General features: G+C 32.3%; 1 protein-coding gene across 1 annotated transcript; it reads left to right on the top strand.

Moving 5' to 3' along the window:
* Nucleotides 1-8,600: 8,600 nt before the first annotated feature.
* Nucleotides 8,601-101,629, top strand: LOC147073438 (uncharacterized). The gene is made up of 2 exons (XM_085945074.1): nt 8,601-9,348; nt 101,184-101,629. Exons 1-2 carry the CDS (start codon nt 8,601-8,603, stop codon nt 101,627-101,629), a joined length of 1,194 nt encoding a protein of 397 aa, XP_085801200.1.
* The last annotated feature ends 10,391 nt before the right edge of the window (nt 101,630-112,020 follow it).

Consider the following 112,020-nt stretch of genomic DNA (forward strand, 5'->3'; position numbering starts at 1 on the left):
ACAAGTAGGTACATTTATTATTTAAAGTGATTTTTCAGTAGGAATTTTTAATGTTAGTAAAATAGGAACCAGAAAATTATCCATGAAAATTAATATTAACATCGAAAGTATCAATTTAAACAGTCAGTAAGTATCTATTCAGTATGACTAGATACTAGGTAGGTATTATTAAGCAGGTGACTAGGTACCTATTGACAGGTAAGGGTTTACGTAGGGTGTTGATTTATACTTTTCACTTATTAAAAACACTGATTCAGGGACATTAAGTTACGTAAGTATATTTCGCTTGACAAGACGTAACAATTAATTATTAACAACATTTTTTTGTAAACGCATGCCTTGGCGCGAAAAAAAGGTAGCAAATCGTACTTAGAGGCGATGTTTAAGGCCCAAGGGTGGTAACACTGGTAACCGACTGACTGTAACCACACTCGATCCTTCGTCTGCCCAGAAACAGATAACGGTAACTTTCTTTTTGTTTGTTTCGCTGTGCATCATCGACTCATTTACAGTTACAATAATATTTTCATTATATTCTCAACTCTGTCGATTGGAGGATTTTTGATGGGGGATTTAGGCATTATGATATTTGGTCACATTATATCACTATAAGCACCATTTCTTTACGTTAGATTACAATATTTTGTTTATTCTCGCGGCCTGTCAAATCAGTAACTAATAGGTAAACATGTCTCCTCGGGTCTAGGACGATACGGCCGCGGGACAACTGGGCGCCACGCAATTTAATGAACATTGAAAATAAATAGACGTTGGTAAATTATGGGTACTTTTTAAATGTATTTAATATTATTATATTAGTATTTAATACTTAATACTGCGCAAATAATGATTTAATTGTGCATATGTTTAAGTTCCAATGAGAAGAAAGATCTTTTATTTTTATATAAAACATCAGGCATAATAATCCTCAATCTCCAATAAAAAACATTATGTTACAGACCTACGCACTTATCTGAAGAATGGGATGAGGGAGCCACTGTCGAAAACTACCCAATCAAGTCTCGTAACTGGTCAAAATCTGACATTTGAATGACGTTTTCAAAATGGCGTCCTATGGTAGTTCGTAGTTCCATTTTTGGCCATTCTACAGATAAGTTTGTAGGTAAAAGGCAAAATTCCTCGTTTACTTTCTGTATAAAATCGTAACGAACGTCTATTTATTTCATTCGACAGTGTTGCGCCCAATTGTCCTGGCGCCAATTTGTCCCCATTACCGTCTCCTCTGCTCTTTTAAGCATGTCACATTATTTGAAATTCAAATTGAATTGCGAATTTATTGTTTTTGTATAGGCACTTGTGTGAATTTTGCCTTTCAACAGTAGATATTATATTTGACCAATTGAAATGGTAAGGTACCTATCATTCGAATTAAGAAATTTATATTTAGCTTAAATAACCTTTGATAGAGTAGATGGGTATCTCTCGCTTCTTTTAAATTGCGCTATTTATTATACACGGTTCATACGCCTGCGTACAATTTATTTTGAATACGATAACTCTATCTTGATTGTTTTCGGTAGTTTATACAGGTACAAGCCTCTGAATTGGATGTAAAGCTGCTTGATAATAACAGTATCGGCGCCAGGTATTATTTTGCCCATTGAGCCAAATTTGGCTTTAATAATTACATTCACATTAAATATTCTTTTGGGTAGATATTTTATTACTGTGCTTTTTAACTGGTAGGTACTAGTATAATTTTACAAAATTATTCATATCATACCTAAATTCCTATGTGTCTGACTGGCGCAGTATAGTCCATTTATGTTATTGATACAAAAGAAATAAAATGATTATTTGAGTAAAACATAAGATTTAGGCATAATACAAATACCTAATATGCCTAAATGGAGACGGGTAGGCCATTTTTAAAGAACAACTCATGCCTAACTGTACAAGAAATCTTATCATCGGGGAATACAGAATTCATGGGAAATGAAATACCTAACGGAAATAAGTAACCGATTTCGAGTGTGGAAGAATATGGGATAAACTTAAACACATGTCAAAAATACGTCATTCTCGTTTTGACAACTGCTCTCGGTTTATGCACTGACGCTCATTCAATATTGGTGTAAGTATTTGAAGTTTGCAACACACACTGTGTCACACCAATAATGTGTGTTTCATTTTTGTACGATATTATATTCATACATTCAAAACCCTGCTTCAAAATGTAGTGTATTGGGGTAGGTAGGTAAAGCCTATCCGAATTCTATTTCTTAATCTGTTCTGTCCTTATCATCCAGTGGTACACAAGATGTAGGTATTTACATACTTAAACAGATAATGACCTATAAGTTATAGCGTCGGTGGCAAGGAGAGGCTTTCGTCCCGCAGTGGATCGAGAGGGACCGAGATGATAATATTGATTCAGTAATGATAAATTGTAGAATACTTCAGTTTTATGGTACCTAATAGGTATATTAGTAGGTACCTAAGTAGGTAGGTACTTAAAATAAATATAAGTACCTATGGAAGTATATATTATAGTTATATTGATATTATTTCATGTTTTTTTTATATTATTTATGTATAAGGTACCTATATTTAAACTGTTTTAAGAAGGTAGGCAGATACATGGGTATTATCAGGGAACTCAAAAATATTGGGAACTGAAATACCCAACGGGTATGGCGATAGCAGGTAACCGTATCGAGTAAGGAAGAATCCGGGTTAAACTTGTCACACAAACACACGTGTCAAGTACGTTGTACGTCGAATACTGAAAACTGCTCTCGGTTTATGCATTTACGCTCATTTAATGTTGGTGTATTACACACACTATTGCACGTGCATAATGCGTGCTTCATTTTCGTAGGACACTCACACATTCAAAAACCCTGCTTCAACGTGCGGCGTATTGAATATAGCCTATCGGTATTCTATTTATTATCTGTTCTGTGGGTATTATATTATCTCACTGGGCTGGTTATGTGGAGTAGTTTTTTATGCGCAATGGCAAAAATATGCCTGAATACATTCCTGCAAATTAAAAGAATACTTTCTAGAGTGAGGTGAATCAATGTGAATAAATTCGGAAGGCGCGACGGCCTACCTCCCTACCAGTTGTGCGATCATCAGACGCTAAGCCGGGCTCATCAATCACTGCACGAGGACTCGAGTCCGGCTACCGGGGTCTACACGATAACGTCTCCTTCTTCTTCTTTTATTTCCTTTAGTCTATTTTTTCTCCTGCCACTTTTTCTTTCCGTCGCCCTTATCTCGTCCGTGTGACGTTTTGAGCAGGCCCTTCACAAATGGAATTGCCATGCGTGATACGAGAGTTTTCTGTTTATTTGAGCATAATTTTTATTGAAAATTGAACAGTATCTATTCTTAAACAATTTTATTGCTATCAATTGACCGTTGCGTAAAATTAGGCGAAGCAGGAAAACTAACGCTTAAGGCGATACTTCAGTGAAACGGCAAATAATTTTCAACTATAGCACGACGAAATTTTGGACTCGATGGCAGTCTGAGAGCGAACGTCGAGGTGTCAATACGTCAATTTGTTTCGTGATGGCGACGAGGGTATTAATTCTTAAATCGTGTAAAGATGACTAAAAACGTTACCCATTTACTTTGAAAAGAAGACATGTCAATGAATATATTATTATTGTTACTAATAGAACATTAAATTGACGCATTTTGGATTTATATGACAAATTATATTTCGGTCGGCATGCGTCATTTGCACCCGCGACCCGCAATCCGCGCATCGCCTAGCCACGATCTTTTTAGACCATGCCTCAAGTGAGGTAGGTATAGCCTTAAATTATACTTAGCTACTATTACAGTAGAAAGCAAATTATAAATGACCAAAAAAAGACAATAAAATTACGTGACAATTCAGTTGCTATAAGTAACTGCCTACCTAATCATGGCCTTGAAGCAGGCCCTAAGGCTAGGATATTTGTCGCCCCCCTACCTACCGCCAAGGCTACCTAAAGGCAGTGTGACGCTCTACAGTAGCGTTTTCCGGATGGCGTTCATGGTAAAATTATGGAGTCAATGTATTTTTAATATCGCCACAGGCGACTTTTTTTTACTATTAGAGCAAATTTGTGATGTGTGTTTATCTTAGTTGGTCGACTCGCCACGCCGGTCCCCCAGGATAGAGCCCTGTCAACCAACCTCCTTCCTTGTGGGGGCCATGTACATACCTAGTACCTACCCAAGTAGTTTTAACGTCAACGATTTCTTTGTAGGTAGGTAGGTACGGTTCGGAAATTTGATACACGACTAAAGACATGGAAAGCCTGTTGGGCTCATTTTGGGCGGAGCGTGCCGTGCAGTATCTTCAGATCCATCCGTGATAGGCAGTCAGGGTGGAGACAGGGTGGTACAATAATGAACTGTACGCCTTGTAAGAGAGGCCGCCTTAGATGGCTGGGCCATGTACACGATTAAATGATAAATACATAGTGTTGAATTGGATTTTAACATTTTGGGCTACATAAACAGGAGGGAAGAGGATGGTTGCAGATGCTGAATGAGGCCAAGATCCGCATAGGGGTATATAGCTCGAGGAATAAGAAAAAGAATTAGGTATTAACCTTTGTAGTTTTGGAAAAACTTATTTTGAAAGAGGCAAGAGAACAAAACAGTTCCACTCGATCACTATTAACTAGACTACCTAATAGTTTTGCAGAGTCGAATACCAACCCGACCGGTACCTTCCTACTTCCCAGCAAAGGAATGGATAAAAGCAAAATTTCGATTGGTAGATAGGTATCTATATCTAATAGCAACTCATTCGGTTGGCTTTACATAAACTAAACCAATATGTATGTAGGTACCTACCTATTATTAGAATATTAGATAGATAGGTAGATTGTAGATACTTACCTACCTACCTACTATTCTTACTTATACCTAATACACCCTCTTGCACCAAATTCTTAACTACCATAATTAGTCAGGTGATCACTTAGGGTAAGGTAAGGTATTTTGGCAGTATAGGTAATTTGGCAGTAGTTTTTGAAAAAATGACTATTAAATAACCTATCGCTATATATGCTTCAAAGACTCACTGATAGATGGAAAAATATCTAATAATATTAAAATAATTTACAGACGACGATTATCACACGCGTCTTCGCTGGTACAAAACAGTAAAGCGTTTGTCTTGTTGAAACATACGTATTTTGTTGATTTCAAAGAGACCTGTCTTATTTAATTTACTCTAATGTCATGACTTTTACAACTGAAATCAATTTGTACTAGTGCGATTAAAAAATAAACGTAGTTTTTTGTTATGAAACTATTTTGAATGTAACATTTAGTGTTTTGCTGTGATTGCTTAGCTAATAGTGTGAAAATATTAACTTTTTAACTTCAAAATTATAAGTGCTCGTTATAATAATTTTTCAAAGGTAAAATTTTATTGATTTTATTTCATTTCTAGATAGTATAAAATACTGTTAGGGTAAGGTAAGGTTATTTGGCAGTATTTTGAGTAAATGTAAAAAATGAACACTTTAAAATAAAAAGTTTTATTCTTTTTAAGGAATCACATAAAGATTATAATGTTAAAAATGTATGAGTAGAATAAAATATTGATAAAGTTATTTGTTTAAACGTAATATTAAACTTATTAATGTATCATGAATGACTAGGTAAGTGGCAATAGGATATTAAATTTGGCAATAGTGGTTAGGTAATTTGGCACTATGATAAAGCATACAAATATTTAAAATAATATTTCGTTTATAACTACTATTCATCATTATCCAAATTCATGGATCCACTGCACTTATCACACATGAAAATATCTTCTTCTGTGGACTCGTCTTGGCAGCGTACATTATAAGGAACATAGCAAAACGAACACTGAATCCATGACGTAATACTATTCTTTCTGACATCTGAGAGATACTGGGTATGAAAAATCTCAACCATTCTTCAAATAGTTCAGCATTTTATTAGAATTAGGCAAAAAAAAAATTGTTATGCTGAAAAAAATAGCAAATGTGTGTAGTATAAACATGATAGGTAATTTGGCAATTAATAGTCTTATTTAACTCAATTGTGATGAAATATCATTAAATATGTCGTAATACATATACCTACAAGATTTTTTCAAATGACTGCTGAATGAATCCATTTTAAGTCTAATTTGAGGTAAAGTCTTAAATTATGTATTTATGCATTGAGAAAAAAAAATCATTTATTAGTGAAATTAGGTACCTACCTACCTATGTTTCATAATATGAAAAGTTGGGCATAATTTTTGTACCTAATTTGTCTAACTTTCTTGAATACTTACAGAACCTTAGGAAGTACTAAACAATAATTACTACTAAATAAAGTAATTAATCAAAGAAGGTAGATTCCTGTGGCGAAGAGTAGAGGTAGGCTGTTAACATCCGCCATACATAGTGCACACTAAACTTTGTTAGTCATACGTATTTTTTTTTTTATTGAACTAAAACTATAATTAATTACAGATGGTGTTGGTTAGTTTAAATCAATTGGACCCTGCCTAAACTAAACCATAAGAGTTTTAGTAGATACCTACCTATAGGTACCTTGGGCGATACGACAAAATTGTGCACACCTTTTCATTCATTATTTGTTTTCGTTGGATTAAAAATACATATATATTATTACGTACACTTCACTTTTTTAGGTCCCTGCCTAAACCAAACTACAATAGATAAAAATGTTATTGTATCTATAAATATCCAAAGTTATGTATGATTAATTAATTGCATAATTTTAGATATTTTATAGATATACGAAAATTTTTGCCTATTGGGTAGATATTATCTATAATGGGTTGGTTTACGTACGGTTTAATTGAACTTTAAAAACTAACGAACATTATCTGAAAATTGTAGGCTTAGTTAAATGATAACAAGTATGCATGACTAACAAAGCTTAGTGTGCACTATTTATGTCGGATCTTAACAGCCTACCTCCACCCTTCGCCACTGGTAGGTACGTATACCAAAGTATGAAATAATGTCTTTTTGACAGATTGGTCCATTTTCCAACACCGATGATCACATTAATTTCTATTGTTAGATTAGGTACCTATTAGGTAGAGATTTAAACCCATAGCCGTTCCTGTCAGCTTGGAAATAACATGTTATTTAATAACAAAAAAACTTATTTTCATTGAAATCTCTCGGCCCTTTACAAAATGTCTCAATTCTATGACATCCTATTCGAACATCCTAACAAAGGACATGAAAATCCCCAAAATAATCCCAGGTTTTCTTTTGACAGTTCACAACACCCAATCCAAAATGGTGCACCCACACTGCCATAAAACACACATCTCCAATTGGTTCAAAATTCGCCCCTTGCCGGTCACGTGATACATTAAGCCACGCCTTATAATAAACACCGCCTCTCTGAATACAGAAGCCAAATTTTTCTCCGTCTCTTTTCTTCGTGCATTTTCCGCGATAAAGATGTCGAGACGTCAGAAAAAAATGTTACGATTTAATTAGACACGTTTGAATATTTCTGTTTCATTCTAACGTGTATTTGCTTATTTCAATCTGAAAGAGATGGAAGCTTTGAAAATGCTAACTCCTCTGTCACTCAGTGAAGTTTTTGTCGACGGTTTAGTAAACTCCGTGACTTTGAATGGAATGTATTGTATTATTGAACTTGGCGTGTTTTGAATTTTCATGAGAATAATATTTTGTTTACGTATCTTTTAAAATTCTATATTTAAAAGTTTTTAAATCGTATGACACTGGTTTTATTGTATTGTATTTTATATTGTGATTTAAAAATGGAATAACATTAAGTACAAAGTGAGTGAGTAAACGGATTAATAGAAACGTCAGACTACGAACATACATTTATGTTTAATTGCTAATCAAATATTTTTTATTTAATTGAAATAGAATTTAATAATAATGATGATTGTATAATAAGTAGGTTCAATAATGGTAGAAATCTGTGAAATTTATGCAAGAAAATTCATCTAAGTATAAAAATTCTGACAGTTTGTAATAATTATTTTCAATAAATTTATACTTTACATGCCGAAAAATGTGATCATTAACCGATTTTGTTATGACATCGCAAATATATGAAAGTGTGACGTAAAGAAACCTAACTTGTGACTGATTTATTAAAAATAAAATAAGTACCTTATTGTACTTACACATTTCTGGACCTTTCATTGGTACCTAAAAAGGTACCTATAAATATTTTACATGTAACACAACAGTTGATTAATTTATAATATAGTTTCAAAAATCTAATATAATAATAGATAATATTGGGTTACACTGTTCTGGATCATGTGGAAATTCCAAATAAAGTAACTATCTCAATTTTATTAAAAGCAAGAACAGTTAAAAAACAAATATAATTAAAAAAAAATAAGCTTAATTTTTTTATATCTGAAGTAAAATATTAAGTATGTTTTGGCAGTGTTTTTTGTTGAAGAAACAGAAGAGAATTTAAGTACATCCAATGGTGGTAGTATGACCAATATAAACCAGAAGCAATATTAGAGAACATTATCGACTGGGATTTTGGGTATTGGAAATTAGTGGAAGTCAGTGCCAAAGGCTACCCATAGTTCGGGACTACACCTCCAAAAAGCCATGATGACTATGGATGTCAGTATGTACAGCAACCAGCAACAGCAGACATACCCTGAAACCTATTGCCAACCACCAGAATACCCCCCAGATCACCATTACTACAATGAAAATGGCGAAATACATTACTACCAGGATATACCACAAGGTCACGACCACCCTGTCCCACCAATGCCTCATGAACATCCAGACCATATAATAAACACAGACAATGGGTTAAGCTATACAAATTTGGATGGGTACCCTACTATGGGCGCCAATCAAGCATATAACAATCATCCAAATATTCCTAGTTCCTATCACCACCACGACGTGCACTACAACATACCTCATATTGATTTAAATCACCAACATTCACACCACCCGCCACCAATTCACAAAATAGATAACCACTTTTTAGAATCAAAATACAATATGCATTTTATAGATTCTGATAATCAAAGTGGACACAGTTTGAACCCTTATCCCCATATTGTGATGCATCAAAGTGGAAGTCCCAGTTCTTGCTTGGAGTACCAAGGGCACTATCAGGGGAAGAACGAACATATTCAGGATATTGCTGGTGGAAAAGAAATTCTCGGCGGGGATTGTTATAGGCAACAGGATTTGGGGTCCCGTCAAGATATGGGGAGACAGTTGGGAGTCCAGGGAGGGCAAGGGATGGGGATTCCGCAAGGAGGGTCGCAGCATCACCATGCGGTGCCAACTTATAAGTGGATGCAGGTTAAGAGGAACGTGCCTAAGCCGGCGGGTAAGCTAATATATATATATATATATATATATATATATATTTAAAGTTTGTTTTTGACTAGTTACTAAGTAGGTATTACTTATATAGGTATACCTAGCAAAGATTTCCTTAGGTATCTGACTTAGTTATTTTTGTTGATCTTAATCAAGTAAGTAGATATATACCTTCAGCCATTCAATAATATGTGAGTAAGTATCATACCTACTATTTTTTTTGGAAAATTGACTATTGTTCTTCCCTTATTTTACAACGTTTTTCTTAGCACGTATTCTTGTTTGTCCGGTGGTTGTTTATCCAGTAAAAATCTTGCAATCGATTTTTAACTAACTTCCCTATTAGCTAGACATTAATTGAAATTTTTAGAATAATATATCAGAACACGATGCCAATGCATTCTTTTAATAATTTTAGCCATCTTTATGTAGAATTGAATTCATTTTCAGTTAATTCTGTTTTGTATTAAAGGTTATTTCGGAAGAAATCGTAATCCAATCCACTATTATTGGTTGCTAATGGGGTGGTCCTAGCAACTAAATTATTAATATATACGTGCGTAGTATGGAAATCAATATGAAATGTCAAACTGACATTTCATATTGTTCTATATTTGTTTGTTTTTTGCAAAATAGCAAAAAATGATTTGTTGACAATTGCCTAATTTGTCCTAAATTATTAATATATAAGTACATAGAATTGTCAAGTTTATAATATGATTCAACAGGAAATTTAAAAACGTGGTATATAAAAAGTTCTTTTTATCTTGTAATTATTTCCATATTAGGTATTAAAGGCTTTTCGACAACCATAAACTTCACTTTATTATAGGGTGATATTTCATATTCACAGAACAGATTAATAAATAAAATTCCGATAGGCTATAACCCCAATACCTACACTACATTTTGACGCAAGGTTTTGAATGTGTGAGTGTCCTCCGAAAATGAACCACACATTATGGACGTGCATTGTGTGTGTTGCAACCTTCAAATACACCAATATTGAATGAGCGTCAGTGCATAAACCGAGAGCAGTTGTCAGAACGAAAAACAAACCTATTATTAACACGTATTTAAGTTTATCTCATATTCTTCCACACTCGAGATCGGTTTCCTGTTACTCCACATCCGTTAGATAGGATTTCAGTTTCCATTATTTCTGAATTTCCTGATAATTATATACTCATGGAAAAAAAGAGACCTAGGCATCTACCCACTTAAGTATATTATATATTTTTTAATTAAATTTCACATCACTTAATAGGTAGGTACCATTGATATAGGTAGTCTACCTATCTACAGGTTGCAGTCACCATTCCATATCATTTTTTTTTTGTTTGTTCAATGTAGCCTTGATAAGAGTGGTGAATGCAATAAACAAGAAATTTGATGAACAACGGTTTGTATTTTACCACGTTTTTATTAGCTCGTATTCTTGTTTGTCCGGTACAGATTTTTTCTTGTGTATCCAGTATAATTTTTTTCTTGTTTGTCCAAGATTTGTATTGGACGATTGAAGATTTTTAACCAACTTCCCGACTAGCTAGACATTTGAAACTTTTAGAATATAGGTATCAGAACACGACGACAATGCATTCTTTTAATACTTTTAGCCATTTTTAAGCAAACTTGAATTCATTTTCGATTAATTCTGTCTTGTATGGAAAGTTATTATTGTTGGTTGCTAAGAGGGTCCTAGCAACTAAATTATTAATATATACCTGCGTTACTATGGAAATCAATATGAAATGTCAAAATGACATTTCTGTATTCTATATTTATTCAGTATTTCTATCAAGTACAATAAAAAGTTTTTATTAATACATATAATAAATTTTCAAGTTTATATGATTCAATAGAAAATTTTAAAAAAAAGTGGTAAGTATGTATATAAAAAGTTCTTTTTATCTTGTAATTATTTATGATCAACACAAATAGGTATTAACAGTGGCGGGCTTAAGCGGGCGAAGCACTGATAGGTTTTGAGCCCCTCCGCGATAAAAAATAAAATAAAAACCATACTTTCAAATATCAACGTAGGTACCTACTTAGTAAAAGATATATCTTTTCCAATCCATTATTATTGAAGATGACTGTGGTGACACAAAAGTAATAGTTTTTTTTGTGTACAAAAACATAGGTATCTGTTTGAGTCCTAATATTACATGCCCTCTTGATGTTAATTGTTAATTGAAGGGATTTTGTTATAGTTCGTATCCGGAAATTTGTACGTAAACAGTTCACCGCAGGACACTTATTCGTGCGCCGCAGTACGTGAAACATGAGTTCGTGTAACATTTAATCAAATGATGAGTTCTTCGTTGAACATTTCACCGTGGAGTATTTGTACGTATGCTACAACATGTGGAGATGTCTTTACTAGGTTAGGTTAGGTTAGGGTTAATCTAATTGGAACAGTTCTATTTGCAAACTATCGCCGCATTTTGTAAGATACGTACAAATTTATTCCACGGTGAAATATTCAACGAAGAACTCGTCGTTTGATAGAATGTTATATGAACTCATGTTCCACGTACTGCGGCGCACGAATAAGTATCCCACGATGAACTGCATACGTACAACTTACATATAACCGTTATATTTTGAGTAACATTTTATACATACCTACTGAATTTGTGAGAAATACTTGGGTACCTACAGTGCAACTTTCACATCGTGTCTTCTACGTCACTACGGTTGTTTTGTTTCTGGAACTTAAACCCTCCCCCCGCATTTACTTTCACAGCTACTACATTCCCTAAGCCAGTAATTTAGTATGTAGGTACCTACCTATTTGATATCGCGTGATGTTTAATTAACAATTATTGCTTAAAACTTTATGGAAGGCGATGAAGAACATTACTTCAAATGTAGGAGGAGAAATGAAGGAGAAAAAAGAAAGCAAATTCTTCTTAATAATACCAGAGATAGAGTAGGTATTCCAATATATCGTACCTATAGTTCAATGAAAACAAATACATAATATGACTGACAAAGTTTATTGTGGACTATTTATATCGAATCTTAACAACCTACCTCCACCCTTCGCCATTGCTCTATCTATAGCTACTATACCGACTTTGAGGCAATAAAATAATCGAATGACTGGTATATAAACAATTTGTAGGCAGTGACGTCCCATGGGGGTAGGCAGATTGAGCGTCGCTTGGGGGCGGGCAAATCGAGGAGAATCATTAGGACATATGGAAATAAGTACATAAACTTAGCAATGACGGAAATATCTTTCCTTTAAAAAAATCAGCTCACTGATTGCAAACAAAATGTATTAAATAATATGAAGGTTTCACAGGACTGTATTTTTTTCGGGTTCGCGATGTCTAGTTTACTTCCGTTGTCCTTGGACGTCACGTCCTTGATGACCAGCAATGACACGTGTAGTTTTGCGAATTATATTTAAATTATAGGTAGGTACAAACTTACCTAATTAATTTATACAAATATTTTTGCCAGTCACTCGCGAGTATTGAAAGGTGTCAGGTGTATTTTTAAATGTATCTGAAACCGTGGACTCGCAATATTGTCTATTGAAGTAGCGATGGCATTTAAATTAGATTTTGTGGTATATATTTTGTTAGTAATGTACCCATATAGCACATTTCTTAGATATTGGACGAAAGGATGATAAAAAATGCGGCGGTATTTTGGCGCTGCTGCCTAGGGGCGGCATTTTGTCTTGGGACGTCACTGTTTGTAGGTCCTTTTTTAAGTCTTCTGATGAATCGATTGCATCATCTGTGTCAAAGAACATCGGCACTGTTTATGGAAAATCTTAAATTGCGTTTTCCAGAAAGAGTTCTTTTTGGATTAACTGGCCCTCAGAAACAATACTTATAATATACCTAGTAGGTATGTAAAAATACCCACAAGTCATTATTCTACCGTGGAGTACCTTTGTGACCTTTCATCATCATATCGTACGTCTCAAAAACGCCAAGTCCATATGACATTCGTGCCATTCTAACATGTCAATTACTGTGTACCTGCCACAGGTATGACGTACCGACATTCACACAGCGACTGACGGTATGACGGTATTTATTTGTGAGACTTCGCCGCTTGCGGTCTCCGAAATGTTTCTGGATTCCAGATACCTTTATTATTAAATGCCTGATAAATATTTCATGGCTATTGTAATGTACGACAATTAAAGATTAAATTTAATTATTACTATCGTGGTCAGTGACGGATTAAGATATTGAGTATTTTGGGTGAATTCGAATTTAAATTTAAATTTATCGACACAAACACATCATAAAAAATATTAATTTAAAGCATTCACGACACGTAACGTTAATAATATTTAAATAAAAATACAAGATAATATGAGTAAACAAAATAAGAAATAAATGGATGGAAGCACACTGGCTGTATAAATGGTTACATGTAAATTTTACGTAAAACATTTCACCGTGGCACAGTTCGCAGTGGGCTTTCTTATTGGAAAAAGATGACCGTATACTATACGGTCTCCAATTTTATTAGAACTTTGAAAATTTGAACATTAATTCAATTTTCATAGGTGATGTTGGCAAAATTCATGAATTCGAAAATGAAAACCTAACCTAACCTATTTTCAAAATTTGTTTGCTGCTGGCTTCCTGTAAGGTGTAAACCGACAAGAACCGTGTTTTATTTAGACATGAATTTTATGTCGGTACTTTACGACTTAAAGAGGTTGGACGTTCTTTAATATATGGCCATATATTTCCGATACAACATTTCACGGTGAAGTGTGATACGGCGAACTGCATACGTAAAAATTTTTGGACACGATAATTAATAGACCTTACCTTAAATATTTATAAAACACGTCCACCTAAACTCACCCACGTAAGTGGAATATATCAATGTCCAAGGCGATTCCATTAAACACAATTACTACCCTCCCAATTGGCATTGCCAATGACAGGTTAGTTATGCATCTTGGGAGAACAAACAATGGATGCACCCGCTTTATAAGATAATTGTCACACTGCGTATGTCGGAAAAAAACATATGGCTAAATATAGATCTCAACTAAACTTTAAACTACAGTATGGAAGCATTTAGCATGCCTAAGAGAAAATCAGCCAGATAGAGCAATGGATAATATCCATACAGTCTAGTAGTAAAGTAGTCTCAAAAAAATCTTCTGATCCCTCTCCAGTCTCCACTCCTTGAGTATATCCAGCAGTGACGAAGTGGAGGTAGGCTGTTAAGATCCGCCATAAATAGTGCACACTAAACTTTGTCAGACATACGTAACTGTTTTCATTGAAATAATACTACAATTTACAGATGGTGCTAGTTAGTTTTTAAAATTCAATTAAGCCCTACGAAACCAAGTCATAATAGATAATAGTCAAAAAATATCTAAAATTATGCAATTAAATCATACATAACTTTGGATATTTTATAGATAGAATAATATTTTTATCTATTATAATTTGATTTAGGCAGGGCTGAATGAATTAAAAAAATTAACCAACAATATGTGTAATAATATGACGTTTTCTTAATTCAACGAAAACAAAGAAGTATGAATGAAAAGGTGTGCACAATTTTGTCGTAGGTGTAGCCCAAAATATACCAAAACTATTATGGTTTGGTTTAGCCAGGGTTTACCTCCATCCGTCGCTACTGATACACAGTGTGACTATTGTAATTTTGTCATTTATGCAGCGCTCGAAATAGAAGATGTTACGAACCGGAGCGCTCGACAATAATTTTCCGAAAATATTTACATATTTAAGTATGTAGCTATTATATAGAAATGCCAAGCTCAGACCGTCAAATGGAGTAACTGTCTTTAAACTTGTGGCATGCGGCATAATATTGTCGATGACGCTGACGAAAATCGAGACTTAGGTACCTACGTCACGTTATATATATATATATATATATATATACATATTATATTATATATTTTTGTCTATAGTTCCATTTTACTAATTTTCGTATTTTAGTATCTACTTTTAATGATCCACGAACCATAATGCAATATTTAATTATTCCGCGAGACGGAGCGATAATCTCCGTGATTTTATGAGCGGAAGCTGCGCTCCGGTGCGTTCCGGTCCATTTCGAGCGCTGCATTTATGTATGTTAGTGGGATTTATAAATTAATTATTATCGTTTTACATCCTCTTATCATTAACACTCTGCCTTAAAGCTATTGAATTGAGCTAATGAATCAAATAAGTGTATATGTGAACTAAAATGAAAGCTAGGCACCTACTTAATCCGATCCTACAAAAAGTTTCCAATAACAAATTATAAAACCTTAAGTAGTGAGCAATAATAGTAAATAACTAAAGCTTTAAGCTCAGGTTATTTGAGTAGGAGAAAATTTGATGTCGTGCGACCGAAAGCTGTCGCATGTTCGGAAATTACGTTATGTCGCTTCACATCGCTTTGATCGCAGCCTGCGACTTTATTTTAATAGAGCCTTAACTATTCGATACCCGTGCAATATTGTGTTTTATGTTTCACTCTATTTGATTTGGAACGAAGGAATTCTTAGATATACTTAATACCTACTTACCACCAAACATAGTTAAGACATCTCAGTATATTTTGAGACTGCTATGCAAAAAAGGCGTTAGTCACAATTAGAAATATTTATTTATTGATTTTGTCGCATATTTTTCACTAACGGCCATAGCAAACTTGATGCTAATATTCTCTTTCATACACCAAAATATTGTGACCATAAAACATTAAATATAAATACAAAGATCTTCAAGTTAAATATAAGTATTTTAATAAGTAGGTAGGTACCTACTTACTAGGTTTAGAAACATTTTTTTAAAAATTACTTATTCAAAAAAATTATGTGTATCTACATCCGAAAAAATTTATTAACAACTTTTTATTGATATAATAATATTATATACATATCTATAAATTAATGTGTACCTAATGGTTTTGTGACCGCACCGAAGCTCGATTTTATATAAATAAAAAGGATTTTAAATTATACCTACGTATTCTAAAAATCAATGTTATTTAATTAAAAAAATACATTAAAATTATGAATTTAAGTGTTTTTTTTTACTGTAAGTTTTCTAATGTTTCTATTTTTATACGTGTCTATTGATTATTGAAAATACTTTATAATGGAAATTATCAGTAAAATGTATTTAATTGCATCTTTTGTATTCTGTCACTAGAGGCCCCTAGTAACATTATAATTCCTTTTAAGCTTTTCTTAATGTACCTACATACAAAACAACTCAAATTAGTTAACGAATATTATATGAAAATGCATCTTTTTTAAAACGGAACCTACCCTCAATGTTTGAGGCACTGTCTTCTCATCAGGGGGCTCCGGGTTCTATTCCCGGTAAGATCCCGAATCACGATATAGGTACCTATTTATGCAATTTTAACAACAGTTACAACCATATTACTGTTATTTACTAATTACATTAGGCTTCATGGATTGTTATAAGGTTAAAATGAAAAAAATACATCATTCAATTTGGATATCTACAAAATTCTGGTTTTACCGTATTTCAGCTTAGTTGGTCCAAGTTTTACCCTGTTACGTTTCCGTATATGTCACTCGATTTTATTTATTGCACAACTTTCTTCTAGTTATGTGTTTTCAGCGCCAATTTTCCATAGTTATTTCAATACCATTTCAATTAAGACTAATTATTTTTTGAAGTTACTAAACTAAAACTGTCTTACTACATCCGGGATTTAAGTAGTCAAACATAACTTAAAATGCAAGTCACCCTGACATTGCGGTAGGCGGCTTTTTGTGAGAATATTTACAGAATTAATGATTTTACCAAAACACTAGTGATTTATTAATTTCCATGTTAGTTATTGAAATATAATAATAATTTATTTAGCCAATGGAAGGTGGATGCTTTTCAGCACTCAAGTTTATCTTATGTAACGAATTATGTATTAAATTATATGGTTTAAGTTTTGTAATATGCTGTTTGAATTATTATTAGGTAGATATTTTATTAATAAACTATTTTTTTATTCAACGAATAATTCACAAGAATTATGAATGTAACATTTTTTTATTGAAAATATTGTAATTCGAAAATACTTCTGATAAATAGGTATATTATTTACCACTAGAACAAAATCTTTTTGAAAAAAATAAGACAACCAGCGGGATTCGCGCCAACATGCTTTTGACTACTAAGGTATATACTTGTCCTATCTAATTGTGATGCAGTTAACTATTGGTTTTTACAATACTCTCTGAAACGCTTTCTAAATTATGTTACTTTTTGGCAATCACTTTTAATATTATCTCAATTAGGTAGGTACCAACTGGTGTCAGGATCTTTACAAATTTTTAGTTATAGGTATCTTCTTAGGTATAACTTAATTACACTTACTAATATTTTTTTCTATCGATAGCTTAGAAGCAAAAGCACTCATCTGAAAAGTGAAAGACGTGAGTGCCAACTGCAATTGACAAAAATTTGCCAGAGGGGATTACAAATAATATTGTTGTCAGGTTTTTGGCAAATATCTAGGAACTAGCACTTCAAAAAAAGTCAAAATCATTTATTGAAGATGAATTGTTTCACAATTAATAAATATTTAACTCGTCACAACCAAAAATTAATCATATATGACACTTTGATATCGTATGTTACATTTAATTTATTGATAAAATATTATACAGTAGGTACCTAAGTACAAAAGGTCAACATGTTGAATTTCATTGAAATTGGTGTAATATTCTAGCTTTTTATTAGAAAATTTAAGCTTTAAGCTGTTTGCGTTATCAAAAAACGCTAGATTTAACGCCATATGCCAGACTCGTATTTTGGAAGCTAGGTATCTAATGAAAAATGCTAAGTTGGCAACGCTGGTTGGTGATCCCAATCAGTTCAACTCTTCATTGTACCTAATATATATGTTTCTGATGTTTATCAAAATTGTGTTTTTTTCTATAATAAAGAATCTAACATTCTTAAATTGTATGTATATTCAGCATTGAATAAAACGTAATATAGACAATATTAAAAACCAATATGTAGTTTGGATTTTGATTTAATTTTGTTGTATATATGTAGGCAAATGATTGTAATCAAATATATTATATTATGTACAATATTATAATAAATAGGATATTATTCAACTTACCATTAAATATTTACTATTTAGGTATGGTGACTCTTGGGTTCAATTATTTAAGTAATAAACATTGAATTAGGAAAAACATATAAGTACTTATACCTACTTATATAATAAATTGGATAAATAGATGCATTGATAAAAAACTGCTAGAAAATAGTTTGCATTACACAAAATTACTTTCACAAGCAATATTTAATCATTTAAATAATTATAACGCTGTTTAATCATAAATTGCCAAAATTTTTGCTGGTGGGTTCTCTCTGCAGATTGATTTTTTTTGATTGGCAGGTGAAAAAAATATTATAGCCTACATACCTACCTTGCTTTTTCCATAATAAAATCAATGCGTATGTAAAGTACCTTTTGACTATTTCAATAAGCAAGATTTCATATGTAGTAGCACTTTGCATAGCCCTGATACAGATCCTATCAAATTAGGGTGACTAGCCTTTCTTAAAGCGAAGGTAAATATAATAATTTTTACTTACCGTAATGTTAGCTTAAAAATATATAGGTATAGTAATTATTATTACACACAATTAATGACAACCGGTTTCGTTAGTTTGGGTGATAGATTAAGAATAATAAATTTTCGATTCGTTTTATTCTGGATATGACGTTATTAATGCAATTAGGCATTTATTTTTATATTTGGTTGTAGGTTCATTTACAATCCGTCTATACTGATAAGTACTTATTTATTTTCATGTTAGCGCCAATATCACTCGTAACTCTGTGGTCTTCATGATACCCCATCTCAGGATGGATGTGATGTTTCATGATGCTGTGTATCATGCGATTAACCTATATAATGGCACCATAAAGGCTCATATATAACTACATAATCTTTATTGACGTGCTAAATAAGTTATATTTATAATTGTTTTTATTATTTTAGTTAAATATTATTATACGAACTTAGTTTCTCTAAGAATTGTATTGTATGTTATTATGTATTATGGTGCATTGGCAAATAGCTGTAGTGCCATTATACTCTTTTCTAGATATATAAATAATGAGTTGAGAATATTTTCATAAGTGGATGAAAACGTTAGGTTGGCATTGATGTATATATGGATTAAGTAGGTATCTACACTACCTATCTGTTATGTACATACTAAAAATCTGTTTTATTTTATAAATGATAATTATTAAAAAATATATTATAGGTAGGTACTTAAAATATTGGTTCGTGATCCCATAGCCCTATTACTTTTTTATATAATTATTTTAAACTTATTTAAGTATTATTGTCCCACAGTACCTATCTATATATAAACAAACAAGCGTTAAAAAATCTGTGAAGTCGACAAAATATTTTAAGATCAATGAACTTCGGATTAGGAAGGTAGACAAGTACCTACTACCTATACCTATTACATGTAATGATATCACGAATATGTAGGTAACAAAATTCAAAAATTCTACTTTTATTAACTTCCCTACTAAAAATAGCTCTATATTCTTTGTGAAATTACTCTTGCTAATACATTTTAGGGACGCTGAAGTTGACATTATAAATAATCTTACTTCATAAATAACTAATTTTCGTCAAAATGTCACTTACGATCTTTTGACTTAGCAACCGCTTGCACTTAATGAGTTACTTATACTTTTTAATTATTTTATTCCTGACTTTCATAATAGGTATTCTATTTTTGTCATAAGTGTGTAGGTGCATACATATATATCACAAAAGATATGTTAATTAACATTATTTTAAAACCCGATAAGTAGGTACTGAATTACCAAAATCAATATCAGCAAAATCATCTCTCATTCTTTTCATATTTTTGATACATCCGGAATCAAATAAAAATTCCACAACTACATAATATAAATTAGATAGGTATAATCGTCAGACACTGATACAATGCTGAAAAAATAAGTAGTAAATAAAATAAGATGACGTAACTTTATAAATATATATGCATGGTTTTATGATACTTATTAAAAATGTATTTTTATTAAATTTATTCTGTGATGATACCTATACTATGTAGGTACATCATAAAAATAAAACATAGGTATTACACTACGCCACTGTCATGTGAAGGGGCGAAGTGAACGAGCTCTGAGAGGAGTAGGTGCACACCCTCATTTTGACATGAGATGCATCCAAAAATGTCCTACTCCAACATAAGCAATTGAAATATTTTAATAGAATTCATAAACTTTGATTCAAAATCATTATAATCGTATGGATCGATTAAATGATTAGAATGCATCTCTCCATAACACAAAATGTTTGGACCTCTACTTTACTGATGGTATATTTCGCAAGTATTTATATAATTACATTAAATTCAATACACACTATTTTAAACACCTTACACTTTAAGCACAAATTGTTCATTTGTGGAGCTACCTATTAAACAATCAGTGCCTGAGGATAAAAAACGTAATAATGAGAAGAAACCCATGTATGCGATGTACTTAGACTTATAAACTTTATTAAATTTACTATTTTAGGTTTAAGAATGTAACATTCCAATTATTGAACATAGGTACATAATTTAAAAAACAAAATTATTCGTTGAATAAAAAATGGTTAATTAAAAATTATTAGCAAGTTCAAGGAAGCTACAACATAAAAATATCTTGGAGTGATACGTGACGTCAGTTGGTAACTAAAGTAATACCTACATTGATTTAAAATACAAAAGCCGATAGCCCATAGTAGCTCAATTTAGAAAGCGCTTCAGAAAGTACCTACTATATGAGCCATTTGTTAAAAATTGTCGTAATTAAGTATGGTACCTTAAGCATAGTGGTCTATGTGCATGGGCGCGAAACTTGAGAGATGCAGGTTCGATTCCTGTAGGGTGTCTTATTTTTTCAAAAAGATTTTTTCTATTGGTTATAATGTATTTTCTTAGAAGTGTTTTCAAAATTATGTATCTTCAAAAATAATATTGTTTTAAGCCAGTTTTTAGTAAATAAGTATATTATATTAAGTTTACACGGACATTTTTGATAAATTCTGAATTAAATAAAAATGCCACAACCTCATATTATGATAAGTCGACACTTTTATTTAATACCTCGGTACTGTTCGGTTATCAGGAATACAGCGGAAACTGGATTATTTGTTAGGTAAACCTAACCAAACCTAACCTAACCCAACCTAACCTAACCTAAACTAACCCAAACTAACAAATAATCTAGTATATAGGGTATTTTCAAATTGTGTTTTCCGCTGTGTTCCTGATAACCGAACAGTACCAATACCTATATGGTCGACACTGATGCAATACGCAAAAAAACTCATATATGACGATGCCATATTTATGATGGGTTTTTTTTCTGTTTTATATAATTTGAGTATAAATTTATTGATTTTGAAAAAAATAGTCTTACAGTTTGTTATCTCTATTTTTGATTCGGTTGGTCACCCTACATGCATGGACTTAGCAGTTTCTGCAACTCACTGTGACTTAGCTCTTTTACATTATTAATAATATTTACGGTCGCACAAAGGGGACAAGCTAATAATCCACACAATAAAAATACAAAGTCGTGGCATTGTCGCCAGAGAGCTAAGGGGATTTGCTCAGGTTTTTTTGTCCATTTGATACTTTTTACGTCGGGCTTTTGAAGTTTTATTAATGGTCTGCGACAATGTTACGTAGTCATAGTCTGAAGATCGTTCGTGACGATTGCAGAAACACCGCGACATTTTATGACATTGACTCTATATGGATCTGTAATAATATTATTGTCGGCTGTATGCTCAATATAACTTATGGTTTAGCATGGGTGGTCATAATAGTATGTAGGTACCCCAGTCGCTCACGTTCTAAGGCCATCCGCTCACGCAGACACTAAAATCTGACGAACTGGTTGGTGATGGAACTCAAGAACTGGCTAGTGACTGATGCTTCGCACACGGCGATACTGAAACCTAATAATCTCATAACCTTAAACTGTCAAACCCATTGTCTTTTCTACTTCATTCTAAGCTTTTCCGTAATATCTTTACGGGAATATTCTGGCAGCCTGTAATTAATTATACAGGCAGGAGAACTTCTCAACATCTGCCGCATATTTTAAATTTAAAATCGGTTCGCCCTTATTTAACTTTTGACGTCCTGACTTGACCTGAGCTTATTTAGTTCGTTTCAATGATATCAATTTTGATAAGAAAATATAATTTTTCATCGAATCTACTGATATTGGTACCACTGTTTTATGGGTGGTTGGAAACTGAGAGACCGGGAGACTGGCATGTCGCGTATCTTCGGTTTCCGTCACGGACGTTTTGAAACTTAGAGATTCCAGTCTTGCCGTCAGCGAGCCGATATTAAAATTAGTTAGATACTGGAGTTTCAGTCTTGTCTTTTTTGAGTATTCGCGTGAGCGGATGGCCTAAGTCATATATTTTATACATAACCAGTTGAATTACTTGCTTGAAAAGGGGGGCGTAGGTCCACCCGTACAAGGTTTTTACATTTGGGTGCAAAACAGTGTAAAAAATTAGGAGCCACTGTATATAATTCAAACTCTTTCTGGTGTTTACAGTGGAGCCCCGATCCACCGTTCTCGCATAAATCATTTTCCCGCACGGATCGTTCATTTTTGAAAATGCCGCCAAACACACATAAGAACAATGTTAAATAATCCCGCATTAAGGGCCCACATGCTCAGCGTAAGTCAATATGGAGATTTTATGGAATTTTCAGAGCATAACCCTGGACATTCCTTAAACGTTGTAGATAATCTATTTATATAATTTTGAAGTCTTATTATCCTTTATATTTATTTTAAACATTTGATGACTGCATAAAGGTGTTTTATTAGATAAAATAGTATTCTTTTAAACCTTTTGCTCTAATGTTTTATAATATAGTCATATTTCAGTACCTACATCTATGTGCAGTGGTGTTAAGATTTTTTATATTTATTATTTTTTAAACGCATTTACATAACCATTAGTTATTAGCTCCATTTTGACCTACGCTGAGCATGTGGGCCGTTAACCGTACTCCGATTTATTGTTTCCCTCAGTCTATCGTCTAAAATACTATGGTCCCGTCTCAAAAATTATCCCGATTGACCATTTTTGTTGAATACTTTTTATTTCGCTTTCGTAGAATTGTTTATGATACATACAGACCTTCAAGTCGCGTCGCTTTGTTTGCACAGGTCGGTCGGCGTACAGGTTTGCCTCGCATCTCGTATCACGAACTTTTATGAGTCGCAACTAAAATGCCCCCCATAAAGAAAACTAGAATAATAGCTGAGAAACTGAAAATAATTCAAGACGTCGAAAAAAGATACAGCAGAAAAACGATTTTTTTTATATATATCCTGCATTTATCGTTCCCGTATATATCGTTTTTTAGGGTCTCTTGAAAACTGTAGAATCGGGGTTTCACTAGGTATATAGGTACCCCAGTCGCTCACGTTCTAAGTCATATATTTTATCAATAACTAGTTGAATTACTTGTTTAAAAAAGGGGGCGTAGGTCCACCCGTACAAGGTTTTTACGTTTGGGTGCAAAACAGTGTAAAAAATTACGAACCGTCCTAACAGTATTTTCCTAACCCATTCTGGTGTTCTTATGAATTAAAATCTTGGCACAATTACTATCTTATAAATTATTTATTATTGAAATATCTAACATTCTATAATTGAACATACATACTTACATAATAATTTAAGAACATCTCATTGTAACACAATTTGATAAGCATTTTACGTAAGAACTACTAATTAAAATTGTCGTAAGTAAGTAGGACGCCCGTAGGTTAATTGTAAAAGTACACTGGCGTGAATCCAGCGGTTGCAGATTCAAGTCCTATCGGGTGTCGTATTTTTTCTAAAATGTGTACTATGTACTTACATTTACTATCAATGACATCGTGAATGCTATTAATGGAGTAAAATTTTTATTCTTGATTTAAAATTATTCTCATAAATTATTATATCTGCCCATACTACCTTCACTCTTCTGTATAAATACAGATGATTTTGGTTAAAAATTTAACTCTTTTTAAATTGAAAAAATAATGTTAATTGCTGCAATACCACGCTAATATTTCACAGCATTATTGTCCTATTATACTTACGTGCCTGCAGTCGTCTGTATATTGTATTATACGTATCTATATGACGTGTAATTGAAAATTCTCCGTATCACAGTTTACCGTGAGCTATCGTACCGGAAAGAGATAGTCGTATATTGTATAGTTCCGGGTCGTAAAAACGGCAAAGTTGTCGTTCCGTCTCGTCTAAAAAATAATTGTACCGTTTGAGCTAGAATGGCCATATAACAAAAAAATCAAACAGACTTATTTTTATAAAATTAGATAACCATGTTAATATTTTCAGAAAATTAACGAGCGTTCCAGTTCGTAAAAAAATCAATTTCTAGTGTTGGTATCGGATTGAGATTTAAAAAAAATATGGCGTATTTGTGGAACATTGCAGTCAGTAATAATCCAATTTTTTTAGATTCAATAAGAACATTACTTTGATAGCTTTAATTTTAATCGGTCAAAAATAATTCTAGTATAATTTATACTATTTAAGACATTTATTGTTAATATTGTATACGTTCAATCTTGGAAATACATAAGTTTAATGGAGTAAATAATATTGTAATATAAATAATAATGTGAATTTAATATGAGATTGCTGTTTCTGAAAGTAAAAATTTAATGAATGGGTTAGCGAGATTTAAAATAGTAAAGCAAATCATGGTGTACTTTGGCCTTTCCGCTTCATAAATCTAATTAGTCAGCCAAATATAAAACTGCCGTAAAACGTATGAGATCATGGTGGAATTACTTGGTTAATAGTGCGAAACATTGTTTTTTTCCAATCTTTCTCATTTTTATTAATTTATGTGATAACATAAAATGAATCGGCAACTTACACATGGGTATAAATCAAACTTCATCCAAACTCAGTTTATTTCTAATGTAGTTATTTGTTATTAAAAGTATGTTTTCTGTTATATTTTTGTCTTTATATTATTTTTCATAAAAATTGATAAAAAAATCAATCCCAAAAGTTTTGGGGTTATGTTTATCAATCCCGGGATTCATAGGTATCGAAAATAGCTCGGGATCCCGGGATTGGAATCCCTAGTCATGACTCTAGTTTTTTTTATTATAAATTACCATTCTTAAAAATACTTAATACGAAAACTAAAATTGATTTTTATAGAAGAATAATAAAACATAAGGGAATATAATTATGTCATTGGCCCAATAGTTGGTATATACTTTTTATTTATATTTTATCATGTGTTCATTTGCAACAGTATTCGAAGAATAGGAAGGGTTTTCAAAACGATTTTATATTACTTTGTTTGCCGACGAAAAATATTGTGGCACTTCGTCATGATGGAAAATTTTCCAGCAGCTCAATTTTCTGACCGCTATAATCGATTATTTTGCCAGCGTGCGGTGTGACCGCTTTAACACTGGTGTTGCATTTCATTTTCATATAAATCCAGACGAATGACGTTATGAAATTTTATATACGTGGAGGTAGCTGGTGGACTGAGCATTGAAAAGGAAAGAATAGACTTTGAGACAATAAATCAAATTCAAATTTATTTATTTACATATTATAGTGAACTGAACGAATTCAAAATTCAAGACGTTTACAACATGACATGAAAAAACAAACAAATATTATTAAAATAGTATCAATTTTTTTTATTGTGTTAACTATCAATTCACTGTGGAAATAAATGCATTGTACCTAATATTAGTTCGGTGGCGTTTGGGCATAACCTGATAACTGCTTTTTTGGTTATTTTATGTTAAGAGTAAAAATTGGGTCACTATTGTATTATATTCCATTTGGTAATAACCCGATATCTATATTTCACCCAAAATGGTCAAAACGCTATTGTAATAATATGATGATATGTAAACAAACACAGCGGTTAGTTTGGTCAAAACATGACCAAAGACCTTATCATAGTTTGATCACTGATAAGTGACCTTATTTGCCTAATTAGTGAAATAATTGACAATCTAAGTATTGTCATATTCTTTTCCAGTTATTTATGATATTTAGAACTGAAATTTATGTGGCCAATTCAAAGCTTAAAATGGCTCTCCTATAAATTTAACATTTTGCAGTTAACAGGTTATGCCCAAACGACACCGAGTTTAAATGAAACGAAAATTTTATCGTACCTACTGATTTCCACTTTTATTAAAAATAACTGGACCGGTTTCGTCCATATCAGAGGGACATTTTCAGCAGCGAATTTTATTTTATTTTATAATAATAAAATAGAATCAAAAAAACACAATACCTAATAGAAATCGAAACAGTACCTTACATTAGAAAAACAGTATTAAGACATGGGTATAAGCCAGATGATCTAAGTAAACGCTATTTTACTCTATCATAATATATCTGTATGGCAGTGGCGAGGGGTAGAGGTAGGCTGTTAAGATTCGACATAAATAGTATATAATAAACTTTGGCTGTACTTAACCGATTTTTTGTAAACGGTACATGTTCAAACACGCGCGTTACCATGATCTTACTCCCTACTTCATTTATCGTTTGTCAATTTATGGCTACGGTCGTATGTTTTAGTTTAAGTACTGGGAAATCCCAATAGAAATGGCTTATTTCAAAAAAATACTACCTTATTTTTAGGTCAATAATTATTATAAAGCAATCATTATTCGTAGGATATTTATCACATTTCAATGGTCAAAGACATAGTTTATAATCAGTATCTTTAGAATTATCTTCAAATGTGTTAATCGTGCCCATTTTTTGAATAATAAAATGCCTAATTCTTGTCAAATTTCGGATCACAAAGATTATAAAATATAATTTTTTATCGTAAATATATCATTATATAATGTTAAAATTAATTTTACTAATGGTTTTTTATATGCGTTTAAAAATTAATAAATATAAAACATCTTAACACCACTGCACATGGATGTACTGAAATATGACTATATTCTAAAGCATTAGAGCGAAAGGTTTAAAAGAATACTATTTTATGTAATAAAAATACTTTATGCAGTCATCAAATGTTTAAAATAAATATAAAGGATAATTAGGCTTCAAAATTTTATATAAATAGATTATCTACAACGTTTAAGGAATGTCCAGGGCTATGCTCTGAAAATACAATAAAAGCTTCATTTTGACCTACGCTGAGCACCTGGGCCCTTTAAAAAGGGTATATATTTTGAAAAAATGCTTAATCTATCTCGATTTTAGGACGACAACGTTTAAAATAATTATAATTTAATATATTTATGTGATAACGAAATGTTGATACCCATTATGAGAAAAGACACTTAATATAGGGCATATTGTGGTGAAATATAAATAGGTAAGTATAGTAGGTATCTAGTAGAATTAGTATCATAATCATAAAAAACTCAGGTTTTGATAAGCATATATAATAATTATATATTATATTATTGTGACCTCATTCGAAATCTAGCCCGGAGCTCCAGAAAAATCAGTGCGTTGCGCATTGGACTATGAGTCCACAGATTGTTCAGGCTAAGCTCCTAAAGATAACCCAAGATCTTCGTTTTAGACCTTAATATGGCACGTGGAGCATTCCTAAGTATTCGAAAATATTACCTGTCCTTATCATCACGTAGGTATTAAAACAAATAAAAATAATATTAAATCAAGATACACAAATAAGATTAATTTGGCGATTGTATTGAAGGCTTCATTGCCTAAAGCCCGACAAATCCCTTTCGTGAATAAATAAATAGCCAATTTATTACTAAGGAAAGTAAAGTAATTCGAGCAAAAAAATCTTTAATGTAGGTATAATTTATTATCAATGAATCGCATTATCAAAAATATTGTTGTTGCTGATTTAAATGATAATAATTATTATAACTAGGTACCTACCTACTACTCAAATTAAATATAGACTCATGAAGAATTTTAATATTATTACCTACAATAAATTATTTAGGTTTTAATTTTACTTACCAACATTCTTAAGTTTTTTCATTTTCTAGAGAAATCGAGATTGGTTTCTTGACATTATTTTGAAATTAAATCTTGTCGATTTTTTCAATTTTTTTTAGCTTTACGGTCAAATATTTCCACAAATTCTATTTAAAATCATTTTTTTAACTCTTATGTCCAAAAAATTGTTTCGCCCACAAATTTAAGACATTAAAACCGAGTATTATGAATCAATTTCTCGAAAATCTTATCGATGATTTATTGAGATATGAGAATTTTAGTAATTCCGGAAAATTTATTTCTCGAGATTCGAGATTGGCCTTTTATGATTATGTCTCCTAATTCCTCGAGACAAAATTTCACGATTACAACCTCTACATATACCGCGCCATATTTTCTTTTTTGTATAAAGTAATACGTATCTACCTATTGTAGAAAAGGCTTATCATTGGTAATAGGTATATAAAAAAGATGATTAAATGCACAAAATCTCAGTATTTATTATGACATGGTTCAATTACATTTTGACTTTTTATAGATACCTACCGGCTATACCTACTAACATTATTTGTATATAATTTTTGATTTGAAATAAATTAGATGCTAATAAATATTTTTTAAATGCCCAGCAGCCGTATAATTAGGAGTATCTTTGGAAGCTTAGTCTGAAATATATATTAATATTTTGTAGGAAATATTTAGGTTTGTGTCATTATTATGTTATGCCTAGTCTTTTCTCATCTTCGATATTAACATTTCATGGTCACATAACACATTGATTTTTAGTATGAGAAAAGATACGGCATCATAATGACAAGTAAATTAATTTTTGCAGTAGTATAGTTTAAAATGCTAGTATATTTTATTTTGGGTAAGTATTATATAGTCGTTATCTCAAGAGCCAATAATGAAGCATGCGACTATTATTAAAATAACTGGAAAAATAAAAGAACTTTGATTTCGAGTTTCGACTGTATTCGATCATGCAAATTTCGTAAATAGTTATATCTATATGTTAATATGTACTTTGATACAATGTAGATACCTTAATTAAATATTTACAAGATAAAAAGAACTTTTTATATACAACGTTTTAAAATTTCCTGTTGAATCATATAAACTTGACTTGACTAGCTTAAAGGGGGACATGTTCAGCGTACGTCAAAATGGAGCTTTTATGCTATTTTAAAAGCATGATCCTGGACATTCCTTAAACGTTGTAGATAATCTATTTACATAATTTTGAAGCCTTATTATATTTATTTTAAACATTTGATGACTGCATAAAGTATTTTTATTACATAAAATAGTATTCTTTTAAACCTCTCGCTCTAATGTTTTAGAATATAGTCATATTTCAGTACGTCCATATGAAGTGGTGTTAGATTTTTTTATATTTATTAATTTTTAAAATCATTTATAAAACCATTAGTAAAATTTATGTCGACATTATTACAGTGAAATATTTACAATAAAAAAATATATTGATAATCTCTGTGATCCCAAATTTGACAAGAATTAGGCAATTTATTATTCAAAAAATGGGCATGATTTACACATTTAAAGATACTTTTAAAGATACTAATTATAAGCTATATCTTTGACCATTTAAATGTGTAAACAGTCTACGAATAATGTTTGCTTTGTAATAATTATTGACCTAAGAATAAAGTAGTATTTTTTTGAAATACACCATTTCGATTGGCATTTCCCAGTGGCTAAGCTACAAAATACGGCCATAGCCATAAATTGACAAACGATAAATGAAGTAGGGAGTAAGATCATGGTAACGCGCGTGTTTGAACATGTACAGTTTAAAAAAAAGTTTCGGTTAGGTACTTTGATATATGCATTATTATTATTGCACGTACTTAGTCTTAACTCTACATACTTTGCATTAACGGTGATTTTGCAGATTGTTATCGCCATATTATATTATTATGTATTTGATCCGAAAAACATATCCAGGTGTTATGCAAGGGTGTAGATATGCATATTATATTATATCAATGCACGCGACAAATGAAACTGTAGAATGGAATTGTTTGTAGAGGTGACCAGAGAAACACGTGTGAACACTTTTGATATCTGTTTATTTGAATTGATTATTAAAAAAAAATATTTATAAACGTTTGCTTTAAAACGCGGGATAATTTTTCACTGTGTTGTTGACAGTGCCGAGGCCTGCCATAGACTGACTTGAGCCAAAATGCTAAAGGATCCCCTGGTAGTAAAATACCTAATTATATGTAATCGTAGCAGTGTATTAAGAATTTTACTACGAGGGGGGTCCTCTAGCGTACCGAGTTAAGTCAGTCCATTACAGGGCTCGGCAGAAGGCACACGCACGTTACACGGTCATATTTAGTTATCCTGCATTGCACACATGCAAGTTCACATTAACATTATAATATATTATTTACAATCAACTAAAATAAACAGATATCAAAAGTATTTAAACGTGTTTCCCCGGTCACCCATCAAAACCAATCCCACAGAACTATCTAGGAAAGAGACAATACTAGAGACAACTTCTACATGTATTTATCGTAGATTAGATACAATATATTGTATACCCGTCAAATACCGATACCACTTTTGCATTTTTAACTTTATTTTATGTAAGTATAAACAATTATTGAAACTCATGTAAATAATCAATATACATAATCATGTTTATTTGTCAAATTATGTAACTACTTGTGTACGTAATTTTACTAGGTACGCAAATTACACCAATTAACTAAGTTGACCTATGTAGATAAGAATCACAAATCGTTGCAATTCCAAAACAGTAATCGCTCTTTTTTTCAATTTTATTGCCACTAAAATCACTTACTGCGAACCATTCATTAGATTTTTTCTTAAACATAATAATTTACAAAGCTATAAATAATAATCTATGTATGGCACGTCACTATTTAAGCCAGACATTCTCAAATTTAATAATATGTAATATTGTGATCCGGATTTTTTTTAGCTAAAAAAATAAAATAGTTTATTTACGCAAATAAATAATACCCACCAAACAAAATAGCCCCGCGTATAGATATCGAATGAATTTCAAGGCACAAAAGGTAATGTGATGGGATTGTAGCTGTTCAGAGCTGGGATGTCTCAACCGATGTATGCAGTGGCAGTATGCAAATATCGGAATAAAGACACTGAGCCTGATAAAATATTTTAGTACTTAAAAATGACATATTAACAGATGTTTAAGAAAAAAATATTCAAACTTAATTTTGTAATCGAATTCTAGCATCAAAAAAAGCGCCAATCTAATAATAATTAAGGGCTTAGTGATGCATTTTGATTTTTTAATTTTATTATATTATTAAGGAATTAATATTTAAATCTGTGACATGTGATTAAGTGGTTGCTACACAATGTTTCATTTTTTTTAACATATAATTATGTAAATGAAATCCACCTTGTTTAAAAAAGACAAATATAGCTACATACCTATATAATAATATGTTACTCAACATGATAGTGTATGTTATGAATGCAATTTCGTATATTTTTCGGTGTCTGTACTATGTATATAAAATATATTTTCATTTATAATAGGTAGGACTCAGGTATATTTCTGTGATGTTCCAAATCACGTATGTTCATAGAAGCCCAACGCACCGACTGATCAAATTGTTTGCTCATGGTATGGTAGTGGTCTGATCGTAGTCTGAATATCAATTCAAGCTCATCTCTGCTCGAACTAGATAAATCAGGTCACGAGACCTGGACAAGGTAGTAAGGACTTTTTCCATTTCTTCTTGTCTCGATTTGCACTGTGGTTTAATTAATCTATCCACATGTTTTTGTACATTTTCTAAATGAAGTCATTCCAGTCCAAGGAGTCGGAGTTAATAAATGTTAAGGCTATACTTCAGTTGAGGCATGGTCTAAAAGATCGTGACTATGCGATGCGCGGATTGTGTGAATGACGCGTGCCGAACGAAATATATTTTTGTCATAAAAATCCAACATGCGTCCATTTAAAATTATGTTTATTGTTACATTACTAATAATAACAGTATATTCATTGACATGTTTTCTTTTTTAAGCACATACTTAAAGTTTTTTAGTCATCTTTACACGATTTAAGAATATTTTCATCCGACGCCATGACAAAACAAATCGACGTGCAGACACCTCGACTGTCGGTCGCCGATTGGTGACTAGTGAGAAATTTCGTCGCACCTACTGTTGAAAATTATTTGCCGTTTCACTGAAGTACGCTCTTAATAGACCTATTCTACAAAGTTTATTTATCAACCGTTCAATCAACCTCGGACCCACGCAATTTTCGAAACTTTACTCATCAAATATGATTTGAATCCGTATCTCACTGATTAAAAGAATTACGTGGTAATATTGTCTATTATTCATGGTTCCAATTCTTTATTTTAGTTTTTATGATAATATTTTATATGAAATTGTAGTGTAAATATAAATTTTATAAATCTCTGCTCGAAGTCAGCAGACTGTATCACATTTGCATGATTGGGGTCGCGTTGACCAGGGGTGAACTTCCCCCCTAAATTCCCACCCATCGCCCGCCTTTCTTCAACTAGCCACGTAGAAAGAACTCTTCACCCCTATTACTCCGATTACCCATTTTGCTGTAAAGTGGTCAACATTGAATTTCTGTTGCATATTATGAGTGATTTTTTCAGTTTAGTATAAATATTAGTTTGGTTACACGGTCATACACATGCACCTAATTCGTAATGTATAATATTTATTCAAGTAGAATAAAATTTTCACCAATGAGCTTTTTAGAAATTGAACAATCTTTATAAATAAGAGCTAGGTACTCCCTAAATATTTTGTCTGAGAAACGATATTAATTAATTGCAGAACTATTCTAACTTGCATTTGAAATGTTTTGGAGAAGAGTTTTTTTAAATAACTTACTTCAGTTATTTATTATTTATATAAAAAGTGTATGCACCATTTTTTTTATCAATAATCCTACTAAAATATTATGCTTAGGTACATTTATCCATAAAGACACTAAATAATTTCACTAAGTTCAAAAATTTCAATTGTAAGTTAGAATAGTTCTGCATTCAGCTGATGACTTGGATTAAATTAGAAAATTGGAGATGGTTTCAAAATTACCATTGCAAATATGTTGATAAATCAAAGTTAGAAGTGGGTAGGGACCACCATGTATAGAATAATGAATAGAAAATAACATACCTACTTTGAAATATAAATAGTTATGTAAATAACAATAATTAATTTAATATTACATATACCTACTATTTATTAAATATATTTTCCAAAATTACATTTACAATACAATTATTACATTAAATGAAAATTTTACTAAAAATATTTTAAAGAGAATCTAATACTATTCATCATTAAAATACATAATGTAGATACCTACCACAAAACAGATTAATAAACAGAATTCCTATAGGCTATATCCCAATATACTACATTTTGACGCAGGGTTTTGAATTTGTGAGTATCCTACGTCAATGAACCACACATTATAGACGTGAAATGGTGTGTGTTGCAACCTTCAAATATACCAATATTGAATGAGCGACACTGCATAAACCGAGAGTAGTTGTCAGAACGAAGGACATTCGTATTCTTGACACGTATTTAATTTTATCCCATATTCTTCCACACTCGAGATCGGTTGCCTGTTACTCCACACCCATTAGGTATTTTAGTTCCCATTATTGGTAGGTACGTGTTGGAAAAATAATATAAACAAGCTGTAACTATGGACATCTAATATACAAAATTATGGACTTATTCTCAATTCAAAATGGCGTCGTTTATAATCATACTCATATAATATATGGTACCTATTCATATATTATATTGTGATGTATATAAAAATAACAAATGTGGTATCATAATGATATATTATAATATATCCTATCTACAAAATCTACAGATTTAGTTTTGTTAGTTTCGTAAAGTTTCGAAAAATTTAAAATACCCAAAGTTTTTACAACACCCGGGGCCTTAAGTAATCTAGAAAGTAATTGTAAATTTTTCATGTGTAGGTATATAAATAAATTGTTATTTGGAAGTAGTTTATATAATATTCTATACTATGTATACCTAATATATTGTAGTCCCAGTAAAAACCAGGGAACTTAGAAATAATAAATAATGGAAACTGAAATACCTAACGGGTGTGGAGTAACACGCAATCGATCTCGAGTGTGGAAGAATATGGGATAAAATTAAATACGTTTCAAGAATACGCTTGTTTTCGTTCTGACAACTGCTCTCGGCACTGATGCTCATTCAATATTGGTGTATTTAAAGGTTACACACACTATTGCACGTCTATAATGTTTGTTTCATTTTCGTATGACACTCATATATTCAAAACCCTGCGTCAAAATGTAGTCTCTTGGAGTATAGCCTATCTGAATTCTATTTATTATTTTGTTTTGTGGTAGGTACATTATATATTTTATTGTTAAATATTAGACCAGTAAAATATGTTACGTAAAATTTCCATTGGAGTTTGTAATTGACTCGTGATTTTGGAAAAATTACAAAATTTGGCGTCCTCAATTTGCCGTGGTATATGAATCAATAAATTTATTATTGTCTTGCAACACATACTATTGCACGTCCATTATGTTTGTTTCATTTTCGTATGACACTCATACATACAAAACCTTGCGTCAAAATGTAGTGTATTGGGGGGTATAGTCTATCTGAATTATATTTATTAATCTGTTCCGTGGTAAAAACCGAATGAATGTGTGATATTGTGAAAAAACTCATTTTTAATTTTTTTTTCGAAATAGCACAAAAATTATGACCGCCCCATATAAAATTTTCATGTAGATATGAAAGATTTATAAAATATTTTTTCATATCAAGCTAATAGAATAATAAATCTTCCGTTATCCAAAAATGGTTGAAAAAATCAAAGCAGCAGAAAAAATACTTTGGCCGAAATAAAAATGATAAGATTAAAAAGATATGTGGCATATGCTATATTTACCCAAGGATTAGCGAAAGATAACTCACTGTGCACGAGATAATAAATAGGTATTATACGAATATTGGTGCCTATTTTAGAGATAATCGCGTCAATATTTTCTCGATACGGATGTAAATTCCTCAACAATAGTTTATTTCACAACAAAAAGTAGGTAAATACTTACCTCAATGGTGAATATTCATTATTAGTTGACTATTTAGAGGCTATCTTACTAAATAATACTACTACTACTTCACCCTGTCACGCCCGAGCGTTGGAGCATAGGGCAAGCACAAGTTCGCACCACTTCCCTCGATCCAACGCCAAATCTCGCGACCTTCATACGCACAGCCTCAAGGGTCTATCTCTCACCCTGCAGCCGTGCTGCAAAAGTGACCTACGCACTGCAGGTCTAACATGGTGACCTTAATAAATTTAATACATTAATAAAAACAAATCTTAATTGTGCTCGTAGATTATGTTAGTAGCAGACTAGATTAACGGCTGTAATCATGCCCCCTACATCCCGAAGCGGCCCCCAGGCCAGGATCTTAGGCGCCCCCCCTACCTACCGTTTAAGGTAGAGGGCAGTGTGATACTTTACAGCACCGTTTCGTAACTACTGATATTCTACATAATCTGGTAGAAAATCAGCAGAATCAGATCCAGTAGGATAACATGAAAAGATCATAAAATAACAATGAAAAAGGGGAAATACAAGAAAGATTTCGCAATTTAATAGATGTCGTCAAACCAGTTTTATCAAATATGTTATAAGGAATATTTCACACAGAGACCTAAAATTTCTTGTTTGGATCAAGCCCACAATTACTATGTTTTTTCAGCAACGACATACAATATAGAAATATTGAAAATATATAGCTGGTACCTCGTGCAAACACATGTAAGAAGTAAAGTAGCGACTTTATTTTAACTATTATAACAGATTTGTGGCATATGGAATGAGTACAAACGCAAGTATTAAAACTGTTGTCTTCTTTGCCAATATTACTTAAATGGCTTACTATATCCGCCTGTCCGGGGCCCTCATAAGGCCGGGCCCCTCAGGCTACAGGCCCGTCAATCCCATCCTTGTGCATGGCTGTAATAATCTGAACGTAAATTTATCATGTTTTTTTAAAGTAGAATATGACGTGCCTCTACCAGAAAATTATCAAAGCAGATCGGAAATTGGGTACTGTTCGGAAAATACCCGATATACTGGATTATTTGTTAGTTTGGGTTAGTTTAGGTTAGGTTAGGTTGGGTTAGGTTAGGTTAGATTTGGTTAGGTCAACCTATCAAATAATCCAGTATATCGGCTATTTTCAAAATGTATTTGCCGCTGTATTCCTCATAACCGAACTTTACCGGAAATTGCACTAGATTAAATTGAATGCTTGTTTATTTTTAGTTATCGACCGAAAATTAAAACTAAAATACTTAGGCCATACTTAGGTAATTTTGGATTTTTTAAATAAGAAAATTGAATATAACTCTTATGGTTTTTTACAACGTTTTTCTTAGCTCGTATTCTTATTTGTCCGGTGGTTGTTTGTCCGGTACACATTTTGCAATCGATTTTTAACTAACTTTCCGACTAGCTAGACATTTGAAACATTTAGAATATTTGTCAGAACATGATGCCAATGCATTTTTTAATACTTTTAGCCATCTTTAAGTTGAATTGAATTCTAGGTTTATTGGTTGCTAGGGCTCTGGGGTAACTAGCAACTAAATTATTAATATATACGTGCGTTACTGTGGAAATCAATATGACATGTCAAGTACAATTTTTTTTGATCGTTTAAGCTAGTCAAGTCAAGTTTATATGGTTCAACAGAAAATTTAAAAACGTTGTATATAAAAAGTTCTTTTTATGTTGTAATTATTTTCATTGGATTTACGTTATAGGTATACCTTATTGGTACTTATTGGCCATAATATTACCTACTGTTTTAATGTAGACAGCATACAATTTTGTATGATACATAATCAGTAAATCTTATCTTGTTTATTTGAATCATAAATTATTAAAAATCATATCTTTCTCTGATGCCTGCCTACAAGATTAAAATATTACATGTACATAATCGGTATCTAGCCTATTGAGTAAGAATCTACATACATATTAGTTTGTACCTCTTTAATCAGGTTATGATAAAAGTTTGATAACACGATGTAACTGGAGATTAAAAATCGTAGGTATTGGAAAACACATGTTTTGAATAAGTATATTATTATATACTTAGACTAAATTATTTAGACTCATCGCACAATGCACATTTTCGTAAATATATACGTTACCACAAATCGTAAGAAGTCGCAGTTTAAGTGTTCATTTCGGTTACATGTAAATTGTACGTAAAACATTTCACCGTGGCACAGTTCACCGTGAGCTTTCTATCGGAAAGAGATGACCGTATCGTATACTATACGGTTTCCAATTTTATTAGATTCAATATGAACATTATTTCAATTTTCATAGCTGATTTTGGCAAAATTCATGAATTCATGAATGAAAACCTAACTTAACCTAACAAATAATCCAGTATATCGGCTATTTTCAAAAATTGTTTGCTGCCGGCTTCCTTTAAAGTGTAAACCGACTAGAATTGTGTTTCATTTAGACATGAATTTTATGTCAGTATTATACGACACAAAGAGGTTGTAGGTACGGTCTTTAATCTACGGCCATATATTTCCGATCAACATTTCACGGTGGAGTGTGATTCGGCGAACTGCCTGGGTACAATGGTTTTTACTAGGCACGTTGGTAGTAGGATTTTTTTTTTTAATATATAGTGGGGCTTCAAAATCAGCCAGTGATCCTGGTTGCTATTTCCCTAAACCCACCACTGGAAATAGTAAAATAAAAATTATTCCTTTCGTTTAGGCATCCGTCATTTACCATTTAACAAGCATTCTTCGTTAGATATCTATTTATTTTTGAATTCTGAATTCAATGTTGACTTTTTTAAGTGTTGTAATTCAAACAAACATTTTGGTTCAAAGCGTAGATGTACGTTCTGGATATTTTCAGGCTTACAATTTATTATATTTATATCATAGACTATAGATACAATTTATATGGTTAATGTTAAGTCCCAAAACGTTGTGAAGTAAAGCAAATTGATAGACATTAAAATCTGGGACATTTACCATTCGTGTCGTTATTGTCGAACCAAACAGAACTGTGATTGCATTTTTATACACACACGTTATCCAAAACTAATTTTTAATGCATCGCTTTTCGAAAGGGGAAATTGTATAATCTGTAAGGGATGCAATGCTTAGGTACGTAATATGAAAAATAGGGAGTAGTTTTTTTAATATTTAAAATATATGGTAGATATAAATACAAGTTGTATCGTAGTAATAAATAATATTACAACCCCAATAGTAGAGATACTCAGGAACAGGACCGCTATGTGTGAAATGTGATTGCATGACATATTATATTTTTATTATAAGAAGTTTAAAATCTCCAATCTAGGACTAATATAGTATAGCTGTATTAAAAACATCGAAAATCATTAATTATCTCTATATCTCATCTTCATCAATATAATAATATGTTCAAAATGATTCAGTGACTAGGTGCAACAAATAATGACCTAACCTATCCTAAATAGATTCCACAAAAATTAATGTTTCATTTTTCCCCTGGCTGTTCTGTTTTGTCATGTTCTGTTCGGTTGTCCGGTTACCCCTACGTAGATACCTAATTAGTGAGTAATTTCATTTATTGTGAAATTGAGATGTCATAAAAACTACGTTTTTTTGAAAATAAGTGTTAGTCGACCATTATTCGGAATCGCTAATAATATTAATTTATCTGTAAAATAACCGATTATATTTTTCAGTGTTTAATAATAAAATATCTTTTATATTCATAATATTGTAATTCAAAACTAGTGATTAATTATTTAAGGGTTGAAATATTAACAGCTTCGAAGGGGAAAATTTACAGTCAAGGAAGTGACTTCAAAAGTTAATCGACCCTAAAGTTTGCGGAGTGGCATATGTCAAGGAAGGTTCAAAATATGTCAAAGTAATTAAAATGATGTTTAATCGCGGTTCAGAGCTTTTGATTTGATTGGGTAGATGTAAATGAAAGCCTGAATTAACAGCCGTCATGGTGGCTTGATTTCGAATGGTATCCGAGAGTAATTATGCGGGACGGTTTGAATAATAAAGTAACTAGTAGATAATGTATTAATTTATATTTTGATTCCTCATTAAATGAATATACTTAACTCACATTTTGTTGAAAAATAGAGGTAAGTAAGCTGGAAGATTACTCGTTATATATAGTTTACAAAACAAATTACTTGCGATATTGGTAACTAGCAGTACGCATCACCCGGTGCTGCACGGGAGTAGAATGGTTTAATATTTGAAAATTAAAAATTCTAAATTTAATACAAAGTGTGCAAAGGATTGAATTTAAAAAAACACGGAAAAGCGATGGAAATGTTTACGCCAAATCATCAAACTATCTATATACAATCTGTAAGAGCTGAAAATTGCACATAGGGTGAGTCTCGCTGTGCCTTTTTGAATTGAATTCATTAAAAAATTTGGCAGCACTGCGTCGCCTGCGCTGCGCCGGCTCGGTTGGCTCCCTACCGATTAGCGATTCTAATAACATAATTATTTGCATCTAACTTTGCCATTTGACCAAATGTACACATTCTAGCGACATGTTCAATAAAAAATAAGGATAACAGCATTAACTTCCGCGTTTCAAAGACCTGTACACGGCGGCCTTTTTTCCGCAAAAACCGTAAAACTGTCCCCGGGGTACAATGGCTTAAATTTGAAATTAGTGACCCCCACCACGCACTCCGGCTCGTCGGCCTCCGTCTACCGTTCAAATTTTGTCGAAATCCGACTGCGCGTGTGCATTTGTATACACGACGGTACAAACATCCAAATATATTTTCAAAATTATAGTATAGATGTATAAATTTATTACAATGCAACTGCGATAAAAAAATAATCTATCTCTACTGACCTTTTTGCGAAATGGACTTTTAAGGCTAGGATGGTTTACAATACATAAGTTTAGTAACTATTGATTCGTATTAGCCACATTTTCACTACTTTTCAAAAACTATTTATTTGTCTCTTATGCTTATTTATCCCTATTATTGTATTTATATTATTCAGTAGGTATTTAATTAATACCTATTGATTCCTGTCATAAATATGAATATACCTACATTTACGTTTCTCCGTAAGATTGATGTGTTAGGTATATAGTCCAATCTCTTTCATAAATAATATAAATAACAATAATTCTGTACATAACACCTTTCCGAATCACAATGGCGGAACGGTGCAGAATAAAAGGCCGCCAAAAGAAAAAAGCTTCGCGCCGTCCTTTATTCGAAATTCGAACAATATAGCGTGGAAATAAAATGGCCGCCTGTCATCTGAACATGTCACTTTATCTGAAACGGGGTCCTAGAATTCTCTATGTGGGATATATTATTTATTTTTTTCGACCATGGATAGAAACTCAAGTAGCGGAATAAATAATTTCAGTCCCTTGATGTTTCGGGCGACAGTGATATGTCTCTATATATAAGTTGATATAGGTACAATATAAACTAAACAAGGAGATTTTTGAGAAACACTACCAAACCATACAATGTATTTATATTATAAATAAGACGTGTACGTGTAGGCACAACCACTTTAGGAGTTTTACTTTATTGTATGGGTGCAACTTGCTACAGGGATGGATTTATATCAAATAAATGATTTATTTAATGGTATTAGTTTTACTGTCAATTTTTAGTGGACATACAGTGTATTATTTTAACTAAATTTTATAATAATCAAGACCATATCGTTTGCTTCAATGAGACATTCAGTTAATTCAGTATCAATAATTGATAATGTACATACTGAATTGAAGCGGAAAAAACCATTGCTAATCATCATTAAACTATGTGAAATATATTTTTTTAATTGGCTCTACAACCCTAAATGGGTCTGGACCGCCTCACGCAAAGATTTTTGTTTTACAAGAAATGGACGTTAGTCACTTGCTCAACCTAGTAGGTCTTGGAAAACAATATTTGAATTATTTCCAGACCTGGGATCCGAACTCGGGACTCACGACATTATAAGCCTGATGCGCGAGGAATAAGTCTCTACTGCATTTTGTGTTTCATTTAATAACTAAATAGGTAATCGATTTATTGAATTCGGTCAAACTCAATTGGGATCAAAGACGTTAAAAAAACTTGTTATATAGAAAGTGAGATAAACAGAGGACCTCTGAGACGTCTAACTATCGTGAAAACTCTCAGGATTACACCTTGGTGCAATGGCAATCAGTTAGTGATTTTTACAACGTTTTTCTTAGCTAGTATTCTTATTTGTCCGGTACAAATCTTGCAATCGATTTTTAACTAACTTCCCGACTAGCTAGACATATGAAACTTTTAGAATGTATCATAACACGATGCCAATGCATTTTTAATACTTTTAGCCATCTTTAAGTAGAATTTAATTCGTTTTCAGTTAATTCTGTTTTGTTATTTCGACACCATTATTGGTTGCTAAGGGTCTGGGGTCCTAGCAACTAAATTATTAATATAGATATACGTGCGTTACTATGGAAATCAATATGACATGTCAAAATGACATTTCAGTATTATTTCTATCAAGTACAAATTTTTTTGATCGTTTAAGCTAGGCAAGTCAAGTTTATATGATTCAACAGAAAATTTAAAAACGATGTATATAAAAAGATCTTTTTATCTTGCAATTATTATATTATGTAATTCGTATAGGATATTTTTTGGAGAACGTTTAACATCTTTGATTGGGACCATATTGTTATTAGACTTTGAAGATTTAATTATTTTGTTTTAAATTGCATACAATGTCAATCTCATACAGGTAGCTGTTCTTTGTCCAAGTATAATATAATAGTTTTGGTATGTTATTGGCGATTTGACAAAATAGTGCACATTATTTTATTCATACTTATTTGTTTTCGTTTTAGTTAATAAAGTTTTTCGGATACCTACCGGCTAAGTACTATTGGTCTGAAATTTTAAATATAGATAGTAGGTACCTATGTGTAAAATAAGGATTAGCTTCCTATGAGCTTATTCTTATATTATTGATCATAGCCTGCGATTGCTGGAAAGTAAATAAGATAACGATATTACCAATTTATATACCTTGTGAAATTGTAATTTTAAATTTATCTGTTACATTGTCATGGCAACAAAAATCGACATCATTCTATTTTATTGTGTTAGTATTCGCAAATATAAAACTTATCGTTTTATTTTTTTTAATATTGATTCCACGATGACTTTGAGAGATAAATTATTATTTTGAACAGATTTCCTAATCTTGCAGTGTGATGACATTTATTTTATTATAGGCATTATTTTCACTCATGTTTGAACTTTGTACTGGACCTAGTTGCTTCAGATGACAATGGCGAAGGGTGCCTGTTGAAAGTAGGTAGGCTGTTATAGGTAACTGAAAGAAAGTGTTAGGACAGCCGACAGCCATATTTAGAGGACTTGACTTGAATTTTGTTCATAATCAGTATTTTACTAAAAAAATAAATTAAAAAAGTAATTTTCCTCTTACAATACCTCCCTCAAAAACGAGATGAATACCTTGTCGAAGAAACATGAGACAGTAGATACCAGTGGCGAAGGGTGGAGGCAGGCTGTTAAGATCCGACATAAATTGTGCACACTAAAATTTGTCAGTCAAAAGTATTTGTTTTCATTGAACTAAGACTAGTTATTAAACTATGCCTAAGTAATCCAAGCCATATTAGATAATAGCAATTAACCATACATGCTTTTAGGTATTTTTATAGATAGAAGAATATTTTTTATCGATTATGGTTTGGTTAGGCAGGGCTTAATATATAATGTATATTCTTAATTCAACGACAACAAATAAACATAACTGAAAAAGTGTGCACTATTTTTATCGGATTCCCCATAGCATACCTAAATAATTATGGTTTGGTTTATACAAGGTTTAATTGAATTTTAAAAACTAACAATAACCGTCTGCAAATTGTATTCTTAGTTCAATGAAAATAAATAAGTATAACTGACAAAGTTCAGTGTGCACTTTTTATGTCGAATTTTACAGCCTACCTCCACCCTTTACCACTGGTAGATACCTACACACTTATCCAAATGATAAAAATGCCGAAAAATGATATGATGAAACTGAAATCAAGCCTTAGAAACTTAGACTGTGAATGCAAGAAAAAGACAGCTGCTGGTAGACGCAATTAAAATGTAGTGCTGCAGGCGCATACCAATTTTTGAGTCTTGTTGATGGTAAAAAAAGCAATAATTCCATTCATTCCAAGATTTATCTTCGCTGGTTTCTCAATTTATTGGTTATGAATGTTATGATATGGAAATTACTTGTGTTATTTGGCTAGGTCGAAGGTACCTACCTACTACTTAAATAAGTACCTATGTAGATACTATAAATTTCGAATATATAAACATTGTCTTATATTACCTATTGTAATTAAAATAGCATTATTAAAAATGTTTCCAATATAATAAATCACATAAAAAATAACAAGCCATCACCATTTTGGCACTTATCTCTTATAATTCCACACAGCTTACTCCACCACGCGCTGATCTTTTGTACTGACAGTAAGGGAGGTTTTCATCATCCCTTGTTCACCCCCTGTTCAACTCTCGAAACATGTTTATTCGGCAAGCCATCCCTTGGCAATCGGGGGTTGGTCGACCACTTCCTCTCTCGCCTGAGATAAAGCCTACACGTTATCCGAGAGGGGATGAATTAGCCCCTACTTATATTTTCGTATTATGCCATTGGTATAGTGAGATCAGTTTAAAGCCGAGGATTTATTGTGATTTTTGGTATAGGGCTACACTGAAGAATTCAATTTATTGACATGATTAAATTTGATGGCTGTAGCTTCAAACTGACTGAGAAATTGTGACTAAAACTCCAATAATTTTTGCCTTACATTCTACATGATGTAAAGGAAATATTATCAATTGGAGAATTTGATTGATATAATAATTATTAATTATTAACATTAGCATAATCAATACCCATCATTGATTATAATATTATTGGATTCAACATTTTTTAAAAGTCGTATTTCCTTCTACACTATTTTTGAATTTATGATTGCGATATTTTTTATTGAATACACATAATTTGGAAATACACCAATTATAATTTTTTAAATGTACTAATTATTGTAAATAGGTGTATTCCTGAGGGTTACATGTAAGTTGTACGTATGCAATTCATCGTGTGACACTTATTCGTGCGCCGTAGTACGTGAAACATGAGTTCGTATAACATTTTATCAAATGACGTATGTATATTCTTCGTTGAACATTTCACCGTGGAATACATTTGTACGTATCTTACAAAATGCGGTTTATAGTTAATAGTTTGCAAATGGTACTGTACCAATTAGATTAACCCTAACCTAACCTAACCTTTTCTCTAAACATTTTCCGACAACAAAATTTTCCAACCAAAATATCCTGAACATGGGTCGACCAGCCCGGAAAATGTAAAGGCTGGTCTGGTCGGAAGAGATTTTAGATACTTACCCATGTTGCGGTGTTTGGATGTCATGGATTGACAAAAAAATATCGATGATAATTTATTGTTGATTTTTAAGGGAGAGGGTGGTATTAACATAATTTAGTTCTAGTAGATACCACACCAACTATTTTTATCTCGTCGCTGCAACTGTAAACCCTTGCATTTTCCGGGTATATACCTACTCTATACCCAGGTCCTAAACACTCCGCACTTTCACCCTAGCGATGAACAACTGGTCAACAGTAATACGTATAACTACGGGTGCTGTCTAACGAGTTGTTGGGACCTGTTACACCTACAAGTGGCTATCGAATACGCGTAACTTAATATTGAAATCATTAGGGTAGATAGTGTGCTTTTGTATCGTCTGCGCTGTTTTGTCATTTAGACATGCTGATGGTTGCACCAATTCATGAGTGCCATAGGTCTTCCAGTGCCAATGCCGAGTAGAGTAGGGCCGGGCCAACCCTTTGAGATGGCAGACAGTCAAATCATCCATTCTCAGTCATGAGGTCTGGATGGAAAAGAAGAAGACATAATATTCTATTCACTTTAATATTATATATTTTATGATGACAATTTATGAAAAATTCAGCGCATATTGCACTATTCATGATAAATAAATATTTATATTTTTTTCTGAGTCAAAATGCAAACTTGCGTGTAATAGTATTTGCATGGATTATATTTCGGGTTTCTGCACACATCACAATACACAAACGCAATCGGAAAGAGAAATAGCGCAACTTGATCCGATCCGTAAAGTAAAGGTAAATACAGATGATCTTGTCAAACCAAATATTTACTTCTTGGTCGGCGTTACACGTACTTTGTTTTAGTTCATCAGTTATCTCGATATGAGAGTTAAAACAGTGTTTCCCAAGCTGAGTGCTAAGAGAGTCAAGGGGGGTGTTGGAAGGTAGTGGAAAGGACTAACTATAAAATCATCAATACGTCAAGTTGTTCCTTTATTAGAAGTTACTCATATATAGAAAATTAAAAGTGTTTGATATGATTGGGGAATATACTTATTTAATGCAGAACAGCGGCAATTTTATTTGACGTGAATATCGCAATCGATTCGTCAGAATTTTTAAATGGGGCCTCGAAACAGCTCAAACCAGATATAACATTCGGTATTAAATGATACAAAGATAATAAATCAAAAAATAAAAATAATAATTCGTTCGAATGCATAGATTTATTTGGAATATTAAAATTTGTTTTTTTTTATCGTAAGAGACCTCAAATCAGTTAGTGCGTTATTAAATCCGCTATTGATGTAGAATAATGATATATTTAAGAATTTAAAATATTAATTTGTTATTTAATTAAACGGTAATAAACTCTAATTTTTGTCAGTTGTCATCATCATTTTTTCTTCTTCTTCTACCATATCCGATCCTAATAGGATCATATGGGCCTCTACAGAGTGGGAGGTTTGTATTAACAGATTTTGTTTTCACGAGAAATGGATGTCAGCCACTTGATCAACCTGTTAGGTCCATACTCTGACTCATACACAAATTGAAAACAATATGTGTACTTGTCAGACCCAGGATTTTAACCTGGGACCCACGACGCTATAGGACGATGCTTAAGCCGCGCGGCCAACGTAGGTGTCATAATCATTTGTGGCACTACAACCCTTGGTGGGTTTTGGGATTCTTCAAAAACTTCCTCCATCCTGGACGACCAAGCGCCACTCCAATTATTTTGACCGAGTAATTTTTAAATCTCCCGTGGCTCAGTCCAGCGATCTCAATTTCAGCCGTCCAGGTCTTCTCTTGTCATCCGGAGTTGCGTACATAGCCCGCCTCACTGGTATATCCTTCGGCATTCTACGCACGTGGCCGATCCAGCGCAGTCTCTGCAAGTGTGTATAGTTCCTCAATATACCTTGACCTCCAAATGCCACCGTTTTGAACAGCCCCAAGATTCCTTCCCAAAACTCTCCTCTCAAAGATATCCATACTTCTTTCATCCTGTTTGCTGAGTGCCCAGCATTCTGATCCATTTTATGTTAATACCGGGCGCAGGAGAGTTTTATATAAGGTTGTTTTGGTTTTCCTTGGTTTGTTTTCCTTTGTCAGTTGTAGAGGTACGGCATATATAGAACCCGAAGATACTGAAAGACTAAACCTGGACCAATAAAAACAATTCATGTTGAATAGTATACTTAATAAAAAAAAATCCATGAAGTAGGTACTCTCAGCCGATAGTTAATATATAACATCTTATAAATATCAGTTTAAGTAGATATCTTATTTATTAAATATTAATATGAGTTGCATGATGCTATTAAATTTTTTGTTTGGTAATAGGAGGTATAGGTACCTACTATTCTTTCTAACACAGTGGTTCATAAATTTTTGTGTGAAATGACAAATTTTGAGGTCAAATGGCACCAAAATGAATGCGAATTAATTTAGTTTCAAATTAATGCTGTTAATATACTCATTTGTTAATTTTATTAGATCTGAAAGATACGATAATTTCGTTAGGAAAAAATCAGTGAAATAGGATTTGAAACACAATGCCTCTGAGATACAGATTTATATACATACGAGGTGTTATATTTACATTATTTTACTCGGTATGAGAGCTTTTATATTAAGCTCGGTCAGCAATGTAAATTACTGTAATTTATAGCAGTAATGACTTACTCATAAGCTTGAGTTAAGTATTAGTGTTATAAATCTATTACATAACCTTTATGTGCGTGTTGTTATGTGACTCGTTTTGCCAAACGGTTAATTATTATTTATTTCAGTGCCTACTTTAACACTATTGCTAGGTAGATGCGTACTTTAATTGAAATAAAAAAATCTTAATAGTAGCTATTGGAACGACAACATGGATTTAGTATCTATAAGTACCTTAGTGTATAATCTATGTTTAAAAACACTACTCATTTGAATATATAATTCTTACGACAGGTATGTGATGAAATGAACTGTGTAACGCAGTGTCAAATAGAGCTCTAGTGATGTTCATATAAATTATATTTAGAATTTTCCGGCCAATAATAATTGAATACTAATTCAGGGCTCGGAATGGAATGGAGCGCACCGGAACGTGGAAAATATAAGTTGGCCATACTAGATATTCCATATACCAAGAATATCTAACAGTTATTTTTATAATATCGTCTCTATTCTGGCAGAACACACTAACTGGAGAATACTAGTTTTGAGTAATTTGATTTTGAAGTTGTTAAAATGTTTGAAATGGTCTATCATGTGAGTTTATTAAGTAATTGTAAAAAGGATGACTTTAAAATAAAGACTGTTTATTTATTAAGAAGGTTTCCAGACGGTAAAGTTTGAAATAAGGAACATTTTGGTATAACTAACTCAATATGTCATTTTTTCGAATTAGTGTCTTCATAAATATTGAGCGCTCCGGTTCGTAACATTTTCCATTTCGTAAAAATTACAAGTCACTATTGTGTTTTAGTGAAAATCGTGAAAAAAATCCCATAAGTTTTAATGTACAATATATTATTTTATAGTAAGTGTTAACTGTTGTTTTAAAAAAACTACAAAAAAATGCCTTACATTTGTGTATTTAGGTAATATTAAGAAATTTATATCACTTTTTTTTAAAGGTAACATGTAACGTTTTCGAAATACAGCATTCAATTATAGATGTCACTAATTCCTCACGTTATAATTTTAATTTGAAAGCATTCAAATTATGAAGAGACTTTTTTTTATGAGGAATGATTGTCGACATGCAGCCAAACTATTGATTGGGTGTAAGCTCTAACTCAACTCTTAGAACTCAGGTCGAACAGGTAAAAAGCTACATCTATCTGGAATAACAAGTGTCTATAGATGGATGTATATTTGATGAAATTGTTTGCAGAGTAAAGCTAGGCTGGAGTGCTTTTGGCCGCCTGAATAATGTCTTCAAAAGTGACCTTCCACTGTGCCTAAAGCGCAAAGTGTTCAATCAGTGTGTGCTTCCCGTGATCACATATGCGTGTGAAATATGGATTCTAAGTAAAAGAGAGATCCAGAAACTTAGAGTAGCACAACGTGGTATGGAGAGGTGCATGCTGGACATAACGCGAAAGTACAAAAAGAGGAATGAGTGGATAAGGAAGCAGACAAGGGTTTGTGATGTAATAGAGTTTATTAAAAGCTTTAAATGGAGATGGGCTGGACACATAGCTTGAAGAAAAGACAATTGTTGGACAAATCTAGTCATCTAGTGGTATCCAAGAAGTAAAAAACGTCCGCAAGGTAGACCTGGAGGCCGCTGGATCGATGAAATGATAAAGTTTTGCGGAAGTACGTGGCAACGCAATGCACAGAACCGAGAGAAGTGGAAGATGCTTGAAGAGGCCTTCATCCAGCGGTGGATAGATTCAGGCTGATGATGATGATGATGATGATAAGATACTTAATCTAAAATATTATCTGAAGGTTTATCAATATTTAGTGAGAATTTTGAAGAAAAAAAAACAGTGTAAAATTGCGCAGTCATGCATACTAATTATTCGTTCCCATCGATGTCAACCACCAGAGTTGGATGCAAGTCTCGGCAGTACATTCTTAGCATAAACCAAACATGGCTCGCGTGACTCCGAACGGCGCCGGATATGGCCATAATACCCTAGCTGCCTTTTTAGTTTTTAGTGGGGCATTTCTGTAAATATGATTTGAGAGCCGTTTTGACTTTGTATAAACCACATCGACTCACTTAATAAATGTATGGAATTAGGGTTGCCCATTGATATAGATTATAGAGTACACCCTTAAATTTAAGTCTCAATATTAATATGTACACGGTTTGGAGAATATATCAAATATATCTGACGATAATTGTGAAAGATTTTCCAATTTACAATAAATTTAGACCTAATGTTTACACAGGTAAGTACATACATACCAGTGTCGTGCGGTGAAGTTTTCTCGTAGACATGATGTTGGAAAAACCAATATAACTATATTATTGACTAATTTTATAAAACGCAATTATTTTTTGTACCTACTTATCCACTTTTTATTTGATAAATTTGGACCGGTTTCGTTTGTCGCAAAGGGACATTTTCAACTTAATAAAACAGGTATTTACCAAAATAAAATCATAAAGGCGACACAAATAATATATATCGGTATATACCTTTGAGACGGACGAAACCGGTCCAAATTTATCAAATAAAAAAGTGGAGTAAGTACAAAAAAATAATTTTGCGTTTTATATAAATTAATCAATAATACAATGCAGTAGGTGCCACCGTGTACTGACAGTTAACACAATAAAATAGATATATTATATATATACCCATTGTTTACTACACATTTTTTTAGAATAATTAATAACCATGTCCTTGCTTTATCGTACAAGGTGATTGTTAGTAATTTTGAACAATCACAAACATCCAGGCTTTGAGAAAAACACATAAATGATATTGTTTCCTCACCGGGAATCGAACCCAGAACTCTCGGGTGGAAAGCCAGCGCTTTATGCACTGCACCGCAAGAGCTGCCATTTACAAGATACACATTATTATTATTTCTGAACTTTGTGGGTCCTGTTTGTTAAAATAAAACTGTACTCAGTTATATACATCATTTGGGAGATAAAAAATCAAAATAAATGTTTGACACACAAAAATACAATGTACCTAATACAATCAAAATTTACAATAGGTAGCTGCCTACATACGTATGCATATTATAATGTCGTTAGAAAAATGTAGTTAAATAGAATATGCCATCAATATTATTGCATTATATTATGCTATGAAGTATTTCTAGGCATGCTCCGCATCTACAGCATCTATGGACCTCACGCCACTAATACTTACCTACCTTCTAAGTATATTTTATTAAAAATATATTTGGTTTGCCACATAGAGAGTTATAAAAACGAAACAATAATAAAATTAAGGCATGAACATAAATTTTGAATTATATTTATTGAACTCATATCGATCTCTGTTTTTTTTACCAAATAATAAAATTAGTTTTCCCTAGTTTTAGTGGTAAACTCTTAACTCTGGTAAACAACAAATTGTATAGGCAGACTCGTTTATGAATGACCTCCAAGTCATGGATTATCTAGTAATTACTAAATCAATAGATTTGCCCCAATGGTAAATTTTACAAAAAATTACATTATCAAAATGTTTAATAATATGTAGTTTAATAATAAGGAAAAACAATCACTATGTTCGTATAACATTTAGAGCTGAGGTGATATTAACAGGTTTTATGAAGCAAGATTGTAAGATTACATTTGCTCAACCCAAGTATGTAGGTACCCACTGAAAAACCATTTGCGTTTTGCCAGCCGAAGAGCGAACCGGCAATATATAGCTCCAGAGACAACCGTTTTATCAACTACTAAGGCATGGTTTCCCAAACTATGTTCCACGGAAGTGAATTTATCGAAATAGTACTGCAGTGTGTCAAAAAAGCTATTATTGTTTCACTTTCGTTTACTATGACATATTTATGCGAAGTAGGATTTTCTTATTATGCAGCAACGAAGTAAAAATCCAGGAAAAGCCTTGACGCCACACCAGATTTAAGAATTCAGCTTTCTAATATTGTAACTGATATCATGAAGATTTCATTCATGATGATTTCATTCATCATTAAGAACTTCATTTGATTACATATTTATGTGTTATATTTTTAAAATAATTATTATTTTTTCTCATTTTTGTCAATTTATTGATTAGGTATATATTACTTATGTACAAAATAAACAAGGTGTTCCATCGCAGGAAAGTTTTGAAATAGGGTCTGCTTAGATCATTTGGTGTACTTCCTTGTATCTAATTTATAATGTTCGTATTTACATTTTTCTACTGTTTAATAAATTAATATCTACTGATCTATTTCTTTTTTTTAAATATATAATACTGTTTTACTATATAATATTAATTTACTTGTTTCTAAATGTCGTGTTGTGAATGTCTTAAATTAATATTTTGCAATGTTCACGATATGTAAAATAATAAATATAATTTGAGTTTTTTGAATAGTGCTTAACATCTATCGGAAGAAAATAAAACTAACTGTGTCGGTCGATAATATAAGTCACTCGTCATCGAACAGTTGATACAAGAAGACTTTGTTCTTCCGCAAAGATGTAAAACTAACAAAATTTATTTAATTGTACTTCAGGGTAGATTCAGGGTTTCCGAAACCCTGAATCAAGGAAAAGCCATTGTTGGCATAGTATAGGTACATATACATACTTCACATACAACTGTTAACTAAAGATAATCAGTCTAGTTTTGATAATTGAGAATGGTGTGAATGCAGAAATAACTTCGGATCAAAAAACTACAATTGGTACCTACTTATAAAGCCAACATTGACTTACTAAACTATAAATACGACCAATCAATTCACAATACTTTACCAAAATATGTAGATTTGTAAATACTTTGTTTGTATACTTAGCGCAATACATGGTTAGTGTTTATTTAGTGTGTCAACCCTAAAGTGACCCGACGGGGATAAAACTACCCGCTAGACATGCACGGCGCAACATTGTCGGGGTGACATCGACCCCGCAGCCGTAAAATAACATTATTACTCTTTATGACCACCGCTTTAGCATTTGATACACCTCAGGGTTAACTCGGCACGAATTTGCCTTTTTATTGAACTTGTAATAAGACTCACGTATGTAGGTAGTACCTACAAACTTTACGGACAATTTAGTCTCTGACTTTATTTTGATACAATGTTTTAAGTAACTTGTAGTTTTTTTAGAAAATTTAACCGCACTTATTATGTAGAAAATTATAATTTCAATATTGTAAATCACACTGAATATGTAGATTTTTTATTTGTCTATATTTTATTTATTTGTATTCATAAATGGAGTTTTTTTTACCATACCCGATCCTAATAAGTAATAGCATTACGTGGTCCTCCACAAAGTGGAGGTTTGTATTAACAGTTTTTTTTTTTACGAGAAATGGATGTTAGCCAGTTGCTTCTCATTCACTGCTGACTAGATAATGACTTTTTAATTACCACCTTTAAAATGCACGTCAAAGACATCGATCGGCTGCCTTGTGCGTCTTCAGCGTCCAAAGTATTCCTAATTGGTCGATACTCTGACTGAAACACAAATTGAAAAACAATATTGTGTGTATTTGCCAGATCCAGGATTTAAACCTGGGACCCACTACACTATAAGCCGATGCTTAAGCCGCTCGCCATCGTGGGTATAATGGAGTACCTACCAATATACAAAACACTCGCGTTCAGATTCAGAACCCGCAGTAGAACACTGAGAAAGTTCCTCATTGAGGCCTATACTAATTTAATTATAATTAGATATAACTGTAATTATATCATTAATAAAAATTCATTGAGAGCTCTAAACAAGTTGAAAATGAATATAAAGCACCTAGTTTCAAAAGCCCCTAAAACGGTTTTTGAAATTTTTTGAGTTAGATATGTATTTAGATGAATATTTTTGTTACCTATATTATGGCCAATAAAACGCCAAAAACCGTTAATACGTATGATCAAAAATTAGGGTAAATTTCAAAACCCGCTAAAATGGATGGGTGTGCTTTTCAAATACCCCTAAAATGCAAAGCCAAAATATTCTTTAGAATGTAACGAATTAAAAAATAAATACATAAAGTTCACAGATCTAATAGATATGATTTTTTCTCATTTTTCTCAAAACTACCTAAAATCGTTTTTCTCTTTTTTTCTCAGAACTACCTAAAACCGTTTTAGGGGCTTTTGAAACTAGGCCCTTCATATATTGGGTAAGTTAGGGGTCTACACTAGGTGAAGAAGATTGTCATCGTCTAGTACGTAAGGCATTGGGCTTTCATCTGGGACTCCGGGGTCCCTATATATTTTTTCAATTAATTCTCATACAAAATATATAAGATTTTGTATATAGCATAATGATGTCATATATTTTTTCACGTTTCTTAATTATAAATTAGCACATTTTGTGTGAATTTATAATTTGCTTGCAATTTCAAAGAATATTCAATAGATATTTAGCGATCTATATTATTTTACAACGATATAGTAAGTATTTAAGTAAGTAAGTAAAGATCTTTATTTAGCTACATATTTTTTCAGACTTATACGTGGCGTAAATGTGAACTCTGCCATTCTTGGTGGTGTTGGCTTGTGTGTCTCTGATAATTACCTTAGGAATCGAGGGCATCCGTTGTTTGTTCTCCCACGGTGCAGAACTAACCTGCCATTAGTAATGCCAATTGGGATGGCAATAACCATGTTTAATGAAATCGCTTCGGATATTGATATATTCCACTTACGTGAGGGTGAATTTAGGTGGACGTTGTTTTTTGAATTCATAAAATAGGGTCTGCTTAACTCATCCGGTGTACTTCCTTGTACCTATATACTTAATATTTTTTGTATTTACACATTTATACTGTAGAATAACTTAATACCGATCTATCTCTTGTGTTGTGTACATAAAACTGTTTTAATAATATTTCTTTGTTTCTAAATGTCATGTTGTGAACGTCTTAAACTTATAATTTGTAATGTCCACAATATGTAAAATAAATAAATTGAAATTGAACTATTGTTATGTTGAGTTCCATTGTTTATCATTCAATAAATGTTAAAATAATAATCTATAACACTATATTATCACAGGTTTCCAACCAATGGGTCGTGACCCCTCAGAGGTTTGCATGGCAATTTATATTGGTTCAGAAATTCATCATTCTGAAAAGTAACATTTTCATACAGTTTTCTTGCAAATTTGATGAATAGTTAAAAAAATCGTATGTATCGCGAATTTAATTTACAATTATTATTACATTAAAAAACATGTACTCGAGTGACAGGTAGGTAGGTACTATAAATATTTATTGTATCTGGTTAATATTTTATTTTGAAAAAAAAACATGGTAGATGTGATTTACTGTAATTTTGGATGTGTAATGAAAATTGTAGGTCTCCGTGTAATAAATTCTTTAAAACTAACAAAACTGGTTTGACGATATCTATTATATCGCAAAATTATTCTTGTATACTTCCTTGTCTTGAGCCTTTCGAAAAATAACAGAAAATACGAGGCAGTTAAACTTTATGAACTACTGGAGATAAAAGGAACTCGTTGAGGCCTTCATTAGGCAATGAATCGATCTCCCTAGATAAAGTGTGTATCATATACCAACATATTATTACAGATTTCTGTTAATAAATGATATACCTACAATTATGCGTGCATATTTTTATTGTTATCTTTTTATATTCTGAGGATGGATTCAAAACCCGAAACAGCTGTCAATGTCTTAATTTTGTAGTATTATCAAAAACTTAATTAATAAGTAAACGATATTGAAACTATCTTTAAGTCTATTTTGATATAAGTAAATTGTATGCATAGATTTGACCTAACGCTGATGTTCTATGAATTTCGGCTTTAGGGTACCGTTAAAATAACTTGCATTTTGTATGTGTAATGTTTGATAATATTAAAACAGACATTTTAGCAAACAATGTCAACACACCTGCGTATCGTCTATGTTGCCACTGTATTTATGTACCTCTAGCTACTTGTATGTAAAACAATGTACAATTATTAAGTTCTTTACAAATAATTAAAATAATGACAATGTTACCGCATCCAAAAGAATTACAAGTCCAACCTGATCTAAACGACTATCATTTTTATCTTCAAATGACAAGCATAATTAATAATATTGCTATATAAACTAAGTAACAAAGAGAAAAATTGGCGGCAAATAAACATCCTTGTATACAAAATATACCACCGATTAAAATAATGACAATGTTGCCACATCTAAAAGAGTATTGCCACTCTCGGACTTGGTAAAGTTAAAACAATGTGCGCTTGGTTTTATTGCTGTATTTTACAATCGGTTTTCCGAATCTTTACTGTGCCCGACTTCGCAGGGGTATTTAATGATTTAACCGTGGGTTTATAACTGCGGATTGATGCCATCTTTATTGCACTGTATTGTGCAGGGGTAGTCAACAAGACTATGGTTATTTTGATTGTGTTGATACTTACTTATAACTATCATTTATGCTAACTATGCACACAAGACAATGGTTTTCAAACGTTTTCATATCGCGACGTCCTGAATGTATAAAGACTATTTCTTCACAATGACCTAAAATGGATATCGGCTACGTAACAGTGTTTTTACAAAATATTTTAAATAAAATTGTGGTAGGTACAGATTTATGAAAAGTAGGTAAAAATATTTAAAAACATTAATGCTGAATTAAAATTTTACCCATTAGAGTCATTTTATAGACCTTTTTTGTTTTTCTGCGCTGCCAATCGAATAATAAGATAAATATCGACAAGATTTTTTTTACGCCATTAAAACTCATTCGCTGCTGACAAGATAATGATTTTTTATTACCACCTTTAAAATACACGTTAACTATATCGATCGGCCACCTGGTCATTACGCGCCAGGTGCGTCTTCAGCGTCCAAAGTATTAATGGACATCGACACTTTTAGTGTGAAAACTTTGATTTCGGTCTGGCATAAGTATGCTAGAGTCAGGCGGGTTTTATGTATGCAAAATTATTGCGGAGCGGAGAACGGTGTTTTAGTGAAGGTTACAAAATAAAATAAGTCTAGCTGGTGTGTATAGATCGGGCAAGCGTAGAAGGCTGAGTGTCGGGCACGGTGCAGACATCGACACATTATCAAGAAGAGTTCGAGAATGGGTTCAATTTTATTGAGTAGTATATACCTATATAATATTTTTCTCTATCCCATGAAGTCAACGTTATAATGTTTAATACAAAAAAAAAACTTGATATTAGAAACTCCATTTATTTGGCTTCCAAGCGCCGGTTCTGGCTTGTCTTCGTAGGGCGCCCAAAATATAAGTATCAGTATGCAATATCATTTATTTTAAAAGAAGCATTATACTTATAGTTATTATATATATATACTTACGAAATTCCTTACGAATAAGCCACTTAGAAAATCTAAACAAAACAGTAATTTTCGTATTGTAAGCATGAAATCGATAAGTTGTATTAATTTCATGAAGTTTGTTGTCTCTGATATAGTGATAAAATAATAATAATGTATGATCATGAGAGATCATACAAAGACAAAAATAATAATTACTTTGTAGAGATCCTGGAATCTGACACTAATTCATAATTGCTAATAATAAAAAGCAAGAATTATTGTTTGTTATCTTTGAATAAAAAGTTTCAAGGCTTGTGAGCAGGTAAATATCATTTTTTAATGCCTAATGATACAGTATAGTTAAAAAATGATGTAGGTAGGTACTTAGGTACTTCCATGAATAATTATTATGTTAACTACATAGGTATTGTGTTTAATTAAATACTTAAATAAACGTATATTGTTACCTGTAGGTATATAATATTATATGGGTGTGTGATGTTGATATGAGTGGGTTATGAATATTCTTAGGATTGTACTCAATTTGCAATGCAGTCAGAACTTTAAAATATTGTTAATTTGATGCGAATGTATTAAAATTCAAATTTATTTATATTCAAAAAAATAATAAAATGTTAACAATAATATGATAATTACAAGATAAAAATAACTTTTTATATATCACGTTTTTAAATATTCTGTTAATCATATAAACTTGACTTGACTAGCTTAAACGATCAAAAAAAATTGTACTTGATAGAAATAATACTGAAATGTCATTTTGATTTCCATAGTAACGCACGTATATATTAATAATTTAGTTGCTAGGACCTCAGACCCCTAGCAATCAATAATAGTGGATTGGATTACGGATTTCTTCCGAAATAACTTTTCATAAAAAACAGAATTAACTGAAAATTAATTCAATTCTACCTAAAGATGGCTAAAAGTATTAAAAAAATGCATTTGCATCGTGTTCTGATATATTCTAAAGGTTTCAAATGTCTATCTGGTCGGGAAGTTAGTTAAAAATCGATTGCAAGATTTGTACCGGACAAACAACCAACAAAAGACAGGGTAATTACAATGGGTAAAAAAACACAAAAAACAATAGAGTTTCGACAATTCTGTAGTGTTCGGGTACATCTTCATAAACGATTTAAAGGCAATGTAATTTTATCAGGTAGGTATATTAGGTAGGTAGGTAGGCAATATTTTATCATTTAGGTTTAATCCTTATATTTAATCAATTCGTTTCTTAAAACATAAAAAAATATATAAAAAGATAATTTACAATAAAAAACATGCATCCATTGAACAGTCTTTTCTTGTAAGAGCTAGTTAAATTTATGGTTACTTTTATCATTACAATGTTAATTAATAAGATTTTTCGTAAAGATATATTTTATTAAATAAAAATTATTATGAAATATGTATCGAGCTTTAGAAATACATTGTGACTATTGTGAGTATTGCAGTAATATGAAGTATTCTTCTAGAAATAATAAACTATTGCCAGGCGCCGTGTGAAAATTACTCGTAATTTTATTAGCTAAGAAAATATTTTTAATTATTATTAGGTATATAAATATCATTATATTGTTTATTTTTACAATGATACGGCTGCTCAAATAAACGGATGAATTATTAAATTAATTACGGTTTTCAAGAGACCTTTTTTCTCGGAGCTTTAAGCTTCGTTGGTATTATGAAAAATTAAAGCGGCTGTACATAGAGGCACACCTTGTTTATCCCATATAAACCTTGGTGACTTTTTTATCATCGGTTCTTTTGCCGGAGGAGAAAGAGGGTGTCCTATAATATGAAAGTCAATTTCGATAATGGATAAGGGTTGTTTGCGTAAGGAATGCTGTGAGCATATTTTTTAATAATTTTCACAAAAATCAACCCTCCCCGCATTTCTACTGACAGTTTATATTTTTTAATGAAATTTTATTATGCAACATATAAAGAGCTTAAATAATAAATATTTACATCCATATACCGGTACGTTAGTAATATATCAATAATACCTATAATAAACGTATTTTATTTAGTTTGTAAACAATATAAAGAAAGGTCTGATGCGCCAGGTGCGTCTTCAGCGTCCAAAGTTTAATTAATTTTTAATTACCGCATTTAGATAACATGCTAATTGGATCGATCGGTCGCTTAACGGGGACACGGTAGCCGTGTCATCCGCGTCTTAAGCTATACCACATCACATCGGATTTGAGAGAGGATGGTATCGGTAGATCTTACTCATACTGAACTAATGCACTTTAATAATAAATGGCATTAAATTTTCTTAGTATTTACATACCAAAAATTAATGAAACCAACGGAAAACCATATAAAATAATCCCAGTGGTTGCGCTTTTCGCAGTTGACAGTAATTTCATCGGATCTAGTGGAGGGGGGGGGGTTTAAACAGGATGATGGGCACTGACCTTAAATGTTGAGAAGGCTCGTGCGCTGGAGTTGCTTCGGTGTTCACGCACTCACGCACTGGTAAACGGACGGTTCGGAATATCACTCTCACAATTTTACTTGGGTTTTGGGATAAATGATGATGTTCAGGGTGGATGATAGACGCGACGTTCGCTCAAACCGTATCATATTTAGCGCGACGAAGGTAGAACAGATGCAATTTGGATGAGTCACTCTGAGGTTAACGACGGCGTAGCTTTAACAAGCCTATGCGCGTCCGTTGTCTTGAAGTAACTGAATGTAAACTTAATTACGGTCGACTCATGACCCGTGACTACTGGTCGCCTGGTCTTGCGACAATAACTGGGATTTTTGGTAGGTAGGAATAAAGCAATGAGGGTCTTTCTCAATAAACCTATTTTTTTCGACCATGTCCGATCCTAATAAGATCATATGGGCCGCCACAAAGTGGAGGTTTGTATTAATAGATTCTGTTTTTACGAGAAATGGATGTCAGCCACCTGCTCAACCTATTTGCTCCATACTCGACTCATACACAAATTGAAAAACAGTATTGGGCGTACTTGCCAGACCCAGGATTCGAGCCAAGGACACACGACGCTATAGGCCGACGCTTAAGCCGCGCGGCCATCATGGGGTGCAACCTATTATAGAAAAGATATTACTGGTAGACTATAAGTAATTTTAATAACAGTTAACAAAAGTTTTTTTTAATCAACTTAGTTAAATCATTTTTAATTTTAAAATTTATTTTTTCTATTATGGTTTTTGGTTCAGGATTTAATTCAATTTAAAAACTAATTAGCCCGATTTATATTATTATATCTATTATGTTATTATACGATGACATTATTTAGTGTGTATCCATTCATCAGTTAGCAATAACGTATTATTATTATCTTCTTCCCAGTAAGTATGACTGACAGGACATAACATCTACCTATGCACTATGACCCTCATAGTCTAATTAACTTCCTAAAGTCACTCTTAGCCACTGACATTACCAAAAATTGCGTAGGTATAGGCAGTGACGTCCCTAGATAAAATGCCGCCCCTAGGCAGCGCCAAAATGCCGCCCCATGTTTTTATACAGTATTTTTATCATCCTTTCATGAGTCCAATATCTAAGAAATGTGTTGTATGGATACATTACTAACAAAATATCAGACTGTAATTATTCACCAATCTGCACGTGTCATTTCTGGTCACCAAGGACATCGAGGGCAACGGAAGTACACTAGATATCGCAAACCCGACAAAACCAGTGAGTTGATTTTTTAATGGAAAGATAATTCCGTTAATATTAAGTTTAGGTAGCTATTTCTATATCAAAAAAATCTCCTCGATTTGCCGCCCCTCGAGAAACTGCCGCTCCCAAGCGATGCTCAATCTGCACACCCCCACGGGACGTCACTGGGTATTCATTGTATAAAAATAATATGTAACATTTCTATTTACTTATTATAATATAGTGTAATATGTATTATCGCTATCCCGTTAGGAAACACCAGTAGGTAGGTATCATGAATTTTCATCATTCAGTTATCACCGACCATTCTTCAGTAAACATATATAAGAATCTTACACTCTCGTAGTCAATAATATTATATACTTATTATACTATATTATTGGTAGTTAGATTCAATGTTTTTTTTAAATTAACTCAAAGCTAATAAATAGCATCTTGTGTGCATCTATTCTATATACATGGCTTCTATCGACGGCTATCGGGGGTAGTTTATCATATTTATATATTGAGGTGATTAATTGTTACAATAAGTTAACCGTCTGAACTGTCAAAAAGTGTTATGTTTTAACAGCACCTCTCTTGGCTGCGTTAAATTTTATAGCGAGATAGACAGTTTTGACGGTTTAGACGGCTAACTTATTGTAAAAATTATAATAATACATAAATATGATAAACTACCCTCGATAGCCGCTGATAGCCGCCGATAGCAGCTTTGTGTATAGAATGGATGCGATGGTAAGTAATAGGTGGGTGAACCTTATGTAGCTACTATATATTATAAACACGACACACATACAATGTAGAAGTGAGAGAATTGTGAAAGCACAAAAAGCTTAGGCATTTGAAATGTAGTATAATTTGCTAGACATGACCTTTCAAGTTGGATTTTATTAGTCTATATAGATATATATCTCTCCCTATACATAGGTACAATGTACTATACACATGATTCATCACAGTATTTTGTTGTAAAAATTAAAGTTACTTAGTTCAAATAAAAGTTATGTATAAAATACTACATTATATCCTTTCTGTTTAGTTTAAAGAGACATAACTCCATACAAATGACATTGCTCTAAAAATGAGCATAGATAAAACCAGAACGGAAACGTCAGAAATTTTTTGATGACTTCAATATATACGCGATTCGCGTACGAACTCACTGCGTAATTTTCATATACTTATAAGATACACGTCTATTCTGAAGTTTCAAAGTTAAATGATCATATACCAATATATATCATATACTAATATACCTTTATCAACTACAGTGTAATTATCGATGTGAAGTGTAAAGTAACATCTGCGTTATACAAATACATACTATCTAAATGTCCGCGAGTGTTTCCAATTACAAATAGGTACCCGTATAATATAGTAAATATACATTCTTATCAGTGGCGGCCGGTGGTCTTCAGAATAGGATTTTCTGGTAGTGCGCAATGGTTTATCTTCTATAAAGAGAAGATCTTTTTCTTTCACTCTGTCACGACCCAGCATTGGGGCATAGGGCAAGCACAAGTTCGCGTCACTTCCCTCGGTCAATCGCCAACTCTTGCGCCTCGCGCCATGTCAGACCTGCAGCACGTATGTCGCTTTTGTGGCACCGCTGCAGTGTAAGGCAGGGCCAGCCATGGCGACAGAACCCTTGAGGCTGTGCCATAAGGGTACGAAGTGTCACACTCTTTGACGGCATCCGGATCACGTGTCCTAGCCACGTAAGGTCGTAAAGCGTCTTTTCATGATTACCTCAATCACGGAAGGCTGCCGTGTTTACTCTACTAGTTATAATAAAATTATAGGGTAAACTTTCATTATTTCTTAAAATATTTTAATTATTAGTATATTATAATATACCTACACACGATTTGAATCCTGGGTCTGGCATGTACATATTATGTTGTTTTTCAATTCGTGTATGAGACAGAGTATGGACCTAATAGGTTGAGCAAGTGGCTGACATCAATTTCTCGTAAAAAACAATCTGTTAATACAAACCTCCAATCTGTGGAGTCCCATACGATCTTATTAAGATCGGAAATAGTCGAGATATAATATATTTATAAGGGTATTTATGTATTTAAATATTTGGTACAAGTCGCTTATAGGGAAGCCAGTGACAAACACATTTTGAAAATAGCTGATATATTGCATTATTTGTTAGGTTGGGTTAGTTTAGGTTAGGTTAAGTTAGGTTAGGTTGGGTTAGGTTAGGTTAGGTTAGGTTAGGTTATGTTATATTTTTTATTCTTGAATTCATGATTTTTGCCATAACGGGCTATTACAATTAGCGCGGTTCCCGCCTGGCTTCGCATAACTGACTTGTACCAAATATTTAAATATATAAATACCCTAATAATTGTATTAATAATAATAATAATTTTCTTAAAAGAAGGTGGTCGTCACTCGTTTATAGAAAATTTTGCAAAATTTCCAATAAATACCCTGTACCCACAGTGAATGCGTGTTTTTGCACGCACGAGAAATAATATAATAAAACGTATCTAACAACGGTCGAAGCTTGGTACAAATGAAAAAAAAGCTTCTCACAAAAGGTATTCTAGGCTGGCAGGAAAGCAAGCTCTCTGCGGAATAAGTGATCAATCGTCTGTCGGACAGGGGTGTCTGAAGGTGCGGACGACATGGGGGTGCCGGGGACGAACTGGGCACCGCTGTATTGTGGATTAAATGAAATGTTTTTGTGGAAGCGAAAATAAACCGAATTCTGTGAAGGTTTTTGGGGTGTTCGTTATTTCTAAATTCTCTCCTCCAGAATAATATCATAAAAGGTATACGTACCTATATTGTTCCGGACCAAATATAATATAGAATATAAAAAAAATATATCAGGTATTAGTTAGTACATAGTAATGAAAACCTATTTGTCACTAATCAAAAAAACCCTTACGTTAATAAAACAAGATAAAATATATTTAAAAACTCGCCCTCTCAACCTATCTCTCAAAAATTTGGTAAACGTTCCCTAGAATGTGCGTGAATCCTAATATCATTTTAATCTATTACATTATGAACAAGTTTAGATGAGAATAGAGCAAGATGCTACAAAGTTTTTGAAAGCTTCGGAATTTTCCCTAATAGAAACTAAGTCGTAATGCGATTGGTCTATCTGGAGTTTGGATCAATTTGAAAGCTTTTCTTTTTCAACAACACAAATATAGAACCTTTCAAATCAACCTGCCCCGCACGAGGTCCTACGCTTGATGTGAAGAATCGACACTTTTTTACGCCTGGAAATATCTCAGGAGCAGATACCCAAGTTTTGGGTATCGCCATTCACTCAAGTGTACTTTGACTGAGCTTACAGAGACTTTCTAGTAAATAAAGCCCATGGGAAAGAGAAGCCCGGTGAACTAACAAAAATAGTTTCGAAAATCGAATCCTGGGTCTGACAAGTACACATATTGTTTTTAAATTTCTGTGTGAGTCAGGGTATGGTCCTAATAGGTTGAGAAAGTGGCTGACATCCATTTCTCGTAAAAAACAAAAATCTGTTAATACAACCCTCTACTCTGTGGAGGCCCATATGATCCTATTAGGATCGGACATGGTCGAAAAAAAAATACGTTTAGTACAAAAAGCAAAGCTAAGACAAATGATTCAAGTAATCAGATGTTACAATTTTTTAACGCAATAAAAATGGTCTTTGTGGCGACCATGTCGGACGGCCCAATGGGCCGAGTAGCTGATTAGACCGACTTGAGTATTCCTTCACTTTCAGAGCACATTCTCGAATATTCCCACAGGATATGGTTTGCATCCTGTTCTCCGCCACATGGCCATGTTACTAGGGTGATAAGTTCAAGCTCAAAAAGCTTGGAAGCGAATCCATCGTAGCCAGTCAAGAATTGTTTAGAGATCAGGAGTCAAATCAATTATGTCCAATCGCCATTGAGCATATGGAAAGAATAAAATTTGTTCTTTCCATATGCACACATATTTAATGTGTGCCTGCGTTTTTTCAACATATATATTATAATCTCATACTTGCTTATGCCATATGTGGCGAACTGGATTCATATTATTATTAGGCCAAGTTAACAACGCTTGTAAGCAGGCTCGCAAACAATATGAGGGACCCCCGCCCATGTACTGAAAAATACAAATTATATAGGTAAATGAATTATAAATTCTTCTTAGTCTTCGTCAGGACCTTATGACTGAGTGTCTGAGTATGAAGATCCAGATGATTTGGCTGTCGAACAGCCTTCTGAATGGGTTGGCCCCATTCCTGATGACATTCTACGATATGCAAGGCCACTGGAAGACCCGTGGCATTGTACGACTATCTGGGGCATCTCATGTTTGCTTTAATATACTGATGCGGCGTGTCTTAAAGACAATACAGCGTGGACTACACAAACGGACACTAATTATCCTAATTACCCTTAGTTTTACCCGCAGGCCAAGTGTTTATAGCTAAACTCAAATTATGGAGTATCTGGGTATGAAGAATGTACCTGAGTAAATGTGGTATTCCGTGGTTTGAAGTGGCGAAATACTGTAAGTAGTATGCGGATAAATGTAGAAGTCAATGACGCCTGTTAGATTTTGCTAACCCTGCATTCCTCTCGCAGCCTTCAAAGTCAATAAAAAATATGGATATTTTTTCAAAATTGACCCTCCAAATCCGTTTTATGTATGCGCGTCTGCTTATAAGCAAAACTATGTACCCTGTCCGGATAAAAATTCAGATGTCCAATTGTTAATTCAAATACTAAAATTTAATAATATAACTTTGATTATTCATTATAAGAAAAAAAATATGATTTCATTACGAATTTCTTAAGACACCGAAAAATTGACTTTTATTATTGAAGTATTGTGAGATTATATGGAAATTAATGGTTAAGTAAACCATGTTTTTTAAACAACTTTGTAGATTTACATCATAATAATATGTAATCAAAATCAAACTAAATAATTATAAGATAAAAACAACTTTTTATATACCACGTTTTTAAATTTTCTGTTGAATCATATAAACTTGACTTAACTAGCTTAAACGATCAAAAAAAATTGTACTTAATAGAAATAATAGTGAAATGTCATTTTGACATTTCATATTGATTTCCACAGTAGCACACGTATATATTAATAATTTAGTTGCTAGGACCGCAGACCCCTACCAACCAATAATAGTGGATTGGATTACGAATATCTTCCGAAATAACTTTTCATACAAAACATAATTAACTGAAAATGAATTCAATTCTACTTAAAGATGGTTAAAAGTATTAAAAAATGGATTGGCATCGTGTTCTGATATATTCTAAAAGTTTAAAATGTCTAGCTAGTCGGGAAGTTAGTTAGAAATTGATTGCAAGATTTGTACCGGATAAACAACCACTGGAAAAATAAGAATACGACCTAATAAAAACGTTGTAAAATAGAGGAAACTAATATTTTCGCTTCATATCGTATAGCATACAAACATCCATAGAACGAAAGTTATTATAACAGCTTTTCCAATGAAGGTAGCCAACCTAGTTGTTAACCTTTTTCCCAGCCGATTGGGTCCCTGTATTGGATCAAACATATTATATTGCAAGCCGTGTGATCGAACTAGCGACCCACCATTTCAGTGGGTACTATACCAACTAGCTGATTATAGTTGCAATCTAAACTAACAATTGCAGCACTGTTAACGTGGTATTGTCATAGATTATTGGTAATTTCAATCTTGTTGGATGGTAGTGGAATTAGTCTGTTGATTATCCAATTAGGTACTATTTACTATTCTCTTTTCCAAAAATTGGTTTAACTCTGTCTATAATCTATATTATAAAATTAACATTCTCTAAAATCCTGTACAAAAACCCAATAATATTTTGGCCAGGGAACTCATAATTGGGTGACATGGGAAATTTGTGTTTGAAACCTACTTTACTAATTTCATTCACTTAGCATTTCTATTGATTTCATATTATCATACTAAAACTTTAGTTTAAAGTGTTAATACAATGAGCTTTTAATTTCTCAATGAAAAGCTTTTAAGCTTGAAAATGGTCATATTATTATAAACATAAGATTACACTACATTAACTACAAATATAACACATTCAGGTGAACGTAATTTAAGATTTGTCATGCCCTCAATGTTAATGAGCTTACTGGTTTATTATTTTAAGATTTTAGGGGTTCTGTTATGAATATAGGTACTCAGTGTGAAATGGGCCTGACAAATATGATAATTTAGGTTAAAATGTATACTTCAATATACAATTTTTGGTAAGTTTGGCTCTCAGGTAGGTACAGAATTAAAAATTTGGATAATTTAATAATATTAAAACATATTTACATAATCTCTAGTTAGTATACCAAAAAATAAGATATAAGACAGCATACAAAGATAGTTTCATTATGATTAGATAAGATTTGGTGAAAGGATATAGATATAAGTACATAAGTATTACGTAATAATGTTTTCTATATAAAATAAAATCAATGATTATGATGACCACAGCCATGTATATTGTTTTAGAATATAGGTATATTAAATACATGATATTTTTACATTACAAAGTCCATTAGTAATCTATGAAACTAATTGCTAAACGAATTGAACGAGTGTCTTCAAAGCTTTTTTGGAAAAATCTTTCTATTTCATAGTAATTTTCATACTGTTATTTGTTGATAGTTAAAAAAAATAACTAGGCAATCATGATTGTTATATATATATTTTATTTGTAATTACTTTTCCGCATTCATAAAATATGGAGACCGATTTTGTTTAACGACATTTTCTACTAATTTATCATTTTGTTAGATGAAACCGGTCATGTAATTGTATAACTGTGGAAAAGTAGGTTCCTATCTGCCTATATCAAACATTATAACAATGTTAATTGAGTTGTTTTCCTTTTAATTGGTGGTATTAAAAGGCTTTTAAGCGATAACAAATGCAAACGACCGTTAAGCAGTAGTATGAATAGTAACTACAACTACAATAACCTTAGAAAGTAAACGATATATTTGTTCAAACAATTTCATGTTTATTAATCGTCAATTTAATTGGTTCGAAAGTTTATAGTTGGAATTTTTAAGGTATTTAGACCGAAACCAATAGAGATTCCACTATTTTATAATATTTAATATATTTGGAATTACTTACGTATTAATTGATTAATATATTATCACAAACCTCGTATCAGATAACCAAATGGTAAGCTAGACCTATGTGGGTATTTACATAATATGAGCTGAATGTAGTACCCAATATAACAGAGTGTTTATTTAAATTTGTTCCTTTACTTACTTACAGGGTACGAGTATGTAAATGGTGCTTTATTATTTGTTCTCATAGTAGATTTAAAAAATAATAAATTAGCTATCTATAGTTATCTAATTTTGAAGATTTCTTTTTAATAAATTAGTATGTTTTAAATTAAACCATTTTTTTTTATTCAATAACAAAAATAACTTTGTTTTAAAACCAATAGAAGGGACATATACCATTTACCTAAATTGAATTAATTATACATAATTTGTATTACTCCAGAAACATGCATATTAGAAAAAAATGGTAAAGCATGTTAGCTGGAATACAATGGATGCAAGTTTCAAGATTATTTTAATTATAAATTTATTACCTATAACTTATTTTATAATCCAAATGAGAAATTGCATCATATTTTAATACATACAAAAAATGTGCGTTTCCCAAAAAGAAAACATAATATTATAATGTATATGTATACCTACTTTACTTTGCCAATAATGCGCAGATGTAAGTAGTAACATATTTAAGGGTGGTTCACAATAAACAAGCATTTAAAAAAATCACAGTAGTTTGAAATCGTGAAGGAAAGATGAAATTAAGAAATAATTAATTATTAGCTCATTCATTCTAGATTCTAATGTCTCCACCAGTCCATTTTTACTTCCACGGTATATCTTTAGTTAGTTGATAACGCCGAATCCTTACGTATCTGGACGTGTTCGAAATACTGGAGCGATAGTTTCGTAAGTTGATAATTTTTCGAAAATATTTAAGTGAGTTATATTTTCTTGTAATTTTGAACCGTGCTTAAACTTTTGATAATATAAGATAGGTAGTATAATATTTACTCTACAAATTGGACAATAAAAGTTTTTCAGTGAAAAAATCTCATTTTCACAAAATATACCTCATCAGCATCACTGTAATAAGTGGCTCAACAACCCGAAGTAGATCCTAACCTCCTATAAGAACTTCCTCCGTCTCCTCACATTCTGTGCCAGTGTCCTTCAGCTCGTATCCGGAAATTTGTACGTAAACAGTTCACCGCATGACACTTATTCGTGCGCCGCAGTACGTGAAACATGAGTTCGTGTAACATTTAATCAAATTACGAGTTCTTCGTTGAACACACCGTGGAGTATATTTGTACGTATGCTACAACGTGTAGAGATGTCTTTACTAGGTTAAGTTAGGTTAGGTTAGGGTTAATCTAATTGGATCAGTACTATTTGCAAACTATCGCCGCATTTTGTAAGATACGTACAAATGTATTCCACGGTGAAATGTTCAACGAAGAACTCGTCATTTAATAAAATGTTATACGAACTCATGTTTCACGTACTGCAGTGCACAAATAAGTGTCCCACGACGAACTACATACGTAAACCTTACATGTAATCCCTTCAGCTGCTACCGGAGTTTGGGTCTGCTAGTTGCCCAATCCAGGATTCTCCTCGGCGGTTGAGCATTGTGCAATCTTGCTACATGGCCTGCCCATTTTAGACTAACCAGTTTAAATACCTACTGTCAAAAATTTGTATATTTTATTGTTTTACTTTATCTAACGTCCATAATCCGTGTCTGCCAATATAATATGAAAAATCTTTGTAAAGTAAAGGTTTTCTATTTTATTAATAGTTCACAGATCGGAACGCAGTTGGTACTGTTTTATGAAACAGAGCGATAGTTTCGGGAATTACTTGAATCGTTGCTGTGTTACTGTCTGCTTTGGGGTTTTTCAAGCTCTGATGTTCCGTTGAAACATCACTTAGATTTTAGGACGCCTCAATTTTCATATTATGTAAATTGTTAATTATGCTAGTGAAATGTTTGATATAATACTTAAACCATACTGAATTCTTCTTCTTTCTTTCGACCATGTCTAATCCTAATAGGATCATATGGGCCTCCACAGAGTAGAGGTTTGTATTAACAGATTCTTTTTTGTTTTTTTACGAGAAATGGATGCCAGCCACTTGCTCAACCTATTAGGTCCATATCCTGACAGACAGAAATTGAAAAACAATATGTGTACTTGTCAGACCCAGGATTCGAACCTAGAACCCACGGCGTGATAGTCCAACGCTTAAGCCGCGCGGCCACCGTGGGTGAATAACCATACTGAATAATCATTAATATTATTTCTTTCTTTCCTTTCCTGTTGTATTCCAAAATGTATTATATACTTATTATAATTATTGTTGTTCAAGACTAAAATTACAAATTTACTAGAACGTGACACTTTTATCGAAAAATAAATTTATCGATCGTTTATCAAATTATAAATAAATTTTAACATAAGTACTATATACTAACATTTACACAACTACCTATACGTTTTAATATAGTTATTATAGATAAAGATATTACGTATCAGTTGTGTTGAGTATTCTTGAATATGCCAGCATTATTTGGAGTGGTCCATCCACACAATTAAGTTGGGTTGAGTCCACAATAGATTTCTTAGATTTCTCTACTTAAAAACATACGGGTTCTTTCCTTATGATAATGATAATAAAATGAATTTCCCGACTCGTTTTCTTCTGAGTATGCTATTAATCCAATCCCTGTCCACCTGAAGAGTGATTGCTCTTTTAAATCATTTTTTTTTACTTCTTCGTGGGTTCATTTACAATCCATATATACTGGCAAATATTAATTTTCATGTTCCCACCAATATCACTCGTAATTCTACGGTCTTCATGATACCTCGTCGCAGGACAGATGTTATGTTTCATGATGCTGTGTATCGTGCGATTAACTTATTTGATGGTACCATAAAGGTTGATTTATTTTGTATTAACTATATAATGTTTGTGGACGTGTTAAATAGGTTAAATTTATAATTGTATATATCATGTTTCTTTAATATTTACATAAACACAAGCTGTCTTTTCTACTTTCTTGTTATATTAGTTGTTATTTGTAAATAAGACATTTTTATATTTTTTTTTTGTTTTTGTATTTATTATGTATTATGGCGCATTGGCCAATCGCTGTAACGCCGTAATACTCTTTTTCTAAATAAATAAATAAATATTATAAAAGTTGCTAATTAGTACCAGTCACAAGGATCACACTAAGTAAAGAAAAGTCAATTTATTACATTAAAAAAACGAACATATATATAATAATATATACTAATTATTTAATTATTTGTAATTTAAAATATAAAATTTTTATTTTTTTTCCTCGAGCGACTATTATGGATATGGGCAACACATAAAAATATTAGGAAAGCCACATATCAAACAGGTTGAGAAACACTCTAGTGTTACACTATAATCTAATATACTCCACGATCGAACAATGAAAGAATTTTTGATCGTGCCTATTGCAAATCAGTTTTACCACTACTATTATTAAAGTATGTAGGATTGCAATAAAAAAAATCGCAAATGTTACTTAGATCTTGTACAACCCCCTGGTATCCAATACAGCTTACGTGTGGTACATAAGCAAACAAGCGTAAGGGTACGAGAACCGAAGGGTGGTGGGGGTTGTTAGGTAGCACAGTGGAAGCACCTAGCAAAGGTTCGGGCCGATCCGTCATTCTGCTGTCAGGGTCCATAATGCGATACTCTACGATGAAATGATTAACATTTCGTGTACGGCAGTCATGGTTGTGATTGGATGAATAGAGAGGATATCGTCAAATAAGTAGGCTTAGTAGCGATATTTCCTTTGTCAATGAAAATTTTTCTTTCTGTTGCTTTAAATCCATGGCCGAATGAGGATCATTATCTATAGTAGTCACGAGGAGTTTTTTGAGTTGATGCCCGTTAATGTTTCAAAGTTCTCAGCCAGGTCACTTTTTTGTCGGGTCTGCCGAATGGCATAATCTGTTGTAACGCCATTACAATAAAGGTGATATTGCTATAAATTCCCGATGCTTTTTGTTGGGTCTGCCGAACGGTTCGGTTCGAACGGGTTCGCTCAAATGAACATTGACACTAGAAACACTGTTCTAACACCATTACAATAAAGATGATATTGCTATAAATTCTCGATGCGTGATATCGCATAATGGAAATTGCGTGACGTCTACCTATACATGTGCGAATGTCACTGTGCGTGAATTTACTTACTAGCTACTGTATTGAATGCGTTGTCCATTAATAATGTCATTGGATATAATATAATTAGTATATTATATTTTAGTACTATTGGCTTTTTTAATACTCACTGAAGCGCTTTCTTAATTGAGCTACTATTATAAGAGATCGGCTTTTGTATTTTAAATCAAAGTAGGTATTACTTTAATTACTAACCGACGTCACGGATCACTTGTTGCTAACTTAGTTACTGTACTTGCTTTACTATTGTAACTTAGTTAAAATTTGTCGTAATTAAGTATGACTCCTTTAGCATAGTAGACTATGTGCGTGGGCGCGATACCCGAGAGATGCAGGTTCGATTCCTGCAGTGTCTTACTTTTTTCAAAAAGATTTTTTCTATCGATTATAAAATATTTTCTCAGAAATGTTATCAAAGTTATGTATGTTGAGTAAGAGAAAGGTTAAAATCATAGACTATAGATACATCTAGACGCCACCCATTGCATTGCTAAATGAAGCTGCGTGCCGTACGTTTGGTTTGTGGGCGAGCGAACGCATTCGTATACAAATGTTTGAGACCATAGACCATTTCGCTAGTGCTCCCCCAAAGTGCTCGCACTAGACGCTCAGAATTAAAATATAATCTTCTATTTTTTTACGTTATATAGTATTTTTAAGCGGTCAAAATGCAAACATTAGGTAAAGATATCCATAAATTAAGTTATTTTAAGGAAACACTAGGTCACTGATAGTAAAATATATAATAATATACAAATAAATTATCACGAACATGTATCAACTTACCTATGAAACGCAATACCATATTCTTGCTTATCAGTACGGCTTCCACATTTTAATACAACACACAGAACCATCTTTTCTACTTAATTAAGTAAAAATATTTACAACTGACTTTATGTTTAACATAAAAAACATCAATTTTAGCAACACGCGCTCGCAAGTTATTGACGCTTAGTTAAGCAACAAACTAAGATTTGGCGGCGACACCACAGCAAATCATCTCACACATCTGTAAACCTTTTATCTTACTATATAGCGCGTGTCGCAGAGATTATAAGGATGCCGAATACTTTCTCACTCGCACTTATGCATCGTTTTTGTTCAGGCCTTGGTTAAAATTCAAATTATCGGCACGTAGAATAAGCCCAACGTCATATCCCCGATTCGTAACGCTTTCCATAACGCTAGTAAGCCCGGTTCGCTGTAAGCACGTTGGCAATGTCAAATTACGTTAAAGCCGGCTTTTTCGCTCGCTTTATCTACCGCCATTCACGCTTTGTAATTTTTACGCGGGCTTACGCGATCGAATTAGTAAATTTTATACTTTTTTTATTTCACAGCGGAGGCGTTAGAAAAAAAATCACTTTGGATTAGGCCTGGAAAATAAATTTACACTATTGGATTAAAAAATTAAATTACGAAATTATGTTTTCCCATTTTTCGTGAAACCCAATTTAAAAAAAAAATGGTGTAATATTTTTTCATCTTTTTGTACGGTCTACTATTCTACTATTAATTTCATTTGTTTACTTTATCACCTGCTAACTGAGGAAATTCGGTACTTATCACGGAGGTTCTTAAACCATTAAATGTGGCATATTCCTCTGTTTAATAACTTAACACATTAAAAAAACTATTACTAGTATCAAATAATTACAAGATAAAAAGAACTTTTTATATACAACTTTTTTAAATTTTCTGTTGAATTATTATGGTCAATATGCTCAAACTTGTACTTGATATGAAGTAAATAAAAAACAAACAAATAAATATAGAATACTGAAATGTAATTTTGATTTCCATAGTAACGCACGTACATAATAATAATTTAGTTGCTAGGACCACCCCCTTAGCAACCAATAATAGTCTTTTACTTTTTACGGATTCTTCTGAAATAACTTTCTATAGGTACAATACAGAATTAACTGAAAATGAATTCAATTCTGCTTAAAGATGGCTAAAAGTATTAAAAAATGTATTGGCATCGTGTTCTGATATAATATAAAAGTAGTTTCAAATGTCTAGCTAGTCGGGAAGTTAGTTAAAAATCGATTGCAAGATTTTTACTGGATAAACAACTATCGGACAAATAAGAATACGAGTTAATAAAAACGATATAAAAATGTCCGGCAGTGGAGTAGACGGGTTTAAAAATAAAATAATGGATTTATACATTTACTAATAGACAAATGTATCAGTATACTATATCGAAGCAAATCGATTTCAAGATTTGTACTGGACAAACAACCACCGGACAAACAAGAATACGAGCTAATAAAAATGTTGTAAAATAGAGACACCAGACACCAACACACGTAATTGAACGTGTGACCCATTATAAATATTTAGGTGAATGGGTAAATGAGAAATGGAACCAGTCTCAAGAAATTTCTTTCTCAAAATGAAATGCCTCCTTAGCAATCGAGACCTTAAACTAGGTCTGAGACTGAGTATGGTACGTTATTATAATACTCTCTCAATTTTTTTCTATGGTATGGAAGTATGGACCGCTAAACCAAGAGATTTCACGGAGACTTGAAGCTTTCGAGATGTGGCTGTACAGACGCATCCTCAAAATTCGTTGGACTGACCGTGTGACAAATGTTGAAGTTTTTAATCGAATGGGAAAGAACCGTGAAGTTCTGCATAGTATCAAAACCAGGAAACTACAATACCTCGGCCACATTATCAGAAGACAAAAGTACAGCATTCCCCAACCTGTCATTCAAGAAAAGATCAATGGTAAGGGAAGCAGAGGACGACGCCACATATTGTGGCTTAAAAACCTCCGTGATTGGTACGAGTGCAGCTCCACTGAACTGTTCCGGGTAGCAGATGATAAATCTAAGATCGCATTGATTGTGGTCGACCTACGCTAGGGGATGGCATAATAAGAAGAATTCGTCTTTTATTGGACAATCAACTAGAGGATGCTCTACCTTTCTTCTATCATAATGTGACCAAGGTCCTGTAGTTTTCTAGTGTTTAATATTACGCAGAATTTCATGTTTTGTTTAAAATTAATTTGAGGATACCAACATTAAATTTGTCATCATGTCAATCCAAGGAGTTTTAATCATAAGTCTATACTATACAGCACATTTCGAAGGTCTCAACTCTCCATGATATTTCCTGGTTTAACTTCCATATTGTCCTGCTATAGAAAAGAAATGAGGCTATTCAGTGTAGTCTCACTAGATGTTACTACTTATACCCATAATTAAGAGGACATTCGGTGAATTATACGGAGTGTCAGATTCATATTGAGGCTTCTTTTGCAAAGAAGGTGTCTTATTTTGAGAAAAGCTTGTTATATTAATTCTTGAAAATTTTCAAATTTCTCATTAACATAATAATGCTATAAGCATCTCTAAATATTAAATTTATATTATTTTAAACATTAAATTATTTCAATACACTTTTTTTGTGTATATGTTACACCGAATGTGTGAAATTGCGTATTACACGAAATCGGCAATATATTGCATAATTCATGAATAAGGCAACGGGCTTGCATTATTCATGAATTATGCAATTTATCTGTCGAGTGCGTTAATTTGGCAGGGTATGGAATTCTTAAACTGTCAACATGACAGTAGAAAAAGTAAATTTAATACGGATGGTTTTGTTAGTTATAATTGGACATAATATAATATTACTAGCTGACCCAGCAAACGTTGTTCTGCCGTATAAATTATTTCTAGTCAGGGCTCGAAATGAACCGAAACGCACCGGAGCGCCGTTCCTATTCGTGAAATCGGTAAAATTTTCGCTCCGTCTCGTGGAATAGATAATTTGACCGTCTGAGCTGGATAGGCCATATAATAGAAAATCTAACACTTATTTTTATGAAAAAAACACATAAACTTTGATAACTTTACTATGTAAAAATCTTCAGAAAACTGTCGAGCGCTCCGGTTCGTAAATTTTTCCATTTCGAGCGCTGTTTCTAGTGAATATTTTGGTTGTTAAATAAAAAATGTATCGTAAGTGTGTGGGGATGGGATCTATGACAGAAAGAGGAATAGAGCGCAGTAGACGATGACCGCCGATAAAAACAAAAAAAACATCAACTATTCATTTTCTCAATTCAAAATGAGTAATGATGTTCATAATGAATGAATTACCCGTGACAGGATCTCGTTGTTTAATGTTTATGCAATATCCGTGGTGTCCCTTCCAGAAAATTAGCGGATATTGGAGAGCGTCGTATGAACGGTGTGTGTCAGCGATGAACTCCAGATTATTGTTTCTTCTTCGAATCACGATTTCTCGCGTCGATGTGCGGTCGCCAACCATGATTCCAGCAATGTCGTCAACAACAGTCGCATTGAATCGACGTACGTGCTCTCCAGCTGGTGTTTTATCAGGATTGATGACAATAGCGTGATTGTCACTTTGTAATTCGTGCATGTGTGCTTTGAAGAATTTCAATAATTCATTGTGCTCATTCAACAGGGCGTCCAGTTCGCCGACGATGCGCCTGGCATTAGGCGAATTGAGGCTATTGTAGCCACAACGTGCATCCACATGATTGATGTCCTCACCGCCGCGCCCATGAAGTAGATTTGTAAAAATGTATGTGGTTCGTTTGGCATTGGCAGCAATGAGCCTACTTTGTGGTAAACCATGGCCTTTGATTTTGAATGTTGAATAGAATTGTTGACCATTTGCCGCAGTATTGTGAACTATTTCTGTTGCTCCGGACGAAGTCATTTGGAAGCATGAATTGAATGTGCGAATGGACTTCAGGAACAGGTTTGAATCTGGATCCGTGTCGATGAGCAAGCCGTTCAACGGTTCTGGTGGTATCTCAATTTCTGATAGTTGCACTTTTCCTGATGCGCAACACATCCCGGCTGACTCATGGTTGAATTTGAGCGCATGACAATGAGGACATTCTTTGTCCATAGCACCGATCAGCACTTTTGGATGAGCGGAATATTCAACATCTGGCTCGTAATCGAATGCGAGACGTAGGAACGAAGCGGATGTAAATGCTCGATGTACTTGTTGGCGTTGTCGGTCATTTGCTCTGCGTGTGTTAACTACAAACCGGCGCGCTTGGCTCCGTTCCAATTGTCGTTGTTGATTTCGTTCAGCTGGTGCCTCTTGTGATTGAGATGCACGCAATTGTGACATGCTTACACGCACGTTTTTGTTATCTTGTTGGATTTGTTCGTCTGTTCTTTCTGCTCTACTATTTCACATGTTTGTTGCTTTATTCGTTTGAAGGCCCAAACGGCCCCCCTTGCGTCTTGCTGGCATTGTGCACTGTAATACACGCACATAAAAATAGATAAATTGAAATAAATCGTACAAAATTTTGCACGCACTGCGTTGTGATATGCCGAATAAAATGTCAAAATGAGCGACGCTTCTCTTGAATTCTTCTCGGACGTAGCGCCATCTGTCATTCAACAACATAAATAATTTCGTTCTGTTTGAAATACGAACGACGGTTAAATTTGTTCATACAAAAATAATAAAATCGCGATATAAAAATGGGAGGGTGGGGGTAGGAGAGTGAAAATTTGGGGTTATGGGTATTTTTTTATGCCAAATAATAAAAAAAATACAAAAAAAAAATTGTCAAAAAAATCAAAGAAAAATTTTCTGGATAGAGATACCCTAATCACCTAGCGGTATGAAATATACTTGTTGACCTATTCTCATACCTAACAAATATACATAAAAAAATTCATAAAAATCGGTCGAGCCATTTCGGAGGAGTTCGACCACAAACATCGTGACACGAGATTTTTATATATATAGAGATTATTATTAGGTTATGTTAGGTTAGTTTAGGTTATGTTTTTTTAATTCTGAATTCAACTGAATGTCCATTTTGAGGTTAGCTAACAAGTGTCAACAAACTATCAAATCATACTACCACAAACAAACAGTCGACCATTGCCTGAGACCCAAGCACGAATCAAGTCGCGAAAATACCTTTTAATAAAATTCTTCCGTTATCATAATATCATAATTCTAGATTTTTTTTGGACATAGTAAATCGATATGAACTTCATTGTAGTTATTGATTGGTATATTTTTGTATAATCAATGACGTTTGCCACATTTGGTTCGTTTGATTAGTTGCAAAAAACACCACCGGAGCGCGACCATCTATTTTGACCAATGCATGAGCATTTGACACATTTGGTTTAGTTGCAAAAAACACCACCGTAGCGCTACTATCTAATTTGCCCAATGCATGAACTAGGCAGAAAAAATACTGCCGAATTCACGCATTCAACAGATATTTTGCCTAATTTATGAATAAGGCAACGGGCTTGACTATTACATGAATTAGGCAAAATTTTGCCCATTTCATGTAATAGTCAATTTCGCACATTCGGCGTGACATATTATAACAGTTATATTTTATCTATGTAAGTGTTAAGTGAATCTAACTACTTACGGTGATCGAGTTGGTATATTGGTTCGAGAGGCCGTGTATAAAGTCGTGGTCGTGGGTTCGACCGTTCGACCCCATAACTGAGCCACATATTGACACTCACATTAATCCTCTCTGCGTCTCATTTGACATTGTCCGCCCATTTCCTCCAGGGCTGAGTGCCAACAATTTCGTAAAATTGTAAATAGTACTACGTATCCAAAACAAGAGCGTCAACAGTAGGTCGCCATTTGTATATTATATAATTATTATCATGTTTCCAATTATTCTTTATAGTTATCAATTCAAGCATACTCACAGCGCTCATTTTATTTGATGCAGACCAGTCGTGAAATAATTACATTATATAAAAATAAAATATGACCTGAAACATTATTGAATCCTCGCAACTAACAAAATGGTCTATATCTAAAATATTACCACTGAAATAGAAACCTATACAAAAAATGAAACATTAATATTAGGTATTATTATTGTTATCACTGACAAGAGTTGTAATGTATGTAAGAAATACATTACTATTTTTACTTGGTACGTTGTTAATCGGAATTTGTAGTTTTTATTTTATTGTTTATTGTGGGGGGCGGCTCAACATCAGTCAATGCCTCGGGCCTCCAAGTAATCCCGCAACTGCATACTCAAATGGATTTATAATCACTATTAATTATATTAGTTAAATTGCTTTAGTTTTGGAGAATCTCAGTCATTCTAATTCTTGCTCTGAATCAAAGGACACATTGAAAACACAACATATTGTTGGGAAAATCTGACATCCAGACGCATTATATTTTCTGCCACCACTTAGTATATAATATGTAATATAATATATCCTAAATAAGAATGCCTATATAATATGTAGGTATTAGGTACAAGAAGTACAATTAAATTTCAATGAGAGTTTCAATACAGTTCGATGAGATGTCTACGCCATACCGTAGGACGTAGAGGATCGTAGAGGTTTTTTATGCTGGATCTTTTTAATTTCAAATTTAAAATTACTTAAAATTATTAGATACCTATTTACATTGTATATTAATGTATTTTTTGTAATAATTAATTATTAGGAACGCAATCATTTATGTTACGTTATTTATGAACAGTGAGGCATTTATCCGTTGGACAATATCAACGAAAGCTCTCAAGAGAGCTTTCGTTAAGAACTTGTGATAACGATAATAATAAGAATAAATTTCATCCCAACAACAACATTAGTGTAACTTCATAGGTACGTACATTTTTTTAATATGTAGATAATATCTATATATGGTATATCGGGTGGCGTAAACAAGATACTAATGGATTACTATTTAAAGTTTGGACCTGGAAAAATAAATTTAATAAGAAAATTTGTCAAAAATAATTTATTTATTTATAAACGGAGCATTCACCCAAGAACCGATGTACATACTTGCATTATGTTTCATCTTGTAAAATATAATTGGACAATACCATGAAGATATCTTGGAATAATCACAATACCAATAAGGAGGTTTTAAGACGAGCTAATAAAACTAGCTACTATAAAGCTGAGTAAAGCTGTAGGTATATTTAGGCATATTTTCCGAATTGAGAAGTACAATTTAGTCCAACTCATTATACATGCAGAAGGTAGAGGGCAGCACATGCGTAGGCGGAAAAAGCTCTTGACTATGCAACCCCTGTAAGCGGATCAATGTCCAAGGCGATGGGAACCTGCACATCTATTCTATACACAAGGCTTCTATCGGCGCCTATCGAAGGTAGTTTATCATATTTATATATTAAGGTATTATAATTAATACAATAAGTTAGTCGTCTAAGCTGTAAAAACTTTCTATCTCACTCTAAAAGTTATAAACACCAAGAGTGGTGCTGTTGAAACATAGCATTTTTTCACAGTTCAGACGGTTACCTTATTGTAACAATTAATCGTCTCAGTACCTACATAAATATGAAAACTACCGTCGATTGCCGCCGATAGCAGCCTTCTGTATATAATAAATGCGCTGATGCTGATACAACTGGCTCAGGACGGAGAGATGTATTACAAGTTGGTCGCCAATCAGTGACCTCCCGTAGGGTAGGCAAGCCATGCGTTGTTTAAGGGTAGCAAATTATAAAAGGCGATAAATCACGGAATGAATATTGTCATTAGAACTTTTGAAAGCATTGTCGGTTTTCCATTACGCGAACGATGCCGTCGGTTCGTTAGAAAGTATCGACGTCTTAGTTTAAAGAAATCACAAGGGGGTCTCTAAGCTTGTCAATACCACAGACCTTAACGTATGTAAAACATTGCTGCTTGAGAGTAGGTTTTGTAGAAATGCTCTTATCCTTAGTAGATGATATGTACCTACGTAATGTTTTTCAAGATTTTTGTTGAGGAGTGCTCCAAAAAATTTTGCAGCTAATTTGAGACACATGTGGCGATTATTTGTCTAAGGTCGTCACTGTCACAAACCTTTGAAATAAGTCGGCACCAAGCGAAGAAGATTGTGCATTATATTATGTTTGATTCAGAGCAAATTGAATTGAGCAAAAGGCAAACATTTAGCCTTCTTAGTAAAACATAGATAATACTAATAATTAAAACAATAATAAATGTAATAATTATTAATGGTGTTTCGACAACATCAAACGTATTACTTCAACGCGAATAAAATCGTGACTGGAACAAAAGGAGTGGACACACTTTCAAATCGATTGTCTCCATTATCAAAACTACTTACTAATAATTTAATTTGGCATGTTAACATTTGACTTCGCGTCGCCAGCTGCCGCTGTCAGCTATAAAATAATCATGTTCTGTCAGCTAATTCAAAATATATCTACCCGTAACACGATTTATTGACTGTGATGACGGGCATTTTTTTGTAATTGCCTGCCGCGAGCCACACTTTGACTATTTTATGATTACAGTGATATATTAGTAAGGTGCAATAAATGTATATGTTTTACTACGTGTCCGGAAACTTGAATATATACAGTTTGCCGTATCACACTTCATCCTGAAATATTGTATCGGAAATATATGGACGTTTATTAAAGACCGTCCAACCTATTTGGGTCGTATAGTACTGACATACAATTCATGTCTAAATAAACACGGTTCTTGTTGGTTTACACTCTACATGAAGCCTGCAGCAAACAAATTTTGAAAATAACCGATACACTGGATTATTTGTTAGGTTAGGTTAGGTTTTCATTCTTGAATTCATGAATTTTGCCTAAATCAGATATGAAAATTGAATTAATGTTCATATTGAATCTAATAAAATTGGAGGCCGTATAGTATACGATCATCTCTGTCCGATAAGAAAGCTCACGGCGAACTGTGCCATGGTAAAATGTTTTACGTACAATTTATATGTAAGCGTTTTACTATTGGCGAAAAGAACCTGTTGGAGGGAGGTGGGCTATGAGTATCCGAAAAAAGTGCTAGGACAGCAATGACATTATTAATGGACAATGCACTCAGTACAGTAGCTAGCAAGTAAATTCGCGCATAGCGACATTTGCACATGTATTGCTAGACGTCACGGAATTTCCATTATGAGATATCACGCATCGGGAATTTATAGCAATATCACCTTTATTGTAATGGCGTTAGAACAGTGTTTCTAGTGTCAATGTTCATTTGAGCGAACCCGTTCGAACCGAACCATTCGGCGGACCCGATAGAAATCATCGGGAATTTATAGCAATATCCCCTTTATTGTGATGGCGTTAGAACAGATTATGCCATTTGGCAGACCCGACAAAAAAGTGAGTGTCATTTTTTGTCCAGATGTTTCGTCTATATTAATGTCATTTTATGACAGTCATACTAATGGGACTTTGGTTGTTGGAATCTTTAGTATTTTACTGATACAATTTATGAATATAAAAGTATTATAATATGTTATATTTAAAATCAAATACAATATGCACTTCGTGTGATGGATCATTCTCCGATAGCCTCTTAACCCAATGCTTACGGGCCGCACAAAATTGTGTTTTTGCTAATTACTTTTCAAATGCAAATTAACACGTTAATTAAAAAATTAATTAAAAGGGTCCGTAAGCATTGTGTTAATAACTCGAAAACACTAATAGCTGTAACAATCTTTTTCCTTAAAGGGTGGATTATTTTTCAATATACAATACCCAAATAATAATATTATAGTAGCACATTTTTCATGAAAGTAAAAAGTAGCTTTTAGCACGAAGCACGAAGATGGTTGAATATTGAACAATTCTTGGACAAAAACGTTGACATTCTTTAAAATTATCTACTTTAATTAAGTTCACATATTTTCACTGTTAATCTTTATTCTTGATAAAATGACACTGTATTCTTTAAAATAAAAAACTGTACGTAGTATTTAATCCATTTTTTTTTATGAAATACGTTTACAAACGTTTTCTGGAACCGGTATAGGTACATAATAATTGCTCGGCAGATAATTTAAATTTCAAAAGTCGCTTGTATGCATACTATTTAGTTTGGAGTAGGGATTGCAGCACCGGTATTTCAAACCCGGTATTAAATTATTAATCGAAACCGAAATACCGGTTTCAAAAATAAGTAATACTGGTATTTTCGGTATTCAAAGCATACTTACACGTTTATGTTTTTCGAAAATATTTTAATGTTATTTTTTCATTACTTACTACTATATTGCCGCCAAAATACAAACATATTGACTGAAACCAACAAATGTTAAATAATATTAAAACAAAATCCCTGAAATTGTCACGATGAATAATTAACATATTTAGAAGAAGAAAATATTCGTGGCGAATATTTACAATTATTCTATAACTATTGATCTAACGTTGATAGTACCTACATCCAACAAACATTGAGTTTGAGAGATATATTCCTGTACCCGGACTTATAGTATTTGTAAAAATTAGCAGTTCTAAAATATTATGATCTATACATATTGATAAAAATCAATAATATAAAATATGTAGGTAAATATTTTAGGTTGCTATAAAATAGTGTTTTAAAAAAAATAATGGTAACAATTATTAATAGGTAGTTCTTTTTTTCTATAATATCTACGTATTGATAATATATTCATTCGGTATTGCAATCCCTAGTTTGGAGATCACTATTTTGCTTTAAATTGTGTTTTACTTAATAAAAAGTGTTATATTTACCGCATTACATACTAGTTATATAAAAAAATCTATATTGGAGTTTATTCCAAGAATTCCGAGAGGCGTATTTGATTGTAATGAATGAATGAAATAATTGTAATGTATAAAATAAAACAACAAATAACAAATCTTATATTTATCAATCGAAAATTGTCATACTTTAGCTTATTTATAATTCGAATTGAAACTGTAATTATTTGCCAGATGCAGATATATTGACACTAAGTTAGCACTAATTAATATGTTCTTATAAAAATAGTAATAATAAATAATCGCAAGATAAAAAGAACTTTTTTATATTCAACGTTTTTAAATTCTGTTGATCCATATAAACTTGACTTGACTAGCTTAAACGATCAAAAAACAATTGTACTTGACATGTCATATTGATTTCCATAGTAATGCACGTATTTAATAATAATTTAGTTGCTAGGACCTCAGACCCCTAGCAACCAATTATGGTGTCGAAATAACTTTTCATACAAAACAGAATTAACTGAAAATGAATTCAATTCTACTTAAAGATGGCTAAAAGTAAAAGTATTTAAAAAATGTATTGGCATCGTGTTCAGATATATTCTAAAAGTTTCAAATGTCTAGCTAGTCGGAAAGTTAGTTAAAAATCAGTTGCAAGATTTGAACCGGACAAATAAAAAAACGAGCTTAGAAAAACGTTGTAATAAGCAATGTTAAGGGTTGTTTGAGGTTACTTCAGTATGACTATGCATTTGCCCGTAACTATATTAAACAATCGTTTAATAATTTAACATTATAATCTGAACGTTTCAATTATTATTACAAAGCAAATAGACATCATAATTAAAGAAATACTTACCAATGGAATGTCAAGCACTTATAATATTAATAATCATTTTCACTGTGCAGGCAAATAATATCAGATACGGTAACTTGAGTGAATTTTTCAACTTTGTAACCCCTAAAGAATTTATTTCATAGAGAACGAACGATACGAAGATAACATCTCGTCGAATATTATTGCAGGGAACAAGCAAGCTAAAACTGTAATCAGTGGTCAGTAAGCGGGAATTTATTCAAATAATTAATTAGCGGTCGTTCTAATGTGTACAATAAAATTGATTATAGGCTTGTTTTTAATGATATATTATTATTATTGGCTCAGTTTTAGTTTTTTACGCCGTATCCCCATTTACACAATACTATGTACCAACGTATCAGTGGCGAAGGGTGGAGGTAGGCTAGGTACACACTTAACTTCTTAGTCAAACGTATTTGTTTTCGAACATACATAATTTTGAAAAACACTTTCAGAGAACATATATTATAACCAATAGAAAAAATCTTTTTGAAAAAAGTAAGCCACCCGGCAGGGATCGAACCATGCATCTCCCAGATTTACGTCCCATCCACGCATTACCTCTATGCTACGCAGTGACATACTAATTATTGCGACAAATTTTAACTATTGGCCACTTTTAATACCCACTCATCAGCGCTCTTCTAAATCAAGCTACTTTGGCAATCGATTTTCGTTTATTAAATCAAAGTATATACCTATTACTTCAATTACTAACCGACGTCGTGGATTTCTCCAATATTTTTTTATGATGTAACTTACTTGAACTTGCTAATAATTTATAATTAACTATTTCTTTTATTCAACGAATAATTCAGAGATTTAAGAATGTACCATTCTAATTATTGAACATACATAATTCTTCATTGAACGTACATAATTGAGTATTTGTTTTCATTGAACTAAGCTACAATGTCTAGTAGTGTTTGCTAGTTTTTAAATTCAATTAAACCCTGCCTAATCCAAGCCATAATAGATAATAGTAAAAAAATATTCGTTTATCTATTAAATATCCAAAATTATGTCATGAAACAATATTAGGTATATAATTTTAGATATTTTGTATATAGAAGAATACTTAAAGAATTAAAAAAAACTAATTAACACCATCTGTATTGTTATGTATTATCAACGAAAACAAATAAGTATGTCTAAAAAGTCTATACTATTTTTGTCGGATAGCCCATAGTATAGGTACTAAACTATTATTATGTAGATTTAAATAATAAAGAGATAAACCGATTTCATTTATTTTATGAAGAAAATGAAATCGACAACGGTTGAATATAGACACCCACACTCCACCTTACCAATCCATCGGTACTATCTGACCACTTTAACGAGTAGCCTTGTGAAGAATAAAATTATTGTTATTTTATATTTTATTTTAACTTTGGAAGCTTTTAAGCTACCAATAATACTAATTTATTGTACCAGTTAGTAATGAGTATAATCTATAGATACACTTGCAAGTTTTATTAATATTGGTCCAGTAGTTTTTTAGTTATATCGGAACAGACAAAATCAAAAAAAAAAAAAACTATATTTTCAGCTAAGGTGCTTATAGCCCATATACACGTGCATGGATTTACTGGTGACATTACATATTATCGCGGCAATAACAAGAAAATGTACGTGTGGCACTTATTATCGTGTAAGTTACAAGATTACATGCATGGATCATCAAAGTTCAGCGGCTTCTGAATTTTCACGTTGTTGGAACTGTATAGTTAGAACTTGTGCGATATCTGCGTTTGCGTTGGCGAACCTGCTGGAGAAAATACGAACTACACCGTGCAGACCATTTTTACGTTTACCAATTTTCAATACCTATCAAATAGCACCATACAATGACAACAACACGTCTCGCATAAGTTTGAAGAATGAGATTAGCGAGACAGTCAGGAATGTAAACACTAAATTGTTATCGTGATAATTTAATTTACACACTATTGGTCCCAGTAAATTCATTCACATATACAGGGGCTATTAGGTATCAAAATACAAATAAAATGTCGTGATTCCGCGTGTTATTTCTAGATTTTTTTTGCATATTATAGGTACATTGTGCTGTATAAATGAAAAATGATTTTTTGCACGAAGAAATGAAATAAAAAAGTAATCTTTTTAATGTTTTCAGATACATATTTATTAATCAATACAGTTGAAATTGTAAATTATCAAAAAAATGTCTCAAATTGCAAGCTTCGTATTTTTCCGCTAGGTGCCTCTACTGTTTTTTTTTTTAAATCAGATTTATTTATTTTACATATAATGAACATAACAAATTATAAATTCAAAGCATCCATGACATAACATAAAATAAGTGACAATTTTTAAAATAAAAAAAACATAGAAATGTGAGTTATTAATACAATAAGTAATAAAATAAGAAAAGAAAGAAAATAAAATAACAAAAATAAAAAATAAAAGTAGATAGAAGCACAGAGAGTGAACTTTGATAGACCATATCTTAAAAACTTATAAAACAACGTCCACCTAAATTCACCTCACGTAAGTGGAATATACCGAACCGATTTCATTAAACATGGTTATTGCCCACTAATGGCAGGCTAGTTCTGCACCTTGGGAGAAAAACCAAAGGATGCCCTCGATTCCTAAGGTAATTATCAGAGACACACAAGCCAACACCACCAAGAATGGCAGAGTTCACATTTACGCCGCGTATAAGTCTGAAATAAGGATCCCCCTTGTCCTACTTAATAATAGTACTTAATAATAAAATAATTTAATGACCCTAATAAAAATATTTATTTTTTCACTGATTATGTTTTTTAGTAAATAAAAAAAAAAACTTGATCCAAACTTCAAGAAAATATGTCAGCCACTTTCGGATGAATTAAATTCATTTGGGCTTAAGCTTACTCTCAATAACAATAATTCCTACTCAATTCAATAAACATTGTTGAAAATGAAAATATTTTTTACACATTTAAATTTCTTTTAAAAGTTTAACCTTCCCTAACCCACCTCACGATTTCCCCTCTGCAATAAATGTAACTTATTATCTGTACCGTCACGCGATTTCACACGTGCTGTTGGAATAAAAACCACCGCTTAATGCTTTCCTTTTTTAATTCATACTTAATATACCAGAGACATACGACAATATTGCACCGATTAATGATGAATGCATTAGATTAGCTGTATGCACTTACGACTTTTTGCATTCATACTTCGATACACATGCAAAGAAAAAACAGCTGTAAGTATGTGTAGTAAAAAAACTTACTGGACATTTTATTTTTACTTACCAGTTATTTTTACGGTAATTTTAAGTAAACGTAACATAAAGAAAATATATTTTCACTTATTTATAACTATTATAATATAAATTATTTCCACTACATGAATAATACTTCAGTCCACTATTGGTTTGTGATACACACCATTTTTGAAAACACAATGCGGTACAATATTTTCTGAGACAGAAAAAAAATGTCAACTTAAGTATTATAGATATAGAATATCTTCTGGATTGAGATTAGTTTTACCTATTCGCGCATTATTAAAGTTCAGATTTGATATAGGGACCGTTTGGACATGGGGATCTCATGGAAACTAAACCAAGTGTACCACACGCACACGGATTGATGAATGTACGAACCAATGGCGTGCGCAGTAGGTAGTCAGAGGGTAACTCCGTGGTGAATTCTTGAGCGCCATTTTAGTCGAAAACCAAATAATATTTAAAAGTCTTGTGTTATGTGGTTTCGCTACTGACATATCGATTATATTAGAATATTCAAGTTAACAAATCAATTTTGATATAAATGTTAAACTCGATTTTTCAGTATCATCCATTGGGGTTTCGTTCAAATCTGTTTACTTTGTATTTCGTCAAATACGTAAGTAATTATATTGTAAGTATAGTATTTTCTGCATTCAAAGTGTTAAAATTTCGATAGAAAATGCGTAGTGTTTGTAAAAAAAAAAACTCAACAAGGCAGATGAAAATTTTCCTGGCGCCCTTTTGGTATTTTTTTACTCTGCTAACTGGAAATTCAGTATATGCCGCTATTGATAATACTAATTTTACGCGTTACCTATGCCCTACGGTGGGCGGCATGGCCCCCATATCCTGAAGCGAGCCCCCAGGCTAGAATCTTTGGCAAGCCCCCCTATCTATCGCTTAGGGTAAAGTCAGTGTGACGTTCTACAGTAGTGTTTGCCAAATGGTGTACGCAGTAAAATTACGATGTATTTGTAGCGATTTTTTGTATTTTTAATACTCGTACATCCATTTGAATTGTAGAGTCATCGAGTATCGACACACAATTAATTAAAAATTGCATCTTACAACTACATATTTTAAAATAGTAACATTAAAAAAGTTAAATATTTACTATTAAAGCAAATTTGTGATGTGTGTTTATCTCACTTATCTGGTCGACTCGCCACGCCGCGCCCTTTCCGAGTCCGGGCCCCGAGGCTAGAGCCCTGTCAGCCCCCCTCCCCTTGTGGGGGGCCATGGTAGGCGGAAAGTCAGAATGTATCTATATATATGTATTTTTTCTGTATTATGCATTTTTGTATTGTGCAATTATTATATTTGTCTGATTATTTCTATTTTAAAATTGGAATATAATTTAAATTAATTTTACTTATAATGACCACACCGTGTGATGTACAGTATAAAATGTAAGTCAAGTATAAAACTATTTTAAATTATTATTTAAGTAGAATAAACGTATTCAAAAAATAGATACCTACGAAATGAGGTTTATATTTCAAATTCTTGTTCTAAATTTATTGTAATAAAAAAATATGTAGTTGGTAACACTACCCCTTGTTCGTAAAAATGTAAACGTCAGACGCATTTCAAATTTGGAATAAACGGACAGAACGGCGTGACATGTCTGCTATTAGGTACAACTCGTCAGTGTTCGAGTTGATTGTAAAAAATATACATTTTTTAACTTTATTATAAAATTATATTAATAAATATTTTCGTGGTGGGGTGAAGTCAATATGCAATCAGGTTGGTTAAATTGCAAGATAAATTATTAGAAATACTCAATATAAGTCCTTATGCTTTTAACAATAAATAATCAGGAGTGTCTGCATCATACAACCAGTAACACCACGTTCGGGTAGGCAGGTCATGCGCTCTATATGGCCGGCATATAATCAAGGGCGGCAAATTAATAGAGGAAATATTAAAACTTTTTAGAGTAGGTTGCATCCATAGAGATAGGCATTTTTTGAATAAGAAATAATACCTACCTATATCAAATATAGAACGCAGAACTTTGCAACGTCTCTGAAATAAATTATGAGTCAATTACAAACAACATTGAAAAAATTAAAAAATATAATGTGAATATGCAGAGTTCAATAAGATTAAAATTGAAGACATATATCCATTGACATCTGATATACCAAATCTGGCTTTATTCTCAGTTTGAACACGACGAACACGACTATTTTAATAAAACAAGGTATCACAGATTATTAATTAAGCTAAGTTCGTAAACATAATTATAAGGGGAAAAGAGGGTCACTTTCGGTAATAGGACCATGTAAAAAGAGACAAAGCATCAAATTTTTTTTTACATACGGTGAACATTACAAATTATAAATTTGGTTTCACATGATATTTAAAAACAAAGAAAGAGTATTAAAATGGTGTAAGAAGAAAGAAATATATGCAGTTATGAAAAGTTAATAGATATAATGATATTTAAAAACAAAGAAAGAGTATTAAAATGGTGTAAGAAGAAAGAAATATATGCAGTTATGAAAAGTTAATAGATATAATGATATTTAAAAACAAAGAAAGAGTATTAAAATGGTGTAAGAAGAAAGAAATATATGCAGTTATGAAAAGTTAATAGATACAAAAAATATAAAACAACGCCCACCTAATACTCATCCTCACGTAGGTGGAATATATCAATATGCGAACAGGTCACGAAATGGACGGGGGCGCACCGGAGCGCCGTTCCGGTTCATAAAATCACCAAAGATATCGCTTCGTCTCGTGGAAAAAATAATTTGATATTTTGAGCTAAAGGGCCATATAATAAAAATTAAACATATTATTTATGGAAAAGACATATGAAATTAGATACTTAACTATGTTAATATTTTCGTAAAATTATCGAGCGCTCCGGTTCGTAAAATTTTCCATTTTGAGCGCTGCATCCGAAGCGGTTTGGTTGAACAGAGTTATTGCCCTCCAAATTGGCATCACTAATGGCAGGTTTGTTCTGCATCTTGGGAGAACAACTGATACTCTCGATTTCTGAGAAAGTAAATACCACCAAGAATGGCAGAGTTCTCATTTAGGTACACCACGTATACCTAAGTCGAAAAAAATACGTGGCCAAATATTGATATCTTCTATAATGTATAATGTTGTATAATGAGGCTAGTGAAGTAATTTTGACAGAGGAGTTTTTGACGAAGCGAACGCTTCTTGCGCTTCAAAAAAGTCGCTCGTAGAAATTATCAGACTTATTGTACAGTTTTAAAGTATTGTAATTATATCAATGTGTTGGTTAGTTTTACAAAGCGGTTTTCAAACTTTTTCGTTCGAGAGGAGTGGAAATAGCAAGGAGAGTCCTTCATCCTACATTAGGTCGAATTAGAATGAGATGAGAACGATAATATTATGTACCCGGCTAAAATTAACATTAATTATAATGTCAATTTTCTTACTGACTGTCTTTGTTTATAATATCTATGACGCATCAATCAAAATGTTCTATTTCCACATTTCATTAAATTTGATTCGAAGCGATTTGTAGTTGTGTTAATAAGTAGTTACATTGGAACAGCGAAAAGGGTTGATGCGAAATAATATGGAAGAACGCAGAGGAAGTAAAGTATGGGTGAGACAAGAACATAGTGCAATAAGCTTTGACGCCGGTCACCGGTCAGAGGCGTGCCTAAATAACGCTAAAATAAAAAAATAACTTAAAAAATACAGGGTAGAGTAGAGGAGTTGGATGGTTATGAAATCATTACAAAATAAATAGCAGATTTGTCAATCAGTAGTAAATCCGGAAAATATAAGCTATTGTATGATATTTTAATTTATATTAACAAAATAGGTAATTCAAAAATTATCCGTACTTTTTCACGCACTCTTAAAGTCTCTTCCTGAAATTTAGAGATACTCTTCCCAAAATCCTAATAATATATTTTCTTCAGTGCCACGTTACATAGGTACTTACATCAGCTTACATATTATAAAATATAGTATTTTAGCTTATTAGATTTCTGAAATTCATGTTAAAACACTAATAGAACGTAGGTAGGTATGTAAGTTATAATATTAACTTACTTCTGTTTAAAATCTTCAAATATATATCATCATCATCATCAGCCTGAATCTATCAATTGCTGGATGAATGCCTCTCCAAGCTTATTCCACTTCTCTCGGCCCTGTGCGTTGCGTTGCCACGTACTTTCGCAGAACTTTATCATTTAATCGATCCAGTGGCCACTATGTCTACCTTGCGTCCGTTTTGTACCTCTTGGGTACACTACTTGGATAGATTTGTCCAACGATTGTCCCTTCTTCGAACTATGTGTCCTACCCATTTCCATTTGAGATTTTTAGTGAGCTCTATTATATAATATATTATATGAACTTCCATTAATAAGACAGGATTAGACTATTAAAAAAAATCATGTTCATTATCAAATATATACATATTTAAGTAGGTATATAATATTCGCAATCTCTGATTTGGTTTAGTGTCTCTTAGAAATGCATGATCTGCTTACTCCTATGATTTAAACAATATTGAATGACAGTTGAGCGTTTGTTCTGTGAAATATAAATCTATTAGATATTTTAAAAAAACATCAATTTAAGAGAAATTTACAATTTCAATAACTTTATGTAAGAACACGGTACACAATGGGTAAAATATTTGACGTCCTCATGAGAAGAAGCGATTCGCAGCTCTGCGATGAATGTGATGTTTTATACAATATATAGCAATACAATGCCCTAAATATGAACGACACAGAGTACAGCTGCGAATTGCGGATATCTTTGAGAATGTCGACGAATTGAAAGGTACCCTGGCGGTGGGTAAGACGGAAGAGCTTGGCAAAATTGTAAAGTTTTTTAACAGAATTGGAGTGAGGACCTGATCGGCAGATTCTCTTCTAGAAGAGAAGAGGCGATATGACAGCGAGTCGCAGTCAAAGCCTCGGTAAAATCATAAAAAAAAACTTTATGAATAGGTTGAACTATTTGAACGCAATTTTTAAATTCTCTGAAGAAACGCTTGCGTCATTTACGTCAAAGATAATCGCCGCTCCTACATATCCATGACCGTATCCGGAAATTTGTACGTAAACAGTTCAACGTAGAACACTTATTCGTGCGCCGCAGTACGTGAAACATGAGTTCGTGCAACATTTAATTTTATAGGTAGGTACATTTATTTATAAACCCTAACTCCGGATATTAGGTATATCACAGTGGCCAAATGTTTTTTGTGCACATAATAATAATAGAAGAAACCTACACAATAAACTGACATAATTTCTATACAAAATCATTACCATCTGGATACGTCTTTTGTCTTTTTTATGAAATGCAGTCTCCAAAATACCACCACCAAAATACAACGGATTTGTAATTGATTTATTTCAAAACACTACATTTTAGTTATTGATTTTTTAATTATATTTAGGATATGTTGGTTGTACTGCGTACTTTATACATGAAGATCAACATTATCCTAAATTAATTAAATAATAACTGCATTTATCTAAATACCTCGGTAAAAACATTTATTTTTTAAATTAAAGTAGGTATTGCTATCTTTGTATTTTCAATAATACCTACTTATAATAAAATTTAATTCAATTAGTTATTACTAATACTAGCTAATACTAATATATTACACAGGGAATTATAAATATATTATAATATTATTTATTTATAATATTTAACAAAATATTGCTATTTCGGTAACTTACAATATTAATGTCTAAATAAAACACTTAAAAATACGTAATAAAACCATCGTAATACAAGGAACACACATTAAAAAATAGGTAGGTAAGTAGATTATAAATACAATCACATCGTATAGGTATATTATTTATGTAGTTTCAACATTAAATTATTCAAAACCAATAAAGACATCTCATAAAATTCGTATTGAATCTAATTGGAACAGAAAACTAGCACCACATGTTGTAGAATACGTATTCCACGGTGAAATGTTCAACGAAGAACTCGCCATTTGATTAAATGTTGCACGAACTCATGTTTTACGTACTGCGGCGCACGAATAAGTGTCCCACGAAGAACTGCATACGTATAACTTACATGTAACCATACATGACACCTTCACGAATGGCCGCTTCACACTAAACTTCTCGGGTGACAGTTTGGTGTTACTCAGTTCAATTTAAGTCCGTACTTATTTGAAGAGAATGTGAAAGTTCGCTGTTACCTCGAATTCTGCTAGCTATGCTGCAGTTATAAACAATTTCCTTGAAGCAGAACTTCACCGGCGTATGATTAATCTACAGGCAATCGTATGCCACAGTTCACACGCCCCAAGCCTCTATGAGACTTTTTAATCGCATTTTCCCGGACTACACCATTTTCCGGTATGGCGACGTACCCTGGCTTTCAATTTAGTCTTTCAAGTCTACAGATCTAAAGAATTTATTCCTGGATGTCTTTATGAATACCGCGCATTTACTATCAAGGTTTCTTTAAGGCACGCAAACTACTCTACTTGGTGCCAATTAAAAAGAAATTTGTACCGGCTGATGCCTTATTTAAAACAAATCGTCTATCCGTATCGGGTATTGGAAATTTTAATTCGGCCACTGGCCCATGGAATCACCTCACAATTACAAAAACCCTGTACATTTTTTTGTAGAGCAAGGCGGTGGTGATTCTGATGAATATTTAGCAGCATTTTTGTAGTTTTTTTCCAAAGGAAAATAAATGTTGCATATGGCTGTACTTCTGCTATACAGTGTTGTAGAACGAAGGTTTTGATATATATTATGTACTTACTTATTTGACTACAATCACTGGATCTGAAAGGCATGAATCATTTTTAATTTTCACGTTTTATTATTTTGATTATTTTTATTACATCAATGCAGAAATTAAGACGATTTAAAACCTGTCATTTTCCAATAAATCGCCAGTTACGATGAAAATGTTGAGAAGTAATACTGATACATTTGTCTGTTAGTAAATGTATATATCCATTATTTTATTTTCAAACCCGTCTACCTGCCGGACATTTTTACAACGTTTTTATTAACTCGTATTCTTATTTGTCCGGTGGTTGTTTATCCAGTACAAATCTTGCAATCGACTTTTAACTAACTTCCCAACTAGCTAGACATTTGAAACTTTTAGAATATATCAGAACACGATGCCAATGCATTCTTTTAATACTTTTAGCTATCTTTAAGTAGAATTGAATTCATTTTCAGTTAATTATGTTTTGTATGAAAAGTTATTTCGGAAGAAATCCGTAATCCAATCCACTATTATTGGTTGCTAAGTGGGTGGTTCTACCAACTAAATTATTGATATATAAATGCGCTACTATGGAAATCAAAATGACATTTCAGTATTATATATTTGTTTGTTTGTTTGTTTTTTATTTACTTCATATCAAGTACAAGTTTGAGCATATTGAGCATAATAAGTGAACAGAAAATTTAAAAACGTTGTATATAAAAAGTTCTTTTTATCTTGTAATTTTACCCTTTTGTCAACATAAGTAATACATAAGTAATACATAAACAATTTAACAATTTACGTATCTATCGTATAGGTATGTAATATAAAAACAGATTTTCTAGCATTAAAAATTTATATTATTTTCATTGAATTATGTTGATAATGAGTATTTTCATTATGCACGCCATTGAACACTGGTCACTGTTGGTCCTAATTCACCAGCTGGACATGAAGGGGATTATTTGGAATCTGGACAATAAGAATTTCACGATATTACGAGTATATCCCCCTAGTAATAAGTAGTAATCTGCAATAATTCCACAGTCATTCCATAATATATTTTTATTTATTATATTTAGAGCTAAATTAGAAGTAATTAATTAATGAGTAGGTTTTCTTATTAAGAAATTGCATGGGTAATGACAATGATTACATAATAATATTTTCGATACTTAACGGCCCACATGCTCAGCGTAGGTCAAAATGGAGCTTTTATGGTATTTTTAGAGCATACCCCCTGGACATTCCTTAAAGGTTGTAGATAAGCTTAAATTTTGAAGCCTTATTATCCTTTATATTTATTTTAAACATTTGATAACTCCATAAAGTATTTTTATTACATAAAATAGTATTCTTTTAAACCTCTCGCTCTAATGTTTTAGAATATAGTCATATTTCAGTACATCCATGTGCAGAGGTGTTAAGATTTTTTAGATTTATCAATTTTTAAACGCATTTACCCATTAGTAAAATGAATGTTAACATTATATAGTGACATATTTACGATAAAAAAATATATTTTATAATCTTAGTGATTCCAAATTTGACAAGAATTAGGCATTTTATTATTCAAAAATGGGCACTATTAACACATTTGAAGATAATTCTTAAGATACTGTTTATAAGCTATATCTTTGACCATTCAAATGTGATTAACATCCTACGAATAATGTTTGCTTTATAATAATTATTGACCTAAGAATAAGATAGTATTTTTTTTAAATACGCCATTTCTATTGGCATTTCCCAGTTGCTAAGATACAACATACGGCCGTAGCCATAAATTTACAAACGATAAATGAAGAAGGGAGTAAGATCATGTTAACGCGCGTGTTTGAACATGTACCGTTTATAAAAAAATATTTTTTTTCGGTAAGATTAGGTTGCTCTGAAAATACCATAAAAGCTCCATTTTGATCTACGCTGAACATGTGGGCCCTTAAGCAAAATAATAACAGCTATTTAAGTACTCACACATTCTGTCGACTACATGTTTTAATCTACAGTATAATACATATAGAAAGACTATGACTATTATATGTGATATCTACACATCTCAGACTCTGTGGCATGTCATCAACGACTGCCAAATACTAGAAAAAAAGCGATTGAATCTTATAATCTGTCTAGACAACATTATCATTAAATCGATCTCCAAACACTCCACGAAATATTGAACAATAAAACAAGTACACAAAATAATTAATTCTGGCCATAAAGAAAATTAAAGACATCAATGTAATTAACTCTACCAACCTCTTGTACGAAAAAGCAAGGGCATGGTTATTAAGAAAAATACATATGTGTCACATAATGAATACGTGTATTTATTAAGGCACTAAGTACCACAAAAATAAACTGACATTAAATACTGACAAAAAATAAAAAACTGACATTTTTATAGAAAAATGTTCTACATACCAACGCCAATAATGTCAACTATGGTCTAAGTGCCTCAAACAAGTCAAAAAATACAGCAAAATATTTAAATCTGGCGACGTTGTAAATCCGTTGGCGTGTTTTATTTATAACGGCGTAAGTACCACTGCAGTGGTCAACGGCATTCAAAATAAAATGGCTGACGACGATGTGTTATCGACGATGTGACACTTGCGAGTTCTTAATTCCTTTATTAATTAATTAATACACGTATTCATTATGTCAAAAGCTTCATTGTATTGATATTTTTTTGAATATGTATTTTATACTATATAATATTATAAGTATACTGTTTTATTGAAAAGAATTATAGATCCAGTAATTTAAGGAAACAATTAGAAGAGAATTAAAAGTTAATCTGTTTTATTTTGGTCGTAGATAGTTTTCACCAATAGGTATAATATATAAAATTATAAAATTCTTATCAAAATCGTATTTATTTAGCTGTGTTGACGTTTCGGACACTGCGGTATGTTTAGCTATGCATTATGCAATGAACAATCCTTTTGCAATGTTACGTGCAAATGTGATAATCCAAAAAATGTAAATATTATCAAGCTCTCGTTAAATTTGTTTAGGACTGCAACGTAAATATTGCAAACCCTTTTGTTAAGTGCATGCTTCGGACGCAAAAACTCATTTCGATATTTCAATTTTTTGACAAATATTTATGGCTCTTTCTATTAGGTCTTTCGTGAATCAGATGACGCTGGTAGGTACTGTATTCTGTAAAGCATAATAATGTGCATTGAATTAAATTATTTTAATAGATTAAACAATATTTACATTATTTAATTTAATTATGTATGTTTTATAAGCAGTTACGTCCCAAGACAAAATGCCGCCCCTAGGCAGCACCAAAATACCACCCCATTTTTTATACCGTATTTTTATCATCCTTTCATGACACCAATATTTAAGAAATGTTTTGTATGGATACATTACTAACAAGACCTATACCGCTAAATGCCATCTCTGCTTCAATAGACAAATATTGCGAGTCCACGGTTTCAGATAGGTACATTTTAAAATACATGTAACAACTTCCAAAACTCGCGGTAAAAATATTTTGATAAATTTTACATTAGGTAAGTATGTAACTACCTATAATTCAAATTATTTAATTCCCAAATCTGCGCATGTCATTGTTGATCGCCAAGGACGCGACGTCCAAGGACAACGGAAGTAAACTAGACATCGCGAACCCGAAAACAAAATACAGTCCTGTTAAACCGGGTTAATCGGTTAATCAGGTGGTGGTGAGAACTTTAATGTAGTCTTGTTAAACCTTTTATAGTAATTGATACAATTTGTATCCAACCAGTGAGCTGATTTTTTAATGGAAAGAAATTTCCTTTATTACTTAGTTTAGGTAGCTATTTCTATATACCTACCTATACGTAATGATTCTCCTCGATTTGCCGCCCTTCAGGTAACTGCCGCCCCCAAGCGACGCTCAATCTGCCTACCCCCACAGGACGCCACAGTTTTTAAGCAGTTTGTCAACGAAATAAACAACAAACAATATTATATATCCTCGTACGAGTAGGTACCTATATTGTATTTACTTAAAACCACACAGTTATTACCACTTTACACCACAGATGGTCGTGGTTTTCATGAGCAATTTATATGAACAATTCTTTTAAAATATTTTGATTTATAATATGATTCTTTTTGCATTAATTTAAAGTACAGGTAAATAAAATTATAGCCTCTCCCTTCAACTGACTAACGTGACCAAAAAACGAAAGAGTTCGGCTCAAACAGATGGTTGATCTAATCACAAACTTAACTTTATTATATGTAGATAATACTTTATAATATTAGACATGTTTATCTATTTCGTGGTTCAAATTAGAATTATAATTAGAATTTCATTTATCTGTGCAACGCCCAGTTGTTCCCGTGCCCTGTCAGAGTCTGTCAGTTGACGGCGTCAAATCATCCTAAACCCCAGTAGCGAAGGGTGAAGGTAGGATGTTAAAATCGGCCATAAATAGTGCACATTAAACTTTGTTAGTCATACGTCTTTATTTTATTTGAAGACTAGATTTTACAGGTGGTGTTGGTTAGTTTTTAAAATTCAATTAAACCCTACCTAACCAAACTACAATAGTTAAGGTAAGCTATGGGCGATTCAAAAAAAATAGTGCACACTTTTTCAGTCATAATTATTTGTTTTCGTTGGTTTAAGAATACACAATATTACACACATTGTTGGTTCATTTCTTTAAATTCATTAAGCCCTGCCTAAACCAAACTACAATAGATAAAAAATACTATTATATCTATAAGATATCCAAAGTTATGTATGGTTTATTGCATAATTTTATATATCTTATAGATACTTATACGAGTATTTTTTACCTATTATCTATTATGGCTTGGTTTTCGCAGGGTTTAATTGAGTTTTAAAAACTAACTAACACCATCTGTAAATTGTAGTCTTATTTCAATGAAAACGAATACGTACGACTGACAAAGTTTAGTGTGTACTATTTATGGTGGATATTAACAGCCTACCTCCACCCTTCGCTACTGCTTAACCCAAATATACACAATGGGCACCTTTGTATTCGTATGGAAAACATTTCATATACATAGCATAATTATTGATCAATAATGACGTGCCCAATATCTTATTTATAATTGAAAAATAATAATTGTAACTGCAATTTTGCTATCAAGGTATCACGGTATCATTTTTCAAGCATATCCAAATGTTGGCTTGGTGATAGAAGACAACTTAAAGACTTTTAAGTACTTTAGAAAGCGACTATTATTGCTATTGCCTACTGGATACGCGTTTATGCTTAGCTTCATTGTAGGTACCTATTTTATTACAACGTTTTTATTAGCTCGTATTCTTGTTTCTCCGGTGTTTGTTTGTCCAGTATAAATCTTGCAATCGATTTTTAACTAACTTTCCGACTAGCTAGACATTTGAAACTTTTAGAATATATTATCAGAAAACAATGCCAATGCATTTTTTTAAGACGTTTAGCCATCTTTAAGCAGAATATAATTCATTATCAGTTAATTCTGTTTTGTATGGAAAGTTATTTCAGAAAAATTCGTAAAAAGTAAAAGACCATTATTGGTTGCTAAGCGGGTGGTTCTAGCAACTAAATTATTAATATATACGTGCGTTACTATAGAAATTAAAATGAAATATCAAAATTACATTTCAGTATTCTATATTTGTTTGTTTGTTTTTTTATTTACTTCATATCAAGTACAAGTTTGAGCATATTGATTATTCAACAGAAAATTTAAAAACGTTGTATACAAAAAGTTCATTTTATCTTGTAATTATGTACCTATTATTTAGTGATCGACTTACGAAATAAAGTTTAAGAATCGCTAGAAGTTTCCAAGATTTTATGAATATGAATGTTCTACAAATAGTTTCTGCCACACAGTAAAGTTGTCCAAAAAAATAGTTGGCAAACTATCACACTTTTCGTGTTGGCGTAAAAGTAAACTTCATATATGACCATATCCACCGGTGACAAAACAAGACAAATCCTCAATTAGTCAGTGACAAATGAAACTTTGTGAAGGAATGTAATTTAGGAATGGCCTGGGTGAAATAAATGGGATTAGACAGTAACATGGGAGATAAAATAAAGAAACTTCTTTTAAGTAAGATCGATTTGATCGCGGACAAGTCCAAAGGAAACTGTTGACTTAACATATTAGTTATATTATGTACTTACTAAAGTAACTATAAAATATGTAATCATCATCAGCCTGGATCAATTCACAACTAGATAAAAGCCTCTTCAAGCTGATCGTATTCCTCACAGGTCTCGGCCTTGTACATTGAGTTGTCACTAGGGCCGGATTTACGTTTGAAGATATGTCTTTGGGGCCCTTAAAAACGTTATTTAAAACATTGTTTTTTTATTAATTTAATACTCTTCTTGTACATATCTACTGTTTTTAATATTTTAGACTTTCTTGACATTGTGAAAAGTGAGCTTCATCGATTTTGGCTAAATACTATTTCGTGACAATATAGACAATGATCTTTCGGCTTGATAATCTCGTTTGAAGATGTACTTAGAATTATTGGATTCCCATCATATAGAATCTAGAACCTTGACAATTCATAGATTTTAAAAACTATGTTTAGGTTCCGGAGGGCTTAGTTATTTGGGAGCCCTGGGCTGTAGCCACTTTAGCTCTATGGTAAATCAAGCCCTGGTTGTCACGTATTTTTGTAGAAATTAACTGTTTCATCAATTCAGTGGCATTATGGCACCTATACCTTTAAGTCGTTTTTTACCTCTTGGGTCTATTTTGATTTAGGTTTTACTCTTACATTACAAATAATTGTTTTTTTCTTTGTCAAATTGTGTAGTTTTTTTGTCTCACGCGTTATGGTCGCTACAGAAAAGCTTACTATTATAAAAAATACTCAATGTTTTTTTCTTTCTTTTCAGCACCAAAATTACCACCACCGCCCATGGACTACTCTGGAGTAGCAGGAATGCAGCAAGCTGTTTCAGCGATCGACGTCCAAGTCGGAGGAGCTCGCCCCCCGTGCATCAGCCTTCAGACCAACTCTCTCCTAGCCAACTCCTTACTAAACCTCAACAATACAGGAAGAACAAATTTTACCAACAAACAATTGACAGAATTAGAAAAAGAATTCCATTTCAATAAGTACTTAACTAGGGCTAGAAGGATAGAAATTGCTTCAGCGCTTCAATTAAACGAGACCCAAGTAAAGATTTGGTTCCAGAACAGAAGGATGAAGCAGAAGAAGAGAATTAAAGAAGGTTTAGTTGTGACAACTGAAAGCTCGGCTGGTTCACCGACCAGCACGGTACAAGGTGAACAGTCTTTAGGTGGAGGTTCTAGTGAAAATAGCAGAGAGTCTAATTAATAGTGCTAATGTTCTAAATTAAAAAAAAAAACAATTTAGTAAAATAGTGTAATTTTAAATTAATTTATTCTTTCAGTCATTATAATAAACCCCTGTTTGTGTAGATATTTTCAATATTTAAATTTGTACTTTCCAAAAAAGATTGTAGATTGTAGTAGGTAAATCATTGGCACAACCGGAGATTGTGAAGGTAGGTGGGGTAGAAAATAACAACAAGAATAGTGTCATAATTATTGTTTATTAGACATTTTATATTCTTAATTTAAAATTTATGTCAATATCTTGAATGACAGATCCTTTGGAATTGTAACCACGATGAAATCACTTTGGGTGTTCGTGTCATTTCAAAGTAAGGGTATCCACACCTAAATGAGTTGCCTAGATTGCCACAAGAATCTGACACTATTCTATCCATAAAATACAAAAAGAAACTCCATAATTAAAATTGTGGAGAAATCAATAAAAAAGGATTATGCATTTTTAATTAACTCTTATAAATTCCTTAAAAACATACTTAAGTATCAGAAAAATAATGGATTACTAATAATCGTAATCTCCAAATAGTGAGTTATGGATAGCTCCAGTTTTGATTCGGTACAACTCATATAGGTACACCTACATTTTATAAGTAATTAAGATATTGATTGCCGTAAAATATTTCGGGTTAAATTATTGTGATCATTAAATGTATTCCGTATTTAATTTGATTTAAAAATCTATACTTTTCACTTTGCCCCTTTCTCTCCTTGGTTACGCCACTGATATGAATTGATAAAACTCTTAAAATCTACTTCGTAATGAAGAAGATAGTGATGATAGATTGTAATTTGGGATGTGTAGTTATTATGTATATTATTATATTATGTAAAATAATATCTAGGTATATTATAAATAAATTATTCTTTTTTTAGTCATAAAAATATAAGACAATTTCTTGAGTGACTATTATAATATAAAATGTATCATTATTAAAAAAAAAATCAGTTTCATTGGTTTCATTATTACATATTACTCACAATATAAAAGATACATCGGTACATCAACTTGTACAATATTTTATACAATATTTGATGCTTGTTAACCTTTTATAAACGTAAAAAAATAATTAAAAATCTACATTTTCGGTTATAATTTACTAAGCTAGTCAATATTTTTTTAGTTAAAATATTCTTTAAAAAATATAGCTCGCAAAACGGGTAATAAATGAAAATAGTTAGAGGTAATAAATTTCAAATATCTAATATAAGTACCTACCGAATTTTCCCTACGTAGGTACATTTGGTTTCTAGTATAGAGGTAGATAGGTTACCTACCAATAATTAAAAAATTTTAAATTCATGATAATTAAAATCTTATTTTATTAAAAAAAATATACAATAATTGGTATACTTACTTGCGTAATTAAAAAAAATCGATTGATACAGATTATAATAAAACTAGAAAAAATATCAGGTGGCAGTGACACCTGTCAACATTCTTGTCGATGCGTACAATGCTTTCAATGTGTTCAATGCGCAGACTGAGAGAGAGTTTATGTATGTGACAGTGTTACAGACAGATAAATCAAGACAATTATATAATGTAATTAGTTTTATTTGATACACCTACCTATTATCTACCTACCTACCTACTGAAAAATGCAAATAATTATTCATTTTATTAATATTTAATGTGAATTTTCATGGAAATAGTGTGTATCTACTTTTTTATGTATTCCAAAATTATAATAATAAAAATAAAACATGCAAGAATTTTGTAAAATTTTGTATATAGTATAATTTATTATAAATTAATAAATCAATAAATTTACTCTTAATCTAGTTCATAAGCGTATTCCGATAAGCAATATTGAAATATTTATAATATAATATATAATTATCTAAGTTATTTTCTTTGAAATATAAAAAAAATGTAGTGTAATAACAAATGTAATATAATGAACTATGACATGAAAATCATTCAATTGGCAAATAATAAAATTATTGGAATATTTATGATGAAATTATCGAACTAATCTAGAAATATAAAGTTTACCAGATCAGGTTTATAGAATAATAATTCGATAAACCTTGTCGTTATAATGAGTTTTGCAGTAGGTAAACCATCAGTTTAAAACTAATAATGTGTATTTTTATATATACCTACGCAAAATTAAGGTGATGACTGATGAGTAGAAGGGGGGCTATAGTTTTGAGGAAAATGCATATGGCCATTTTGATACTCTAACAGTGTGTTTGCATTTTCACATTTAGCGGCATAATATGTAGTCGTCAGATCTAAATGATTGTTGGTGACACGGCGAAGAAGAAATCAGTTATTCTAAAACCACTGTCAGAGCAGAACGCTCCGATTGTTAAAATACCCTTTTCTATTCACTGACCACCTCGATTGCAAGTTTCTTTTAAATATTATAACTAAGTTGAAAATGATTAGCATCATCTCAGTTTTAAGCTTTAAATTACATTGACTTGACAAGAGATGCGCACACAGAAAAATTGTTTGGGGGGGGGGGATTTGAAAAAATAATCGTAGTTTTTTTTTTATTGATTTTTGAGGTGGTACGGATAAAAAATCAAGCAAGCGCCATTTACCCCGCCCGCAAAATACCGTTCTTTTAAAAGTACATTCCCTATACACAGACACTACGTACGTTGAATCTAAACCATGGGTGGCCAACCCGTTCAGCAGTCGGGCCAGATTCTAAAAATGAGATTTCCTTCCGGGCCACACAACCGATTTTCTTATTATGCAAAACAAAAAAGAAATATATGTTAATAAAATAAAACATAAATGAGAATCAAACATATTTATTAGATTAGACGTTTTTCAAATAATAAAAAATAATATAAAAATAAGAAATTTTAGTGAGATCTTTGATTTTGTGTGGCAGAACTAAGTGCATCAATATCGATATCGAGTGAGGTTGTTCCTACATGCAAACAGTTTTCCAAATGCGCGTCAGTGATTTGTGTTCTCACTCGGGATTTGATATGCTTCATCCGACTAAAAAGCGATTCACACGTGTAAGTGTTTCCAAATAGCGAAGTCATTATTAGAGCATGTTTGTAAAATGCAGGATATTTCTCCTTGTCCAAATATGTTTTGTAAAACTCTTCCAAACCAACCTGATGGAATTTCTCCTTCAACTGTTCATCGCAACATATTTCACAACGTTCCATTTGTAAATTTCCCGGTAATAAATTCACGTCTACGGAGAATGGCGTTTTAAATGCAGCAAAAAGCACACGGTGCTTTTTAAAATCTTGAGCCAATATTTGATCCCAATTTGCGAAATTAGCACATCTAGCGGTATCATTTGATTTAATATTATTTTTATTTTCTCACTGCTCCACGGGCCACAAGTTGACACCCAGTGGGCCGCATGCGGCCCGCGGGCCACGGTTTGGCCACCCATGATCTAAACCAACATCTGACGTTCACCTACGAATTGAACTAATTTATGAATGGATGCCATGATTCTTACAGTGGCTACAGGCCTTCATAGAATACCGAGAGGAGTCAGGCCAGACTTAAAACCACCCCCCTGTGTGCGCGCCTACAAAATCACTAAGCAACAAATAAATCGAAATCTTAACCTATTATCGTGTACGCTGTCTATGAGTCTTCTGTTATATTAAGTAAAATTAATCACTTTTTGCTGTTATTAACTTTTACCTGAACGATGTTTTATACTATTTTATTATTGCTTGCTAAATATGGGTTGTATATTTATTTTTTACTTTTTGTATAAATAAAATAATATAACATATTAATTTTAATGTCTAATAGTTAGTTGTAAAAAAAGTCATGTTCCTGAAAACCGAATTAATTTAATGAAAAAAAAAATAAACGGTACAGTTTACTTTCTAAGGCAGATACTGTAAAGATATATCTAATTAAGGGGGAGTGTAGTGCTACTATTGACATAATTGCGAAGGACAAAGAGATATAAATATACAGGTCGTCAGCTGAATGCAGAACTATTCTAACTTACATTTGAAATTTTTGAGGAGAGAGTTTTTTGAAACAACTTACTGAAATTATTTATTATCTTTGTGGATAAATGGATGCATCATATTTTAGTAGGATTATTGATGAAAAAAATGGTGCATACACTTGTCCATATAAATAATAAATAACTGAAATAGGCGGTTTCAAAAAACTCTTCTGCAAAATACTTCAAATGTGAGTTAGAATAATTCTGCATTCAGCTGACGACTGGTTTAACTTTTTAAATAAATATCTATGTTTTTAAATAAAATAAAATATATTTTTAAAACTATCATTTATTCAAAAATCTATCCTACATATTTAAGAGAACCTGTCAAACATTATTTTGATAATGAAAATAATGTTGAAAATACATAACTTCAAACATCTCATGCACCCGCTAGAAAAAATCTATTTTAGAAAAAAAAAATACAATACCCTAAGTAAGAACTATAAGCTAAAAATCGTCGTAAGTAAGTAGGATTCTCGTAGTTTAATTGGAAAAGCACACTTGCGCAAATCCAGAGGTTACAGGTTCAAGTTCGGTCGGGTATCGTATTTTTTCTAGTAGGTATAATATGCATGACATGTTTTCAAATTATGTATGTTAAATAATATCTATATATTATATTACATTCTCAAATATTGTGTCTTTTCGTTAAATAAAAACAAAATAGTTTATTAGAAAATAATCATTGTATATTTCTTTGTTGTAAGTTTATCTTTGATCTATCGCAACAAACAACTTTTACCTATGGATTGATTACCTAATTAAAACACTTTTACAGGTAATTTTTCAATCAATTTTATTAATAAAATATGTTACCAAATTCCATCACCAGATGTCTCTAGTAGCACTTCACTTGGCCTTAATGATTATGTTGTATAAATAATAAAAATATTATAACGTATATCAGTACAAGCGAAATACTATATTTTACAATAAGGTCAATAATAACTTTAGAAATCTGTACAAAATTTAATAAACCCTGTACTAATAAAAACGTCTGTGTATGTTCTACAGTTTTTTATTACACCTAAATACTTCTCTACCTCTCAATATTTTTAAAGATTATTATATTATACTAACAGAGCCAGCTGCCTCGCTAGACCTTGCAAGTCGCTTGGCGTCCTAATATAATATTAATAAGTCTTGGATTTTAATGAAATGATGAATAAAACCCATTACATTAGACACGTTAATTATTACTTTATTTAGTAGGTAGTTTGGATAGTCATAGTTTTTCATAAGAATGGATTTTTGCTCAATTTGACGCGATTCAATTGACATTGACAACTAGACATTTTAAAATGGTAAGACTCTACAAATAAAATAACTCCGCACGCGACTTTTTTTCCACATTAGGGCAAATTTGTGATGTGTGTTTATCTCACGTATTAGGTTGACCCGCCGCACTGGGCCCCCAGGCTAGAGCCCTGATAACCCCCCCTCCCTTGTGGGAGTCATGGTCATGGCTGTGATGCCATAGCACTGTAGGTAGGTATATAGTGTAAATATTAGGGCAAGGTGTGTCCGTGAAAAAGCGAGGGGATTTGTTAGTAGTTCCGTATAAGAGTGATTTCATCACAGTATGTAGTTCCTATTTCTTATTCGTTTCGTGCCATTCCTTAAGGGTCCACATACTCAGCGTAGGTAAAAATAGAGCTTTTATGGTATTTTCAGAGCATAACCCTGGACATTCATTCCTTAAACGTTGTAGATAATCTATTTATACTAGCTGAGTCAGCTGGCGGTCGCCAGTCTGTCTCGCTAGGTCATGCAGACGGCTTGGCGGTGTTGGATATTAATATAATTGTGAAGTATGCATAGACGGCGCCATAGTTTTCCCTTCGGGATGGATTTTCAATCACGTCAGACAGTTTGACATTTCACTGATTTGTCAGTTTTACGATTTGCAAGTCTTAATTGCCAGTATAAATTTGGGGTCATATGCGTAGTCTATTCTGGAGTCTGGCCTTCAAAATATCGTCTGACACCACCTTAGGCTGATAGGCCTAGCAGTACAGCTGGCAATCGCCGATTGCTACCACTGACATTTTAATTGAATATAATATGTTTATATATTGCACTTTTTCATTCATACTTATTTGTTTTCGTTGAACTAACGTTGTTGGTTAGTTTTTTATAATTCATTAAACCCTGCCTAAACCGAACAATAGTAGTTTAAAATATTATTCTATCTATTAAAATCCTTACAGCATATCTATTGTGTCCACATTAGATATAATTATCATGTTATTTAAATGTGGTAATTAAATGATGTATGATTTAATGGCACAATTTTTTATATTTTATAGACAGATGCGTATTATGGCTTGGTTTTCTCAGGGTTTAATTGAATTTTAAAAACTAACCAACCACCATAATGTAAATTGTAGTCTTATTTCAATGTAAACAAATACGTATAACTGACAAAGCTTAGTCTGTACTATCTATGGTGGATCCACCCTACCTCCACTCATCGCCGCTGCAGGATAATCTAACTTCTTATACATTTAGATTATTGCGTTACAATACGTTTTATTTATTCAATGGGGGAAGATCCCATTAGATTGAAAAAAAAATGTTAAATATATTTCTCATAATGTCTTTTAAGATATATACTCGTAATTACCACCCTGAAGGGGTGTGTCCATAAGCTTTGCTTCGGAGCAAAAATGGTATTTTATTTTAAAATTAGTAGGTTCTTAGTAATACTACTGAATAAATTCCAACATGCTGAATTTTTATTTAACAGATTATCTGGGTGAGGAAATAAAAATGATATTATTTTTATCACATACAAAAATGGAAAAGTAGTAGCTACTTACTTATAGTACCTACCTAATTATGGTGTAAAATAGTAATAATTGACTATTAGAATATTATTTGCCAATAAGCGATGCTACAGGTGATAAAGAATGTCATTTTTTATAATATTAATAAGAAGAAACATTATTGCAATTTAATTATTATTAATAACATCACAAATTAAATATTATTTGTAATAAACGTCACATTAATTTCATTTACCTACCACCTACCTAAATGTAATTAATAATAATACTATTACATACTATATCAGGATAATGAAGGTATCTGAAATTATTATTCATTGATAGTAGTATTAACATTCTCCATTATTATTATTGGCAATGAATACACATATAATATTGCAATAAATGTCTATGCTATTTGAAATGTCACATTACTGTTTGATGTTTTATTGGATTTTCACAAATTCTAAATTTGAAAATATTCTGACACTTCAACTAATAAGCGCAAAAAACAAACGACAATCATTAGTCTATTAGTTTGACAGATAAGTGGCAGTGAAGTGGTTTTGGATTATATTTTAGTAGTAATTCGTGAGGAAATATACATTAAATTCTAGTTAAAACTAGATTTGAATAGTTTTATGGAATATTAATTTAGATTTGTGAAATATCGATTAAGTATATAGAAAGTTTTAAGCGACATTATAATCAATTTGAAGTAGATGGACAGCAAGATGTGAAAATGTATGGTGACGGATATAAAACGCGATTTAAAAATGATTTTATCTGTATTTGTGTCGAGTTTTATCAGATTGTGCCGGATTCAAATGGAAGTACATTCGGGACTCCAAAAATTGAAGTGAATTCCTTTAATAATAATCAACAAAACGGTATTTAATGGTTGTATTTTGACCTCTTAAAAATACTATATAACGTAAAAAATAGGAAATACGAATGCGTTCGCTCGCCAACAAACCAAACGCACCGCACGCAGCTTCATTTAGCAATGCAATGGGTGGCGCCTAGATGTATCTATAGTCTAAGCATCTGATATTCTGTAATTGATTTCATTTGAGAAAGCTGTCATATTTGCTAGGAAAAATTAGTTAACAAAATAATAGTTTGATGTATCTATGACATTGACTTACATTTTGCTTTATGCAAGGTGTTAACATAGATAACGAATTTTATGTATATTTTATAAAAAATAAGTTTGTTAAATTATTGTTATATGGCCTATCTAACTCAGACGGTCAAATTATTTTATCCACGAGACGGAGCGATAACTTTACCGATTTCACGAACCGGAATGGTGCTCCGGTTCATTTTGAGTCCTGGATTCTGCATGAAGAGACATGCCGGCTTTACCCTGCTTGAGTGGATTAAGTAAGTTAAATTAAACTAATAGCGCCTGTACACGTGCATGGGTTTACTTGCACCAATAGCGTGTATTTTAAACGATCGCGATAACAACTGTTTACACGTAAAAGTGCTGACTGTCTTGACAATCTCATTCTTCAAGAGTAAGCGATACGCGATGTTGTCATTGTATGGTAGGTACTATTTTGACAGGTCGTAAAAATCGGTTAACCTCAAAATGAGTCTGCGCGGTGTAGTTCCTTTTTTTACTGGCAGGTTCGCCACTATCGTTTTACTGCGCAGGCGCAGATATCGCACAGTCCAATTGTCGCGTGAAAATTCAGAAGTTTACTAATCCATGCGTGCAATCTTGCAATTTGCATGATAATAAGTGTTTACACATGCATTTTTACAACGTTTTTCTTAGCTCGTATTCTTATTTGTCCGGTAAAAATCTTGCAATCGATTTTTAACTAACTTCTCGACTAGCTAGACATTTAAAACTTTTAGAATATATCAGAACACAATGCCAACACATTTTTTTTAATACTTTTAGCCATCTTTAAGTAGAATTGAATTCATTTTCAGTTAATTCTGTTTTGTATGAAAGGTTATTTTGAGACCATTATTGGTTGATAGGGGTCTGGGGTCCTAGCAACTAAATTATTAATATATTAGTGCGTTCCTATGGAAATCAATATGACATGTCAAGTACAAATTTTTTTGATCGTTTATCGAATTCGTAGTCAAGTCAAGTTTATATGTTTCAACAGAAAATTTAAAAACGTTATATATAAAAAGTTCTTTTTATCTTGTAATTATTTTTGTTATGGCAGCGATAATACGTACTGTCAGCAGTAAATCCATGCACGGGTAAACGGGGTATAAATGTCTGTTGTTGGTAAATAAGAACACCTCATCGATAGATATAATGAAATAATAATATGTTACATTGAAAATAAAATTGTCCGTTTTTAAGTAAATGTCTTTTAATATGGCATTTGTGTAGATTACATTTCATAAATAAATACATACACTTTGTTTGACATTATTCAAAAAATACATCATATTTTAGCATCATTATCCATTTTTGACTCTGTTATAATTTCATTTCTCTAATAACCATGCAAAAATAGTCTTTTCAAAATAGTTGCTATTGGATACATCTGAAACTATTTTATATAATCCGTTAATTTCTTTTAATTCTCTCATTTTTATTTAAACTTTTAGTGTGTATTTTTCAACTCAGAGTGTCCCTTTTTATATTTATAATCTTTTGAAATTGTTATATTTTTTTAAATCTACGGTACGCTTATTACTTCATGCAGAGAAATCCTAATCGTTATTTGAGATTTAATTATCATATTATTAATTTATTTTATACATTTATTACAAAAATGAAGACAAGAAAGGTGCAGTAAGAAAAGTTTTTTTTTACAATACAAATTACATTTAACATTAATAATATTTTGTATAAGTAAACATATAAGTATGTAATTGAAAATCTGGTTATGAATATATAATCATGATTCTATAATAAATTATGAGATTCATAACAAAGCAGTCGGCATTATAGCACCTGTACACACGCATGGATTTACTGGCACCGATAGTGTGTAACATGGCCCCCACATCCTGAAGCGGGCCCCCAGGCTAGGATCTTTGGCGCCCCCTCTACCTATCGCTAAAGATAAAGGCAGTGTGACGCTCCACAGTAGCGTTTTTCAAACGGTGTACGCGATTAATTAACTGGTATATTTTTAGTGTTTTTTTTTTTTTTATATTGTAATACATCCATTTGAAATATGGAATTGTCGAGTATCGATACACAAATAAAAATTGTATTGTACAAACAAATAATCTTAAATAATAACAGTATTGAAGGAAAATAGCGTGTTTTTTTTTTACTATTAGAGAGAATTTTTGATTTTGTATTTATATCACTTATCTGGTCGACTCGCCATGCCGGGCCCTTCTAAGCCCTGTCAGCCCCCCCTTTGTGGGGGCCATGGTGTGTAAATTAAACTATCGCGATAATAACTGTTTACACGCAAAAGTGCTGACTGACTCGCCAATCTCATTCTTCAAGCGAAAGTGATATGCGTTGTCATTGTATGATGTTATGTGAAAATTGGTAAATGTCAAAATGCCCTGAGCAGTGGTAGTTCGTATTTTTTCTGGCAGGTTTGCTACTATTGTTTTACTGCATTCGTCATGTATGTTGCAATTATCGTGTGAAAATTCAGAAGCCGCTAAACTTTTTT

The sequence above is a fragment of the Rhyacophila brunnea genome, unplaced genomic scaffold, assembly GCF_057557595.1.
Source record: "Rhyacophila brunnea isolate RB1 unplaced genomic scaffold, BYU_Rbru_1.0 scaffold_18, whole genome shotgun sequence".
Taxonomy (NCBI): domain Eukaryota; kingdom Metazoa; phylum Arthropoda; class Insecta; order Trichoptera; family Rhyacophilidae; genus Rhyacophila; species Rhyacophila brunnea.

Coding starts and splice junctions, on each gene's coding strand:
- LOC147073438 (XM_085945074.1), top strand. CDS start 8,601: ATGATGACTATGGATGTCAGTATGTACAGCAACCAGCAACAGCAGACA. Junction 9,349..101,183: donor GAACGTGCCTAAGCCGGCGG/GTAAGCTAATAT, acceptor CTTTCTTTTCAG/CACCAAAATTACCACCACCG.